The sequence below is a fragment of the Dasypus novemcinctus genome, chromosome X (assembly GCF_030445035.2).
Source record: "Dasypus novemcinctus isolate mDasNov1 chromosome X, mDasNov1.1.hap2, whole genome shotgun sequence".
In the NCBI taxonomy this organism is placed as follows: domain Eukaryota; kingdom Metazoa; phylum Chordata; class Mammalia; order Cingulata; family Dasypodidae; genus Dasypus; species Dasypus novemcinctus.
The window spans coordinates 20,657,646-20,779,541 of NC_080704.1; the positions used below are offsets into that span (position 1 = coordinate 20,657,646).

General features: G+C 40.3%; 1 protein-coding gene across 5 annotated transcripts; it reads right to left on the bottom strand.

Annotated features, from left to right (window-relative positions):
- Positions 1–33,190: 33,190 nt before the first annotated feature.
- Positions 33,191–112,207, bottom strand: BEND2 (BEN domain containing 2). Of its 5 annotated transcripts, none has more exons than XM_023586502.3 (14): positions 112,097–112,207; positions 107,746–107,928; positions 102,082–102,233; positions 98,409–98,483; positions 84,116–84,208; positions 82,824–82,971; positions 79,430–79,552; positions 68,177–68,299; positions 66,880–67,002; positions 65,006–65,131; positions 49,189–49,310; positions 46,685–46,910; positions 43,569–43,772; positions 33,191–36,049 (listed from the first exon to the last, which is right to left on the bottom strand). In XM_023586502.3, the coding sequence occupies exons 1-14, from the start codon at positions 112,110–112,112 to the stop codon at positions 35,859–35,861; spliced, it is 1,905 nt and encodes a 634-aa protein (XP_023442270.1). In that variant the 5' UTR covers positions 112,113–112,207; the 3' UTR covers positions 33,191–35,858. The 5 variants fall into 5 exon arrangements, with proteins under 5 accessions (XP_023442270.1, XP_023442268.1, XP_023442267.1 ...); XM_023586500.3 differs by having other exon boundaries at positions 46,685–46,907; positions 82,824–83,232; XM_023586499.3 differs by having other exon boundaries at positions 82,824–83,232.
- Positions 112,208–121,896: the final 9,689 nt, after the last annotated feature.

A 121,896-nucleotide genomic window follows, 5' to 3' on the forward strand; every position in this document is an offset into this window, starting at 1 on the left:
TTTCTTCTTTTCTAATATATTCGTTTAAGTCTATACATTTCCCTCAAAATATTCCCTTAACTACATCCCAAAATTTTATAGAGGTTATTTTGTAAACTTTTTAATCCAGGGGTAACTTCCATATAGAAAAGGTCACAAATCATGGGTGTTAATGAATTTTTACAAAATGAATATGTACACTTAAATACTACCCAGATAAAGAAATAGAACCAATACCCATACCTCAGAAGACTCCCAATGTCCCTTCCCTGTCACTAACTCCTCCCAAAGGTAGCCACTATCCAGACTTCTATTTGCACAGATTCATTTGCCTGGTTTTAATATTATATTTAATATTATGTAAATTGAGTAATAGGTGTTCTTATGTTTGTATTCGTATGTTTGTGAAATCTGTGTATTCTTATGTTTGTGAAATCTGTGTAAGGTGTAATTGTAATTCTTTTTCATTGCTGTATGGTATTCCATTGGGAATATGTGACACAATTTATTTATCTCTTGTATTCTTGGTGGACCTTTGGTTATTTCCAACTTTTGTTTATTATTATTAATGTGCTATGAACATTCTTATACAAGTCTTTTGGTGCACTGTGCATATATTTCTTTCAGAAATACATCTAGGAGTGGAATTGCTGGGTCATAGGGCATGGAAGCTGGTCTTAAGAAAAAAAGTATTAGTACAGCTTTAGGTGTACAGAGTCGAGATTTCAGGAGGACCCCTAGGAAGAAATTTCCAGCAAGGGATTGAAAATGTGGGAGTGGAGTTTGGGATAGAAGCCAGAGATGTTGATTTGGGAGTTATCAACATAGAGCTTATTTTTGAAGTCATTGGATTGGAAGGGAATGCCCTGTGTGGAAAAGGATCTGGGAAGAGAGAAGAGGACTCCAGATCAACCCTTGAAAAACACATGTAGCTACGAGGCAGGCGGACAAAGAGTGAGCGGGCAGACATGACTTCAGAAGGGAGAGAACAACACTACGGAGACAACAAAGGGAAGGAGCCTCTTAAATTTAGTGATCAGGAGTCATTCACTCTATTCTCTCCCTTGTTGTAGCTGCTGCTACAACTACTGCTGCAGTTATTTTGTTTTTTATCCTTATAAAGTTCCTTGGTTACTTTTGGAGTCATTCCATTTTGCAGAACTGTTATCACCCTAGCAGCTGCTAACGACATCCTCTGCCACCCCACAGAAATACTCAGGACAGAGTATTTAATGAGTACTTACTAATTATAGGCCCATCAGTCAAAATTATGACCTCCAAAATAGCAGGCTTTCAAAAGTCAGCTGACGGTGCACATGTCACAGGACAAAGCAGTTTCACAAATGGTGAAAAAGGAGGCTCTCTTTAAAAGCTATTAACTTGAGAAGTGGATGTGGCTCAAGCAATTGGGCTCCCGTCTACCATATAGGAGGTCCAGAGTTCGATTCCCGGGGCCTCCAGGTGAAGGCAAGCTGGCCCGAGAGGATAGCTGGCCTGAGTGGAGTGCTGGCCCATGCAGGAGTACTGGCCCAAGTGGAGAGCAGGCACAGCAAGATGACGCAACAAAAAGAGACACACAGAAGAGAAAATAAAAGATGCAGAAGACCAGGGGGCTGAGGTAGCACAAGACATTGAACACTTCTCTCCCACTCCAGTAGGTCCCAAGATCGGTTCCCAGTGCTGCCTAAAGAGAAGACAAGAAGACACAGAAGGGGAAGCAGATTTGGCCCAATGGATAAGGCGTCCGCCTACCATATGGGAGGTCCAAGGTTCAAACCCCGGGCCTCCTTGACCCGTGTGGAGCCGGCCCATGCGTAGTGCTGATGCATGCAAGGAGTGCCATGACACGAAGGGGTGTCCCCCATATAGGGGAGCCCCACGCTCAAGGAGTGTGCCCCATAAGGAGAGCCGCCCAGCACGAAAGAAAGTGCAGTCTGCCCAGGAATGGCACTGCACACACGGAGAGCTGATACAGCAAGATGACGCAATAAAAAAGAAACACAGATTCCTGGTGCCGCTGATAAGGATAGAAGCAGTCACAGAAGAACACAGAGTGAATGGACACAGAGAACAATACAACCGTGGTGGGGGAAAGGGGAGAGAAATAAATAAAAATAAATAAATCTTTAAAAAAAAAGAAGACACAGCAAACAGACACAGCAGTGAGCACAAAACAATGGGGGGGTGAGAAATTAATAAATCTTTTTTTTTAAAAAGCTATTAACTTTACAGAACTGGGTAACTGGGGTTTCAGGATTTGATGTACTGAACCTTCCTCCATGCTACCTCATGCAACTCCTGTCAACACTACTTCAGGCTCCTTTTTAAAGACTACTGAAGAAAAAAATCACAAGGAGAGAGAAAGGGGATGAAGAGGGAGGGTTGGCAGTGTTCTGTAGATAAAAAGGCTAAAGAAAGTGAGGGAAGAATTCAGTAGCTTGCTTTCCCCTACACTCTTTGTGAGCAGAAAGTAAATCATCATATATGCTACCTGTCATTAGACGCACAGTAACAAACTTCAAATATGAAATGAATCTCATTCCACAAAATAAATAGTTACCAAGTACTTACTCTATTCCAGGCAAAGGAAAGACAATTAAACTGGCAGGAAAAACATCACATCAGCAACATAAAAGGTCAAAAGGCAATAAAAAAGGGGAGCATGAGATGAGTGATAAATAAAAAAATAATAGACTGGATAACTTCCAAACTAGAAGAAGAAGGAAACAAAGATGAAATAAATAAGCAGGAACAACAACAAAGGAAAAATTAAACTCAAATAAATCACTATCTTTAATAAACAAGTAAATCTGTTTCTGTTGGTTGTATGGAAAACAAAAGTTGGATATAGGCTAGTTGCAAAAATCACACCTGAAGCACAATGACATAGGTAAGCTAAAATAAAAGGAATGGAAAGAGATATACTAGGCAAATAATAACAAAAACCTACGTAGTAAGATTAATATCAGACAAAGCAGAATTTAAAGGGAAAAGACTGCAAGAATAAAGCAAGATCTCACTTGATGATAAAAAGAAAAATCCCTAAGAAATTATAACAATTTTGAAACTGTATGCATGTAATAACATGGTTTCAAAACATATAAAGCAAAAATTTATATAACAAATCCACCATCATAAGAAGGAGATTTTAATTAACTTCTTTCAAAAAGTGACAGATAAGGTGGTGGGCAAAAAAAAATAGTAAGAATATTGAAGATTTAATCCACACTAAAAGGTCAGCCTGATATAGTATTTATAACTAGAATATTGCACTCAACAAATAGAGAATACATACTCATCTTGAGGTCACGTGGAACCTTTTAAAGATTGACCACATACTAAGTATGCTATAAAGAGAATCCCTTCAAAATCCAAAGATCAGGGATTGCAGGTCAGTTCCTAACCTTGCATTCCTGGTGGGGAGATATCTGGTAATACTGCTGGCTCCCTTTAGTTCACAAACTGGGACAGTCTGAGTCTCCATGTGGCTAAGTCAGAAACAGCTGGCCAACTGGTCCAAAGTGAGAGCGTGTCAGATTCAAGAAGGCTTTCTGATGAGTCAGAAAACATGACACACACCAAATCACTGGAAACTCCGTATTTCAGAGTTCAGAAGCAAAACAACTCAAAAGACGTTAAAATGAGAATTGAGTATGATAGCTTTTATTTGCCAGTTTACTGCTTTTGCTTAGTTCATTTTTCTACCCAGTTGTAAACTTTCAAATCATTTCAACTGCCACCATCCATGTCTGTCGTACTTTCAGAAATATTTATTCTTTTAATCCTCACAATAAGCCTGTGAAGTAGAGAAAGTATTATCATTCTTACTCACCAAACAGAAATAAATGAAGCCTGCCTCTTGCCTATCACTGGAAAAAAATTGTTTGGTGGTAAGATCATCAGATTGTGTTGGAAAATATCTGAATGTTATTCCAGATATCCAATAGCATCTTTGAAGCCCCTACCCATATCCCAGCAAGAAACCCATTTTGCCACCAGGGAAGCAGGGTAAAATTGCTGGGAAATGAACACTCCCCCAACAATCCTCAACCAAAAGCTGAAGTATTTGGTATATAAAAATGCTTTGACTTCCTTACCCTCAGGTGGGATAACTCTGAGGCACATTTTCTATACTGGCCCTCAGAGTTATGAACAAAATTAAGCTCCTATAGCACCCTATGTTGGCTCTTTCCCTTGCCTAACTCACATCCCCACTCCCCACCCGCATTTCATTCACCTCCCAATTAAATGATTTGCACTTTACTCCTTGTCTCAGAGTCTGCTTCTGTGGGGACCCAAATTAAGACAATCTTTCATTCGGAAAAGAATTGCAGTATGTTTTGCACGTTTCAACTTATTGCTTAAGGTAAGGTCAAAGACAATTGAGTCATTAATGCTTGTTTTTTATCTCCTGAAATGCAAAGGATTCCTAGTAAAATGGAACCAATGAACATGTTATTTAATGAGCACCCCCAGCGGCAACCAGAGGTTCTGAGGGAAGGGAGAGCAAAGAATAGGTGTAACACGGGGGCATTTTAAGAACATTGGAATTGTCCTGCATGACATTGCAATGACAGATACAGGCCATTACACATTTTGTCATAACCTATAAAATTGTGTGAGGCAGAGTTTAAACTACAATGCAAACTATAGCCCACGGTTAAGAACAGTTGATGTGTTCATCAATTGTAGCAAATGTACCACACCAATGAAAGATGTTGTTGATGTGGGAAAGTGTGGGAGGGGGAGGGGGTAGAGCATACGGGAATCCCCTATATTTTTATGTAACATTTATGTAATCTAAAGCTTCTTTTAAAAAAAAATAAAAAAGAAGACACTGGGTGAGCATAAAGACTTTGAAAGCTTGAACAGAAAAAAAACAAAACTTATGGGAATGAAAGACACAATGAATGAGATTAAAAATACATTAGAGATATACAACAACAGATTTGAACAGGCAAATGAAAGGAACAGTGACTTAGAGGAAGGACATCTGAAACTGAAAATACAGAAGAACAGAAAGATTAAAAAATGGGAAAAATTAAGCATGAATTGAGTGATAGCATGAAGTGCATTGACATATGCATCATGGGTGTTTCAGAAGAAGAGGAGGGAAAGGGGGAAGAAAGAATATTTGAAGAAATAGTGGCCCAAAATTTCCCAACTTTTATGAAAGGCATTAAAATCCATATCCAAGAAACACAACATACTCCATACAGAATAAATCTGAATGGACCTATTCCAAGACAGATACTTATCAGAATGTCAAATGCTAAAGATAAGGAGAGAATTCTGAAAGCAGCAATAGAAAAGTGATCCATCACATACAAGGGACATTTAATAAGACTTAGTACAGATTTAGCATCAGAAACCATGGAGGTGAGAAGGCAGTTGTATTAGTCAGGGTTCTCTAGGAAACACAACTAACAGCAGATATCTGTAAATAGTATGAGATTGTATAAAATTTCTCAAGCAACCATGGGGATACACAAATCTAAATTCTGCAGGGCAGGTTATAAGCCAGGGATTCTGATGAAGGTCCTTGATGAGCTCCCCAGGAGATACTGGCTGTCTGGAGTAGAGATAGAAATTCTCTCTGAATGCTGCAGTCACTCACTTCTCCTTTTAAGGCCTTCAGTTGATTGGATGAGACATCGCTCACTGCTGACAGCAAACTCCTCAGTTGATTGTAGATGTAATCAGCCATCTATACAATCATTTCACTTGTGGTTAAAGTCCATGAAGTGCCCTTATATTACAATTAACCTAATGTTTGCTTGACCAAACAATTGGGCACCATTACCTGGCCGAGTTGACATATTAGCCTAACCATCACAACATTGGTATGATATATTTACGATATTGAAAGAGAAAACCTACCAGCCAAGAATTCTTTATCCAGCAAAACTGTCCTTTAAAAATGAGGGTGAGTTTAAAATATTCACAGATGAACGGAGACTAAGAGAGTTAATTAACAAGAGGCAGGTCTTACAAGAAATTCTAAAGGGAGTTCTGCATCCTGAATGGAAAAGTTAGGAGAGAGAGAGGCTTGGAAGCAAGTGTAGAAATGCAAATTATCAGGGCAGCAGATAATGGCTCAAATGACAGAGCACCCATCTCCTCTATCAGGGTTTGATCCCCAGGGCCTCCTGACCCATTTGGTAAGCTGGCCCATGCGCAAGGAGTGCGCCATGCAAGGAGAGCCACCCTGTGTGAAAAAAGCACAGAACTGGAAAGGCAGGAGGAAAGAGAGAAAAGAATGGAAAAAATGGAACATGGTCTCAGGGAATTGAATGTCAATACTAAATGCACAAACATACACTTTTTTTGTGTGTCCCAGAAGGAGAAGAGAACAGAAAAGGGGCAGAAAGGATATTTAAGGAAATAATGACTGAAAACTTCCCAACCATTATGAAAAATATAAATATCAATATCCAAGAAGAACAATGCACCCTGAACAGAAGAAATCCACATAGACTTATTCTGAAACACCTACTATTCAGAATGACAAATATCAAAGACAAAGAGATGATTCCGAAAGCTGCCAGGGAAAAGCAATGCATCACATACAAGGGAACCTCAAAAAGATCAAGTGCTGACCACTCATCAGAAATCACTGAGGTGAGAAGAAAGTGGTATGACGTAGTTAAGGTACTGAAAGAAAAAAACTGCCAGCCAAGAATTGTGTATCTGGCAAAAGTGTCCTTCAAAAATGAGGGTGAGGGAGCAGATGTGGCTTAAGCAGTTGAGCACCCACCTCCTACATGGGAGCTCCTGGGTTCAGTTCCTGGTGCCTCCTTAAAAAACAAAAACGAACAAGAAGCAAAAAAAAAAAATGAAAAACCAACTCAGGGAAGCCAATGTGACTCAGTGGTCGAGTGCCAGCTTCCCACATACATGGTCCCAGGTTCAATCCCCAGCCCCCTGTAACTTAAAAAAAAAAAAAAAAAATGAGGGTGAGTTCAAACTCTTCACAGACAAACAAAAACTGATAAAGTATCTTACCAAAAGACTGGAATTACAAGAAATACTAAAGGAAGTACTGCAGCCTGAAAGGAAAAAACAAGGGTGAGGGACCTGGAGAAGAATGTAGAAATGAAGATTATTAGGAAGGGTAAATTAAAGGATAAAAAGACAGACAATAGTAAGATATGACAACAGAAAGCCAAAGGAGAAAATGGATAGAGTAAGTAATGCCCTTGCAGTAATAACATTGAATGTTAATGGCTTGAACTCCCCAATCAAAAGACATAGACTGATAGAATGGCTAAAAAAAAAAAGAGAGGCCTCTTGTGAGAAAAAAAATAGACAAATGGGACCTCCTCAAAATTAAACACTTTTTTTCTTCAAAGGACTTTGTCAAGAAAGTAAAAAGTCAGCGTACTCAATGGAAGAAAATATTTGGAAACCACATATCCAACAAGGGTTTGCTGTCCATGTTATATATATAAAGAGATCATACAAGTCAACAATAAAAAGACAAGCAACCCAATTTAAAAATGGGCAAAAGACTTGAATAGACATTTTCCAAAGAGGAAATACAAATGGCCAAAAAGAACATTAAAAAAATGTTCAACATCACTAGCTATTAGGGAAATGCAGATCAAAACTACAATGAGATACCATTTCACACCTTATAGAATGACCATTATTTTTTAAAAAAACAACAAATGAACAGAAAACTACAAGTGCTGCAGAGGATGTGAAGAAACAGGAACAGTCCTTCACGGTTGGTGTAGCCTTTGTGGAACAGTTTGGCAGTGCTTCAATAAGCCGAATATAGAACTGCCATATGATCCAGAAATCCTGTTACTAGGAATACATTCAGAAGAACTGAAAGCAAGGATATGAGCTGACATTTGCACACCAATGTTCATTGCAGCATTATTCACAATTGCTAAAATATGAAACCAGAAAAAATGAAGACAAAGAAATTTAAAAATAAAATACAATACATAAACAATAAAAATATATATATGTGAAACCAGGGCAAGTGTCTATCAATAGATGAATGGCTAAACAAAATGTGGTGTATACATACAATGGAATGCTATTCAGCTGTAAGAAGAAATGAAATCAGGATGCATAAGACAACATGGATGAATTCTGAGGATATTATGTTGTGTGAAATAAGCCAGACACAAAAGGACAAATAGTGTATGGTCTCACCAATATGAACTAACAACAATGAGTAAACTCAAAGAAGTAAACTCTAGAGTATAGGTTACTAGGAAGAAGAATGTGAGTTGAGAATGGGAGCTGATGTTCAATGTACATAGAATTTTTAATAAAGTTTATTGTAAAAGTGTGGAACAGAATAGAGTTGATGGTAACATTATAGGGAGTATAACTAACTGCTGGTTTATAAATGAGATTGTGGCTGAAAGAGGAAGCTTGTGGATGTAAACGCCAATTGAAAGGAAACTAGAGAATAATCTAGGGTATGCATAACACTATGATGTCAATGGTGGATGAAGATTGTGGTTAATAGTATAAATATAAGAATGTTCTTTTACAAAATGTTAAGAATATGGTGATACATGGGAAAATTACAACTAATGTAAATTATGGGTGATAGTAATATTGTAATGTTTTTGCAGCAATGGCAAAGAAGACATCAATTCTAAAAGACAACTATACAGGGGATAAGGGGGTATGAGATTTTTCCTTTTGGATTAATGAAAACGTTTTAAAATTAACTGTGGAGGAGCAGACGTAGCTCAAGCAGCTGAACATCTGCTTTCCACATGGGAGGTCCCAGGTTCAGTTCCCAGTGCCTCCTAAAAACAACAAAAAAACAAACAACAAGCAAGCAACAACAACAGAAAAAACAACTCAAGGGAGCCAATGTGACTCAGTGGTTGAGCATCAGCTTCCCACATACAAGGTCCTAGTTTCAATCCCCAGGTCCAGTACCTAAAAAAAAAAATTGACTGTGGTGATGACAACACAACTCTGTGATGAAAAGGAAAGCCACTGAGTGTACACTTTGAATGGACTGTACAAAACATGGGGCTGTATAATACAGGGAATCCACTGATAAAAGATGGACTGTGGTTAAAAGGACAAATATGGGAACATTCTCTCATGAACTGCAACAAATGTATAATACTAATACAGGGCGTTAATAATAGGGTGGGTTGGGAGAAAAATATACAAATGTAAGATATGGTCTACATTTAATAGTAATAGTTTGACAATGCTATTTCATAGTTTGTAACAAATATTTCACAACAATGCAAGGTGTTGGTGATGGGGTGATATATGGGAGGCCTATATGATGATATGTATGTTTGTTTCATAAGTTCACAACTTTTAATATACAATTATTATTTATGTATGTACATATATGAATGATATACTTCAATAAAATTTTATTTTAAAATTCCTTTTACAATAGCAACTAAAAGAAGTTAGGAATTAATTTAAGGATATATAGGACTTGGAAAGCTACAAAAAATCGCTAAAATAAATCAACAAAGACCTAAACAAATGGAAGGATGTTCCACGTTCATGGATTGGAAGACTAAATATCATTAAGATATCAGTTCTACCCAAATTGATTTATAGATTCAATGCAATCCCAATAAAAATTCCAACAGCCTACTTTACAGAAATGGAAACATCAATTACCAAATTTGTTTGGAAAGGAAAGGGGCCCTGGATAGTCAAAAATATCTTTAAAAAAGAAGAGCAAAGTCTGCTACATGCTACAAAACTTGAGTGGTCAAAACAGCATGTTTATTTGGCAGAATGATAGACATATTGATCAGTGGACTCAAATTGAGAGTTTAGAAATTGACCCTCTCGTCTATGGTAAATTGATATCTGACAAGGCTACCAAAACCACTCAGCTGGGACAGAGCAGTCTCTTTAGCAAATGGTGCTGGGAGAACTGGATATCCATATCCAAAAGAATGAAAGAGGACCCCCTACCTCACACCCTGTTTTAGCTTGCCAAAGGGCTGCCAACGCAAAGTACCAGAAATGGGTTGGCTTTTATAAAGGGGATTTATTTGGCATAAAAGCTTACAGTTCTAAAGCCATGAATTGTCCAAATCGAGGCAACATCTGAGGTGCTTTCTCACCAAGTTCAGCTGCCATGTGGCAAAGATGGCCACCAATCTCTGCCAAGGTCTCTGCCTTAAACTTCAGAAGCTACCGCCTTTTGGAGTCCAGCTTCTCGAGCTCAGCTGTCAGCTGTCAGGCATAGGGCTTATCTCTTCTTAAGCCTCTTCTATCAGTTTGGCTGTTTCACATTTTTCCCAAGGTCAGCTGTAAGCTTTCAGGGATTTAGCAGAGCTTGTCTCCTATTGAGCTGCTCTGTGAGCCCAGCCTCTTGGAGGCTTCATGCTTAAGCAAGCTTCTAGTCCTCTCTCACAGGGCTGGATCAAAACTGGCAGAGCTCCTTTTCCTGTGTCTGTCTGTGTCTCCGTTTTTATCAGACCCAGCAAGAGGGCAGAGACTCGAACTGGCTCATGCCTCACTGACATAGCCCAAACAAAAGCCCTATATCTATCTGATCAAGAAATCTAATCAAATGGGCCCTTGTATCACGTCCACAGGAATAGATTAGTCCAAAAACACAATCTTTCTCCCCTTAGGATTCACAAAATAATCTCAAACTGCCATACGCCTTATATAAAAATTAACTCAAAATGGATCAAAGACCTAAATATAAAAGCAAGGACCATAAAATTCCTAGAAGAAAATGTAGGAAAGCATCTTCAAGATCTGCTGGTAGGAGGTAGTTTCTTAGACCTTCACCCAAGCATAAGCAACAAAATAAAAAATAGATAAATAGGACCTCCTCAAAATGAATTACTTTTGTGCTTCAAAGGACTGTGTAAAGAAGGTTAAAAGGCAGCTTTAGTCGATGGAAGAGAATATTTGGAAACCACATATCTGATAAAAAGGGTTTACTATCCATGCTATATAAAGAAATCCTACAACTCAACGATAAAAAGACAAAGTACCCACCCAATCATTTAAAAATGGGCAAAAAACACTTGAACAAACATTTTTCCAAAGAGAAAATACAAATGGTGAAAAAGAACACATGAAAAGATGTTTAACATCACTAGCTATTAGGGAAATGCAAATCAAAACTACAATGAGATATCGTTTCACACCTATTAGAATGGCCACTATTAAAAAAAACAGAAAACTACAAGTGTTGGAGAGAATATGGAGAGATAGGAATGCTTATTCACCATTGGTGGGAATGTAGAATGGTGACCCTGCTGTGGAAGTCTGTTTGGCAGTTGCTCAGGAAGTTAAATATAGCTCTGCTATATGACCCAGCAATCCCACTACTAGGTATCTACTCAGAAGAAGAGAAAGCAGGTACACAAACACACATTTGCATACCGACGTCCATAGCAGCATTATTCACAGTTGCCAAATAGAGACAGAAACAACACAGGTGTTCATCAACCAATGAATGGATAAACAAATTGTGGTATATACACACGAGGGCATATTACTCAGCTGCAAGAAGAAAGGAAGTCATGATGCACATGACAACATGAAAGAACCTTGAGATATTCTGTTGAGTGAAATAAGCCAGACACAAAAGGACAACTATTGTATGTTCTCACTAATATGAACTAAATATAATGAGCAAACTCATGGAGTTAATAGCTAGAATGTAGGTCACCAGAAGTTAGAATGACTATAGGAAATGGGGAACTGAGGCTTAATCTGTGCAGAATTTGTAATAAGGTGGATTGTAACTATTTGGAAATGGATAGAGGTAATGATAGTACATTATATTGAGTGTAATTAGCAGCACTAATATATGGGTATGATGGTTGAAAGGGAAAGTTTAGGGTCGTGTATGTCACTAGAAGGAAAGCTCAAGGATAAAACATGGACTGTACAGCATAGTGAACACTCTTGTGGACAATAAGTGTGGTCAATAGTACAAATAAAAGAATGTTTTTCCATGAACCAGAAAAAACATACATTAATATTATAAGATGTTAATAACAGGGTGGTATTTGGGCAAAAATAAATCTAAACCAAACTATGGACTGCAGGGAATAGTAATATATTAATATTTTTCCATCAAGTATAATAAAAAGTTATGCTAAGTGAAAGTAAGCAGACACGAAGAACTACATTTTGTGTGACTCCATCTATATAAAATGTAAATAAATATAAATTTATAGACATGTAATTAGATTAGCAGATACGGATGGCAGGGGAAGGATAAAGGGGTGACTGCCAAGAGGTAGGGTATGGTTTTTTTTCTTTTTGGAGTAACGAAAATGTTCTAATATTGATTGCAGTGACGAATGCCCAGCTCTGTGATTATACCGAAAGTCGCCGAATGTGCACTTCAGATGGACTGTATGGTATGTGGATATGTCTCAAGGAAATTGCTTTTAAAACAAAAAAGCTACACCGCTCAACACTTTTTTTTTTAAAGATTTATTGATTTATTTATTTCCCCTCCCCCCACCCCACCCCACCCCGGTTGTCTGTTCTCTGTGTCTATTTGCTGCGTCCTCTTTGTCTGCTTCTGTTGTTGTCAGCAGCACGGGAATCTGTGTCTCTTTTTGGTTGTGTCAGTTCTCCATGCGTGCGGCACCATTCCTGGGCAGGCTGCACTTTCCTTCGGGCTGGATGGCTCTCCTCATGGAGGCGCACTCCTTGCACGTGTGGCTCCCCTACGCGGGGACACCCCTGCGTGGCAGGGTACTCCTTGTGTGCATCAGCACTGCGCATGGGCCAGCTCCACACGGGTCAAGGAGGCCTGGGGTTTGAACCGTGGACCTCCCATGTGGTAGGCAGACGCCTTAACCACTGGGCCAAGTCTGCTGCCACCGCTCAACACTTAACAGGCTCCTTGGGGCTGCAATGGGGCTTCGAATGGCCCGATTCCAGGTGGGAACTGTCACACCCAACATCGCTGCCACTTTCCGGGGAGAGTGGTCTTTCCCTAGAGCTCTTCTGTGAAAGTGGTGACCTTGCCTAGGCGAACCTGCCCACTCTAAAAGATGGCTCCCAGTTGCCCAACTCTGTAACTTGTGCCATTTCTGGAGGAAATTAAGGAAAATTTCTTCTGCCTTCTATTCTTTTCAATATGATTTGCAACCATTCGTTGCTCATTCCTTGGGGGACCTATGAGGAAAGGCAGGAAAAGCTAAGAGATTTGTAGATGGGTTACTCAATTCAAATGACCCCTTCCAGCATCCTCACACTCTTTCTTGGACATGCCAAATCTTCCCTTTAAGTGACAGATACTACAGTTGAAGATAGTTCAAAAGGATCTTTTATTTTCTGAAAAAATTTAAGATCGTGCTTCACCACTCTGGGATACAGAGATTTTAATTTTTTATTTACATTTCTCCTCCTGCTTTGTGTCCGTGCTTTAAAGGGCCAAATCTATTCTAAGAAAAATAAGGCTGAATTTCCAGGAAATGTGATTGAGTTCTTAGCAATGCATGGATATGCTTCTGGGGCTGTTTTGTTTTGTGTTTTTTCCCCTCCAGTGAATAATATTGTCCTCTTGTCTGAATAAAAGGAAGCACATATTAAAAACTGTGGCAAGGAGAGAAAAATAAAATCGGAAAGAGACAAGTGCTTAAAATAACAATTGGAAGAGAACTTCCCTTATCCTTTCTTGTTCCTGTTTCGGAAAGCGGCTAGTGCAGGCAGAAAGGGCAAACTGTTCTTATTCGTTTATGATAAGGATGGAGCCACTCAGCAGAGTCAGATGCCAGTTGTTCTTAGCGTCATGAACCTTTTCTTTTTTTTTTTTAAAGATTTTTATTTTTTATTTCTTTCCCTCCCCCGCCCCCACCCCCACTTGTCTGCTCTCTGTGTCCATTCGCTGTGTGTTCTGTGTCTGTTTGCATTCTTGTCAGCAGGACTGGGAATCTGTGTCTCTTTTTGTTGTGTCATTTTGCTGTGTCAGCTCTCTGTGTGTGCGGCGCCACTCCTGGGCAGGCTGTGCTTTTCTCGTGCAGGGCAGCTCTCCTTATGGGGTGCACTCCTTACGCATGGGGCTCCCCTACACGAGGGACACCCCTGCATGGCACAGCACTCCTTGCACACATCGGCACTGTGCCTGGGCCAGCTCATCACATGGGTCAGGAGGCCCTGGGTTTGAACCCTGGACCTCCTATGGGGTAGGCGGACACTCTGTCAGTTGAGCCAAATCTGCTTCCCCATTAACCTTTTCTGATTATCTTTTATTGTTTTCAAACCTCATGTTCCATATTCAGAAGTCTAGTACCATCCCATCTTGGCTAGAGATGAGAGAGGGATTGTAGAATGATGGTTTTCAATGAACATACTCCTTTTCACACCAAATATATCTTATTTGAATCTTCAACATGTATAGCAGATTTAAAAGTGGCACTTTATTTGTCTAAATTTATTTTATAAGTTCTAAGTCAGACAAGAAGCACCCAAAGCTTACCAAAAGAAAAGAAGAAACTTACAACTGCATGTAATCTGATACTAACACAAGGAGACTTAGTACAAGTTCCCTTATTTGAGGACCATGACATTTAATAGAGTGCAATGCAATTGAGTCGAGCTAGGGTTTTACAAGAGCACAAATCCACAGGTCTGAATTACCACACATACACACAAAAAGCCCATGGCAGGGCAGCGGACTTGGCCCAGTGGTTAGGGCGTCCGTCTACCACATGGGAGGTCCGCAGTTCAGACCCCGGGCCTCCCTGTCCTATGTGCAGCTGGGCCATGCGCAGTGCTGATGCGCGCAAAGAGTGCCATGCCATGCAAGGGTGTCCCCCGCATAGGGGAGCCCCACGGGCAAGGAGTGCACCCCGTAAGGAGAGCCGCCCAGCGCGAAAGAAAGTGCAGCCTGCCCAGGAATGGTGCCGCACACATGGAGAGCTGACACAGCAAGATGACACAACAAAGAGAAACACAGATTCCCGTGCCGCTGACAACGAGAGAAGCGGACAAAAAAGACGCAGCAAATGGACACAGAGAACAGACAACCGGGGTGGGGGGGGGGAGGGGAGAGAAATAAATAAATAAATAAATAAATATATTTTTTTAAAAGCCCATGGCAAAGAGCAAAGTTATAACTTTCCAAAATAATGAAACATCATTGACAAGAATGTGGACTCCCAAAGGACGCTGTGGTTTGCCACCCACATTGCACCCCCCTTCAGGACCGACACACCCATTTCCCAGCTGTGAGTGTCTGAGGCTGACCCCTCTCAGCTGAGCCACCCTCTGGAAATTGCCCTCAACCCAAGAGCCTCCTCACTCTGCCCCCCCCCCCCCGCCTCAATGACAACAGTGAAGGGCCATCCCGGCCCCACAGCTCCCATGGGTTCAGCTAAGGCCTATGTTGCAACTGCATCGTAACTCAACTCCTCTCTGTGCTGAATCTTTTTTATTTGTTTTGTTTTGTTTTGTTTTGTTTGAGGTACCGGAGCCAGGGATTGAACTTGGGACCTCGTATATGGGAAGCCCACACTCAACCACTGAGCCACATTGGCACCCCTGAGTTGGTTTTTGGTTTGTTTGCTTGCTGTTTTTCTGTTTGTTTTTAGGAGGCACCGGGGACTGAACCTGGGACCTCCTATGTGGGGAGCAGGCACTCAACTGCTTGAGCCACATCTGCTCCTGTCTGTGCTGACTCTTGCTCCCTTTACACCCCCACAGGCGTTGATCCTAAGAGCACTCTACAATTAACTTCTGCACAGAAGTATGTATCTCAGTGTTTGAGACAGGTGAAGGCACTGTGGACACACACAGGGCTTACACCTACATTCAATGAGTGCTCTCATTTTGCTATCTTTACTTTAACTCATTTTAATATAGTTACTTTATTCCTCCCTAAATATTTTTTTCTTTTTGCTATACCATTGGAAATGACATCACATCACTCATCCTCTAAATATTTCTGCATGTATCACCCAAGTTAAGTACAACCTACATTACCACAGTAATATCATCACACCTAACATAATTAACAATAATTGCACCAATTACAGGTTTTAAAAAAAAACTTAAATGATACTCCAATCAAACATTTGTGAATCCCTGGGTTTTCCTAGAATTCAGTTTGAAAAACAATGTTCTAGACTAATTCTAAGAAAGCACAGGTCCGTCTGAGAAAAATCCATCTTTAATTTCATCCATTAACCATTTAATATAGGGAGAGTAAGTAGCAAAGGTGGCCACACGGCCCACCTAGGCCCAACTAGTATTCTATAGCCTTGTATGTCAGACCTAGTATACATTCGAATACCTGTATACACAGATACATGGTAAGGTCTATGAATGGGTTAATATTCTTACACTTGACCATCTGCTAAGTGTGCCTATGTGGATACTTCTGTTCTCAGGCTCACAGTCTGTACACTTGTTAACAATGTTTTTTTACTAGGCTGGTATTTTTAGGTAAATCAAGGGGGTATTTCAATCATTGCTCTTGGAGCTAAGTAAGTAAGGAAGTATAAGTACAACCAGGCACTGTGAAAACATATCAAAGTGCTCTATTTTCCTTAAACATGCATCATTCGTCACTTAAGTAAACCAACAATTACGCTGAAAACATGAGTGTTAATATTGCAAAGTGATATCCACTAAAATGTATAATTTATTTCAGGACTTCACTTTTAAGAAAGTGCCTTACTTGCAAACTCACTTGAGTGGTACCATTAAAAACTTCATGTCAACATTCTTGGGAAATGGAATATGTTATTGATGCAAATGTACAATTGCCTCCTTGAACTAGGGTTGGTTTGTCCTGTTCAAGTCAGGATAAAAGTCTCTAATAATTTTGAATGTATAGTTTAATTAAGCAGGGCTCCTATCTGACCAGTTAGGGGAAAAAAAAAAACTGATCTGTGGGCATGCATCTTTGTCTCTTAGGCATCCCGCATCTTGCATCTCCATCTCTCTCTCTCTCTCTCTCTCCCTCCTCTCTCTCTCTCTCTCCCTCCTCTCTCTCTCTCTCTCTCTCTCTCTCTCTCTCTCTCTCTCACACACACACACACACACACATGCATGTGTGCACAAGAGAGAGGGGGGAAAGAAAAGAAACTTATCATTGCCTACATTTTGAAATTTTGAAGGTTGGCATTTCCTTTAAACAGTCATCTGAAATAGCATCCGTTTAAAACAAACAACAACAACAACAAATCCACAAAGATTTCAAGGGTTAAAAATTAGAATTTCAAGGGTCATAAGACTGGGTGGAAAGTAGGGGACAGTTCCACTAACCACAACTAACTGTGATTCAGGCCCTGCTTCACAAGCCCCATCTGGACATGACAAGGTCATCCCTGAAGGAGTCATCTGTATTCTGAAATAAGGGATGCTAGAGCTCTTTGTAGCCAGAGAGAAAATGATTCACATTTGTGGCAGCTTGAAGCTTTATGTAGATCCCAGAAAGGATCATGTTTAGAGCTAATCCATTCTGGTGGGTGTGGGACCCTTGGAGTGGATTCAGTTGGAGGCCTTTGATTGGATTACTTCAGTGAGGTGTGACCCAGGGTGGCTCTTGGTCCTCTTGCTGGAGTCCTTTATAACAGAGGACTAAAAGCAGCAGATACACAGAGAAAAAGCCGCAGAGACAGAGAGGAGGAACCCAGGAGCTCAGGGAGGAAGCTGAGAGAGAGGAAGCCATGAAAGGAGCAGCCAGAAGCTGAAGCAACGAGACCCAGAAGAGAAGCAGATGCCTCCACGTGCCTCGCCACGGGGAAGGAGTCCAGGCTCGCCAGCAGCCAACCTTCAGTGAGGCGGCGTCTCTTACAATGCCTTGATTTAGATATTTCCACAGCCTCAGAACTGTAAGCTTTTGACCGAGCAATTCCCAATATAAAAGCCAATTCATTTCTGGTATACTGCCCCCAGCAGCCTTTAGCACACTAAAGCTACATTCCCATGGAATATTCCTCCCAATTCCTCTAAATTACAGGGCAAGGGAAAACCAGTCACACTGCACATGTCAGCACAGTGAGCTAAGCACGGAAGAGTCAAAGTTAACTAGAGCCAGTGGCTTTCAAATATTTTTTACTATGACCCACAATAAAAAATACACACTTTACATGGCGACCCATTTCCTACATAGAGCATAGACACAAAACTGAGACAAAAGTTTTCCAAAATAATATTGCCCTCTGGGATTTTCTATTCTATTTCGTTTTTCAACAAAAATGCTTGTCCCAACTCATCAAACTGACTTCACTACCCACTGAAAGGAAATTACTACAGTGTGAAAAACAGTGCTAAAGGGCCAAGAGCAAAACTGCCCTTTTGTGCCAGGCTAAATTCAAAAGACACCTTTGCCTATGGCTTTGTTTAGAGTTGACTGAAATCTCAGTGTTTAACCAAAGGAAACTTTTCTCCTAAAATGTCTGGCTGAGTTCTCAGAGCCAGCCCCAACCCCACTGTGAAACTGTCCCTCTCCGCATTCTTTTCTAGATCCCTGGTTGGTTTTCTGTTAACATTACTTAAATTAAGATTGGCCTACTTTTAATTACTCATACATTTACATTGTAAACAACTCAAACAATAAGGCCTCCCCACATCTATTCCTTCTCACTCCCTAGAAGTAGACCCAGTAAACATCCCAACAAACACCTGCCATCTTTTTTGATGCATTTACATATCATACATAAATACAAATGTGCCTTTTCATAATGTAAACAGAATTGAATTAAATGTACTGCCTGTGACTTGCTTCTTGCATTTAAGAAATCTGTCTTTCCAAGTTAGAGCACAATTTTCAAATCAGTGTAATCTAGATTGACTAAACAGTACTTCGTTGAGGTATAATTCACGTACAGTCAAATGCATATAACTTAAGGATAGTTTGAGTATTTTTAATATATGTGTATTCTGGGGTGACTGCCACCCAGATCAAGATGTAGAACATTTTCATCACCCCAGAAAGGCCTCCTCATGCCCCTTCCGGTCAATCTCATGCCCACAGAAGTAACCTCTTCTCAGATTTCTGACATGCATTAGTTTTGCCTGTCTTTATCTTTGCACCATGAGGACTCACATAGTATTTGGTGTCTGGATTCTTTCATACGACGTACTATATTTTAGATTCATCCATGTTTTCGCATGTATTAGTAGTTTGTTGTTTTTGTTGCTACAGTGTGCATTATCTCCAGCTTGGGTCTCTTCTGAATAAAGCATTTATGAAGATTCTGGTAGAAGTCATTTTGTAGACATATGCCCTCATTTCTCTAGAGAATATACTTGGAATTGCTGAGTCATAGTTGTGTCCATTTCATTTTATTAGAAACTGCCACATATGTTTCCACATTGGCTGTGCCATTTTGCACTCCTACCAGCAGTTTCTCCACATCCTTGTCAGTATGACGTATTCTGGTGGGTGTATACTGGTAACTCATTACAATTGAAATTTGCATTAACCTGATGACTAATGATGTTGAACACTTTTCCACGTGCTTATTGATCATTCCTAGATCTTCTTTTGTTCAGCGCCCATTCAAGAATGTTGCCCAAGTTGTTCGTCCTTTTATTCTTGATTTGTAGACATTTGCGACATTTGCATATGTGGTAAATACAAGTCCTTTGTCAGATACATGTATTGAATGTTTTTAGTCTATGGCTTGTCTTTCACTTTAAGATCTGTCACATTCTGTTAAATGAATGCATATTTCTCCATTGTGGTGGCAGTTTCTTAATTTATGTTACCAGTCCTCTATTAATGGATATTTACATTCATAAGGAAAATCTGTGCTTCACTGGAAAACTGCATTGTTTAGAGCACATCTTTCTGGGTTATCTGATTGTGAGCCTTTCATTGTCCTGGAGCCATTTTTCAATTCTGTAAGTTGTATATAACTGATAGCAACATAAAATAATTCTTCCTACAGACATGCAAATAAATTCTGTCTGGTGGAGATTAAATTGCCTTCCTTCCTCCACTGTGGACAAAGCCAATTCTGCCTCCATTTGCACATTCATTTTAATATTCTTGATCTATAAATGTGTCTGTTGTTTAGATTGTATTTTGAAATGTTGTAGCACCTTACTAGTTCCCTCATTAATGAGTTAAATAAAATCATTAATATATGTTCATTTTATAGCTGTCAGAAAGTGTGGTTTTACCTTAAAATTTTTTTCCTTAGCATATTGTTTCCTTTTTTTGCCCTTTTACAGAGCATGCTGCAAATCCTTCCTGCCCATTTATCTTTATGTAGATGTCTCTCTCAAGACTAAAAGTCCTCTTGCTCTCTCACACTCCAAATCAAACCAACTTCAGTTACATGAAGGCACAGCAGATAAGTACAGCATTTTAACAGGGGAAAAGATCAGAACAGGCTCAAACCAAAGAAATAAAATGAATGGTTGAATTTCAGGCATGGTAAGCCAGGGTGAGTGAGGGATGACTTTATTGGACTCCTACTGTTCCCAGAGCACTGTGTTCAGCACTGAAGACACAATCTTTGCCCTTAGGAAGCTCAGGCTGTTGGGGAAGACAAATAAATAATGTGAAGACTGGCTCTGTGTGCTCTAGTACCACCATTTGGAAGGAAGGAAAGGAATTTATCTGAACCTCTGATCCTCAGGTTATGGTTTCCAAATGCTTTCAGAATACATGGAAATGCTGGCAGAGGGAAATAGCCTTTTAAATTTGAAAGATAAGAAAAAGAAATTCAGTCTCGCTCTTCATTCTTTTCATGTAAGACCATCCATTCTGATAACAAAAATGTGCTAAGAAATATTGGAAGTAGTCAAGCTGCTTGTCAGTGGGCATAAGAGTGGCCCAACCAACCTGTGAGCTCCCTCCTTTCTAACGGCCCTTTTCTAATGGGGTGGTGAGAGGATTACATGAATGAATACAAGATGCGCCAAGACAGAATTTAGTTAGGAAAGCAAGCCTTGTTGTGAACGCCAGCTTTAAAGGGTTTTAGCATAACAATTAGTGGCTCACCAGAACAGTAAAGGAGGTGGCAAAGGTGAAAGAAGGTGCCACCAAAGATCAGGGAGGCAGACACTGGAGACCTGTGTCTGAAGCACCAAGGTACTAGGAACTCTCCAAAAGGTTACTGGGGATGGAGTGGAATTGTTGGGAAGAAGAGGCTGTGGGAAGCTCCAGGAATCAGTCCCTCCACCAGAACAACTATTCAGCAGGCAGAACCTGCCTGAATCTGCTATTTTGAAACTCCAGAGTTCAGTAGAACACTGTACAGCATCCAAGTGGGAGAAAGACCAGTAAGTTGCTCTCTTGGCCGTGGGGGTTACCATCCCCACTCTAGCTGCAGGCAGCAGTGGGATCCGGCCCTTGACACAGCTTGCTGGTGCCGGAAAGGGATATAGAAGTCCAGTTCGCCAAGTCTGGGGGGTGGGGGTGGAGAGGGGGATGCAATCTGATTGCAGATCACTGTTTTTATTAGCTGCTTCGGAACACTGAGGGCCCTGCTCTGCCAGCGGCCGTTGTTCTAACCTGCTGTGGACAAAGGTGGCAAAGGAGACTTAAAGATGGTACGCTTCCTCAAAGTATGGAGGACAGTGGAAGGGTCGCATTTTCTGAGCAGATGCCAAGTCAACAAAGCACAGCTTTGGGGAGCCATGGAAGAAGCTCCTGGCATCTTCCTCATGCCCTCCCCAGGGCACTTTGGAGACAGCTGGCACTCCCTTTGTGAGTCCATGGCCTTATTCTGACTAGGAAAGATGGATTTTGGAAACATCTCTGGGGCATGCATCACTCCCCACCCTACCTCAGCCACAGAATTTGCACTCCAGATAAAAGCAGCTTAAGACAAAGAAAGCAGTGAAGCCAGCAAATAAGATAGGGAATCAATAGACAGATCTGGAACCTGGTAAGAAGTCCACGTGGACGTCAATACCCCCAAGATGGCTGCTGCAAGACCCTCCCCAAGACTCTGCCATTCAGAGCAAAGACTTCCTCCAGAAGCCAGGAGAAGCCCCGGATATTCCCCAAGGACTTCATCAGTGTGTCCTCATGCGGGATTCACGGGGCGGGGGGGCGGGGGGGGGGGCGGTATCAATCAAAACAGCAAACAGCTGGGACTCCTCCACTGCCATTAGCAAAAAGGCGGAATAATTAATTGTTCAAAAAGCAGGCACAAGGCCTGAATTCGTTCTCTCATGCGGCCTGAGTGCACTCTCTTGCCTGTGGACCCCTGTTCCTGCCCTCTGCGCACCGTTCTCACCATTTTTCCCCTGCCATGGTCGCCACGCAAGTAAAACCTGGGAATTTATAATCTATAATGGGGAATTGTAGTCTGTGAATCAGCCCACTTTATCACCTTTCAGCCCCTTCCTCTCTACCTGGGACCCCTGCTCTGTTATTTTCTCCCATTTCTTCTCCCTCCCTACCTGAACAAATTCCTGGCCTAACTCACCCAATGTGCTCTTGAAATTCATTTCTGCAACATAGTCAAGAACCTAGACAAAATCTGGTAACAGCAATGTAAGAAAGAATTGAAGCGGGCAGCCTAGAACAAAGGCTTACCTACTCTAAGTCTGGCAGTAGACAGGGAGAAGGTCTGTCTGCTGGGAAGGAGAGGAAGCATTCAAACTCCTATGAACAGAGGAACTCCCAAGGCCACTAGCAAGCGCAAACCCAGGATAAGACGGCCCAGAAATTGCCTTCGGCTCACCTTCCTGATAGGAGGGCTGAACGCTGACCAAGAGCATCAGCCAATGCAAAGGCAATTTGCAAAGATGGTCAAAGGTGTATTTTCCTTAGATTTGCTTGGCTTTGTAGCTCAAGACATTCAAGAAAATCTGTCATATCACCAGCTGGATATAAACTGAACAGACATCTCAGGGAATACATCCAGAGTCAGCATTCAAAAAATATTAAGATACACACTGTACAGCAAGAGATATCAAAACAAAGGGGAAATGATGGCCCATCCAAAAAAAAAAGGATAAAAATCCAGAAAACATCAAAAAAGCAGACAAGACTGTGTACATATCAAAGACTTTTTAAAAATGATCTCGAATATGCTCAACTAATTCTATACTTAAATTCCTGAGTAACTGACAATCTGCCTTCCACAGTGGCTGCAACCATTTTACAATCCCACCAGCAATGAATGAGTGTTCCTATTTCTCTATATCCTCTCCCACACCTGCAATTTTCCATTTTTAAAAAAATAATAGCCATTTTAGTGAGTGTGAAATGGTATATCATTGTGGTTTTGATTTGCATTTCCCTGATGGTTAATGACGTTGAGCATCTTTTCCTGTGCTTGTGGTCATTTGTGTATCTTTTTTGGAGAAACATCTTTTCCAGTCTTTTGCCCATTTTTTAATTGGGTTGTCCTTTTGTTGTTGAATTGAAGGATTTCTTTAAATATTTTGGATATTTAATCTTTATCAAATATGCGGTTTCCAAATATTTTCCACCATTGTGTAGGCTGCCATTTTACTTTCATGATAAAGTCCTTTGAGGCACAAAAGTTGTTTATTTTGAGGAGGTTCCATTTATCTATTTCTTATTCTGTTGTTTGTGCTTTGGGTCTAAAGTATAAACAAGGTCCTGAAGATGCTTGCCTATGTTTCCCTCTAGGAGTCTGATCATTCTGGGTCTTATATTTAGGTCTTTGAACCATTTTGCATTGATTTTTGTATAAAGTGTGAGGTAGGGGTCTCCATTCTTTTGCTAATGGAGAGCTAGTTTTTCCAGCACCATTTGTTGAAGAGACTATCATTTCCCAAGTGAATCATATTTGTCATCTTGTCAAAAATCAGTTGGTCATAAATGTGAGGGTTGCTTTCTGAACTCAGTTCATTTCCATTGGTTTATATGTCTGTCTTTGTGCCAATAACATGGTTTTTATTACTGCGGCTTTGTAATGCATTTTAAGATAGGGAAGTGTGTCCTGCAAGTTCATTCTTCTTTCTTCAAGATGGCTTTGGCTCTTCAGGCCCACTTACCTTTCTGTGTAATTTTGTTGGCTGGCTTTTCCATTTCTGCAAAGAAGGTTGCTGGAATTTTGATTGAATTGCATTGAATTTGTTAATCACTTTCGGTAGAGTTGACATCTTAACAATATTTAGTCTTCCAACCCATGAACATGGAACGTCCTTCCACTTAATTAGGTCTTCTCTGATTTCTTTCAGCAATACTTTGTAGTTTTCTCTGTACAAGTCCATTACATCAGTGGTTAAATTTATTCCTAGATAATTGATTCTTTTAGTTGCAATTATTTTTTTCTTCTTCTGATTGTTCAATAGTAGTGTATAGAAACACTAATGATTTGGAGCTGTTGTTCTCATACCCTGCCACTATGCTGAATTAATTTAATAGGTCTAGGAGCTTTGTTGTGGATTTTTCAGGATTTTCTGTATATAGGATCATGTCACCAGCAAATAGGGGAAGTTTTACTTCTTTTCCAATTTGGGAGCCTTTTATTTCTTTTTTCTTGCCTAAACACTCTGAAAAGAACTTCCAGTACAGTGTTGAATTAACAGTGGTGGCAGTGGGCATCCTTGTCTTGTTCCTGATCTGAGAGGGAAAGCTTTCATTCTTTCACCATTGATTATGACATTAGCTGTGAGTTTTTTATATATGTCCTTTATCATGTTAAGGAAGGTTCCTTCTATTCCTAGTGTTCTAAGTGTTTTTATCAAGAAGGGATGCTGGGTTTTGTTAAATGACTTTTCTATGTCCGTTGAGATGATTGTGGGGCTTTTTTCCCCTTAATTCTGTTAATGTGGTGTATTACATTAATTGATTTTCTTATGTTGAGCCACCCTTGCATACTAGGGATAAAGCCCACTTGATCATGGTATATAATTCTTTTAATATGCTTTTGGATTTGGTTTGCTAGTTTTTGCTAGGAATTTTGCATCTGTATTTATAAGAGATATTGGTCTGTAGTTTTCTTTATTTTTGATATCTTTATCCAACTTTGATAGGAGGATGATGTTGGCCTCATAGAATGAGTTAGGGAGTGTACCCTCCTCTTCAATTTTTTGGAAGAGTTCGAGCAGAATTGGATTAAGTCTTCTTGGAATGTTTGGTAGAATTCCTCGATGAAGCCATCTGGTCCTGGGCTTCTCTTTGTAGGGAGGTTTTTTGTGGGTTGTTTTTTTTTTTTCATGTCAGTGCATGCCTTCCCCAAGCTGCTCATGGCAGTGGGAGTGGCTGGTTTATTTCTTTAAGACGTTTTAGATTACATAAATGTTACATAAAAATATAAGGGATTCCCATATGTCCCACCTCTTCCCCTCACAAACTTTTGCACATCAACATCTTTCATTAGTTTCATACATTTGTTATAATTGATGAACACATATTGAAACGTTGCTACTAACCATGGACTATAGTTTACACTCTGCCCCACTCAACTTTATAGGTTATGCCAAAATGTATAATGCCCTGTATCCATCATTGCAATGTCATGTGGGACAATTCCAGTGTCCCAAAAATGCCTCCATATTATACCTATTCTTCCCTTTCTCTCCCTCTGAACGTCTGGTGGCCAATGCCTTTATCTCAATGATAAAATGTCTGCCTTTGCTAGAAGAGTAATAAGTCTATAATAGAAGAGTAAGTCTACTTTAGTCCGTTGTTCATTCCCCAATCTTGAGAATTCTGAGATGGTGATGCCTACTGTGTTTCTAATTGAGAGGGGTTTAAATCCCATGGGACAGATAGATGGAACTATCCTGCTTACAGATGCAAACACTCTCTGTTCCTTGGGAAGGGCATTGTACATCACCATATCCATGTTAGTTGTCCTGGGTGAGTCCAGTGAACTGAAGTGTAGGTGTTGCAACTGCTGAAATTCAGGGCTCAACAGGCACATGAACAGACCAAAGATTTAAATTTCTGGTACATATATTTAACAAGTATAGTGCTAATTATAGGTTCAAATAAAAGGGGAAGAAGAGCTATGTGCAGGGTTACTATATATTAGTCTAACTCTGTTACACTGCAGAGCATAAATTCCAAAGTAAGGCCCACTGACAGGGTGCAGAATTTGTAGGGAGGTTTTTGATGACTGATTCAATCTTTTTGCTAGTAATTTATTTGTTGATATCTTCTATTTCTTCTTGAGTCAATGTACGCAGGTTGTATGTTTCTAAGGATTTTTCCATTTCATCTAGGTTATCTAATTTATTGGCATACAGTTATTCATAGTATCCACTTAGGGTCTTTTTATTTCAGTAGGGTAGGTAGTAATGTCTCCCCCCCCCCCACCCTTCATTTCTGATTTTCGTTATTTGTATCCTCTTCTTTCTTTTTCAGTCTCGCTAAAAGTTTGTTGATTTTGTTGCTCTTTTCAGAGAACCAACTTCTGGTTTTGTTGATTTTCTCTATTGTTTTTTGTTTTCTATTTTCTATTTCATTCATTGCTCACCTTTGTTATTCATTCCTTCTGTTTGCTCTGGGTTTAATTTGCTCTTCTTTTTCTAGTTCTTTTAGTTTCGAGGTTAAGTCTCTTATTCAAAGTCTTTCTTCTTTTTTATGTAAGCATTTAGAGCTATAAATTCCCTTCTCAGCACTGCCTTCCCTGCATCCTACAAGTTTTAGTATGCTCTATTTTCATTTTCATTCACCTCAAGATATTTTTAAATTTCACTTCTGATTTCCTTTTTATCCCATTGGTTGTTTAAGAGTATATTGTTTAATTTCTACATATGTGTGAATTTTTCTTTTCTCCTTCTGTTATTGATTTCTAGCTTTATTCTGTTGTAGTCAGAGAATACACATTGTATGATTTCAATATTCTTATTTATTGAGGCTTGGTTTTGTTACCCAACAAATGGTCTATCCTAGAGAATAACCCATGTGCACTAAGAAGAATGTGTATTCTTCTTTGGGTGCATTGTTCTATATATGTCTGATAGGTCTAGATAGTTTAGTGTATCATTCAAGTCCTGTACTTCCTTATTGGTCTTCTGACTAGATGTTTTATCCATTATTGAGAGTGGTGTATTAAAGTCTCCTCCTATTAATGTAGATACATCAATTTCTTCTTTCATATCTGTGAGTATTTTCTTCATATATTTTGGGACTCTGCTGTTAGGTACATATGTCTTCATAAGTGTTATATCTTCCTGTTGAACTGTCCCTTTGATAAATATGTAATGACCATCTTTGTCCATTATAACAGCTTTTGATTTGAAGTCTGTTTTATCCAATATTAGTATAGCCACCCCAGCTCTCTTTTGGTTACTACTCGTGTGACATATTTTTTTCATCATTTCACCATCAACCTACTTGTTTCTTTAATTTTAAGGTGAGTCTTGCAGACAGGAAATAGTTGGGTCATGCTTTTTTATTTATTCTCCTAATCTCTGCCTTTTGACTGGAGAGTGTAATCCACTTACATTTAAAGTCACTAGTGATAAAATACAGGTCTTCTGCCATTTTGCTATTTTGACTTTTTAAGTCATACTTTTTTTGTCCCTCACTTTCATTAAAACCTACATTTATATTTATATGCTTTGTTATGTCTAACAAATTGTGTGCCTTCTCATTTCTATATGGATACATTTTTTATCTGTTTTCCTTGTGGTTACCGTAGGGCTAAAATTTAACATAAAACAGATTCTCACACGGAAGTAGACACACAGCAGATCTGCAGCCCTATAAAGAGAGATGAGCCTGGGAAGAGCAGCTGACCCCAGAAAGAAACAAACCCCAGAGGAAGAGAGACGAGCCCTTTGCCAGCCTACAGCTGAGATAGATAGAAGCTTGAACCACGGAGCCTTAAGAGGAAAGAGGAAGGCTGGACCCTTGCAGACATCGCCCACCATCTTGCTTCAGCATGTGGCAACAGACTTTGGGTGAAGAAGTACTTCTTACGGTACCTTGAGTTGGACTCTTTATGGCCTTGTAACTATAAGCTTCTACCCCAAATAAATACCCTTTATAAAAACAAATAGGTTTCTGGTACTTTGCATTAGCAACCCTTTCACTGACTAATACAGCACCTGTAGGAAGTAAGAAGTGGAGTTACATACCAAACAGTACACTACAATAATGCTGGCATTTATAAGTACCCAAATCATTACCTTTACCATGTCTTTATTCTTTATGCTGCTTTGAACCACTGTCTAGTTTCATTTCAGTCAGAAGAAATCCCTTTAGCATTGCTTGTAGGGCAGATGTAGTGGTGATGAATCTCCTCAGCTTTTGTTCATCTGGAAATGTCTTAATCTCTCCCTCACTTTTGTTTGTTGTTGTTGTTTGTGTGTGGTTGTGTGGTGTTTTTTTAGGAGGTACTGGGGATTGAACTCGAGACCTCGTACGTGGGAGGCAGGCACTCAGCCAATGAGCTACATCCACTACTTCTCCCTCGGTTTTGAAAGAAAGTCTTGCCGAATATAAAACTCTTGGCTGGCACTTGTTTTCTGTCAGCACTTCAAGTATTTCAATCTACTGCTTTTTTGCCTCCATGGTTTCTGACGAGAAATTGGCATTCAGTCTTATGTAATGTTGCATTTCTCTTGCAGCTTTCAGAACTCTTTGTCCTTTTCATTTGATAGTGTAATCAGTATGTGATGGGGTGTGTTTTTCTTCATGTTTCATTCTGTTTGGTGTTCTCTGAGCTTCTTGCATCTTTTGCTAGGTTTGGGAAGCTCTCTGTCATTATTTCTTTGACTATTCCTTCTGCCCCTTTCTCTCCTTCTTCTCCTTCTGGGACTCCCATAACACATATATCGGTGCCCTTGATGGTGCCCATTAGCTGTCTTACATATTTTCTCTTTTAATATTTTTTTCTTCCTGCTCCTCAGTCTGACTCATTTCAAGTGTCTTGTCTTGAAATTCAGTGATCCATTCTTCTGCCAGCTCCATTTGCTCTTGAAATCCTTCTAGGCATTTTTCATTTCAGTTATCGTGGTCTTCAAATCCAGTAGTTCTGTTTGGTTCCTTTTTAAAATTTCTATCTCTACTTAGACTCTCATATAGTTCATTGTTTTCCTGGTATCCTATAGTTCTTTCTCTGTACTTTCCTTCAACTGCTTAAGCATTTTTACCATCATTTTCTTTTTTAAAAACTTTGTCTTTTTTTTTAAAGATATAGATCACAAAAAAATGTTAAATTAAAAAATATAAGAGGTTCCCATATACCCCATACCTCAACACCCCCCCCCACTCCTCCCACATCATCAACCTCTTTCATCATTGAGGCACATTCATTGCATTTGGTGAATACATTTTGGAGCACTGCTGCACCGCATGGATTATAGTTTACATTATAGTTTACACTCTCCCTCAGTACATTCAGTGGGTTATGGCAGGATATATAATGTCCAGCATCTGTCCCTGCAATATCATTTAGGATAACTCCAAGTCCCGAAAATGCCCCACATCACATCTCTTCTTCCCTCTCCCTGCCCTCAGCAACTACCGTGGCCACTGTCTCCACATTAATGATACAATTTCTTCCATTGCTAGAGGCACAATAGTTCTATAGTAGAATACCAGTAAGTCCACTCTAATCCATATTCTATTCCTCCATCCTGTGGACCCTGTGATGCTGATGTCCACTCCACCTCTAAATCGAGAGGGGGCTTAGATCCTATACAGCTGATGGATGCATACAATCATTTTCTTTTTTTTTTAAGATTTATTTTATTTATTTCTCTCCCAACCCCACCCCACACCCCCCAGTTGTCTTGCTCTCTGTGTCCATTCGCTGTGTGGTCTTCTGTGTCCACTTGCATTCTTGTCATGTGGCACTGGGAAACTGTCGTTTTTTTGTTGTTGCATCCTCTTGCTGCATCAGCTCTCCGTGTGTGTGGCGCTACTCCTGGGCAGGCTACGCTTTTTTCACGTGGGGCAGCTCTCCTTGCAGGGCACACTCCTTGTGCATGGGGCACCCCTATACAGGGGACACCCCTGCGTGGCACAGCACTCCTTGTGCACGGCAGCACTGCACGTGGGCCAGCTCACCACATGGGTCAGAGGGCCCCGGGTATCAAACTCTGGGCCCTCCATATGGTAGGCGGACATTCTATCAGTTGAGCCATAACCACTTCTGACAATCATTTTCTTAAAGACTTTGTTTGGTATGTCCATATTCTCATCTTCAGTGGTGTTTTCTGGATTTTTATTATATTCCTTTGAATGGGCCATCATTTCCTATTTTTCTTGTACTCTTGTTGCACAATGTACATTTTAATATTTTAAAATGTTCACTCTGGGATTTACTCTGAGATGTCTTTTTCCTGCTTTTGTAACTAGTTGGTAATAAGACAGAGATTTTCTTGAGCTTCAGCCCTCCTATCAGGAAGGTGTGCCCAAGGCAAATGTACTGTGTGGGGTTTTCCCTGTTTTATTGGGCCACTGCCTTGTCCTGAGCTTTTTCTCATTAGTTCTTTTGGAGTTCCCCTGTTTACAAGAGTTTGCTTGTCCCCTTTATTTCCCAGGGGACAAACATCCCTGTCCTGAGTATCTTAAGTGGGAAGGCCTTTAAGAACCAAATTTTGATCTTGTTGATTCTATTGTTTTTTTAATTCTCTATTTCATTTATCCCCACTTTGTTTTTCCTTCCTCTACTCACTTTGGGTTTAATTTGCTCTTCTTTTTCTAGTTCTTTCAGTTTGATGTTTCTTTCTTCTTTTTATGTAAACATTTAGAGATATAAATTTCCCTCTCAGCACTGCCTTTGCTGCATCTCTTAAGTTTTGGTATGTCATATTTTTATTTTCACTCACGTTAAGTTATTTCCTAATTTCCCTTGTGATATCCTTTTTAACCATTGGTTAAGAGTAAGCTGTTTAATTTCCACACATTTGTGAATTTTGCATTTCTCCCTATTATTGACTTCTAGCTTTAGTCCATTGTGATTTGAGAAGATACATTGTATTATTTCAATATTTTTTAATTTGAGACTTATTTTGTAACCTAACATAGGGTCTATCCTGGAGAATGATCCATGTGCACTCAAGAACACTGTGTATTCTGTTGTTGTTGGAGGAAGTGTTCTATATATGTGTTAGATCTAAGTGGTTTAGAGTATCATTCAAGTCTTGTACTTCTCCACTGATCTTCTGGCTAGATGTTCTATCCCTTATTGAGAGTGGTGTATTAAAGCCTACTATTAATGTACAGCTATCAATTTCTCACTTCAAATCTGTCAGTATTTGCCTCACATTTGGGGGCTCTTCTGTTGGTTGCATATATAATTGTAACATGTTCTTGTTGAATTGACTCCTTTATCATTACATAATGACCATTTTTGTCCCTTGTAACAGTTTTTGACTTGAAGTCCATTTTATCTGATATTAGTATAGCTACCCCTTGTGTGTTTTTTACCATAGCAGCTGGGCAAACTAAGATACCCACCTAGTGCTTAACTTCCCAATGTTAACTAAAACTTCTCTTCTAGCATTTCTGTCCGTCATCCATCCTCCCGTTCACTGTGCAGCGGCCAAACAAGGATCGTCAGTATTACAACCCCAGAAAGAGGAAACTGCTGAATAATTTTCTAGTATTGAAAAATATGGTAAATGATTTAGGGGTTAGTGTTGACACTAGTCAACCCTGGAGACTTAAGGTTCTGGCTCTGGCTTTGGTGCTAGCACCTCTATGACCACAGGCAAACTGCTCAAACTTCTTATGACTGTTTTAGTGAAAAATTCAAAAGGCTATGATACTGAGAAGAGTACATCAGGTCTTTAGTGATTTTCTCGATAAGGCATAATCCCAATCTAGTCATGGGAAAACACTGACAAACCCAAATTGAAGGACACGCTACAAAATAACTGACCAGCATTCTTCAAAAGTGTCAAGGTCATGCAGGATGAGGAAAGACTGAGAAACTGTCAGAGATTGGAGGAGGCTAAAAAAGATATGACAACTTAATGCGATGTGGGATCATGAACTGATTTCTGGAATAGAAAAACATTAATGGAAAACCTGGCAAAAGACGTATAGAGTCTGGGACTGATAGTATTGTACTGGTGTTAACTTCTGAGGTTTGATTATTGTGCCACATTTGAGCTGCTCACATTAAGGGAAGTTGGGTGAATGGTATACAGAAACTCTGTACTACTTATGCAACTCTTCTTTCTGTAAGTCTAAAATTATCTCAAAACTAAAAGTTAAAAAAATAAAAGATACTATCTAAATAGTATCAAAACTGAATTCATCATTTTGTACTGGGCCCTGCAAATTATGTAGCCAGTCCTGCATGGAGAACATGGAGGACTAGACAAAACTGGTTTCCAGTTTTACAAAAATAATGAAGCAGCAGCAAAATGATTCCTAAATGATTCCTAGGACCTTGAGGGGAACCTGGAAGGAACAGAGATAGGAGCTGCCCAATCTGAATGTGTCTTGTGGACAGGAATAAAGATGGCTTTGGGCCTATGACTAGATGGGACAAAGGGACACCTCAACTGATAATCACTAGGAAAGAAGACAACAAGAACCTGCTTCCAAGGTACTCTCCCCGGCCTTGGCATCCCTAAATCTTAGAAGCATTTCTGGAGAAACGGATGACAACATGGCCTGGGTTCTTTGCTTGCCTTCCTAGGAAACTTAAAAGCCTTGAACGACTGAGGTTCAGTTTCTACTACCAGTGCATGGAGCCTTGAAATAGAGATTAAGCTGTTATAGAAAAATAGTTCTATTTCTTGGCCACTTGTGTTTGTGCACTGAAATCTAAGCCTGTTACCCATGAATCTTCCAAACTGATTTTACTTATTATTTGAGATGATCAATTATTGAGTCTTATAGTGGATGAGTAGATTTTTTTATCATGGCAAAAAAATGTCACTGCAAATTTTACATCATGTGAGTTAAAATAAGTTAGGATAAAAGGAAACAGTGACAGGTGCTTTACTCTTACAGAAAAGTTAATACAGTTTAATTGTGACTATTGCAGACTGCCACGGAGATGTTAATCTGCTGGATGTGGATATGTGCTATAAAGAAAACTGAAAACCAGAGCCAAAACCCTAAGTTTTGCTGGCCAAAATAAAAATATTATCATATTTAAATAAATATAAAAATAATAATATGCTTTAATAATATTTGTATCTTAGGAAGGACAAAACACATGCATAGTTTTTGATATCTCTACAATTATATTACTATGGTAAATTATTGTTAGTAGGTTAAACTATTCTGTTTTGCTCATCAAGCAAGAAAGCAACCATCCTGAGTTGTATTTATAGAAGTGGCTGAAAACTGTACATTATCATTAATATAAAACACTGTAGATAACATTAGTAACAGTTCCATAAAATTGGCTCATTAATAAAAAAAACAACCTACACATCTGTATAAAGAAAATTTAAAATTTTTACTGATGATCTTTATTTGGAAAACAAAGCAAAATATTAAAGATACTTATGTATCAAAAACAAGTCTTATGAACAGGCATTTAATATGTTTAACATTGTATTAATACAGTAACAGAGCTGACCAGTGAAGTTTTGAAGATGGAAAAGTTCTAATTTAGTTTAAAATAAAAATTGAAACACCTTTATAAGATAATAAATCTGTCAAATGAGATTTTGGAGAAGTTATGAGTATATTACCATGGTTCAAACCATGGGGTTTATTTTAAACACTTCTTTAAACAAAGGGTATTACAAACCATGCTATGCAATACAGTAGTCACTTGCCACATGTGACTATTTACATTTTAAATTGTTAAAACGCTATAAAATTTAAAATTCAGGTCCTCAGTCTAATTAGCCATATCTTAAGTGCTCAGTGGCCACATGTGCCTGATGGCTACCATAGTGGACAATGCAAATTTATAAATCATTCCATTTCCATCACTATGGAATATTCTAATGGACAGGGTTGGTCTAGTAGCTTTATATAAGCAACCCCTATAATAAAATTAACCATAAGTCTTGAAAATTTCACATATATATAAAGTTTTTGTTTTGTGGATATGCTTCTAATTCAGGAATATATAAAATACCAAAAAATACAAATCAAACTTGAAATCTGCATATCTAATTTGAAATGTATTCTTGTTTAGAATGTAATTTTACTTTTTTGTATTAGCTCTATTACCAGTACTTTATAAAATTATTTGTGAAACTGAATGGTGAAGTCAAAGACTATTTTAGATGAATTAATATGAATAACTATGGTCAATCTCTTTTTCCCCTCCATGAAGGGTTTTGGGCTTGAATTAATCTACTTATAAAGACTGTTGTAGGCAGTCTAAACATATAGAGATATATGTAGAAATACTGTATTTGTATTAAGCTAAAGGCAGATAAAACAACAAATTACTTAGAGAAACGTTTTTAAAAATAAATCTTTTATATCTTATCTTTAAAAAACAAATTATACTATATCTTCCTAAAATACTCTAAAAGTTGAATTTTCAAAAGATGTGTTATATGAAAATTTGTTATCTATTCTACAAACTGGTCACATAGAAACATCTTCAACTATCTCAGAAGTTACAAAATTAACAAGACATCAATTTTCACACAAATTATATATATTGTTTGGCTGGCCTACTTTTTACTTTCTATTGAATTTCTTTCTCTACCTTACCAAAAAAACAAAGTTAATTAATGTCAATTATCTAAGACAAATCTATAGGTGCAAATGGCCATAAAGATTGAACTCTCAAGAGGAAAAATTTTGCTTTTTTTTAACAGTAACTAAGAATAGTAGCCAATAAATGTAACAGGACTGTTTGCTAGGTTGAAAGCTGAATAATTGCATTATAACTAGCAAAATGTTTCTTAAACACAAATTATCAAACAATGGATTTGTAATATACAGTTATATTGTATTTTTTAAGGTATTGTAAGATTTTTTTTAATTTTTTATTGTCTTTTTTTTAAAAAGAAACATAGATCACAGAAGATGTTATGTTAAAAATAAGGGGTAATTTTCTATGGTTGAAATATTCAAGAACTCTCTTTAAAACAAAGTGCTTACATTAAAAATAAAATCTTTTTCATAAGCAAAATAGAATTTTTAAAAATCCTCTAGTAATCAATCTTGCCAATATCCTTAAGACCACTTTCTTCTAGCTGAACTTCTGATCAATGTTTTTTTTTCATTTCAACACTGTCAGACCTATTTGTTATGTATTGCAACTAGCAGAATCTATCAGAACAGAGTAAACATAGCAATACCTTCACCTAAACAGTTCAGAAACCAAAAATAACTCTTAACGTCTGAATTTGTTCCAATTCTCATTATTCACTTTAGTGATTTACTCTTAAATTTAAATTACTTAAATAGAACCAAAAAGTTTCCTGCTATGATTTTCTGTGTTGACTCTGAGCAAACTTCTGGGACAAAACGTTATAAGGAGTTAATCCAAAGAATGCAGTTCTTATCAGGAGTAAATCTAAAGGACACAGTCCTCAGTCTCTCAAAAGCTTAGTTTAAATAATATGCAACCCTATGATTTCTCTATTGATGAACGTGTAAGAAAGCCAACATGGATGTTTTGGTTCTACATCAACCCTACCTCCTTTCTCAGTGAGTGGAGCTGGGGCTGAAGCTCTGCAGCTTGGATGCACTTGACAAATCCTGAGTGTCTACTTATGTGCAAACTGCTAGGCTCAGCATCATGGTTTGCCTTGCCAGCTGAATGCTGGGCTGAAAAGACCCTCGCAGTGCATTTGTCAGTAAGCGCTATGTGTGCTATTCTCATTCTACATTCAAACAGCCACGGAAACGGCCTTTAGAGTTTACTACTATTTGGCAAGTCTAGGTTCTTATCAGGAATACTGCTCATTATTTTGCTCATGAAATGAAACATTACATATCTTCCTCAGACAATGCTACCTCCCTTGTGGGCAGAAAAAGACCTTTAGCTCTTTCCTCAGGAATGAAAGCAGAACTACTCTGCCACTACAACAGGCTAATTTCAGAATCATAACGAGAAACTTACAGAATGATGCAACAACAACAACAACAACAACAACAAAACGTGAGGGCTGAGATGCACGTACTTCAGTCAGTTGCCGGCGTCTCTTGGCTCTGACTGATTTGGTAGGGGTTGTGGCGGGGAGTGGCTGGACTTAGCTGCAGCCTTCTTGAGCTCATGTCGAATACTACGGATGCAGGTATTCATAGCGGTCACACACAACTTCCAGTCATATCCAGTTTCACGTAAGTCAAAAGTCGGGAAGGTGTCTTGGAGAAACTCTGGTGGGGAAGACCCCAAACATAAATCACTTTCGAGAGAAATGAATTTATTCAACCTTAACTCTACAGATATGTCTGTGAAAGGGTCATTAAGATTTTATTTAAAACACACAGATTATAATCATTATTAAATTAGCTGAACACATCTTTTAATTTAAAAGGAAAACATAAAACAGCACCATTATTAAATCACAATAAAACAATCATTTCCCATGATCTTGCTACACAGCAGAATGGAAATCCTCTGCTGCTTTAGGTATCTAACATAAACTTTTCTTACTATTAAATCTAAAAAACATGCATCTAACATGTTATTCATTATATCAAACAGACGTGCTAAGACTTTTTAACACACAAGAAGTTACAGTGTTTTTCATACTCGTAGAGGTATAAGGCTATTAACAGCTAAATTGGTACTGGTGGTTTATCCCTGACAAAAGGAATACGGGCCTTTAGATCTTTCCTTAGAGGAAAAGTCTAAGGGAAAGTGATGTGGAAGCGCTCTCAGAGGAAGCCGGAGGACAGCCAAAGGGAAGAGGTGGAAGAGAGGTGCTCTCCAGGAGAGCAGATATGCCCTCAGATAATAGGTTAGGTAATTTCCTAAGCACCTAGAACCTCTGAGCCCTTAGGAAAGGATGTGGTGATCACTAGAGGAAAGCATTAGTTGGCTACATTACTCTCATTTCTGTTTTTCGATAGGGTTAATAGGCTGGTAAATCAGGACAATGCCATAAACGCAGAGCATATCTAAATATTTTAGCAAGGCATCTGACAGTTAAAAGGCTTTTGGACCCAAAGGCGTAATAGATCAGTAGTAGCCTGGAAGACGGTTTTTACTGGTATGTTACTGGATTCAGTATTGGGATATATCTTGCTGGATTTTTTTAACAAAAAAGTTCTAGAGAGCAGACTTGTCCCATCTGCACATGTCAACAAGGCTGGAATAGTTGACTCACTCACTGGGAGACAAATGCAGCACTTACAAAGCTTTCAACAGACTGCAACAAGGAACCTAAATTGGTGTTTCCGAAAGTGTGTTACATCAGAAGTTTCTTGGGGAAAAAGGTTCTGTGGATGTGCAAATGGAAAATGCCACACTTTGCACTCCCCAATTGGGGATTTATGTTGTACTTAACTATATTAAATGCTCTGAAAAATCACATGGTAAAGGAACATATATTGTCATTTCACTTGTTCAAAAACTCTAAGTGTAGATGCTTTGGTGGGGTGCATAAATGAGGGCGGAGAAAAGGCCTAAGGCAAGAGGGGGTCAGGACCGCAGAGATCTGCATGGGCTCAACCATCTAAAGGCATTCAAAACGATTTTTAGAAACTGAGAGCCAAAGGAAACATAGCTATTGACCGACACCTTTGGGTTGCCAGATTAAGACCTATGTTAACCATTTCACTAAAAAGCATTTTATTCCTGAAGCACCTAGTAACATCCAGCTGCCTTTGAGGAAGAGAGTGTGAGGAATGCAGTCTACACTAAGAGGGAAAAAATGTAAGAGGAATAAACTTAAAAGTCTATGCTTAGTTAAAATACACTAACAGTATAAATAATATCAGCCTAAATACTAACAGTGTAAGCACTGGATAAGTGTCAGTCTATAAAGAGAAAGATCTAGGGGTCTCAGGTGATCATGAAATTCAAAATGGATGGTGATGACGGTAGCACAACATTATGAATGTGACTACCACTGAACGCGTATTTGAAAATGATTTTAAAAAGGAGAAATTTTAGGTTGCATATGTTACCAGAATAAAATTTTTTTTAAGACTCACAGAACTGTACAACGCCAACAGTGAACCCTAAGTAAACTACTAACTACTATAGTTAATAGTATAATAATAATATGGTTTCATTAATTGTAACAAAGATACCACACTAATACAAAATGTTCATAATAGGGAAAACTGTAGGGGGAGGAAGCTGTATGGGGAATTATACTTGTGCATGAATGTTCTGTAAACCTACAACTGCTCTAGTAAAAGAAATGAAAAGAAAAAGCAGGGGAGGAATGCCATCTTAGGCTGCATTAACAAAAGACAAATACTAGCGCTATTGTTTTCTGGGTTCATTTGAGCACATCTGAAATTCTGTGTTTTACAGATACTCAAGCATGTACAAAAGCTAGTGAATGAGATCACAAAGGATCAGGAAAACATTTATATGAGGAATTATGGGAGGAAACTGTAAGTGTAAGACCTACAGAGAAAAGGTTAGGTGGGACACTCTTGGCACCTCTCATGCTTCCATGTGAAGGGATTTCTAAATTGGAAAGTTTGGAAGGACTGGTAATATATGATTCAAAACTAAAGCTGATATTTTTATCTCCACCTGCCTGACTCTAGTGGCTGTCTCTCACTTGGTTCTGACCTTGAAAGGGAGAGGGGTCAATACAGTATCTTCAGCAGGAAGTAAAAGCTGTCTTTAAATACTTGAAGACTATCATGTGAAAAGTGATTGGATTTGCCCCTTTTAGCTCTGGTAGAAGTAACTAGGACAAATGTGTATTATTTGCAGGGAGGTAAATTTTGAGTCAATAGAAAGAAGTTTCCCATGAATCAGAGCTCTTTAAAATGTGTGGGGGCAAGAGAGGAGTTTCACGAGAGTACACAAGGATGGATATAAAACATGTAATATTACACCAAAAACATATAGGGGACGACAGAACTAATAATGTAAACCATAATGTAAAACATAGGATAACTAAAAAATTTAGAAAATTTAGATGTCACCTTGTTTGAAAGCTGTTGTCTCGGAGTCTGTACATCAGTTTCAGTAAATATGATATGAATAAGTTAAAAGATTATCGCTGTGGAAGGGAAAAGGTTTTATGGTGGATGTGTGGGAGTACTGTATATTGTATATGTGAATTACTGTGATCTAAGGCTCTTGTGAAGAGAAGCTCAATAATTAGGAAAAAAGAAAAGAAAAAGACAGGATGTAGAATTTTCCAAATCAGTATGTATTCTATATCTAACCTTTAAACTCATCGCTATATTCCATTTTACTAGTAAGGGAACCTGACATTATACTGGGCTTCACTTTTCAGGAAGTTTTGGATCACAGAGGGGTTCAACAATGGCAGCAGAGGAATACTGGTATGGGATGTTATTGACAAGCGATACATGGTTGACAGGGAGTTATACAGGGCATGTGTCCGGGGTGCATGGAAATGTTTGGATATACTCATAGTGGAAACAATTAAAAACAACAGCTGGGGGGGTACTGGGTTACTGGCCGGGGGGGGCTCTGTCATGGTCCCTAGGGGAGCAGCAGCAGTCCCCCAGGTGCAACGGTAAGGACCAGGAAGGAATGAGGGTCCAATAGTGAGCCCCTGATACTAACGACTATGCTTGTGAGCCTATACACCTGAAATAAGAACAAGGCCTAGAGCAGCACTGTGCCTAAGAGTTCCCTCCTGACAGCCTCCATGTTACTCAAATGTGGCCAGTCTCGAAGCCAAACTCAGCATGTAAATGCAATGCCTTCCCCCCAGCGTGGGACATGACACCCAGGGATGAGCCTCCCTGGCACCAAGGGATCACTACCAAGTACCAGCTGATGATGTAACTAGAAAATGAACTTGAATAAAAGGTTCAACGTGGACCAGCAGAATATCCCTGTCTACATATAATAACAGGAGTTAAAAATGCTGTTTGACCTAAAGTAAGGGGGAAATGGAAAGGACAAATGAGTTTATATGGCTAGGAGTCTCTAAAAAAGAGTCTGGAGGTTGTCAGAAGGATTGCCCTTATGCACACCTGAGCAGAGTCTCAGAGACAGATAAAGTAGATACAACCCCAGATATTGGTCCTTTTCAGGGCTAAAGAGACCCACAGGTTCTATGGTCATGGCAGATGGGGTTCACTGCCATGTCAGTTGGCCCTTCTTTGGAGCTGGTGTTTCTGTGTGATGGAGCTGGACTCAGACAGGATCTCTTTTCACAAGCCTTTCATGCTACTTTACTGGAATTGTAGTTGGTGCTGGGGCTTAAGATATATCTAGGGGATTTGAATCTCTGGACTGACAATATGATAGCCAGGCCCTGACCTCAACAGACTTCAGCTCCTATACTCTGATTTATTGGACTTACTCCACTCAGCTAACATGGAGTTGAAGAATGTCAACCACCACACCATGGAGCCTAGAGTGCCTACAACTGAAAGCAGGAGGATTGCATCCAATATCCATGTGGAATCTAAACCCCCTCTTGACATAGATGTGGAAAGGACACAACCAAGCCAAGGTCCACAGGAAGGAGGAATACAGTAAGGATCAGAGTGGACTTAATGATATTCTATTCATGAACTATTGTGGTTAATAATCGAGAAAATGTGGCACTGATGTGGAAAAAGTGGCCATGGTGGCTGCTGGGTGCAGGGAATGGGAGGAAGAGAAGAGATGTGGAGGCATTCTCGGGACTTGGAGTTGTCCTGGGTGGTGCCCCAGGGACAACTGCCGGATGTTGTATGTCCTCCCATGGCCCACTGGATGGAACGTGGGAAAGTGTGGGCTATGGTGTGGAACACGGGACATGGGGTGCAGCGATGCCCGGAGATGTACTCACCAGATGCAATGGATGTGACATGATGATGGGGGAGAGTGTTACTGTGGGGGGAGTGGTGGGATGGGGGCGGTGGGGGTGAATGGGGACCTCATATTTTTTTAATGTAATATCTTTTTAAAAAATGAATAAATTGAGTAGAATTTGGAAAAATAAAAAAAATGTAATATGCTACCTTATTGAGATAGAGTGTGCCCCATCAAAAGAAGTGTTCAAGTCAAGGAGAGGGGACTATCTTTCAAAGTTAAGATGGGAATCCTGCTCAGGAGGGGAAGCTGTATTAAAAGACCAGTAACATACCTCTTATCACTAAGATTCTGACAGTTTGTAATTCTGGCAGTTGTAATATGCAGAAATGGATAGGGGGAGGTTTATAAGGAGTAAGAGGGCTGCGAACTTGGCCCAGTGGTTAGGGCGTCCGTCTACCATATGGGAGGTCCGCAGTTCAAACCCCGGGCCTCCTTGACCCGTGTGCAGCTGGCCCATGCGCAGTGCTGACGCGCGCAAGGAGTGCCCTGCCACGCAGGGGTGTCCCTGGCGTAGGGGAGCCCCATGCACAAGGAGTGCGCTCCATAAGGAGAGCCACCCAGCGCCAAAGAAAGTGCAGCCTGCCCAGGAATGGTGCTGCACACACGGAGAAATGATACAAGATGATGCAGCAAAAAAAAAGAAACACAGATTCCCGTGCCACTGACAACAACAGAAGCAGACAAAGAAGATGCAGCGAATAGATACAGAGAACAGATAACCAGGGTGGGGAGGAAGGGGAGAGAAATAAATAAATAAAATCTTAAAAAAAAAAAAAAGGAGTAAGAGTTGTTAGCTCACTGCAAATCTGCAGTTTCCTAACTTTCTCCATATTAAAAGCTATTCTTTAAAGAGCTCCTAAATGATACTGAACTCTCATCAGAGAGCATCTAAGTAACAGCTTCTTATATGAAATCAACACCCTTGGCTACTGGACATATTTACCTTTGACTACTAATTTCCAGAACAGTTTTTTCCCAATTAAAAAAAATCTTAGGATAAGAAATTATATGAGAACAGACAAAATGGTTTATTCACACAATAGGCCATGAATCAGCAGTTAAAATGCATGATACGCATCTCAAACACAAGGTTGAATGATAAAAAATTTGCAAAAGGATACTGTATATCCCCATTTAGGTACATTAGAACTACTAAATGGTACTATAGATTATTTACGGATCTACTGGCAAATGTAACACAGGCATAAAATGTGCATGGGGATGATATCTACAACTCCAGGACTGTGATTATCTCTGAGGAGGAAGAGAATGGGAACAGATGATGGGGTAGAGTTTTAATTCTATATCCGTAATGTTTAAAAAAAAAACTTTTTAAAAACCTGCAGCACAAAAGGTAAAATGTCAATCTGTAATAGGTAGAAAGGTGTTTATTACATTATTGTATGAAGCAGTTTCTAATGAAATACTCTCAAGGTAACTACATTAGTGGCCCTATCTTCCTTCTAGCACAGGGATCAACTCTCATCTCTGGGCGCTCAGCCTTTGCTCTATTTTCATTCTCCAAGTTCATTTGCCCTTATAGTAAAGTAAAATATGCCTTCCTGTTAGTTTCTACTCCTTGGGTCTGGCTCTACCCCCCAGGACAGAAAGGTCTTTTATTCTTTTCTCTCTGCAGAAAAAACTCATATGACCACCCTTCTACAAAGAAATTGGACTTTGAGTCTTATGGGGAAAGTGTTCAAATATGGATGGTAAGTCCAATGCATGCTGGATATTTTTTACTACAAAAGACATCTTCTTGATTTTTAATATAATTCAATAAGAGATAAAGCAAGATGAAATACAGAGAATATTTTAAGTCAAACTTATGGAATTAAGTTATTCCAGATATTAAAAGACTATGTAAGTCACCTTTTACCCTCTCATTAAAATATTTTTTTTAAATTACAAAGATACTATTTCTTCTACAAATACCTTCATTTCTGAATTGGCTACAAACTCTTGCTTGTTTGTTTTTTCACCAATAGGGTAAAAAGGAATTTGGGCTCTGGTTTCTTTGCCTGGTGGGTTAGCTTGGTGATACTCAAACTACAAGCTGTGACCAAATACCAGGTCATAAAATCATGGACGGTAGCACCTTAAAAGGAAATGTAAATAGACTAGAAAATGTTGGAATGCAATTCGTAGAAAGAGTAAGTATTGTCTGTGAAACTTTAAAAAAGAATATACACACATACTGGGTCTCAATTAAAATGTGTTTCTTAGACTGAGGTGCAGTGAAGGAAAAAAAGGTTGGAAAAATTGGGGTAGATGATAGCAAATGCTTATGAAAGGAGATACAAGTCAGGATCCTTTATTTTAGACTGAAACACAAGTGTTATGCATTTGTTTTGGACATGAAAATGTGTGACATGAAGGTAGGAACAAAACAAGGGACCACCTAAGATCAACCTAGGGGTAAGAACTGGGTCCTGTGGGAAGTAAGAAACATTCTTCCTGCTTTGTCCAAATATAAGATTACCCAAAATCATTTCTGAAAGCTGCATTACTTAATTTATATATGTGATAAAGACTACACTAAGCTAATGTGCACAAGAAAACATTGGCAAATTAACATGCTGTGCTATTGTTGACACTTGTGCAAATAGACAAAGCCCTTCAGCTTTGACCTTGATCCTCAATAAATGAAGGTGTTTGTATTTCCACACTGGCTGCCGGCTAGCAACAGTCAATAACACCTTCCTGTTCTAGAGACTGAACAATTAGCCCTGAGACAAAGCAATTAGCCCTGAGGGCTCAAACGCAAAGAGAATGCAACCTTGTTATATACCCAGATGAGGGAATTAGTAAGAGCCCCATCTCCCTTCATAACATACACAACGTGGATTTTCCTTTTTGCCTTTCTTTAACACAACTTGCTTTTATTTATTCTTACATGTACTACATATAACAAACCTCGGAGAGCGTTAATCCTATTGGAGTTAAGTGCACTCATTCCATGCCCCACGCTGCCATAGACATTACTTTTCATGAGGACTTGATCTGTGAACAGGCTGCGAATAAGGTACCTCGCCGACACCTCTGGGCGAGGCTTTCCTTTTGCAACATCCAGTACTGAACTTGGTATCTGTACATTTCTAGATGGATTTCCCAAATATTCTAGAAGCAAAAGAGAAAGACCATAATTTTTACAGTAGCTGTTAGGTTGGCATCACTAGCATGTTTGTTTAAAGGCTAAAACAGAAAGGATGATAGTTTTCTGAATTTTTAGGCCCAAGAATCTGAGAGGCTAAAAAATAATTAAACTCTTACTTTTTTGGTATAAGACAGCTTGAGAAATGAAACAGGAATCACTGCTGATATTATTACACATGCTTTACTTGTTCAAGAGGAAGATTTATTATTCTGGTATCCTTTAGGATACAAGTTTTAAAAATCATATTTAGTAGCAAATTCTAAGTAATTTTAAATGCATTTTTCCCTACCTCTAAGAAAGGCTTTTTCAAAATTAAGTACCATGATCCTTTCTGAAATATTTATAATACAATGTAGGTTTTCTCTTTGATATTATATGCATCATTTAAAAATCAGCAAACTGATAGTGATACAGATATCATATTTGAACCAAAAAATACATTTTAGGTCTGTCTTCCTTTCTATACTTTACAGCCTTTATCATCATCTCTCTTTAGTCCAGAGTGATTCAAATTAACCATTTTGAAAAATATCATTCTACATATAACAGAATTATTTACTGAAGAAAATATAATAGAGAAATACAGTGTGTCTCCTATAAGCCCATAAGCATATTTTTCCTCTTGGAACATCTATCATTTAATGGGGGTCAGCATAAATTGTTGAATCACCCAGATTTAACATTTAAAAAGAAAGATTAAAATATTTTACTACAATCTGATTTATTGGACTTACCACACTCAGCTAAGATGGAGGTGAAGAAGGACAACCACCACACCATGGAGCCTAGAGTGATTACAACTGAAAATGGGAGGATTGCATCCAGCATCCAGGTGGAATCTGAGCCTCCTCTTGACATAAAGGTGCAATGGACACAACCAATCCAGTGTCCACATAGAAGAGGTGGCATTGGATTGGGAAAAGTGGACATAATGGACAAAGGGTATGGGGAAAGGCAGGAAGAGATGAGAGGTGGAGGCGTCTTCGGGACATGGAGCTGCCCTGGATGGTGCTTCAGAGGTAATCACCGGACATTGTAAATCCTCACAGGGCCTACATGATGGAATAGAGGAGAGTATGGGCCATGATGTGAACCAATGTATATGAGGTGCAGAGGTGCCCAAAGATGTACTTACCAAATCCAATGGATGTGTCATGATGATGGGAACGAGTGTTGTTGGGGGGGGGGAGAGGGGGGGTGGGGGGGTGGGGTTGAATGGGACCTCACATATATATTTTTAATGTAATATTATTACAAAGTCAATAAAAAATAAAAAAATTAAAAAATAAAATAAAATAAAATAAAATATTTTAAAACTCCCTCAATGGGTCTGAACACAACTCCGGGAGGTTAATCTGGCAATATTTATCAAGGGTCAGACAAAAGATCAATATGTTTCAATCTTGTAATTTAATTTCTGAAACCCTAACTTAAGAAAGTAATCCAAAATATGGAAAAAAGGCTGAGTGAAGGTTTTTCTTGCAGTGTGATTTATAATCTCCTCCCAAAAGCCTTCACACCAAAATAAGTAAACAAACAAACAAACAAATAAAGCAAACTGACAGAGTGGGAGGCTAGTTAAATTATGGTATATTTATTCAATGCAATATTAAGTATCTATTAAAAGCCAGGTGTATGAAGACTGGATTCTTGGGAAAAAACATATACATATTATAATATTAAAGAAAATAGCTGTATGAAAACCATTATAATGTTTTCAAATGTTCATAAGGAAAAAATACCTGGAAAAATTAAAATACCCACAACAGTTGTTTTTTCCCCTCTTATGTACTTTCCAATTTTTAAAATATGTTAGAACAGACTACACATGAACTGTGGGAGATGCTTAGCTCACAATCTCTTAGTTGTCCTGTCCACTCTTTAGAGCTATCAGGGTTGGGGATGTGTGACCCAAGCTCCCCAAATTAGATTCTTACTCCGGGGCATTTCAACAGTGGAGAGAGAGAACTGGAGCCTGGATGTCAAGACAGCTGCATAGCTCCAGCACTGGTGACCAGCACCAGAGGCCACAGTCTTAGGGCCACTCTCGCTCCTGCCTGACTAGAGGCTCAGTTGTTCTTTACTTCTTTAAATACAGGCGCTATTGTCCAGTGATTCTGTTGTTGTTGCTTGATTAAGTCAGATTCTGTTTCTATGGTGTACAACCTTAACAAAACGGTAGTTATATTCCTTTTATAATGGAAAAATAGTAATATAAAGATGTATCATTGAAATGACTTATTTTGAAGAGGATCACAGGCAATAGGCTACTTAGGGCTGGAATGGGAGCATGGTAGGGAAAAAGAATCAAGTTTTACTCCTCAGGTGCAGAGTGGCAGACACGCAGTCCCAGCATCCTGGGGTGGATGCCTGGGGAAGCAAGAGAGATAGGTGGCACCAGGATCTACTGATCCAGTGCCACAGACACTAAGGAAAGCAGACAACGAGCAGTGGGAGCACAACATGCTGAAGAGTGGGATTCACCAATGCATCCAAAAACTTTTTACCAAGTCCCTGAAATGTGCCACACATAGAGAACAAGCCCCTGAATTGCTTGTGGCTCATCCTAGCTGTCCCTCCTCCTTCACCTGCTGAGTAAGGTGCCTAATTAGAGTTCATGCTGGTCAAATGAGTCAGCCAAAAACTGCTTTCAGAAGAAAAACAACCAAGTTAGTGCAACATTAAAAACTACCAATGTGGGAACTAGGTGTCTGGATTTCATTAACTCATTAATATAAGAGATTAAAGTGTTTAGAGTTTTGATTATGAAAGTTTTCAAATATTCATAAAAGCAGAGAGAATAAATGCAATGAACCCCATATATGCATCATCCAGGTTCAACATTTATCATCGAGAGAACTATTTTAACACTCACCCAGTGTATCGTAATCGATCATTGTATTATCAGTTGAAGGTTCTATATTTTCTCCAGGCTTAGCATTACTGTTCTGCTGAGAATCCCCGTTTGCTCTTGCTTCGGAGGCAGCCATTTGCTGAGGTTCCAGAGAACCCCTTTCATTGCTATCCCTCTTATCAGTCGGATCTGCAGACGTTGGTGTTTCAGGGTTGACAGGGTCTGTATTTCTGTCAACAGTTTTCTGCTGAAACACAAAACTATATTTCTAAACAAGGTCTCATAGTGAGAAAATATGTACATGCTCCATCATCTACCAGGGCCCCCTCAGTGCATGGGAAACAACTGTCTAAAATAAGGCAGGCTGAAGTCATACAAATAATCCCAACTTCGTGTTGGGATGCTATGATACTATGCTAAAAGAAGTGCAGGTTTGGATTTTCCCTCAGCTGCCATGATTCCCTGCTTCTTGGAGACTTCATAGCTCTATGTAATGAACTTAATGACAACTGCTGGCATCAATAAATGGATAAGTGAGTCTTTTGAGGATAACAATTTTTTTGTTTATAATGTTTTTTTGTTTACTCTTTCCGCAGTGGTCTCCAAATCTGGCTGCACATTCGAATTATGCTAGAGATCTTTTTTTTTTTAAAAAAAAAAAAAAAAAAGCTGTGCTTGGGTCCCACCCTCAGCAAATTCAACCGGAATCTCTGGTGGTAGGAGGGGGAGCACTCCGTCATTAACAGTTTTTTTTTTTTTCAAATGCCCTCACATGATTCTAATCTGTACCCAGCAGGGTTGACCAGCACTGCTCTAGATGAGGCTTCTCAAACTTTACCATGCATATAAAATGCCCGGGGATCTTGTTAAAATGCAAATTCCGGTTCAAGTGAGCCTGGAGTGGAACTCAAGATTCTGAGTTTCTCACAAGCTCTCAGGTGTTGCTGCTGCTGGGCCATGGCCCACACTCTGAGTGGCAAGGACCTATCCCATTCCTAGTCAAGTACATAGCAGGCACTCAGTAGATGCTGCTTCTCTTTTGATGCCTAAGCAAATATGCAAATTACCATTTTTCAGGCAGCATTTTAATTTTACATCCAAATGTTTAGGGTGCAATCTTGTAGGATATAAAATGGAATGTTAAAAATAAGAAGATTTGGCTTCAGACAGATGGTGCTTGAGCTATCACTGAAATCAAGCAGTACACCAGAAAAACATAAGCTCAGCTACAAATATTCTTTGCAAATAATTTCCATAAACTTGCTTAAGAGAAACGGAAATGACTAGACATGGTGAAAAATAAAATTTTTAGAGATGTTGGTGGAAATTAGGGATTGCCATTAAGTTAAATGCTTCATTAGGAGAAAGCAATGGATATCCTGTTCCCTAACGTACCACTTATGTTTTTAAAAAAATCTCTAATGAGCTTTGAAGAAAGAATGGATGGGAGAGAAAACAGATTCCCTTTTTCCATATAAATAGAGTATAAAGTATCTTTGAAAGTTTAACCTCATGGCATGCATTATTTTCACCAGGTTCTACCACTGATGAAAATGAACGAGTAATGAAGTGCTTTCATTTTCCCTTGTGCCATCCTTACCTACCGCTGAAAAAGCTAAGAAACACACCCAGTCTGCTCTTGTGTTGCTGAGTGGAATACTGAAAAAGATTTGCCCAATTGCTTTGTAGCTACAATTTTTTTTTCTAGAATAGCCCTTAGCTTCAAAAACACTAATTATCACACAATATTCAGATTACTTTATCTTTAGGATATTGTTATAGAGTATAAACATCAAAAAAGTGAAGTAAACAGACAGTATTCTTTTGAAAGAACACCTCTTTCTTCCCAAACTGAGGAAAGGAGATTTTTAGTACATGGCCTAAAGGCCAGATCCTGTGTGTCCTGCTCTCAGCTGGGGAATTTTGTATAGATTAGACTTATATACGGTTAATATATTTGTATGAAAAATAACTTACTTGGGAAACGGACTTGGCCCAGTGGTTAGGGCGTCCGTCTACCACATGGGAGGTCCATGGTTCAAGCCCCAGGCCTCCTTGACCTGTGTGGAGCTGGCCCATGCGCAGTGCTGATGCGCGCAAGGAGTGCCATGCTGGAGTGTCGTGCTACACAGGGGTGTCCCCCGCGTAGGGGAGCCCCACGCGCAAGGAGTGCACCCATAAGGAGAGCCGCCCAGCGCGAAGGAGGGAGTAGCCTGCCGAGGAATGGCGCCGCCCACACTTCCTGTGCCGCTGACGACAACAGAAGCGGACAAAAGAAAACAAGACGCAGCAAAAAGACACAGAAAACAGACAACCAGGGAAGGGGAGGGGAATTAAATAAAAAAAAAAAAAAAAAAAGGAGAGCTGCCCAAGAATGGCGCCACCCACACTTCCCGTGCCGCTGATGACAACAGAAGCAGACAAAGAAACAAGACGCAGCAAATAGACACAGAGAACAGACAACTGGGGGAGGGGGGGAATTAAAAATAAATAAATAAATATTTAAAAAAAATAAAATAACTTACTTGGTCTCTTTTGGCTTCAGAACATAAATAGTGGATGACAGAATTGATATCTGAAACACATATTTTCCAGTTTTTTCCATATTCACTCAAATCACAGCCGGGAAAAGCTGTCGCCAGATATTCTGCAAACAGCAGAAACCAATCACAAAAATTAGAGACAAAAAATAAACTGACAAATTATTTATTTAGAATAAATACTAAAATTTTCTATTTCTAGTTGTCATTCTTTTCTCCTACTCTGAGAGCTCAGAAACTCTACCCAATGAGGATGCTGTGCTGGATTACCTCATTTCTTTCTAATATGACAGTCCCCAAAACACCAACCTAGGGAGCGACTGGTGAGGTTTTAGTACTTAAAAATAAAGTGTAATTCAATATCACTAACTATTAGGGCAGTGCAAGTCAAAACTACAATGAGATACTTCACACCTCACAGAATGGCCATTATTAAAAACACAGAAAACAACAAATGCTGGAGAGGATGTGGAGAAATAGGCATACTCCTTCACTATTGGTGGGAATGCAGAATGATGCAACCTCTGTGGAAGACAGTTTGGCAGTTCCTGAGGAAGCTAAATACAGAACTGCTGTATGATCTGGAAATCCCTCTACTAGTAACATATCCAGAAGAACTGAAAACAATCACACAAACAGACATTGGATGTTCACAGTGGCATCATTATTCACAATTGCCAAAAGATAGACAACCCAAGTGTCTATCAACAATGAATGGATAAAAATGTGGTATATATGTACAATGGGATATTTTACTGCTGTACTAAGAAATGGATGAACATGGATGAACCTTGAGGACATTATGCTAAGTGAAATAAGCCAGACACAAAAGGACAAATACTGTATAGTCTCATACATAAGAACTAAATCGAAGAATAAACACATGGAGTTAAAACCTAGAGTATAGGTCACTAAGAGATAGGATGAGGAATGAAAAGGGGTGCTGATGCTTTATTTTCAAATAGCTTGACTGTAAAAGTGGAAATGGATAGAGTTGATGGTAACATTATAGTGAGCATAACTAACATGGCTGGTTAATAAATGGGATTGTGGTTGAAAGGGGAAGTCTAGAGATGTAAATGTCAACTGAAAGAAAACTAGAGAATAATCTAGGGACTGAATAACATAGTGAACCCGGAGATGAATGAAGATTGTGGTAAATAAAACAAATATGAGAAGGTTCTTTGATGAACAAACAAAAATATGTCACTATTACAAGGTGATAAGAATATGATGATGCATGGGAAGAATACAATTAACGCATCTTAGGGACTAGAGTTAACAGCAATATTGTAATATTCTTGCATCAGTGTCAAGGTACATTATCAATGCTAACGATCAATAATAGGGGGTATGGGATTTTTTGTTTTGGACTAAGGAAAACGTTCAAAGGTTTACTGGGGCAATGACTGCACAACTCTATAATGAAAGTGAAAGCTACTGAGTGTACACTTTGGATGGATTGTACAAGGCATGGGACTGTATACCACAGTAAACTATGTGACGGAAGATGGATTGTGGTTAACAGTACAAAAATATGAGCATGTTCTCTCATGAACTACAACAAACGTACAATACTAGTACACTATTAATAAGAGAGGGTGTATGGAAAAAATACACCAAGTGTACACTACGGACCATAGTGGTAAAAGTCTGATGATGTTCTTTCATAATCTGTAACAAATAACAATGGAAGGTGTTGGTGGAGGGGTGATGTACTGGGATTCTGCACATTATGCATGATTGTTTTCTAAGCTCACAACTTCTCTAATAAAAAAAAAAAAGTGTAACAAAAAGTCCCTTACTTCAGGGCACTAATTCCATTTAACAATGCTACAGATAAATTAGAACAGAAAGTAGAAGTAAGGAAGTCTGTAAAAAGGAACATAGTGTCATTGCAAATGTTATTACTTCACAGATTAATTTATTTGTGTACATTACATCAGCTATTTCCTCAGCCTATAACACCCCTCCCTCTTTCTTTACCTGGCTAAGTAATCCTTCTAGATCTAACTCATATTTTGTCTCGTCTTTGGTAAAGCCTTCCCTAACTCCTTCAAAGTACTTGCTGTGCTCTCTGAGCTTCCCCAACACTACCACACTGGGTTCGAAGGGATCTGTTTCCATGCACGTGTTCCTTACTAGGCTGCGAGATCTCTGCAGGCAGACACTACTTAATCACTGTTGTCTCCTCAGTGCCTAGGACCTCATTACACACTTCCAGAAGGCAGGAAGACAGGAGGTTAAAGTGGATGATTCATGAGCTTCCATTTTCCTTGTCGCCAGTCGCGAGCACTGAAATGTCTGTTTTTTATCCCCCACATTTTTTGCCTTTTCTTTTTTTTTTAAGTACCAAGTTTCAGTGCTAACCATTAGTAACTACAATCCCTAGAGCCTGTCTTATTCTACCCGTCTATGGGAACGTTAATTCTTCAGAAATTGTTTCTAGTTACATATTATTAAATTTTAAAGTCAGGGTCAGGTGAAGAAATGGACAGTTCTAAGATTAAACAGATTTCATCATTATGTCTTCCACTGCTACTATGATAACATTCATCACATGACCAAACAATGATAAAGGAGGATTCCATAATGACTTTATATACCTCTTATTGCAGCCATTTTGTTTGGATCTAGGGGTTGGGAGCCTTGGGAATTGACATCCACTGAGCTGCAAATTAGGATTTCTTTGGAGAATAAAATACTAACCAAATAGCAGGCTGCATGTTTAGGCTTGGCCTTCTTTTGTGCTATGACCAAGTGAGTATCGAGAATCTTGACGTTTCTATTTGGATCACCAAGACATCCTTTCAAAAATACAGGGAAAAGTAAAATCCCTGTTTTTGTTATATAAGGCTGTCATAAAAGGGCACAGGAGAATTAAATTAACCAATTTCTAATTTGCAAATTTCTAGACACTTGAATTTTTTTGTATTCTTCTTGCCTCCTTCTCCATAAATGTATCTCTTCGATGCCATATGCCCAACTGTCAACATTCTTCACCTTCGCTAGTCTTGAACTTAATATACACTTGAACTAATCTGCTCACTGTCTTGGGCAAATTTAATTCTTAAGTAGCAGGTGCATATGAAGACATGCTGCTCTGAGATCCCAATATGCCCTTTTATGCTCTAAGCAGAGGTTCTTAAGCAGGGGTCCACAGACCCCCAAGAGGTCCATAGAAAGAGTTTAGGGGGTCTGTGAGCTTGAATTGAAAAAAATCAACTTATTACCTTTATTTTCTCTGACCTCTAACTGAAATCTAGCATTTCCTTCACTTATGAATGTATGCAATAAATTATAATAGTATTCATTTCACATCGCATTACAGTTGTTGCATATCTCAAAAAATTGCTTATGCTCATCCATACTTCGAAATTATGGTAGTTGTTAGACTGGATGCTAGTTTGAGTGTCATAAAACTATCTGCTGCTACATTCCCAGAAGGGGTCTGTGGAACAAAAAAGATCAAGAATCCCTTCTCTAAGGGTACATTCAAAGCTATATTACTGAGTGAGTATATGTATCCCAGCAGACAATTTAGAAAGCGTGGGCAGATATAATCAAGAATTTTCAAAAAATAGCTCTCATTTATTATCTACTATATATCAAGCCCTGTGATAAATATTTTACCATTAGTTCAGTTTCATTATCCTAACAACCTTATCATTATTACCACTTAGCAGATGAGATAACTGAGGTCCAGAGAAGGTAAGATATTTGAACAAGGTCATACAACAAATTATAGAGTCAGTTTTAATATCTAAGTCCATCTGTTTATAAACCAGTACTCAGAACCATTAATCTGCTAATGTCTTTGTGGTAGATTGAATCATGTACCCCAAAAAAAGACATCTGCTTAATCTTTTTTTTTTTTGATTTATTTTTTTTTCTTTCCCTTTCCCCCCCACCCCCACCCCCACCCTGGTTGTCTGTTCTCTGTGTCTATTTGCTGTGTCTTCTTTGTCCGCTTCTGTTGTTGTCAGCAGCACAGGAATCTGTGTTTCTTTTTGTTGTGTCATCTTGTGTCAGCTCTCCATGTGCGGTGCCATTCCTGGGCAGACTGCACTGTCTTTCATGCTGGGCACACTCCTTGCACGTGGGGCTCCCCTACGTGGGGGACACCCCTGCGTGGCATGGCACTCCTTGCACGCCATCAGCACTGCGAATGGGCCGGCTGCACATGGGTCAAGGAGGCCCAGGGTTTGAACCGCGGACCTCCCATGTGGTAGACAGACGTCCTAACCACTGGGCCAAGTCCGCTGCCATCTTCTTAATCTTAATCCACATTCCTATAGATGTGAAACCCACTTGTAAATAGGACCTTTTGAAGATGTTATTTTTAGTTACGGCGTGGCCAAACAGAATGAGGGTGGATCTTAATCTCTATTATTGGAGGCCTTATAGAATAGACAGGAGATTCGGATGCACTCAGAGGAAGCCACGGAGAGAAGCTGGAAGTCAGAGAAGGCTACAGGAGACCAAGGACATTGCCAAGTGACAGAGGCAGAGACACAAGTCAGGAAATACCAAGTACTACAGCAAGCCAGCAGCAGAAAGCTACAGACCCTGAGAGAAAGCACAGAAAGCACGGCCTTGCCAATGCCTTGCTTTGGGACTTCTGGTCTCTAAAACCATGAGCCAATAAATTCTTGTTATTTAAGCCAGCCCACTGTGTGGCATTTGTCATCACAGCTCTGGCAGACAAAGACAGTTTTCCATTTCATTCTTTAAACTCAAAACTGATATCATACTAGAGAGAGAGAGAGTTTGAATACATGTATTTCAGTTATCATCATAGATGGAACATTTCTCCAGTTTTTTTCCAGTCTGCATCTCTTTCGTCATGATTTTCCTGACAGGTGAAATTGATGCTGCACTTACTATTTTCCAGGCATTGTGCTGAGTGCTTTAAATGCATTATCCCATTTGATCCTCACAACGACTTTATTATTTTTGTCACCTCACAGATGAAGAAGCTGCTCTTTGGGTTAGAGACATGGCTAAAGGTCACATGGTTAGTAAGAGCTAGAGCTGGGATGTGGACCCAGGTAGTCTGCCTCAAGAGCCCATGCTCTTAACCATTGTGCTTTACTGCTTCATGGTGAATATGCCAGAAGTCACTTAAACTAGTTCCCTATTGTTGCTTATTTGTTTGTTTCCAGTTTTCATGATTCTGTAAAGAACATTCTCGTACCAAAAATTTAATGCAAATCATTTTTTATTATTCCTTTGGATAAATTCCTAGACATGTGATAAGTGAGTCAAATGGCACAAATACTTTTATTGTTTTTGATACAAACTGCTCTTTAGAAAGACTGCACCAATGTAAACTCCTAAAAACAGTGTGCCAGAGCATCTATTTTAGTAGAAAGACCACAATTTTTGAAGAATCTCCTGGTTTAGGCAACAAAATTATTTAAAAGAAAATGCTCTCCTCTAGGACAGGAGTCTGCAAACTACAATCCACAGGCCAATCCTGCCACCAGTTTTAGTGACTTAAGTTTTATTGGAACACAGCCACACTCATTCACTTACCTATTGTCGGTGGCTGCTTCCACACTACAAGAGCAGAGTTGTGTAATTGCGACAGACATCATAAGGCTCACAAAGCCTAAAACAGTTACTATCTAGCCCATTACAGAAAGTTTAATGACCTGTGAACTACGATACTAATAAGAGATTGGCTGCTTAGAAGTAGAGAGACAAAGGACCCATAAAACATTAGGAAGACTTGCCACATAAGAGGCCAAAGAGGCTAATGTCTCTACCTTGGTGAGTGTAGCTTTGGCAGACAACAGCAAACTGTTAAGAAACATGAGCTCTGAAAGCAGAGAAAACTGGGTTAGAGTTCCACAACTGCTATACTCCCCAGATCTGTGACTCTGGGCAGGATACTTCACTCAATTCCCTAAAGTTCAGTCTCATTATTTATAGGATGGGGATAATAAAAGTACCAATATCATGGGTTTCATTACGAGCATTAATGGAGAAGAGGCATGCCAGCTGATTAATACAATGCCTTGCACCAAAAAAAGCACTCAATAAATGTCAGTTATTATTACTAACACCTAAAACCAGCCCTCAAAATAGGAAACAAAAGCTTCCGTGGCCTTGCATCAAGGATGTTGATGACTATAGGTTAAATAGTGCTACCTAGTTTATGAATCATTTCACATCCACGAAAATTGGGAGGAATGGAGAGAGATGACAAGGAATAATCTTGGTCACTTTTATTTTCCATTAAAGCTGGGTAATTCATTGTCTCAGACCTGTATTCCAGGCTTGTTTGTGCTTTTACCAAGATTTCTACAGGTAAAAGTGCTGAAAGAAAAGAACTCTCAATCACGAATTCTATATTCAGCAAAACTATCACTCAAGGGAAAGACATTCTCAGAAAAAAGAAAACTAAAAGAACGTGTCCTTAGCAGACCTACTCTTACAGAATGGGTAAAAAAAAATAAGATCTTCAAACAGAAAAGATATGATGAAAGAAGGGCTCCTGGAGCTTCAGGAAGAGAGAATAATGGGAAGAGCAGAAAATAAGCATGTAGATAAACTGGATCTCTCATGCATTGCTGGTAGAATGCAAAAAGGTAGAGTAATGCTGGAAAAGCTTGGCAGTTTCTTATAAAACTAAACATGCATTACCAAATGACCCAGAAATTGCACTCTTGGGCATCTATTCCAGAGAAATGAAAGCTTGTATTCACACAAAAACCTATTCATGAGTGTTCATAGCAGCTTTACTTGTAACAGCCAAAACCTGGAAACAATCCAGACATCCTTCAGCAGGTAAATGGCTAAACAAACTATGGTACATCTGTACCATGAATATGATTTAGCAATAAAAAAGAACAGAAAACAACAGCAAGATAAGTAAATGCAATACTATCATGAGTTTTCTAAATCATATGTGATGAGTGAAATAAAAATTAAAACACAATCTGATACCTAAGACAATGATATTTAAAAGTGGGGAGGGTAAAGGCACTTAAATGAAAGTAAGGTTTGGATACTTCCCTCTTTTTTATGTAGGTTTTTTATGTTGTTGTTGTTGTTGTTTTTGAGGTAATGGGAGCCAGGAATTGAACCCAAGACCTCATACATAGGAAGCCAGCGGACAACCACTGAGCCACATCAGCTCCTCTTAGTTTTTTCATTTCTTTTGTTTGTTGTAGTGGTTTTTTTTTAAGGAGGCATCAGGAACCGAATCCAGGACCTCCTATGTGGGAAGCAGACACTCAACCACCTAAGCCACATCTGCTCCCCAGGACACTTCACTCTTAAGTGGTAAAATGTTAAGTCAGTAGACTGTGATGAGTCACATAAGTATTTAATACTACCCAGAGCAACCTCTAGGGTAACTATACAAAGCCATATATTCAAAAACACCATAAATAAATCAAGATGGAATACTAATATTCACATAACCCAAAGGAGTAGTAAAAAGGAACAAGGGAAAACAAGCAGAAAAAAAATAAAATGGCAGACTTAAGCCCTATGATATCAATAATCACCTTAAATATACATGATCTAAATACACCAATTAAATGGCAGTGATTGGCAAAGTGGATTAAAAAAACACAAGACCTAACTACTATGTGTTGTTTACAAGAAACTTGCTATAAATTCAATGACATAGATAGCTTGAAAGTAAAAAGTATGGAAAACATACAATGCAACATTAATTTTAAAAAGCAGAGAGGCTGTATTGATATCAGATAAAGTAGACTTCAGAGCAAAGAAAGGTACCAGAAACAAATAAGGACATTGCATACTTATAAAGGATCAACACCCAGAAGACATAATGATCCTCGATGTGTACATACCAGACAACTGAGTCTCAAAATACATGAATAAAAAACTGAATGAGCTGAAAGAAGAAATAAGCAAATCTACAATTATAATTGAGAACCTCAACACCCCTTCTCAGCAGCAGATAGAAAAACCAGGGAAGCGGATTTCGCTCAACTGATAGTGTCTGCCCACCATATGGGAGGTCCAGGGTTCAAACCCAGGGCCTCCTGACACGTGGTAAGCTGGCCTCTACACAGTGCTGATGCGCACAAGGAGTGCTGTGCCATGCAGGGGTGTCACCCATATAGGGGAGCCCCACAAGGAGAGCTCCCCTGTGAGAAAAAAGCACAGCTTGCCCACGAGTGGTGCCACACACATACAGAACTGACACGCGGGCAAGATAACACAACAAAAAGAGACAGATTCCCAATGCCGCTGACAAGAATGTAAGCAGACAGAGAAGAACACACAGTGAATGGACACAGAGAGCAGACAACAGGGGGAGGAAGGTAGGGGAGAGAAATAAATAAAAAATAAACCTTAAAAATAAAAAAAATAAAAACAGGCAGAAAATCAGCAAGGATATAGAAGACTTAAACAACACAATCAACAACAGGATTCTCACTGACATACATAGAAGTTCCACCCAAGAAAATCAGAATACCCATCTTTTTCAGATGTTTATGGGAACATTTGCCAAGATGGACCATCATATCCTGGGCTACAGAACAAACCTCAATAAATTTAAAAGAATTGAAAGCATACAGAGCATATCCTCTGGCCATAATGAAATCAAACTATAAACCAATAATAAAAAGACAAGAGGAAAATTTTCTAAACACTTGGAAATTAAACAACACACTCCCAAGTAATTCATGTGTCAAAGAGGAAATCTCCAAGAAAACTTAAAAAATACGGATGACTAAATGAAAATACAGCATAACAGAATATATATGAGATGCAGCTAAAGCAGTACTGAGAGTGAAATTTATAGCACTAAAATGCTTATATGAGATAAGTAGAAAGGTCTCAAATCAAGAATCTAAGTTCCTACACCAAAAGCTAGGAAAAGAAAAGCAAAACAAACCCAAAGAAAGCAGAAAGAATTAAATAATAAGGAGTAGAAATCAATGAAACTCAAAATTAGAAAAACTATCAATAGAGAAAACCAATAAAGCAAAAATCTAGTTCCTTAAAAAGATATATAACATTGATAAACCTCTAGAAAGACTTGAGATGACACAAAGAGGCAATAGAAGGAATATAAGGAAGGAAATGGGATATATCACTACAGATCTAGCAGCCATTAAAAGGATAATAGAGCGGCAGACTTGGCCCAGTGGTTAGGGCGTCTGTCTACCACATGGGAGGTCCGCAGTTCAAACCCTGGGTCTCCTTGACCCGTGTGGAGCTAGCCCATGTGCAGTGCTGATGCGCGCAAGGAGTGCCGTGCCACGCGGAGTCTCCCCGCGTAGGAGAGCCCCACGCGCAAGGAGTGCACCCCGGAAGTGCAAAAGAAAAGTGCAGCCTGCCCAGGAATAGCGCTGCACGCACGGAGAGCTGACACAACAATATGACGCAACAAAAAGAGAAAACAGATTCCCGTGCCGCTGACAACAGAAGCAGACAGAGAAGATGCAGCAAATAGACACATAGAACAGACAACCGGGGGGGGGGGGGGGGATAAATAAATAAATAAATCTTTTTTTTAAAAAAAAGGATAATAGGAAATACATCAAACAACTTTTTACTCATCAATTTAATAACTACCAAACTCAATCAAGATGGTACAGACAGTCTGAATAGTACTCTAACTATTAAAGAAACTGAATTTGTAATAAAAACAGCCTCCAAACAGGAAATTTCTAAGCCCAGATGTCTTCACTGGAAATTTTTACCAAGTATTTAAAGGATTAAGACCAATTTTTCACAAAATATTCCAGAAAACAGAAGCAAAGGGAAAGTTCCCAAGCTCATTTTGTGAGGTTAGTATTATCCTGCTAACAAAAAACAAAGAACACAGAAAACTACAGAACAATCTTTCTCATGAACTTGGACATAAAAATCCTTAACCAATATTTGCAAACCAAATCCAGAAATGTATAAAAAGAAGCATACACCATGACCAAGTGGGATTTATTCCAGGTTATGCAAAGCTGATTCAATATTGAAAGATCAGTCATATAAGTCACCTTATCAACAGGCTAAAGAAGAAAAACCATATGATCATTGACATAGAAAAAGCACTTCACAAAATCCAATGCCCATTCATGATAAAAACTCAGCAAGTTAGGAATAGAGGGAAACTACCTCAACTTGATAAAGATCATCTACCAAAAACCTACAGCTAACATTGTATTAAATGGTGAAAGATAATGTATTCCCACTAAGATCAGAAACAAAGCAAGGATGTCTGCTTTAACCACTCTTATTCAACAGATACTGCAATCAGAGAAAGAAAAGAGAAGAGAAGAGAAAAGAGAAAAGAAAGGAAGGGAAGGGAAAAAGAAAGAGAAATAAAAGACATACAGAGTGGACAGAAAGAAGATGGTTCCTATTTGCTGATGGCATAACTGGCTATGTAGAAAATCCCAAGGAATCAACAAAAAAAATTTCCAGAATAAGCAAACTTAGCAAGGTTGCATGATACAAGATCAACACCCAAAAATCTAGGTCATTTATATATACCTACAACAAACACATGGAAATCAAAATTAAAAGTACAATACCATTTATAATTGTTCCAAAGGAAATTAAATATGTATGCATAAACTTTTAAAAGCATATACAAGATCTGTGTGCTGTTAAGCTGTATGCTGATGACAGAAATCAAAGACCTGAATACGTGGAGAGACGTGCTACTTTCACAGATGAGAAGGCTCAACATACTAAGATGGCAATTCTCCCCAAGGTCATCTGTAGGTTTTGTCTATGTTTATAAAAAACTTTTTTTAAAAAAAGTGTGGTTTAACAAGGGGAAATAGATCAATAGACTACAACAGAGAACCCAGAAATAGACAAACACAAATATGCCTAGTTGATTTTTCATAAAGAAGCAAAAGCAATTCATGGAGGAAAGATAGCCATTCTACAAATGGCAGTGGAGCAATTGGATATCCTTAGGCCAAGAAAAAATAGAAGAACCTCAACCTAAACCTCAAATCATATATAAAAACTCAAGGTGATCACGAACTTAAATGTAAAATGTAAAAATATACAAAGGAGAACAAAAAGTTGGTATTAAGGACTAGGCAAGGAATTCTAATCTTGACTCGAAAAGCACCATCCATTAAAGGAAAAGTTGTTAAATTGGATATCATCGAAATTTAAAACTTTCACTCAGCAAAAATTCCTGCCAAGATGATGAAAAGGCAAGCTGCAGACAGGGAGAAAATATTGGTAAACCACACATACAATAAAAGACAAGTTTCTATGATATCTCAGTCAGTCTCAAATTCAACAGAAAAAAAAAAACTTCTTTGAGATGATAGAACAGGCATTTCACAAGAAAGGATATAGAGAAAAAATTTACACCCCTATCCATTAGGCAAATGCATATAAAAATTTCAATGACACCCCACTATACACCAATCAGAATTGCTAAAGTAAAAAACAGTGACAACACAAAATGCTGGCAAGGATGCAGAGAAACTGAATTACTCCTACATGGCTGGTGGGAAGGCAAAATGGTACTGCCATTGTGGAAATACCTTGCCTGGTTCTTATAATACTAAAAATGCAATTACCATATGACCCACCAATTGTACTCTTGGGCATTTATCACAGAGAAATAAAAAATTATGGTTACACAAAAACCTACCCGTGAATTTGTATAGCAGCTCTATTCATAATTGCTAAAAACTGGAACAACCCAGATGTCATGGATAAACAAACCATGGTGCATCCATATCATGGAAGAGTACTCAGCAATAAAAAGGAAGGAATGACTGATACATGCTACCACTTCAATGAATGTACAGGGAATTATGCTTAATGAAAAAAGCCAATCCCAAAAGGTTATATACTACACGAGTTCATATATATAACATTCTAGAAACAAGAAAATTATAAAGGAGGAGAACACATTAGTAGTTGCAGGGATTAGGGAGGAGGTTGGGGAAGGGGGTAATAACAACGAGGTAGGTGTTCTTATACAAAAGCAACAAGAGAGATTCTGGAAGTAATAGGGTGGTTCTGTATCATGACTGTGGTGGTGAATACCTGAATTTACACATCATAAAACTGCAGATAAATGTATACACACACACACATGCAACTGTGGACATTTCGATGTGATCTGTGGAGAGTATCAATATCAGTATCCTGGTTGTGATATTTTACTACAGTTTTGCAAGATGCTACCGTCCAGGGAAACTAGGTAAAGGGTATGTGGGACCTCTGTATTATTTTGTACCTGCATGTGATTCATAAATAATCTCAAAATTAAATGTTTAATTTTGAAAAGTTACCACTAGTTTGCATTAAAGATATTACTGAATGTAGAGTAAATAACTGTACTTGTAATATATATCATTTAAAACTCACCAAAGTTGGGTGTGAGGAAGTGAGGTGGCAAGGTAGTATTAGTATCTGGGTCACTGTCATTTTCCAACAAAGGTGGGTTATTTGCTCTCTCAGAACTTGTTTCCAGGCTAACTTCTGCTTTGAATAAAATGTCAGTAAGTAAAATATTTTCAAATGCAGAAAGACAAGAAATCTAACCCATGATTTTGATGTCAGGAGAAACTATCCTTCGGGAATGAAGGGGAAGTAAAAGTCTTAGATGAAGGAAAACTAAAAGTATTTGTCGTTAGCTGACTTACTCTTGCAGAATGGCTAAAGGAAGATCTTCAGACAGAAAGCATACAAAAAAAGAGGTAATCTTGGAGCACCAGGAAGAAAGAATGAACAATGGAAAAAGTGGAAATATGCATGCAGAGAAACTAGATCAGTTGTACATTGCTGAGGGGAGGGGGGAGGATGGAAGATGGTATGGCCACTCTGATAAACAATTTGGCAGTTTCTTATAAAACTAAATATGCAATTACCACATGATTCACAATTTCACTCCTGGGCATTATCACAGAGAAATTAAAACTTATGTCCCCACAAAAACCTATACATAAGTGTTCATAGTAGGCTTACTTGTGAGAACCCCAAAGAGGAAACAGCCCAGATGACCTTAAACAGGAAAAGAGATCCACAAAAGGTGGTAAATCCACTATACCACGGCTAGTACTCAGCAGTGACAAGGGGAGGTACTCTTAAGTCTTCAAAAGCATTATGCTGAGTGAAAAAAAGCCAAGCCCTCAAAGCTACAGGCTATATGAGTCTATGTATGTAACATTCCTTTAATGATAAAATTATAAAAAGGAAAAGGGAGATTAGGGGTTACCAGGAGCAATGACAAAGTAGGAGATGGGGTGAGCAGTTAAGCGGGGAGAAAGGTGGGCATGGTTTTTAAAGGGCTACAGGTAGAATCCTTGTGATGACTAAAGCATTGTGTCTTGACTGTGGTAGTAATGCATATACAAACCTAATCATGTCACAAAACTGCACAGAACAAAAGTCACACACACACACAGAAATTAATATAAGTAACTGGGGACAGTTCCATGAGATCTGTGGATTGTATCAATGTCAGTATCCTGGTTGTGATATTTTACTAAAGTTTTCCAAGATGTCACCATTCAGGGAAACTGAGTAAAGCATACATTGTCTTTCTCTGTATTATATATTACAACTGCCTGTGCAGCTAAAATTTTCTCAATATAAAACTTTTAATTTTAACTCATTAATTGTAATTAATTTTTAATTAGAAAAAGCTACCAGTGGCTTGCATTAAGGGTGATGATAAATGCAGATTAAAAGGGCTATTAGTGGGAAGCGAATGTGGCTCAAGACATTGAGCTCCCACCTACCACATGGGAGGTCCCGGATTTGGTTCCTGGTGCCTCCTGGAGAAGACCAGCAAGACAGTGAGCTGGCACAACAGGCAGGCGTGGCAAGATGATGCAACAAAGGAGACACAAAGAGGAAAGACAAAAAGAGACACGACAAAAGTAGGGAGTAGAGGTGGCTCAAGCAATTGAATGCCTCCCTCCCACATGGGAGGTCACAGGATTAGTTCCTGGTGCCTCCTAAAGAGAAGATGAGCAGACACAGACATACAGCAAATAGATGCATAAAGCAGACAACAAATGGACAGAGAAAGCAGACAGTGAGTGCAAACAATTGGAGGGGAAATAAATAAAATAAAATCTTTTTTTTTTTTAAAGATTTATTTATTTATTTAATTTCCCCCCCTCCCCTGGTTGTCTGTTCTTGGTGTCTATTTGTTGCGTCTTGTTTCTTTGTCCGCTTCTGTTGTCGTCAGCGGCACAGGAAGTGTGGGCGGCGCCATTCCTGGGCAGGCTGCACTTTCTTTTCAACGCTGGGCGGCTTTCCTCAGGGGCGCACTCCTTGCGCGTGGGGGTTCCCCCACGCGGGGGACACCCTTGTGTGACACGGCACTCCTTGCGCGCATCAGCACTGCGCATGGCCAGCTGCACACGGGTCGAGGAGGCCCGGGGTTTGAACCGCGGACCTCCCATATGGTAGACGGACGCCCTAACCACTGGGCCAAAGTCCGTTTCCCATAAAATAAAATCTTTTTAAAAAGGGCTATTGGTAGTATGTATTATTTCAAACTCACCAAAACTGGGAAGGATGCAGAGAGATGGTGAGGAAAGATCTTGGCCACTGTGATTTCCCAATAAAAGTGGGTCACTGATATTTAAAGGGCTCCTTTCCAGGCTAGTTTGTACTATGACCAATGTTTCTATAAGCAAAACATTTTTTAAGTGCTGTAAGCAAAGAACTCCCAACTATGTTATTTCAATCTAGTGAAACTATTCTTCAGGAATGAAGTGAAAATAAAGACATAACTGGACAAAGGAGAACTAAAAGTATTTGTCACTAGCTCACAAACTGCAAACAGTGAAGAGATGGTAAAAGAAACAATCTTGGGGCACCCAGAAGGAAGACAGAACAATGGGAAAAACAGAGGTAAAGGTGCAAAGAAACTGGATCATTCATACACTGCTGGCGGGAATGTAAAACGGGATAGTCACACTGGAAAACACTTTGGCAGTTTCTTATAAAACTCAAGATGCAATTAGTAAGTGACCCAGGAATTGCACTTGGGCATTCATCCCAGAGAAATGAAGACTTATGTTCACACAAAACTAGTACATAAGTGTTCATAGCAGCTTTACTAGTAAGAGCCAAAACCAGGAAACAATCCAGAAGGCTTCCAATGACAAACAAACCATGGTACTTCCATACCACAGAAAAATACTCAACAATAAAAAGAAATGAACTATCAATACACTCAAGAATTTGGAAGAATCTCCAGGGAATTATGCTGAATGAAAAGAGCCAGTGAAAAAGGATACAAACAATAAGAGTACATTTGTACCATGTTCTTAAAATGACAAAATAATAAAGAGGTAGAACATTATTGTTCTTGGGGCAGCAACAAAGCGGGCAGTAAAAGTGGGAGGCTAAGGAGAGAAGGGAGGTTTTGGCTTTTAAAAAAATGACAACAGGTAGGATCCTTGTGACAGAAATGTTCTGTATCTTGACTATGATGGAGGATATACACACCTAATCACGTCATGAAATTACATAGACTAAATACACAAACATATACCATACATACACATGAATGTAAGTAAAACTGGGGACATCTCCATAAGACCTCAGATTGTATCAATATCCTGGTTGTGAAATTTTACTACAGTTTTATGAGATGTTACCATTGGGGCAAACTGGGCAAAGGGTACACAGAATCCCTCTGCATTATTTAGTAGAACTGCATGAGCAACTAAAATTTTCTCAATATGTAACTTTTAGTTTTAATTATAATTAATTCGAAAAAGCCACCACTGATTTGCATTCAGGGTGTTGATAAATGCAGATTAAATAGAGCTATTTCTAATATGTATCCTTTCAAACTCACCAGAACTTGGAATGAGGCAGAAAGTTGGTGAGGAAGGACCTTCACCATTGTCACTTTCCAACAAATTGGGGTTACTGATTCCCTCAAGGCTCTTTTCCAGGGTGGTTTCTTCTTTGTCCAACATTTCTATAAGGAAAAGATTTTTCAAGTGGTGTAAGTAAAGAACTCCGAATTATGTATTCTAAATCCAGAAAAACTATTCTTCAGGAATGAAGTAAAAAAAAAAAAGACATAATTGGACTAACTACAAGTACTTGTTGCTAGCTGACTTACCCTTAAAGAATGGTTAAAGGACAATCTTAAAACACAAAGGATATAATAAAAGAAGGAATCTTGGAGCATCAGTGAGGAGGGAAGAACAATGGGAAGAGCAGAAATAAGGATTCAGAGACACTACATCATTCATGTATTATTGCTGAGAATGTAAAATGGTACAGGCACTCTAGAAGAGTTTAGTGGTTTCTTATAAAACTAAACATGGAATTACCATACGATCCAACTGTATTTGGGCATTCATTCCAGAGAAATGAAAACTTATGTTCACACAAAATTCTGTACATGAAGTTCATAAGAGTTTTAATCCTAAAAGCCAAAGAGTAGAAAAAAATCCAGAATCCTTCAACAGGTGAATGACCAATCAAACCGTGGCACATCGGTACCATGGACTAGAACTCAGCAACAAAAAGAAGGAACCACTGATAACATGGCACAACTTGGATGAGCCTTAGGAATGAATTACACCGAGTGGAAGAAAGCCAATTCCAAAAGATTACATATTATATAATTCCATTTACATAGCAATAATGAAGTGGCAAATGATAGATTTGGAGCAGAGTTTAGTGGTTTCCAGCATTTAGGGACAACACAGGGGCAGCAACATAAGGTCGATCAGGAAAGACCATGGTGGTGATAGCAGTGATCTGTATCTTGACTGTGGTGCTGGATACTTGAACTTACACATATGATAAATTTGTATAAGTCTAACTACACATACATATACATATGAATACCACACACACACATTACACAAATGGATACAACTAAAATTGGAGACATCGCAATAGGATCTGTGTATGGTATTGTGTCAATATCATGGATTTGATATATTACTATAGTTTTACATCATGTTACTATCAGAGGAAATAGGGTAAAGGGTAAATAGGGTCTCTCTTTTTTTTATTTTTTTTGTCTTTATTTTTTTAATATTACATTAAAAAAATATGAGGTCCCCATATACCCCCACCCCCCTCACCCCACTCCTCCCCCCATAAAAACAATCTTTTCCATCATCATGAGCCATTCACTGCATTTGGTGAATACATCTCTGAGTACCGCTGCACCTCATGGTCAATGGTCCACAGCATAGCCCACACTCTCCCACAGTCCACCCAGTGGGCCATGGGAGGACATACAATGTCCAGTAACTGTCCCTACAGCATCACCCAGGACAACTCCAAGTCCCAAAAATACCCCCACATTTCATCTCTTCCTCCCACTCCCTACCCCCAGCAGCCACCATGGCCAAACACCACACCAGGGATCCAAGAGTGCCTACAACTGAAAGCAGGAGAACTGCATCCAGCATCCATGTGGAATCTAAACCCCCTCTTGATATAGATGTGGAGTGGACACAACCATCCCAAGGTCCATAGGATGGAGGAATAGAGTATGGATTAGAGTGGACTTACTGATATTCTAGTCATGAACTACTGTGATTAGTAATCGAAGGATCTATTATTTATTCCAACTTATGTACAGCTAAAATTTTATGAGAATATAAAGTTTAATTAGAAAAAGCTACAACTATCTTGCATTAAGGGTGTTGATAAATGCAGATTAAACTGAGCTACTTCTATGTATCATTTCAAACTCACCAAAATTGGAAATACTGGAGACAGATGGTGTAGAAGTATCTTTGTCCTTGTCATTTTCCAATAAAAGTAGGTACATCATTGTCTCAGGGTTTTTTTCCAGACTGGTTTGTGCTTCCATCATTTCTTTAAAAAAAAAACAAAAACAAAAACAGTTTCAAGTGATGAAAGAAATCTCAACAGCAAACTCTATACCAGATAAAACTATCCTCTATCCTTCAGAAATGAAGGAGATACAAAGACATTCCCAAATGAATGAAAACTGAAATTAATTTGTCACTGACTCACTTACCCTGTAAGAACAACTAAAGGAAACTCTTCAATAGATAGGATATGATGAAAGAGGTAACCTTGGAGCATCAGGAAGCAAGAGAGAACAATGAAAAGAGCAGAATAAAGCATGCAGAGAAACTAGACCACTCCAAAACCACTGATATAAAATGGTAGAGGCCCTGTGGAAAACACTTGGGTAGTTTCTTATCAAACTAAAGATGAAATTACTAAACAACCCAGCAACTGGAATTCCTGGAAACTCATCCCATAGAAATAAAAAGTTAAGTTTATACAAATACCTGCATGCAAGTGTTCATAGCACCTTTTCTTGAAAAAGCCAAAAACTGGAAGCACATAAATCCATCAATGAATGAGCACAAAAACAAACTATAGCACATTCACACTCTATAATATCACACAGCAACAAAAAGGAATGGACTAGTGATATGTGCAGAACTTGGATGAGTCTTTGGAGATTAAGCTGAGTGAAAAAAAGCCAACCCCAAAAGATTGCACATAATATGATTCCATTTATAAAACAATAAAAAACTATAGCTTTGGAGAACATATTCTTTAGTGTTAGCAGTTAGGGACAGGGCAGGGATTTGGAATAAGGTCAAACTTGGGCAGGCACACGTGCACGTGGTTATAGAGGAGCAACAGGAGGGATAGCAGTGGTAATGGAACTGATCGTTTCATTGTTTTGACTGTAGTGGATAACTGAACCTATACATATGATTAAAATACTTAGAACAAAATACAGATACACACATACTGATTAATACAACTAAAATTGTGGACTTCTCAAAAGCTCTATGAATTGTATGTCAATACCCAGGATAAGATATTTTATGAGATGTAACCATTGGGGGAGACTGGTACATGGGGTCTCTCTGCATCGTTTATTTTAAGTACATGTCAGCCTAGAATTTAATCAAAATAAAAACCTGAATTAGAAAAAGCTACCACTGACTCAAATTAAGGGTGCTGATGAATCTAGATTAAATTGTGTTAGCCGTAAACTCACCAAAACTGAGCAGGATGCAGGAAGACAACGAAGAAGGATCCTGGCCACTGTCATTTTCCAGTAGCGTGAAAGAACTCATTGTCTCAGGACTCTTTAACAAAATGGCCTGTGCTTTTACCATTTCTATAAATAAAAGATTTTTCAAATGCTGAAAGAAATCTCAAACAGGAATTCCATATCAGGAGAAATTATCCTTTGGGAGTGCAAGGGAAATAAAGACATTCTCACATAAAGGAAAACTAAAATAATTCGTCACTAGCTGGCTCACCCTTAAAGAATGGCTAAAGTATGGGAAGCAGATGTGGCTCAGGCGACTAAGCTCCCGCCTGCCACACTGGAGGTCTGCGTTTGGTTCCCAGTGCCTCCTAAAGAAGAGAGCAAGACAGCAAGCTGACATGACGGGCTGGAGGAGCAAGCTGACACAAGATCACACAGTGAGATGATGCAACCAAGAGACACAGCAAGGAAACACAATGAGAGATGCAACAAAGTAGGGGGTGGAGGTGGCTCAGGCAATTGGGTGCCTCCCTCTCACATGGGAGGTCATGGGTTTGGTTCCAGGGGCCTCCTAAAAAAAAAGACCAGCACACAACAAACACAACAAATACAAACAATGAGGGGGTGGGGAGAAATAAATAAAATGAATCTTAAAGGAAATAAAATAAATAAAGTCTTATTTATTGAAATAAATCTTAAAGGAAAACCTTCAAACAGAAAGGATAGGATGAAAGAAATCCTGGAGCACAAGAAAGGACGGAAAAAAAACAGGCTGAGCAGAAACATGCATGTGGAGAAACTGGATCGCAATACATTGTTGGTGGGAATGTAAAATGGTTCAGCCACTCTGGAAAAGAGTTTGGCAGTTTCTTATGAAAAAAACATATCACCACACAACCCAGTAAATGCACTCTTCTTGGGCATTCATCTCAGAGAAATGAAAACTCTACACAAAAACATATACATCAACAGTCAATGCAACTTTACTCCTAACTAAGAGCTAAAAACTAGGAAAAAAAAACCTCAGATGTCCTTCAACAGGTGAAGGGATACTCAAACCATGGTCTATCCATACTATGGAATAGTACTAATCAAAAGAAAAGAAGGAACTACTGATACAAGCCACAAATTTTGGTGATGGAAACATATAGTGTCTTGATTGTGTGGAATATATATAACTTACTGTGGCACAAAATTGCATAGAACTGAATACATTCACAGCCACACACAAATGAACAAGTAACAATGGGGACATCTCTGTTAGATGTGTGGATTGCATCAATGTCACTATCCTGGCAGTGATACTTTACTGTGGTTTTACAAAATGTTATCAAAATGGCTAGAGTGTAAATGAGAACTCTGTAATATTTCTTACAACAGTATGTGCAGCTAAAGTTTTCTCAAAATAAAACTTTAATTTTTAATGGATTAATTTCTAATTAGAAAAAGCTACTACCAGCTCACATTAAGAGGGTTGAAGATTCTAGATTTTAAAAAGTGCTATACACAATATGTATCCTTTCAAACAAACAAACATCAGGAGGGATACAGAGAGAAGATGAGGGAGGATTTTAGTCACTGTCATTTCCCAATAAAGGTGCGTGACTGATTCCTACAGAGCTGTTTTCCAGGCTGGTTTCTGCTCTGATCACCATTTCTGTAAGGAAAACATCATTCAAGTGCTGAAAGAAAAGAACTCCCAATTGCATAGTCTATGTCAGGAGACACTATTCTTCAGGAATGAAGTAAAAATACAATAAGATGAAAGAAACTAAAAATATCTGTTGTTGGCCTACTAGAAGCCTCAAAGAAGTGCTAAAGGAAGATCTTCAAACAAAAAGGATATGGCAAAAGAAGGAATATTCGGAGGATCAGAAAGGAAGTAGCAGAAATAAATGTGTGGAGAGACTACATCACTCGTACATTGCTGGGGGAAATGTGAAACGTTACAGCCACTCTAGAAAACATTTGCCAGTTTCTTATAAAACTAAACCTGCAATTACCACATGACCCAGCAATTGCAGTCTGAGACATCATCCCAGAAAAATGAAAAGTTTTGTTTACTTAAACCTGTATATGAATGTCCATAGCAGTTTTTCTCGTAATAGCCTAAAACTAGAAACAACCCACAGTCCTTCAATAGTTGAATGGTTAAAGAAACCAAGGAATAGTATTCAAAAATAAACATGAAGTACTGATACAGGTAACAACTTTGAGGAAACTCCAGTGAATTTTGCTAAATGATAAAAGCCAATCTTAACATGTCATATACTATACGATTCCATTTACCTAACAATATGTAAGTGGCACACTACAGATTAAGAGGAATGTGTGATGTGATGTGACATGACGTGGTATGAGTCATTTGCCAGCAGTTAAAGAGGGGTTTTTAGGGAGAAAAGTCAACTTCAGGAGGTAGGTGTGGTTAGAAAATGGCAAAAGGAGTGATCACAGAGGTTATGGAATGCTTCTGTATATTGGCTGGTGGTGAATACATAAATCTACATATGTGATAAATATTGTATAGCTCTAACTATGCACACACGCACACACAAAATAGAAGTAAAACTATGGACATCTCAAAAAGATCTGTGGATTGGATCATGTTGATCTCCTTATTGTACTACTTTACTATAGTTTCGTAAGATGTTACCATTGGGAGAAACTGAGTAACGGGTGCCTGGGACCTCTCTGGATTATTTATTACAATTGTAAGCATTTGTAAGCCTAAAAGTTTGTCAAAGACTTTTACTTTTAATGAATTAATTAAATTTTAATTAGAAAAGGCTACCACTGGCTTGCATTGACAATTTTGATGAATTAATAGTGTTGCTTGTAATGTGTATCACTCCAAACTCACCAGAAGTGGGAAGGTTGCAGAGAGATGATAAGGAAGGAAATTGGCCACTGCCACTTTCCAGTAAAGGTGGACAATTGATTTCCACTGAGCTCTTTTCTAGGACACTTTTTTCTTTGTCCAACATTTCTATGAGGAAAACCTTTTTTAAGTACTGTAAGTAAAGAACTCCCAACCATGTATTCTACCAGCAAAACTGTTCTTCAAGAATGAAATGAAAATAAAGACATAATCAGAGAAGGAGAACTAAAATTATTTGCTGTTATCTGAATTACACTTAAGAAATAATAAAGAAAGATCTTAAAACACAAAGGATATGATAATAAACTGAATCTTGTAGCATCAGGACAGAAGAAAAATGGAAAGAGACAAAATAAGGATACAGAGAAACTACATCATTTATTATTCTTGGTAGAAGTGTAAAAGGGTACAGCCACTCTGGAAAACACTCTGGCATTTTCTTATAGAACTAAACATGCACTTTTCCAAATAATCCAGGAATTGCACTGCTACACATTATCTCAGAAGAATGAAAATTCATCTATAAATAAATACCTGCGCATGAATGCCTATACCAGCTTTAATTCAAATACCCAAAAACTGGAAGCAACCAATATTTCCTAAAATATATTTTTAACAGATGAATGGTTTAAAAAACCTGGTATAGGGAAACGGACTTTGGCCCAGTGGTTAGGGCGTCCATCTACCATATGGGAGGTCCGCGGTTCAAACCCCGGGCCTCCTTGACCCGTGTGGAGCTGGCCATGCGTAGTGCTGATGCGCGCAAGGAGTGCCATGCCACGCAAGGGTGTCCCCCGCGTGGGGGAGCCCCACGCACAAGGAGTGCGCCCGTGAGGAAAGCCGCCCAGCGCGAAAAGAAAGAGCAGCCTGCCGAGGAATGGCGCCACCCACACTTCCCGTGCCGCTGACGACAACAGAAGCGGACAAAGCAACAAGACGCAGCAAATAGACACCAAGAACAGACAACCAGGGGAGGGGGGGGGGAATTAAATAAATAAATAAATCTTTAAAAAAAAAAAAAGTTAAAAAAAAAAAAAACCTGGTATATCTATACCATAGAATACTATTTAACAATACAAAGAATGTACTATTGATACACACAAGGTCTGGATGGGTCTCCAGGGAATTACACTGAACGAAAAAAAAAAAAAGCCAAGCCCCACAAATTACACACTGTACAATCCCATTTATACAACATTCTTGATGTGACAATATTATAGAGAAGAAAAAACGATCAGTTGTTGGCAAGGATTAGGGACCATGCAGGGGGAAAGGGAAAGCTATCTGAGGGAAGTGACTGTGGTTATAAAAGAGCATTACGAGGGATCGTAGTAGTGACGGAAACCATTTGTATCTTGACTATGGCAGTAGACAATCAAACCTACTCTTGTAAAAACTACACAGAACTGGGAAAACCAGCCAGATGGCGGCAGAGTAAGGAGCTCCTAAAGTCAGCTCATGCTACAGGGCAGTTAGTAAACACCCAGAGCTACGTGAAGCACCTGTTTGGGGGCTCCAGGAGACCAGAAGAGCATCCTGCAAGATCCTTGAAGGAATGGAAGGAGACTGCCCATCTGCAGAGAAGATTCGTGAGTAGAGCACTCCATGCTCTGGAGGCCGGTGCCCATCCTCCACTGGAGGCACAAGCCGCCTCAAGAGCTGTTCCGCGGCTGGAATTGGAAGTTCCATTTCCCAAAAATGGCAGGAAGAGACGACTGGGCACCAATTTCAGCTACTGATTAGTAAATTCAGCAGGCTAAAGTATAATCCTAAAAACAGCTAAAGTTTGAGCCTGCTGAAGTCAGAAAGAGGCTAGCAGCTGCCATTTTAACTCTACACCTGGCATGAAGGGAAGCGGACAGACTGAAAATCACAGCGCTGATGGGGACCAGCTTCTTTCCATCATTCAGATTGCAGCTCTAGCCTAAGCCCCAGCCCTACCTCCGGCAGGGAGGAGCTGGGGGGAACTGCACTGGCTTCTCAAAGAAAATATAGCCAGAGGCAGGTGATCATCCTACTCTGATGGTGCAAGCCTCCCTGGGAGCTGTTCTGGGGCTGAAATTGGAAGCTCCATTTCACAAAAACAGGGGAGGAGGAGATGGTTAGACACCGATTTCAGCTACTGATTAGTAAATTCAGCTGGTAAAAGTCTATCCCTAAGAACAGCTAAAGTTTGAATATGTCCAGGTCAGAAAGAGGCCAGTAGCTACCATTTTGACTCCACCCCTGCATGAGGGGAAGCCAGGATAACTGAAAATCACAGTGATGGTAGGAACCAGTTTCTTTTACCCGGATCAGCCTGCAGCCCTAGCCTAGGCTTCAGCCCCACCTCTGGCAGGAAGGAGACTGGTGGGCCCTGCACCAGCCTATCCAGGTAACTGCAGGTACCTTTGGCTGGCACAGACTGAATAATAAGAAGGCTACCTGGGCAACTGCAGTCATTTGGACCTGCATAGCATAGATTGCTGCCCACACCTGCAGCTCCATCCCTGCCCCAGGCAGGGGAGAAAGGGGTGTGAAGCTTCATCAGTCTCTCTGGGCCACTACAGTCTAGGCCTGCACAACTTGTATTATTACACACAGCTGTGGCTTGGTCCCTACCCCTGGCAAAGGAGAAAGTTGGGAGAAGCTTTATCAGGGAAATAAGGGCAGCTTGAGCCAGCCCTCAGCTTATAGCACCAGCTACATCCCTGGTTCCTACCACACAACCAGCAAGAGAGAAAGGACAGGAAGCCCTAAATTAAAGAGAGAAACGGTACCCAGAATAAATACATCTAGTAAGCCAGATGCCAAGACACCAACAAAAAATTACAATCCACACCAAGAAACAGGAAGATATGGCCCAGTTAAAGGAACAAGATAAGCCTCCAGATGACATAAAGGCGCTGAGACAACTAATCACAGATGTTCAAACAAATCTCCATAATAAATTCAGTGAGATGGCTAAAGAGATGAGGATATTAAGACATTGGGTGTGGTGAGGTGTGGGGTATATGGGAACATTTTACTTTTTTTTAATGTAATATTTTCTGTGATCTATGTATCATTTTTAAAAAGGCAATTAAATTTTAAAAAATTTTTTAAAAAGACATTGGATGAGCACAAATAAGAATTTGAGGGAAACGGACTTTGGCCCAGTGGTTAGGGCGTCCGTCTACCACATGGGAGGTCCGCGGTTCAAACCCCGGGCCTCCTTGACCCGTGTGGAGCTGGCCATGCGCAGCGCTGATGCACGCAAGGAGTGCCGTGCCACGCAAGGGTGTCCCCCGCGTGGGGGAGCCCCACGCGCAAGGAGTGCGCCCATGAGGAAAGCCGCCCAGCGTGAAAAGAAAGAGCAGCCTGCCCAGGAATGGTGCCGCCCACACTTCCCATGCCGCTGACGACAACAGAAGCGGACAAAGAAACAAGATGCAACAAATAGACACCAAGAACAGACAACCAGGGGAGGGGGGGGAATTAAATAAATAAATAAATCTTTAAAAAAAAAAAAGAATTTGAAATGAAAACATACGTAGAAATATAGCAGATCTTATGGGAATGAAAGGTGCAATAAATGAAATTAAAAATACACTGGAACCATATAATAGCAGATTTGAGGAGGCAAAAGAAAGGATTGGTGAGCTTGAAGAAATGGCCTCTGAAAGTGAACATATAAAAGAACAGATGGAGAAAAGAATGGAAAAAATTGAACAAGTTCTCAGGAAACTAAACGACAGTAAGAGACATGCAAACATATGTGTACTGGGTTGTCCCAGAAGGAGTAGAGAAGGGAAAAGGGGCAGAAAGAATATCTGAAGAAATAACAGTAGAAAATTTCCCAACCCTTTTGAAGGGCACAGATATCCATGTTCAAGAAGAACAATGGACTCCCATCCGAAAAAATCCAAATAGAACAACTCCAAGACACATACTCATCAGAATGTCAAATGCCAAAGACAGAGAGAGAATTCTGAAAGCAGCAAGAAAAAAGCAAGGCATAACATATAAGGGATATCCAATAAGATTAAGTGCCAACTTCTCATCAGAAACCATGGAGGCAAGAAGGCAGGGGTATAATATATTTAAGATACTGCAAGAGAAAAACTTCCAGACAAGAACCTTATATCCAGCAATTTCTTTCAGAACTGAGGGCGAGTTTAGAATATTCACAGATAAATAGAAACCGAGAGAGTGTATAACCAAGAGACCATCTCTATAGGAAAAAATAGTGTGCTACAGTGTAATATTTTTTAAAATGAATTAAAAATAAATTAATTAATTAATTTTAAAGTCAATAGATACAAAACAAAAAAGAAAAGATAGGAGAGTCTTGGAAGAGAGTCTAGAAATGAAGATTATATCAGCAAAAGTAACTAAAAGTGTCAAAACAGAGGTGAAAATAAAATATGACAGATAAAACCCAAATATTTTGGAATAAACTTCACAAAAGATGTAACGCTCTTGTATTCGGGAAACTACAACTCACTGTTAAAAGAAATTTTAAAGAGACCTAAGTAATTGGAAGAACATTCCATGCTCACAGATTGAAAGACTAAATATCATTAAGATGTCAATTCTCCTCAAATTGAAATACAGATTCAATGCAATTCTGATAAAAATTCTGCCAGCATTTTTTAAATAAATGGAAAACATGATTATCAAATTTATTTGGAAGGGTAAAGTGTCCTGAATACCCAGAACATCTTAAAAAGGAAAAGCAAAATTGGAGGACTCTCACTTCTGGACTTTAAATCATATTACCTAGCTACAGTGGTAAAAACAACATGGTACTGACATAAAGACAGATACATAGACCAATTGAACCCAACTGATGGTTCAGAAACAAACCCTCACATCTACAGCCAAGTGATTTTTGACAAGCCTGTCAAACCCACCCAGCTCGGGCAGAACAGTCATTCCACAAATGGTGATGAGAGAACTGAATATCCATAGCCCAAAGAAGGAAAAAGGACCCCTATCTCACACCTTTCTCAAAATGGATGAAAAACCTAAATATAAAGGTAAGAACCATAGCTTCTAGAGGAAAATGTAGGAAAATATCTTCAAGACTTGGTGGTAGGTGGTGGATTCTTAAAGGAGATAAAAGGAGGACTGAGATGGACTACTGATGTTTAATGTATGTAGAAGTTTTAATTAGCTTTATTGTAAAAGTGTGGAAATGTATAGAGTTGATGATAACACATTATAGTAAGAAACAGCTGGTTTCTAAATGGGAATGTGGCTGAAAAGGGTAGTCTTGGGATGTAAATGTTAATTGAAAAAAAGCTAGAGAATAATCTAGAGACTGACTAACAGTAAACCCAGAGGTGGATGGAAATTGTAGTTAATGGCACAGATGTAAGAGTGTCCTTTGTGAGCTAGAGCAGATGTACATCACTATTGCAAGGTAGTGTGAATGTGGAGAAGCATGGAAAAAATACAACTGGAGTGACCTATGGACTGTGGTTAACAATAATAATGTAATATTCATGTATCTATGACAAAGATGTACTGTGCTGATAATGGGGAAGTACGGAAAAAGTCTGCCAAATGTATGCTATGTACCTGGTAATAATCTGATGATATTATCTCTAATTTATAACAAATGTTCTACCATGGTGTGATGTATTAATAGAGGGGCATTTTATGGGAATTCAGCACATGTGCATGATTGTTTTTAAGTTTACAACTTCTGTCATAAAAATACATTTAAAAAATAATAATAGGGCAGGTTGGGAGGGAAATACACCAAATATAAGATAAGAACTATAGTTAGTAATAAGATTTCGACAATATTCTTTCATAATTTGTAAGAAATGTCTCACAACAATGCAAGGTGTTGGTGATAGGTTGATGTATGGGACCCCTGTATGATGTTATGCATATTTGCTTTGTAAGTTCACAACTTTTACTATAGACTTATTGTTTATGTATGTTCATGTATAAATGATACAGTAATAATAACAACAGGCTGGGTTGGGGGGAAAACACACCAAATGTAAGATACTTTTGTTAGTAGTAATATTTTGAGGATGCTCTTTAATCATTAGTTAAAAATGTTTCACAACAATGCAAAGTATTGGTGGTAGGGTGAGGTGAGGTGTGAGAGCCCTGTATTATGTTATATATGTTTGTTTTATAAGTTCACAACCATTACTATACACTTATTGTTTACATATGTTTATGTATGAGTGCAGGACATCTCCATAAGATCTGTGGATTGTACCCATGTCAATATCCTGAATATGATAGTTTACTAGTTTTATAAGATGTTATCATTGGGGAAATGGGTAAAGTATAAACTGGGTCTCTCTGTATTAATTCTTACAACTGACTATGATCTAAAATTATCTCAAAATAAACAGCTTAACTGAAAAAAGAGCTACACTACCACTACCTTGCATTAAGTATGTTGACAAGCATAGATTAAATAGTGCTATTTCTAATATGTATCATTTCCAACTGACCAACACTGGGAGAGATGAAGAAAGATGAGGAGGCTGTATGTGGACCACTGTCATTTCCCAGTAGAACTAGGGAACTCATTGTCTCACAGCTGTTTTCCGAGTTGGTCCCTTCTTCTCCCAATGCTTCTGTAAGGAAAATATGTTCAACTGCTGAAAGACAAGAACTCTAAACTATAAATTTGATACCAGGCAAAACTACCCCCCAGAAAAAAAGGAGAAATAAAGACCTACATAAAGAAAAAACTGAAAGAATTTGTCCCTAGAAGACTTACCCTTAAACAAAGGCTAAGAGATGGACAAAAGATTCTCAAGAGTTAGGGACAGGGCAGAGGGGAAGGGAAGGGTGACAGAAGAGAGGTGACTGTGGTTATAAGAGAAAAATATGAGGGATCCTTGTGGTGATGGAAATGTTCTGTAGCTTGACTGTAGTGGAGAACATACAAATCCACTTATGTGATAAATCTGCATGGAACTAAATATACAAACAAACATACTTACCAATGAATACAAGTAGCAATGGGGACATTTCAATAATAAATGTGAAGTATATCAATGTCAGTCATGATATTTTAATAGATTTAATGTGTGCGTATGTATAGAAAAAATATAGTAATACATATATTATAGTAACACAAATATTGGAAGGGATGGAGAGTGATGAAGAGGTAGCATCTGGGCCACTGTCATCTCCCCATAAAGCTCGAGAATTCAAGGTTACATAGCTGTTTTCCAAGCTGGTTTCTGCTTTTCCTGGAATTTCTAGAACACTTTCAAGTGCTGAAAGACAAGAACTTTCAACCACAATTTCTATACCTGACAAAACCATCCTCTGGGCAAAAAAGGAAATAAAGATTTTCTCACCTGAAGGAAAAAAAAGTTTAATTGTTTATAGCAGGTCTACCACCCTTAAAGAATGGATAAAGGAAAATCTTCAAGCATAAGGATATGATGAAAGAATCGCTCTTAAAACATGAGAAGGAAGAAAAAACTAAAGAAAGAGCAGAAATATGGATGTAGAGGAACTAGATCACCTGTACATTGCTTGTAGGAATGTAAAATGGTGCAACCACTCTGCAAAAGTTTAGCAATTTCAGTAAAACTAAAGGTACAGTTTACACATGACCTAGTAATTGCACTCTTGGGCACTCATGCCAAGGAAATGAACATTTATTTTTACACAAAAATCTATACAAGAATGTTCATAACCAAGTTTACATGTAATAGCCAAAAACTAGAAAAACAACCAGATGAGAATGGCTAACAATTGTGGTACATTCATACCAAGGAATACTATTCAACAGTAGAGAGTAAGGAAGTACTGATACACTCAACACCCTGTAAATAATCTTCTGGGAATTATTCCTAATAAAAAAGCCAATCCCAAAAGGTTATATACTGAATGATTCCCTTAATATAACATTCTTGAAGTGACAAAATTATTGAGATGGCGAACAGACCAGTGGTTGCCAGGGCTTAGCAATGGGGCAGGAGAGGAAGGGAAGTATGAGTAGAGAGAGGTGGATGTGGTTTAAAAAGGCAATAAAGGGGATCCTTATGGTGATGGAAATGTTCTGTATTATTATCAATGGTGGTGGACATACGAACCTAATCATATGATAAAACTGGATAAACTAACCACACACACACACAAAATGAACACCAGAAAAATGAGACAGCTCAATTAAGATCTGTGAATTGTATCAATGTCAATACCTTGGTTGTGTTACTTTACTAGTTTTGCAAAATATTATCATTGGGGTAAATGAGTAAAGTGTAAACTGGATCTCTGTGTATTATTTCTTACATGTTAACCTAAAATTATCTTAAAATAAAAACTGAATTTTATAAAGAGCTACGACTAGCTTGCTTCAAGGATGGTGAAGAATCTAGATTAAAGAGCGCTACCTGTAATGTGTATCATTTCAAACTCACCAAAACTGGGAGGGACGGAGTGCAATGAAGAGGCAGGTTCTGGGCCACTGTCATTTTCCAATATGAGTGGGTGATTCGTTGTCTCAGAGCTGTTTTCCAGGCTGACTTCTCCTCCAACCTTTTCTATAAGGAAAACATTTTCAAATGCTTAGAGACAAAAACTCTAAACTACGAATTCTATAGCAGGCAAAACCATCGAAGGCGAAATTCGGACAGTCTCAGATGAAGGAAAACTAAAAAAAGTTGGACCAAGCAGACTTACCCTTATAGAATGGATGGATAAAGGAAAATCTTCAAAGAGAGAGGATATGGTGACAGAAGGAATTTTTGAGCATCGGGAATGAAGAAAGAACAATGGAAAGAGCACAAGTATGGATGTGGAGAAACTGGATCACGCACATTTCTAGTATGAATTTTAAAAGGTGCAGCCACTCTGGACAACAGGTAAGCAGTTTCTATAAAACTAAATATGCGGTTAACACACAACCCAGAAACTGCACTCTTAGACACTCATATCAGACAAATGAAAACTTATATTTACACAAAAACCTGTATATGAATGTTTATAACAGCTGTACTCCTAATAACCAAAATGTGAAAAGAAAAAAATTTTCCTACAATGGATGACCAGTTAAATCAACCAAGGTACCTCCATAACACAGATTATACTCAGCAATAAAAAGGAAAGAAGTGTTGATACACACAATAACTTGCATGAATCTCCTAAGAATTTTGGTTAGTGAAAAAAGTCAATCCCAAAACATTACAATTATATGACATTACTGAAGTGACTAAATAATAGAGATGGAAAACAGATCAGCGTTTTCCAGGGATGAGGAATGGGGGAGAGAATGCGAGAAGGGCACACAGAGGGGTGTGAATGTGGTTATAAGAGGGCAATAGGGGACGAGTGCGGCAGCGGCTATGGTGCGGCGTTCCTTTCAGTCACCGAAGCTGGGCAGGGTTGGCCCGCGCACTCCAGCCTTGAGACCCGAGGAGCTTTCGGGGCGCCTCTGGCCCAGGCGGCCTGAGGCAGAGATGAGGCGGAACAGGTCTATGCCCCGTTGAACTCCTAGCAGAAGTTTAGCAGTCCAACTCCGTAGTGAAAATGCATATTAAGTCAATCATTCTTGAGGGATTCAAGTCCTATGCTCAGAGGACTGAAGTCAATGGTTTTGACCCTCTCTTCAGTGCTATCACTGGTTTAAATGGTAGTGAGAAATCCAATATCTTGGACTCCATCTGTTTTTTGCTGGGCATCTCCAACCTGTCTCAGGTCCGAGCTTCTAACTTACAACATTTAGTTTACAAAAACGGGCAGGCTGGTATTACCAAAGCCTCAGTGTCAATCACCTTTGATAAATCTGACAAAAAACAAAGTCCTTTAGGATTCGAGGTTCATGATGAAATCACAGTAAGTAACGAGGCAGGTACTCTACCTTCCCCAACATGACACTGAAGATTCATAGTACATTATGGATTCATACCGGATTTACTTAAAACCATTCTAATTGTTTTTTTCTTGTTACAGTCAGTTAAGATTTTCTTTTGTTTTTTAAAGTTCTTTCAACTCGCATATACTCTGCATGTTAGCATATATCGCCCTCATTTTAATGAAAGCCACTGATTTAAAAAAAAAATTAAAAGATAACACACAAAACCATTGACTAGATGGAGAAAAATTCTGTTCTATGTTGCTAGGCATCCTTCAAATCACCCTTTAGGAATTGTCACTTAAGTCTGTTATTAATGTACATAATTGTTCTTAATTGTTCTTGTCAATCAAGCCATGTATCTGCATCTTTATCAAATTAAAAAAAAAATAAGAGGGCAATAGGAGCAGTATGAAAAAGAAGAGGCAAAAACAACGCCCAGACCGCACGCCACTGCATCTCTGCGTCCAAAGCCATGTCCTACCACCAGCACCACGCCCAAGAGAAAGGCTGAAGGGGATGTTAAAGGAGATAAAGCCAAGGTAAAGGATGAAACACAGAGAAGATCTGCAAGATTATCTGCTAAACCTGCTCCTCCAAAGCCAGAGTCCCAGCCTAAAAAGGCCCCTGCAAAGAAAGGAGAAAAGGTACCCAAAGGGAAACAGGGGAAAGCTGATCCTGGCAAGGATGGGAACAACCCTGCAGAAAATTGATGCTAAAACAGACCAGGCACAGAAAGCTGAAGGTGCTGGAGATGCCAGGTGAAGTGTGTGCATTTTTGAGCACTGTCTACCTCTGGTGACTGTACAATTTGAAATACTATTTTTATCAAGTTTTATAAAAATGCAAACTTTTGTTTTCCTTTTTTTTAAGCTATGTTGCTAGCATCCAGAACACTTCATTCTTGTTTTTGGGGGAAGGGACAAATGTCATGAATAGAATGCCTCCAAAGCTGGACTGATACAGGAAAAAACACCTTTTCCCTCTAGTGTTTTGAGAAACTTCCTCTTTATTCCCAGGAGAAGGGAATCCCTGACGCTGATAAACATTATTCACCTTGGCACAGATGTCTTGTGGTATAGAAAACTAAAATTCATTTTTATGTCCTCATGTTCTCTTCTCCCTCTCTGCCTTCAGCACACATTTGACTCCTCTAAGCCCAGAGACCTGTTGGGGCCTGACCCAAAAAATTTGGTTGTGAGGATGTCAGGCAATCCAGACTTTCCAGTGATGCCATGAAAATGGCATCCCTCAAAAGACTAGCAATTCCTTTTTCAGACTGTGGGTCTTCAAACTGATAACTCTACCATTTTCATTTCATTTATTCAAAGTCAGGGTCAGCTCAGTAAGAGTTGTTAAACAACATGCTAAATGTGAAATGTCAACCCTCTCTCTAAACTTCCCCTGTTCAGAGCATTAAATGAAGACTTCACTGGGTTTTATAGTGGCTTTTTGATTTTAGTAGCACACTGAAGAAGGGAGTTTGAAAGTTGTTGTGTACTGTCTGCCCATGTCCTATCTGAAATACCATTGATTGTTTATGAAAAGTATCTTTAATAAAGCTGGATACAGTTTGGCTTTGAAAAAAAAAAGAGGGCAATAGATGGGATTCTTGATTGTGGTGGTAGATATACGAACGTCATAAAATTGCATAGAATTAAATTTACACACACAAATTCTTACAAATAAAACTAGACAGCTGAATGATATCTGTGGATTATATCAATGTCAGTATCTTGGTTGGGATTTTTTCCTATAGTTTTGCAAGAGGTTAACATTGGGGGAAATGAGTAAGGGATAAAAGGGATCACTCTGTATTATTTCTTACAACTACATGCGCATCTACAATTATCTCAAAATAAAGTATTTAATTTAAAAATAGCTATCACTAGCTTGCATTAAGGATGGTTTTGAATCTAGATTAAAGCATGCTGCTTATAATCTGTGCAATTCAAACTTACCAACATTGGGAGGGTTGCAGAGAGATGAGGTAGTATCTGGACTCGTGCTCCTCTTTTCCAGAAAAACTGAGTAATTCACCCTCTTAGGATTATTTGCCACACTGGATTCTCCTTGTGGCACATCTGCTGTGGGTAGTGCTATAGTAGCCTGGGCAGATGAGAGACCACGGATGACACTTTTAATATCCTCATCAAAGAAGTAGGACAGTACAGCGAGCCCAGGAAATGGGCTGTCTGGACTGACATATGACTGTAACGAATGTACGGAGATGATTTGGGGAAGTGGTAGACTCTCCGTGTGGCTCGCCTTCTCCTCCCTGAGCACTGGCGGTTCAGGGCATGCTGCTGACTGAAGAGATGTTCCTACACGGCTGGTCTGGACACGGTTTTCCTGCTCTCTACAATTTCCCTGTCCAAGGCGTGAGAACAAAATGGGTTAGGCTCTTACTTTCAGTTCCTGGACTTTATGCATGAGGTATGTGATCAAAACATTTCTGTGTAAGTTCAGACAACCCCTAAAATGACAGAAACCTAGTATAAACCATTGTAAGCGAAAATGTGAATTAAAAAGTTGGTAAATGCACTAACACTTATTTTCCCTGTGACATTATTTTCTATTGTTAAGGATAAACGATGTCTTTTTATTATAATTGTTATTCCTCTTAAAGCCTCCATTTTAGCAGGGAGCAGGTGTAGCTCAGGGGTTGAGCACCTACTTGGCACGCATGAGGTCCTAGGTTCAATCCCCGGTACCTCCTTTAAAAAAAACACTATTGCAGATTGTTGTGGAATGGGTGTAGTTCAGTGCATGTATGAGTCCCCAAGTTCAATCCCCGGTACTTCCTAAAAAAAATACAACTACATTTTAACTGCATTTTGTACATTAGGATTCCAAACATAAAAATACTCACTGCCATACCTTTATCAAATCTAAACTTTAGCATGCTTTCAACTGACATTTAGTCCACTATGCACTGCTAAAGCAAGTAGCAATCTGCCTTGCTAATTGTGCAGAGTTATTAGTTCTCTATCACTTCTAACTGACAGGTGTCTTAAGGAACTAGAGCAGGGGCTCTTAACCTTTTTGTTGCACAGACCCCTTTGCCAGTCAGATGAAAACCACAGACTTCTTACTAAGTCCACACTATACTGTGTATTATTTAATACATATATCACACCCGTACTAACACGTCCCCACAAGAATAATGTCAATTCAAGCTCACTGACCCCTTGTTAAGAACCCCAGAACCAGAGTGTTATCGCAGTTGTAAGAATATTTTTGAAACACTTACACTGGGTTTCCCCCAAGTACGCTGCATTTCTGAAACAATTCCACACAGCTTGTTAACCTGCCTATTCGTGTTTTTAACAACTTCTTGCAAAGCCTATTATAATAAAAAAAATATTTTAGTAGTTCCTATTTCAAAAGGAAAGCAACATATGAAAATACCATTAAAACAAATATCAACAGTTAGAAACAAAGATAGTTCTCCAGCTTTCAGAAATGTCTTGGTTCTGCATTGACACTTGGTTGTAGGTGACACAGTGTCTGAGTTGCTGAGATGATAAGCCCCCAAGCTTCTGTTAAATGACTATTTCATATAGGCATCGAGAGAAGCTTTAATACTGGAAACTAAACACACCCCAATTCCTACACCCCATCACATTTATGTGGAGTCATTTTCTATCACAAATGTGCTGCTTTAGGAAAGAAATGTTCGCATGTGCCAAAAGGCCAAAGAGTCTCTTCCCATATAATGACCACATGAACTAATGGGCAGTGAGCGTGCAGCTTTGGAAAGCAGCAGCAGCCAAATGTAACAACTGTGCCTTTTAGTTTCAAATTATTTTTAAATCATGCAATCAACAGTTATCCTTACAAAACCTTTGCGGACATTATCCCCTAAGTGCCAATCAGGTATGTGATGAAAACTGAGAATTCTTCTTGAAATACACAGAAATTTTATTTGGGTGAAAAATACATAAATGAGAGGCCAGCAACATTTCCCCATTCATTCATTTATTCAAATAAACATTTATTGATGGCCAACCACCTGTCAGAGCTATTTTGCTTGCTGCTAGGAATACAGGACATCAAAAACAGAGTTGCTGCCTTCAAGGAGTTCCTTTATTAGTTGGGAAGAGGACAGATAAAGAGACTATTCCAGGCAAGGAGATTTGGCTCAACTGATAGCGCATCCGCCTACCACATGGGAGGCCCAGGGTTCAAACCCAGGGCCTCCTGACCCGTGTGGTGACCTGGCCCACGTGCAGTGCTAACACACGCAAGGAATACCCTGCCACGCAGGGGTGTCCCCCGAATAGGGAAGCCCCACGCGCAAGAAGTGCGCACCATAAGGAGAGCCGCCCTGTGTGAAAAAAGTGTAGCCTGCCCAGGAGTGGCTCCGCACACATGGAGAGCTGACACAGCAAGAAGACACAACAAAAAGAGACACAGATTCCCAGTGCCACTGACAAGAATACAAGCGGGCACAGAAGAACACACAGTGAAAGGACACAGAGAGCAGACAGCTGCGGGGGAGGGAAATAAATAAAAATAAATAATCTTTTAAAAATAAATAAATAGACTATTCCAGTAGAGGAAGTGCTAAGAGCCTAGAGGGCGGTTCTCAAAGCGTGGTCCATGGACCAACAACATCAACATCGCTGCTAGCTTGTCAGAAATGCAAATCTCGGGCCAGAGCTCTGCAAGTGGGGGCAGTGATTCGTGTTTTAACCAGTCCTCCAGGGGACTCTGATCTGGCCTAAAGCACTGAGGTGCCCGAGGCAGGTTCTAGGGGAGTGTGGTCTGGGTTCAAACTCTAGAGCTCGGCTGCTTATGAGCTGGGTGAGTTTGAGCAAGTGACGTAAGTTCTCTGTGCTTCCATTTCCTCCTGTACATGATCGGGATGGAAATACCTCTCAGCGTTCTGGTGAGGACTAAAGGACGTGCTGCAGGCACTAGGCCTGGCCCGGTGGTGCTCATTAGTGGATGATGAGATGCTGATGATGATGAGTGCCTTGAGACAGGTGAGGACGGGAGGCTACGTGTGCACAGAAGAGGGACCTAGCCCAGGCCGGCAGTTGGAGAAGGCTGATCAGAGAGGTGATGTCTGCGCTGAGCATCAGAAGATGAGAAGGCACTCCCAGGTGGAGGCGCATGGAAGGGCATGCAGGGCAGAAGGAACAGCACATGCAGAAGCACCAAGACCGAGAGGACAGGAAGCCAGGTGTTTCGAGAGGGAACATAAATGCACCAATAGCGTGGGTTTGTGTGGAAGGACAGAGAGAGGATGGCAGCTAAAGGAGGCTGGGAAGCCAGGAGAGGAGCTGGCTGCCACCTACAGGAGAATACGCAGAGGGGAAACAGTGACAGAGAGAGAGGAGGAAGTGAGCGGGCAGGAGGGCTGGCGATGGCAGGGTCTCTGAGCCCACGGGAGAGGAGTCAGGGCTTGGAGGAGGACCGCTCCATACCCTCCCTTTCCTCCCTGGAAGGAGAGGCCAGGACTGGGTGTGTAGAGCCAAAGGGGCGAAGAGGGAGCTGCCCATAGAGGCGCGAAGGGTGGCAGGGCAGCGTCGGGGGCCTGCAGAGGCCCTTCCCTGCTGCTCTTCACAGCCCGAGTGGGCAGGAGAAGGGGGGACGCATCCGGAGAAGGGGTGCACCGGAGAGGATGCTGGGCAAGTGTGAAGGGGCTGGGCTGAGGGAAACGGAGGGAGAGGGGCTGGAGGGACGCCCCGTGCGCCCCAGAGTGGAAGGGAAGGAAGGAGAGAGGCCAGCAGATTGCGAGGCAAGGAGAGCACCCGTGACGGCCCGGGTCGTGCTGGGCAACTGGGGAGACCCGGCATGTCGAGCCCTTGTGCAAATCCTGCCCAACTGCTTGGAGGACCCTGGCAGATGAGAGTAAATCTAGGTGGCCGTGGATATGTGGGTGTGTCGTAAGGCAGCCAGGGACAGCCCTGCTCTACCCCGGAAGCCCCCCCGCCCCTACACACCTCCCTCTACACGTCCTCACCCCAGAAGACAGGACAGTTTCCTTCTAAGTATTCCACTGCACTTCTCAGGAGTAATAACGACAGAGAATCATCAACACTTCTTTACCTTTCAAAGTATATTGGCTCATTTTATTCAAGAAACATGAGGGGAGGGAGAGGGCATTTTTGAAGCATTGGAATCATTCTGCAAGATATTACAATAAGAGATATCAGCCATTACACATTTTGTCAAAACCTATAAAACTGTACGGTGCAAAGCATAAACCATAATGTAAACTATAGACCTTGCTTAGTAGCAGTGCTTTAGTATGTGTTCATCAACTGAAACAGATGTACCACACTAATGAAAGATGTTAATGGGGGAAAGTGTGGGGCAGGGGAGTGTATATGGGAATCCCTTATATTTACAATGTAACGTGTATGCAATCTAAAGCTCCTTAAAAATGGGAAGCGGATTTGGCCCAACAGATAGGACGTCCGCCTACCACATGGGAGGTCCAGGGTTCAAACCCCAGGCCTCCTTGACCGGTGTGGAGCTGGCCCATACACAGTTCTGATGTGTGCAAGGAGTGCCATGCCATGCAGGGGTGTCCCCCGCGTAGGGGAGCCCCACGAGCAAGGAGTGTGCCCCCTAAGGAGAGCCACCCAGCACGAAAAAAGTGCCCAGGAGTGGCGCCGCACACATGGAGAACTGACACAGCAAGATGACACAACAAAAAGAGACACTGATTCCCAATGCCACTGATAAGGATAGAAGCAGATACAGAAGAAGAGAGCAAATAGACGCAGAGAGCAGACAATTGCGGGGCAGGGGAGGGAGGAGAGCAGACAACTGGGGGGCGGGGGGTAGGGGAGAGAAATAAATAAATAATAAATCTTTAAAAAAATAAATAGGGAAGTGGACCTGGCCCAATGGATAGGGCGTCTGCCTACCACATGGGAGGTCCATGGTTTAAACCCCGGGCCTCCTTGACCCGTGTGGAGCTGGCCCATGCGCAGTGCTGATGCGCACAAGGAGTGCCCTGCCACACAGGGGTGTCCCCCACATAGGGGAGCCCCACGCGCAATGAGTGCACCCCATAAGGAGAGCCGCCCAGTGCAAAAGAAAGTGCGGCCTGCCCAGGAATGGCGCCACACACACGGAAAGCTGACACAACAAGATGACGCAACAAAAAGAAACACAGATTCCCAGTGCTGCTGATAAGGATAGAAGCAGTCACAGAAGAACACACAGCAAATGGACACAGAGAGCAGACAGCTGGGGGTGGGGAGGGGGGAAGGGGAGAGAAATAAATAAAAAATTTTTTTAAAATAAATAAATAAATAAAATAAACCTCCTTAAAAATAAAGAAAAATTTATTTTAAAAAGAACATGGAGTTCACAAAATCCCTGATAATCACATACTTCTTTCAGTATCTACCAACATGCTAATTTTTAAAAAATCACCTCAAAACTATGTGACAGATACTTTTTTAAAAAGCATTGCTGATGGCCATTCACTCCCGTGATGCCTTCACCACCACCAGACCTGCTGCTGCACGGAAGTGGAGGAAGAGGAGACTGAAGCTGCACCCTCTTCCTATAAAGGTGTCTACTGGTGTGCCTACTGAAGTCCTGCATGAGGCTTAGGGCCATGTCATGACAAGTGAGACACTGACAAGGTGCATCAGGGGAAGCTCACTGAGGCAGAGGACAACATGAACTGCCGAGTGTCCAACATCACAGTCACCTACAGAGATAGACAAGTGACCCAGCTGGAGTAGGTGTACATCCATGGCAGCAAGATCCACTTTCTGAGTTTTGCTTCACATGCTGAAAAACGTACCCATGGAAAAAAGCAGGAAAAACAAAAACCAAGGTCAGAAGCCAGCCAGGGACAAACTGCTGTTCTGAAGGCCTAAGTGGCTGGAAGAGGGTGTAGCCATGAAATGAGACATGGAAATTTCTTGCAGAAGTGAAGGTAAAATTATGAAGTGAACAGAACTTTACCCCGTTTTTTTCTTTTAGGTTGTGTGGGCAGTAAGTTGGAGGGTGCTACTGTATATGTTCTAGGTTTCTTTTGACACGTTTCTCTTTACATGAAGGGAAATAAAAATAAATCTATTTTTGAGGGGGAAAAAAAGAAAAATTGGAGGGGAGTGACATCATCAAAATGGTAGACTAGTCAGCTGCAAGCACGAGTTCCTCCACACAAACACTGAAAAATAAGCAGAACTGTCAGAACCAAATTTGTTAGCTCTCTGCAAAACAATCAAGGGCTTACAGAAACCAATGAAATGGTAAATCAAAGAAAAAAAGCAACTTGAAAACTGTGGGAAAATTTGAAGAGATAATGAGTAATGATTGTCCAAAATTGAAGAGACACCAAATCACAGACTCAAAAAGCACTAGAAAACCCAGAAAAGGCAAAAGAAATCCACACCTACACATATAATTGTACAATTTCAAAAAAGAAAAACACCACAAAAGCAGCTCGAAAATAAGGATAAAACCAGTAAAGGAGTAATAAAAGAAGAAGAGCTGCTTTCCAATAGCAACAATGAAAGACAAGCAGCAATGGCATGCTACCTTTACATTGCTATTAGAGAGTAACGGCCAAAATAGAATTCCATTCCGAAAAAGAAGTACTTAAAAATGAAGTGATGGCCAAGGGATTATTACCAAGCACCAACTAGCAATGCAACTGGAAAAAGACCTTGACCAAAAGGGAGAAAGGGTAAAGACAAATGAGTTTATATAGCTAAGAGAATTCAAAGTGAGTTGGGAGGTCATTCCAGAGGTTACGCTTAATGCACATCTCAGCAGGATCTCACTGACTGCCAAAGTAGATAATTACCCCAAATAGTGGGGCTCCTAAGAGCTCTGAAGACATTCAGAATCTACAGTCAGGGCAGATAGCTCCAGAGTTAGGTGCCTTAGTAGGCCCTACTTTGGAATTTTGCTCCCCAGTGTGACAAAATTGGACTCAGCTATAGCTTCCCTACACATGGCTCTTGTCATTCTAAGTGAACTTATAATTAGTACTAGAGTTGGTACATGTATGTCCAAGAGACTTGAATCTTTGGGCTGTCCATGTGCCAGCTGGGCCCTGACTTTCAACAGAGTTGCAACACCTACTCTCCAGTTCATTGGTCTTACCCAGGAAAACTAACAAGGAGGAGTCAATGAACAAACAACATACCAAGGAACTAAGAGAGTATACAACTACAAGCAAAATAGTTCCATCCATTGGCCCTATGGGATGGAAGTGCCCTCTCAATTAGAGGTGAAGCAGATACCACCTCCCAGAATCCTTAGGATTGGGGAACGAACTATGGACTAAAGTAGACTTATTGTGATTTTAGCAATGGAAAAAATTATATCATTGATGTGGAGTCCATGGCCACTGGAGGTTCTGAGGGCAGGAAGAGGGAAAAACAGGTGTAATACAGGGGCATTTTTTTAGACTTGGGAATTATCCTAAATGACACTGCAATGGCAGATACAGGCCATTATATATTTTGCCATAACCTACAGAATTGGGTGGGAGAGAGTGTAAACTCTTACATTTTATAATGTAAACTTTAATCCATGTTTAGTGGCAATTCCAAAATGTGTTCATCAATTGCAATTAATGTACCACACTAATGAGGGATGTTGTTAATGTGGGAAAGTGTGGGAGATGTGGGGAGTGAGGCATGTGGGAATTCCCTCATTTTTTTATGTAATATTTATGTAATCTAAGCATCTAAAAATAAAAATTAAGAGAAAAAATGAAGTGATGGGAGTGGATGTGGCTCAAGCTGTTGAGTACCTGCCTCTCACATGGGAGGTCCTGGGTTTGGTTCCTGGTGCCTCCTGAAAAAACAACAACAACAACAACAATAAAACAACAAGCACAATAAACAGTAAGGCCAATTCAGGGAAGCAAGTGGCTCAGTGGTTGGGTGCCAGCTCCCCACACTTGAGGTCCTGGGTTCAATCTCTGGGCCCTGGAACCTCAAAAAAAAAAAAATGAAGTGAAATAAAAACTTTTTCTGAAAATAAAAACTGAGAAAATTTGCTGGCAGCAACTAGTTCTAAAAGAAATACAAAGGGATATTTACTCTTCAGGCAGAAGGAAAATGATTCCAGATACAAATTTCAAGATTTAGGAAAGATCGAGGAGCAACGAAAACTGTTAATTAAATGTATCGATCTAAATGAATATTAAATGTATAAAATAATAATGATGATGTCTGTGGGCTATTACAGCAAAAAAGTATGAAAATATACGATAAAAAATGTCGAAAGAGGAATAAGTAGAGCTAAAATGCTTTAAAATACAATATCTTTGAAGCAAATAAATGAGTAAGCTAACTTTAGATTTGGTAAGCCAAGCAAAAAAAGATTGCAATTTATCAGGTAATCACAAAAGAATATCAAAATAGCACATATCTTCTAAATAAACAGAAGATAAAAATGGAACAAACACAATCAGTCCTAAAGAAGGTATTCAGAATAAAAGGACAAAAAGTACAAATATAAAGCACATGAAAAGAAGGCAGATTCAATCCAAATTTAACAGTGATTACAATAAACATAAATGTTCCACTTACAGATTTAAAAAAAACAGCCAAGAATCTTGACACTTTCCGTTCCCCATCTGGGAGCAAAAACAGTTCGAAAAGTGACAAATTAATGACTCCAGCCATCAACAATAACAAAAACCTTGTAATCCCAGAGAAGTGGGAGAACTAGATTTCCAGAGTTATAATAAAATATTAAGAATATTCAGTTCTCAACAAAAAATTATAAAACACACAAAGAAACAGGAAAGTATGACCTATTCACAGGAAAAAAAGAATTTTGCCAAAAATTATCCCTGAAGAAGTTCACACATTCAATATTAGTCAGACTTTAAATCAACTCTCTTAAATTTACTCAACTAAAGGAATCCATGTATCAATAACTAAAGGAAATTAGGAAAATGTTGTCTGAACAAAATAAACACATGGAAATTTTAAAAAGGAACCAAATCAAAGTTTTAGAGCTACAGAGTATGGAAACTAAAATAACGTTATTAGACAGACACAGATTCAAAAGCAGATTCAAACACACAGAAGAAAGGATCAACTAACTTGACGATAAGACAATAGAAATTATCTAGTGTGAACAGAAAGAAAAATAATCAAGAAAAATAAACAGAGGCTGAGAAACCTGTGGGACACCATCAAGCATACTAACATACACATCACTGGAGTCCCAGAAGGATGAGAGAGAGAAAGAGGCAGAAAATTTCACAAATCTAATGAAAGACATAAGTATACAAATCTAGGAAGCTCAATGAACTCCAAGCAGGATAGACCCTAAGAGATCTATGCCAAGGCACATTATAGCAAACTTAGTAAAAATCCAAAGACAAATAGACGATTTTTGAAAGCAGCAAGAAAGAGGTGACTTGTCACATACAAGGGCTCCCCAATAATATTAAACAGCAAATTTCTCATCAGAAACCATGGAGAACAGTGGACAGTGGAATGGCATATTTAAAGTCCTTAGAGAAAAAAAAAATCAACCAAGGAGTCTACATTCAGCAAAACTATCTTTCAAAAGTGAAAGAGAATGACTCAGATGAGGAAATGACTGCAGTGGCCTAATTGTCTTTGAGTTTAAGTAATTTGAGAGCTTCAAGTTATACTCACTTATATATATATGGCCTAGATAAAGGAAATCTGCTATGAGATTATTCTCTTACATGAAAGGGAGAGAGTACCATTTGCAGTTTCAAAAATGATGTTATTGGCAACGGCAGACTTGGCCCAACTGTTAGGGCAACCGTCTACCACATGGGAGGTCCGCGGTTCAAACCCTGGGCCTCCTTGACCCGTGTGCAGCTTGTCCATGTGCAGTGCTGATGCGCACAAGGAGTGCCCTACCACGCAGGGGTGTCCCCCATGTAGGGGAGCCCCATGCGCAAGGAGTGCGCCCCATAAGGAGAGCAGCCCAGTGCGAAAGAAAGTGCAGCCTGCCCAGGAATGGTGCCGCACACATGGAGAGCTGGCACAACAAAAAGAAACACAGATTCCCATGCCGCTGACAACAACAGAAGCGGACAAAGACGATGCAGCAAATAGACACAGAGAACAGACAACCGGGGGGGGGGGGCGAGAAATAAATAATCTTTTTTTTTTTTAAATGATGTTATGATTTTTATTTAAAAACTAAGAATGCATTATCACTTACATTAGATGTTAAAGTGGATATGATCTGAAAAACCTGTTTAACCTGAATTTCCAGGGGTGTAAGCAGTATGATATGAATGAGGACAGAAAACATTTTAATTTTTTTTACCTCATATTCATTGACAACTGCCTAATCTCACATTTTGGGGCATGGACAGCATTCTTTTCTAAAAGGATCCTATGGCTACGTCTTGAGTTTTGATGAGGGCAATGCTATCTTTCAGTAATAGTGTCACACTAATCCCCCTCTTATATATTAAACCCAATCTTTTGTTATAAATAGGGGGAAATATGATGCAGAATTCACACAGGCTATTGGATTTTACATTAATCATATATGTTTTACCTTCTGAGCTAGAGCTATATTGATCTCCCACACTCTTAACTTTTGACAGAGAAGATAAATGATTTCAGGATAGATCCTTTTGATTGCATATTATTGTCTGCTTCCTCATTGTGAAAAATAGGTTTTGTTTGTGGAAACGTAGCTAAATTGGTCATCACATACGATGAAAAGCTGAAAAACTGATTACCAGATTCTTGTCCATTAAGAAATGCTAAGGGGAGTCCTTCAGGCTGAAATAAAAGGATACTTGACAATAACTCAAAGCCATAAGAAGAAATAAAGAACATAGGTAAAAGTAAACTACATAGATAAATATAAAATCCTGTATTATTGTTCTTTTGGTTTGTATCTGCTCTCCTCCCCCTTCATATGACTTAATATATAAATGTGTAAAATAACATTTAAAATCTGTGTTTATGGGCACACAAGGTATAAAGATGTAATCTAAGACAATAACAATATAATGGGGGAAGGACAGACCTATAGGAGTAGTTTGTGTACTACTGACAGTACATTGGTACTAGTCAAACTAGGTTATTAGTTTAAGATGTTAAGAAAAGGATTAAAATATATATATATATATATATAAAAGGAAAGAAGAAAATAAAACAATATGCTACAAAAAAGCAACTAAATTCCAGAAAAAAAATACAGTAATGGAGTAATTAAGAAAGAAAATCATATAAGACATACAGAAAACAAATAGCTAAATGGCAGAGGTAAATTCCTTCTTCTCAGTTTTTACCTTAAATGTCAATGGATTAAACTCCTCTATTAAAAGGCAAAGATTGGCAGACTGGATGAAAAAGCATGATCCATCTATATACTGTCTACAAGAGACTCACTTTAGACACAAAGACACCAAAAAGTAGAAAAAGATATTCCTTGCAAACAGCAATCAAAAGAGACAAAGCTGCTATATTATTCTGACAAAATAGACTCAAAGTCAAAAAAAGTTATAAAATAAAAAGAAGGATATTATATATTGATAAAAGCATCAATCTAGCCAGAAGATGTAACAATTATAAATACATATGCACCTCACAACAGAAAGATAAATAACAGGCAACATAATTGGAAATGAAAAGTAAAAGTTTCCCTATTTTCAGATGTCATGATCCTATATACAGAAAATCTTGAAAAACCCACAACAAAGCTCTTAAATGAAATCAGCAAAGTGGTAAAGTACAAGATCAACACCCAAAAATCAAGTGATTGATTATATATACAAGCAATAAACAACTGGAAGAAATCAAGAAAAAAATTCCATTAAGAATCGCAGCTCAAACAACCAAATACCTAGTAATAAATCTAACCAAGGATGTAAAGGACCTGTATGCAGAAAACTACAAAACATTGCCAAAAGAAATCAAAGAGGATCTAAATAAATGTGAAGACATTCCATGTTCCTGGATTGTAAGACTAAATATCACTAAGATATCAATCATACCCAAAGCAATTTATAGATTCAATACAATTACAATCCCAATCAAAATTCCAACAACATTCTTTGCAGAAATGGAAAAGCTAATCATCTAATATATATGGAAGGGTAAGGGGTTCCAAAGAGCTAAAGCCATTTTGAAAAAGATGAAAGAAGTTGGATGACTCACACTTCCTGATCTTAAAATTCATTACAAAGCCACAGTAATCAAAACAGCATGGCACTGGCACAAGAACAGACGTAAGACCAAAGGAATAGAATTGAAAGGTCAAAAATCAACCCTCACATTTATGGCCAACTGATTTTTCGACAAGTGGGCAAAGACTTCTCACTTGGGAAAGAATAGTCCCTTCAACAAGTAGTGCTGAGAAAACTGGATCTCCATTTACACAAAAAAGGAGGACACCTACCTCACACCTTATACAAACATCAGCTCCAAAAGGATTAAAGACTTAAATATAAGACCTAGAACTATCAAACTCATAGAAGAAACATAGGCAAGCATCTTCAGGACCTTGTGGTAGGCAATGATTTCTTAGACTTTAGACTTTAAAGCACAAGCCACCAAAGAAAAAAATAGATAAATGGGACCTCATCAAAATAAAAAAACTTTTGTACCTCAAGTGTAAATAAAACAAAACCTACACGATAGGAGAAAATATTTGGAAACCACATATCTGATAAAGGTTTAATATCTAAAATATATAAAGAAATCCTTCAATTTAACAAGAAAAAGATAAACAATCCAATTTTTAAAATGGACAATACTGCTAAGCATGAATGTCCAATTCTCTGAGCATTCCCTCATTCAGCTGACATTGACTGAGAGCCCATTGTGCTTCAGATGGAGACAGAGCCACCCCAAACAGAATTAATCTGAACAAACTTACTGTGAGACACCTACTATTCAGAAAAACAAATACCAGAGATAAAGAAAGGATTCTGAAAGCAGGAAGAGAAAAGCAAAGCATCACATGCAAGGGAACTTCAATAAGATTAAGTGCTGACCTCTCATCAGAAACCATGGGGGCAAGAAGAAAGTGGTATGATGTACTTAAGGTACTGAAAGAAAAAACTGCTGGCCAGACGAATTTTGTATAGGGCTAAAGTGTCCTTTAAAAATGAGGGAGAGTTTAAAGACTTCACAGACAAATAAAAACTGGCAGAGTATGCTACCAAAAGATCAGAATTACAAGAGATACTAAAGGGAGTACTGCAGTCTGAAAGGAAAAAACAAGGGCAAGAGACTTGGAGAAGAGTATAGAAATGAAGATTATTAGGGAGGGTAAATTAAAGGGTAAAAAGACAGACAATAATATGATATGACAACAGAAAGCCAAAGGACAAAATGGATGAAGTAAGTAATGCCTTTACAGTAATAACACTGAATTTTAATGGCTTGGACTCCCCAGTGAGAAGACACAGACTGATAGAATGGATAAAGAAAAACATGAGCCATCTATATGCTGTCTACAAGATATAAGGACACAACCAGGGTGAAAGTGAAAGGATAGAAAAAGATAATCCACGCAAATAGTAACCAAAAAAGTGCTGGAGTAGCAATACTAATAGCAGATAAAATAGATTTTATTTTTGGTTTTTTGTTTTGTTTTTAAAGATTTTATTTTTTATTTCTCTCCCCATTCCTCCTCCCCGCCCCCCCCCCCCCCCCAGTTGTCCGCTCTCTGTGTTCGCTTGTATTCTTGTTAACGGCATGGGGAATCTGTGTTTCTTTCTGTTACGTCATCTTGCTTCACCAGCTCTCCATGTGTGTGGCACCACTCCTGGACAGGCTGCACTTTTTTCAAGCAGGGCGGCTCTCCTTTCGGGGCGCACCCCTTGCACATGGGGGTCCCCCACGTGGAGGACACCCCTGCGTGGCTCAGCACTCTTTGTGCGCATCAATACTGCGCGTGGGCCAGCTCACCATACGTGTCAGGAGGCCCTGGATTTGAATCCTGGACCTCCCATGTGGTAGGCGGATGCTCTACCAGTTCTAAAAAATTTTAGAAAAAAGAACAGCCAACTAATCACAAACCAAGCACAGGAAAGAAATAGTAGTAAAAATTAGACCAGAAATAAATGAAATTGAGAATAAAAAAACAATAGAGAGAATCAACAAAACCAAAAGTTGGTGCTTTGAGAAGATCAACAAAATCAACAAACCCTTAGTTAGACTTGTTGACAAAGAAAAAAAGACGATGCAAATAAATAAAATCAGAAATAAGAGGGGGGACATTACCACTGACAAATTCCTAGAAACACACAAACAACCTACACTGACCCTAGAAGAAAACAGAAGACCTCAACAAACCAGTCACAAGTAGAGACTGAACCAGTCATCAAAAACCTCCCAAAGATGAAAAGCCCAGGACCACCTGGCTTCACAAGTGAATTCTACCAATCATTCAAAGATGATCTAATATCAATCTTGCGCAAGCTCTTCGAAAAAACTGAACAGAAAAGAATGCTACCAAACGCATTCTATGAAGCCAACGAATGAATGGATAAACAAAATGTGGTATATACAGGCAATGGAGAATTATTCAGCCATAAAAAGGAATTAACTTCTGATACATGCCACAGCTTTGATGAACCTTGAAAACATCAAGTGAAAGAAGCCAGACACCAAAGGACAAAAATTGCATAATTCCACTCATATGAAGTATCTACAATATGCAAACTCATACAGACAGAAAGTAGACTAGGATAACATTACCAAGGGCTGGGGGAAATGGGGAGTCACTGCTTAATGGGAAGAGTTAAGAGTTTCTGTTTGGGGTGATGAAAATTTCTGGAAATAGGTACTGGTGATGGTTGCAAAACACTGTCAATGTAATTAATGCCACTGAATTGTACACTTAGAAACAGTTAAAATGGCAAGTTTCATGATCTATATTTTACCAAATTTTTTTAAAAATACTCGTGGGCAGCCATCTTGTTTCAATTGCAGTATCTTGACAAGTATTTAAATTTTGTCCAAATCAGCCAATTCAATTTCCTTAAAAGCTTATGTTGGAGAAACTAAGTAAATATTGAGCCATTTAGATGAAAGAGGAATAACTACATTTGATCAGTTATGGGCTTTTTTTTTTTAGAAAAAGGCTATAAAAATCATATTTTCATTTTAAATTTTTCACCCAGAGATGTTATTCCAACTAGAAATTTTTTTTAAAGATTTATTTATTTCTCTCCCCTTCCCCCCACCGCCGCCATTGTCTGCTCTCTGTGTCCATTCACTGTGTGTTCTTCTGTGTCCATTTGCATTCTTGTCATGTGGCACTGGGAAACTGTCACTTTTTTTGTTGTGTCAGCTCTCTGTGCATGCAGCGCCACTCCTGGGTGGGTTGCACTTTGTTTACAGGGGGTGGCTCTCCTTGAGGGGTACACTCCTTGTGCAACCACAAAGGTCAGGAGGCCCTGGGTATCGAACCCTGGACCCTCCATATGGTAGGCAGATGCTTCATCAGTTGAGCCACAACCGCTTCTCCAGAAATCTTTTAATGTATCACAATGGGGTGATAATCATAAAATGAGATAATGAAAATTTTAGCCCAATATTCTGGAAAACTACATTTGAGAGACATAATGTTGATACCTCACAATAGTGTCGGAGTTCCATAAGTTCGTTTAGATGATTTTCATTACGGGAAACTTCAGGTGCATTGTTCTCCTATTAGTATTACAAAAATAATTAGTTAATGCTTAATATCACTACAAGCCAAGTTAAGCACTGAAAAATAACACTTTATATTTACCTATTTTAATTTTGATTTTCAGCTACATTTGAAAAGGATTTCAGAAAACTTATAATATAGAGCAGAGAGATAGTAAAAAACCAATACCCACATTACTGTGAGAATGAAAAAAATCAAAAGCCAATTAATGAAGGGGGTGAGGAAAGTGTTCCATATTATAAGAACCTAAGTTTAGACAGGCTACTGAATGTCAGTATGAACACATGGTTTTTAATATATATATAAAGATATAGAAAAATAGATTTATGTGTATGCATGGATTAATATACCTACATCTATTTCCTAGCTCTGTCCAGAGAGATCAATGATATAAGAGAAGCAATGAACACAATGAGCACTCCCTGATCTTGGTTTCTAAATCCCTTTCTTCAATAAAATTAACCAGGACTCTTTGGAGAGAGGTGAATTCCAGAGCAGAGGCAAGGAAAATACACATGAGCCTGGGATACCGCATGCGTGATACCAGAAAACAAGGAAGTGCTCGGCAATGGGTAGAAGCATGTCAAAGGGCCACAGGAGCCAACTGGAAGAAACTCCCAATAGCCAGAGATGGAAAATAAATAATTATAGTTTAGGATTATAATGCACAGAACACAATAAATATCCCTGAGTCCATACTGATATAAATGTATATAACTGGATAAATAAGTACATGGAGGATAAAGGGGAGATCTTCTTTATACATGAATTTCAATTAATAAATACAGAAGAAATGAGGGAAATTGAGTCACCATTAGAAAAACACCACAGTAATAGTTGCTGCAGATAAAATCCACAGATAGAGTTAACTTAAGTCAGTGGGTGAAAGTTGAGGAGAAATAGGATATTGGCATAATCTCAGAGTACCCCCATACCCAAGATATTTATCAATTAGAAAGGGGAAAGCAGTGACTTTACAGTATAGAAACCCAGCACACACCACATTAACCAAGTGATTGATGATAACATCACCTGTACAAAGACATATCGACACCAGGTACCCCCTAATGTCATTCAATGAGACAACACCATTTGTGTGGTTTTCTTGCCACAAATGCATAATCTCAATCTATTAAAGAGAAAATATCAGATAAATCAAAATTAAGTGATATTTTTACAAAATAACTGAACAGTACTCATCAAAAGCATTAAGGTGGGAAGTGGGTATAGCTCAGGGGTTGAGCACCCGCTTCCCATGTACAAGGTCCCGGGTTCAATCTCTGGTACCTCTTTTAAAAAAAAAAGGATTAAGGTCACAAAAGACGAGGAAAAGACTGAGGAACTGTCACACAAAGGCAACAACTAAATTCAATGCAGGATCCTGGATTGGACTGAGGAACAGAAAAAAGACATGGGGAACAAAATGGGAAAAGTCAAACAAGGGTTGTAGTTTAGCTGATAAAACTGTACCAATGTTAATTTCCTGGTTTTGATAACTGAACTGTGGCTATACAATTACCATAACTGCAAGTTATACAGGTAAGTGAACAATAAGGGAATCTGAGTGAAGGGGAGACATGAGAACTCTCTGTAATATTTTTGCAAATATTCTGTAAATCTAAAATTATTTCAAAAATTAGAAAAGTTACTGGAACAGGGTACAACACTGTTCTCAATATACTATCACATAAGGAAAAGAAACAAAATGGTTAAGTACACAATGACCTATGAAAGGAAACAAATTCAGGAGACAGAAATACTTCCTTGAGTGAGTTCAGATTAACTCCAAGTATATGAAGGCAATAAAAGAATTTAAATCATTTTCTTTATGATGAGAGGTGTGAATCTATTTGGTAATTAGCAATTAATATTATCTACACATTCTAAGTCTGACATACATTCATTAATGACATTTCCACCTTCTTCACAATCAGGTATTTATGTTCTTGTCTGTGGATGATTAGGAAATTAAAAGGAAAGATGAAAGAAAGAACTGAAAGAAAAGTTCAGGACTTCAATTTCGATTTCAAGAAATTCCAAAGGCCTATTTGTCATATCATAGGACCTTTGCCCATTGCAAATACTCCAACTACATGAAAAGATGTATTTGCAAAAATGTTTTCTCATTAGCCTGACTACACTTAAGATACCATTTTCCTTTGAGCTTATCCACTCACGTACTTAAGGCAAGAAAAACTAGTCTTCCTATATTCTGGTACCAGAACTGCTTTAAAAGCAAATATTTCTAACTATGAAGAACAAAGAACCAAATGTTTTGTGGCTTTTGATCTTTGAAAAATCCAACAGTGCCACTCTGTGGACAAAAAGAAAACACATTAGTACCTATTTTTCTTCATAAATTAATCTCTAAATCACCTTAAATCCTTTTTCTAAAGTAAGACAGAATACAGTAAGTAAATAGACAGGAAATATCCATTGCATTTAATTATATTAACTCCTTAGTCAAAAGATGAGTTATGGACTATAAGGATAATTTTAATATAAACCTACTAGGTAGTTATCTATGTCTTTATTTCAAAATACATGATAGAAAATTACCCAAGCCATTAGTACTCACAAAATAATATCACCTTTTCCCCCTTGTATAGTACCTAAGCTTTTCAAAGTGCTTTCACAGGGAGAGGATGTGGCTCAAGCAGTTGAGCACCTGCTTCCCACATAGGAGGTCCCAGGTTCAGTTTCCAGTGGAACCAGGAAAACAAACAACAAAGTGATTTCACATAATTATGTCAGAAAGCACGTGACTCTTGGTAAGCAGTTATCATTATCTCCAAGACTGAAAACATTGGGGCTGATAAAGTTAAAAAAGAGAATTGCCTATACTTCTTAGGTGGAATTAATATTCACATCCTTATGTAAGTAAATAAAATGTGTTTTCTCTTAAGCCAAATTATATGTAGTTTCAGTCTATTTTATTCAACTTCAGAGATTATGAAGCATAGAATACAATAGAAATATAAAACAATACAGCAACTTTGGAAAACTGATTGGCAGCTATACTTTCATCTACCCCATGACCTAATATTTCCTCTCCGGGATATTAACCCAAATTAAATATAAACATGTTCACAGACTTTTATAAGTATATTCAAAACCACATTATTCATAACAGGCAAAAACCAGCAACAACCCAAATATCCATCAAAAGTACAAGAGATAAAACAAGTTATGGATAGTCATACAATGAAATACTACTCAGCAATGAATGGGAATGAAATCTTGATATTCATAACAAATAGATGAATCTCCCAAACATTATTCCAAATAAAAGAAACTAAACACAGAAGAGTGCATGCTGTACGACTCTATTTATATGAAGTTCGAGAACAGGCAAAACTAAACCACTACGGAAGAAACATCAGAATGTTATTTCCTCAGGTTTAAGGGGGATGGGAACTAACTGGGAAGAGGCATGAGAGAACTTTCTAAGCCGATAGAAAAGCTTTTTATCTGGATAGGGGTGTGGGTACACTTAAGATCTGTGCATTTCACTGAATGAAGTTAACCTCATTTTAAAAAGAAATAAACCAGAGTGAAAAGAACAAAGAAAGATTTCCATTTTAATATACAAACCATAATCTCCTCCCCCAGAGTAGATGGTCGGCTTTTTTTGCTCAATGGGACAGACTCCATTTCCTCTGAGTCGTGCATACTTCTTTTTAAATTTGCTGGATCGTGTCTTTGTGAAACTGCCTGGCTCCCTACGACTCGTAAACCTTCAATTTCTGAAAAGCAACGCATAAAAAGATTTACTTCACACACCTACTACCTTATATGGATATGCTCTCAGAGTGAACTAGAGTCCTGGATGAATTTTAGAGTAACTAAACAAGAATCTTTCCATTAGGGAGTTGGAATAAGTCTTTAAAACCTGAAGGGCTATACTGACCATGACTGGGAACATGAATCAAAATCATGCATAATTCCAAATTGTAAAGTGAATGCTAGGAGAAACAGAAGAGACAGGAATCTCTTCCGGATTTAGCCCCCAGCACCTACATGGATGGGCACATCACTTTAGACCCCACTTCCTCATCTGCCTGGGGAAAACTGGGCTCTAAGTTCCCCTTCACCTCTAAGGTCACGATTGCTTAATTTGTTAAATCTTATATTAAATCGAGACTGGTGAGTTTGTGTGTCAGGGTGGGTCGGGAGGTCATTCCAGGGGGGTTGTGATTGTGCAGGTCTCAGCAGGAGCTCATTGACTGCCAAATTAGATACCACCCCAAATGGTGGGGCTCCTGGGGGTTCTGGAGACACCTGGAGTTTGGTGTCTCGGGAAAAGCTCGGAGTTTGGTGCCTTGCCAGGGGGCCCTACTTTGGCGTTTGTGCTCCCCAGTGTGACAGAGTTTGACTCAAATATGAGTTCTCTAAACACAGCTCTTCTGTCCCTTCTATTTGAACCTATAGTTGGTGCTGGAGTTGGTAGGTGTACATCCAAGAGACTTCAATCTTTGGGCTGTCCATGTGCCAGCTGGGCCCTGGGCCTCAGTGGAGTTGCAGTGCCTGCTCTTCAGTTCATTGGGCTCACCCAGGACAACTAGCAGGGAGGTGAGGACAGACAACCACCACACCAAGGAACTGAAGAGAGTCTACAACTGAAAGCAAGAGAGTCCCACCTATTGGCCCTATGGGACTGAAGCCCCCTCTCATTTGGAGATGGGATGGGCATCACCATACCAGAGTCCTCAGGATTGGGGAGTGGGCTGTGGACTGGAGTGGACTTGCTGGTGTTCTGCTGTGGACTTGTTGTGGTTCTAGCAGGGAAAGAGGTTATATCATTGGTGTGGAGGCAGTGGCCAATGGAGGTTCTGGGGTCAAGGACAGGGACAACAGCTGTAGTGCAGGGGCATTTTCGGGACTTCGGAGTTGTCCTGGGTAACACTGCAACAGTGGTTAGGGGTCATTATATATCCTGCCATAACCTGCAGAATTGAGTGGGATAGAGTGTAAACTACAACATAAACTATAGTCTGTGCTTAGTGGCCATGCTCCAGGGTGTGTTCATCAATTGCAATGAATGTGCCACGCTGGTGAAGGATATTGTTGATGTGGGTAACTGTGGGCAGTGTGTGGAGCAGGGCACACAGGAATCCCCTATGTTTTTTGTGTAACATTTCTATAATCTAAATATTTTTTGAAAAATAAAAAATATATTTAAAAAAAACCTTTATCAACATATGTGAAATATAAGCCAAAAATCTTCTAGAATCATGTAGGTTTGGTTATGGTTCTAAGTTATTTATTTTCTAAAATATAAAGTTGGAAAAAGACCTAGACTACAACAATATCATATTTCATCTTGTACTAGAGATTTGAATACTTCTATCATAGTTGCATCTTAATCCATCTTGAGCTAGAGCAGTAATGAGAGGCAAAATTAAGTGATTTAAGTTTCATCTCCTATCCTATTTCCCTTTTCATTCTGTAGTAGTGGAGATACTAATGAACAAAAGCCCCAAAGAGAGAACTCAAAAGGAGATAAAGAAGATGAGGGAATTAACTCTAAGATAGATAAATATAGACTAATATTGGGTAAAAATTTTCAAGTTATAAAATACCTCCAATTTGAGCTGTCACTTCAAGTAAATTCTTTTTTAAACTATTAATGTTTCTGATTATAAAACTAATATCATTAAAATAATAAATTGTTCTTTAATAAAGGAATACTATACAGTTATGAGAATAAATGACCTGTTGCTATATACAAGGATGAATCTCACAACCATAACACTAAGTAATAAGTAGTCAGATGCAAAAGAGAATATAGTGTATGACACAATTTATATAAAGTTCATAAAGCAGGCAAAAGTAAATTATGGTAGGAGAAGTCAGATTGTGGTTACCTTGGAAGGGAGCTAATGACTGAAGGGAGCTTGGGGGTGGATTCTGGGAAGCTTATAACTTTCTATTTCTTACTATGGGTGGTGGTTATATGTGTGTGTGTTAATTTGAAAATTATTTAAGTTGTATATTTATGATTTATGCTTATATAGTTGCATGTGCTAGACTTCCATAAAAAGTTTACCTAAAAAATTAAGCTCATAGAAAATTCAGATTCTAAATAAACAAAAAGTCACTGGCAATTTGTCACCAATAAATATCATAACAATTTGATATATTTCCTACTTTTTCTTATACTGCACATATTTTATATAACCCAAAGCATACCAACTACATATATTCTGAGTAATTTTGTATGTAAATTATAATTTTTAAAACATTTTAAAATCTGGCTGCATAATAATCTATTGCATGGATATCCATAGGTTATGTTATCTCTTTTCTATTGCTGAACATTTATATCATCTTCAATTTTTCACTGTTTTGCTGTCATGTGCATACCTTCAAATGTAAATATTTCAGTACATCTCTGAATACTTCTTTATAAGATATCTAGAATTACTGGTTAAAGTCTATACACATTTTGGGGACTCCTGATAGGTACTGCCAAAATGTCCCATCTTAATTTGCATTTCTCATTACTGATGCAGTTGAACATTTTTCAGATCTTCAGATGAAGATTTCTTGTTCTGTGGCTTGATAATTTTTGTGCCTACCGCTTCTGATTGGAGTTTCAGTGGTTTCCTGTGTGATCTGTAAGATAAGTCTCTGCTATCTTAAGGATAACAACCCTCAAAAATGGATATTTTAGCAAATACTTTTCTTAGTTGGTAGATGATAAAGTCTCCTATTTTTGAGATACAGAAGAATCCTTTGTTTTTATGTAATCAAATTTATTACATTTTTTGTAATTTTTTTTTAAGATTTATTTATTTATTTCTCTCCCCTTCCCCCCCACCTCCCTGGCCAGTTGTCTGTTCTGTGTCTGTTTGCCGCATCTTCTTTGTCCGCTTCTGTTGTTGTTAGTGGCTCGGGAATCTGTGTTTCTTTTTGTTGCGTCATCCTGTTGTGTCAGCTCTACGTGTGTGCAGTGCCATTCTTGAGCAGGCTGCACTTTCTTTCGCGCTGGGCAGCTCTCCTTACGGGGTGCACTCCTTGTGCGTGGGGCTCCCCTACGCAGGGGACACCCCTGCATAGCAGGGCATTCCTTGTGCGCATCAGCACTGCGCATGGGCCAGCTGCACACAGGTCAAGGAGGCCCGGGGTTTGAACTGCAGACCTCCCATGTGGTAGGCAGACGCCCTAACCACTGGGTCAAGTCTGCTTCCCTTTTGTAATTTCTTAAACTGCTTTTATATTCAATCTTTCATAAAGATTAGAAAAACATTGTTATATTTTCTTCCATATTTCCATTTATTAGATATTCAACTCTTTAATCCATTTTGAAATTATTTAAGTGTATGATGGTGAGGTGAAATCTAATGGGCCTTCCCCCCAAAAGTTCAGCATTTTAAGCTAAGTAAACCAGCAGACTGCTTTACTTTTCATCTTTCCCTTATTAATATCTATAGTATATTAGCTCTAAATTCTTTGTTTATGAGATTTCTATTACATTAAATCTGACTCCCTATTTCAGAACTAGCACCACGATATTTTTATAATTGTACCTTTAAAATGTTTTCGTGTTTGATATAGTAAACCACCATTTGTACCTTAACCAGGTTTTTCCCAGGGTTTTTTCCCGCCTTAAGATATTCTAGAGCCTTTTGTCCACATCTAGGAACAATTTACATTTTTTACTTATTGAAGCCTTATTTTAAGACCCTCAACAAAGTATTTATGTTGTTTTCATATAGATTCTGCTACTTCTTACTAGCTTATTCCTTATAATATTTTATATTTTTTGTAGACAATGTCAATTGGGTGTTTTTTCCTGTATATTTCTAACTGCTTCATACTGATATATAAGAAAACTATTAGTTCTTATCATTTTTAAAAATTACCCAGTCACCTTTTCTGAAATCTCCTATTCTGAGTTTTTCTGTTAATTAGATATATAAAAGGGATCAGATTATAACTACTGCTCTGTTACCTCCTCTTTTTTTGCTAAATATATGTTTATCTTTCCAAACCAAAACCTTTAGATATACTGCAGTCATTTTAACAACTTCTTTGTTTCCTATCACGCAGTTAGGCCATGATTTATTTAACTACTCCTGATTCACATGTATACACATTACTTCTAAAGCTTTACTCTTACAAAAAATGTTGCAGAATAGTCTTACACTTCTGCAAGCATTTTTATGGGATAAATTTGTAGAAATAGAAACAATGGGTAAAAGTTCCACATTTCACCATTCTCTCTAGTTCTCCACTAAGGAGGGCTGCTGAACTCAGCTGGATATTCTACAGCATACTAAAGTCTTACATACAGTTTTTAAATCAGAACAGATAATAAACAGTATCAAGTGACTTTCTGGCATTAGTGAGGTCAGGAATACAGACAAACAGCCCATAGACCAAATCTACCCTGCCTCCTCTTTTGTATAGTCCACCAGGCTAAGAATGTTTTGAATTTTTAAAAATCTTTGAATAGTTGAAAAAAATCAAAAGAAGACTAAAATTTTGGGATGGGAATATTATATAAAATTCAAATGCTAGTGTCCATAAAGTTTTATTGAAACACAGCCACACTCATCTGTTGGCTGCTTTCGTGCTACAACAGCAGAGTTGAATAACTGCCACAGAGACAGTACAATTGGCAAAACCTAAAAGTATTTACTTTCTGGGCCTTCATAGAAAGATGCCGACCTCCAATTTAGCAATAACACTTCACATGTCAATGTTTTAAAGATTAGTAAACCAAATTTTCTAAGCAAAGGGCAAAGAACACATTGTCATAATGTGACTGAAGAAATGCTCCAAGAGGTTAACGTCTATGTATAAGTGAGGAAGCGAATAATCTCATATTTCCTTCATTGAGAAGCAACCATTGGAAGGACAAGTAGCTATACTGGTTGCTGGACTCTACTATCCATGGACTCTTGACCCAAGCTATTTTTTCTCTAAGTTCAGTTTTAGCTTTTCATTTCTGCTTTGCCACCAAATAGCTATAATATAGTTATCAGGTATAAATAATTTTTTGGAGACGGAGAACGTATTTTCCCCATTGCTTCCTGAGGCCACCCACCATAGAGCAAAAAAGGAAAAAGAAGACATGGTAAGGCTTAAGTGAAGGGAAAATGTAAGCACAGGAAGACAGTTCACTATTACCACAAAGCTTGGCACTCGGACAATAACTAATTAATGTAAAGATTACAGGAACATTTAAGCAATTTATGGAAACAGGGACCAGAGAGCAAAATTTCTCACAGGAGGAAATTTAACAATTACCATCTGATATTTGGGGTTGTTGTTGATAGTCATCACTGCTGCCTTGAGAATTTGGATTGGTCGACATATCATCAGTGGAAAATCTGTCCTCAGTATCTTCTGATTCAGAATCTTCTATTATCACAACATCATCATCATTGATGTTATTGTCACTGTCATCATCGTCACTAATAACAATATAATCTAAGAATAAGCAGAGAAAGTCTAGATTGGACATCACATTAAATAAACTGTTTCTAGAGAAAACTACCTTATAAAGTTATGGGTTATTTTAAAAACGTGTTTTAAAGCAAATTCAGAGACAGAAAGTAAGTTAGAGGTTACCAGGGGCTTGGAGGAACAGGAAGGGGGAGTTTTTGCTTAATGGGTACAGACCTTCCATTTGGCGTGATGAAAAAATTTTGGGAGTGGTGATGGTTGCCCAACATTGTAAAAGTCATAATTAATATGCCACTGAACTGTACACTTAAAAATGGTTAAAGTGGCAAATTATGTTAAAATGTGTTTTACCTGAAAATTTTTGTATTAAATATTTTTATATCCCTAATCATTGCAAAGTTAGCTAAGAAATCAATTATTCAGTATGAAGCTTTGATGTATATATGTGCATGTATGTATACACACATGCATATAATATTATTCATTGTACTTCAATTTTATAGATCAGTTATGTTAAATTTCTTTTAAGAAATGCGGGAAGAGGGTGTGGCTCAAGCAAATGAGCTCCAACCTAGCACATGGGAGATTCCAGGTTTGGTTCCCCACGCCTCCTGGAGAAGACAAGCCAGACAGTGAGCTGGTGTGATAGACAGGCATGTCGAGCTGACACAAGATGACACAACAAGGAGACACAAAGAGGAAAGACAATGAGAGCTACAACAAAGCAGGGAGCGGGAGGTGGCTCAAGCAATTGAGGGCCTCTCTCCCACATGGGAGGTCCCAGGTTTGGTTGCTGGTGCCTCCTAAAGAGAAAATAAGCAGACACAGAGAGCAGATAGCAAGTGCAAACAATGTGGGCAGTAAGGGATGGGACATACAAATAAAATAAATCTTAAAAAAAATTAAAAAGAAATGTGGCCACCTGGCCCTCACCACCAGGTACTTAATGATATGCTTTTAACTTTTAATTAATGCTACTGGTGTTAGCCACACTTTTGGTAATCACAAATTTCCAACTTGTTCTCTAAAAATTAATACTTGTCATGATGATGCAGAAGTAAAATGCAAAAGTGAATGTCATTACATTGTAATTATACTAAAAGCCATTGATTATACACTTTGGGTAGATGGTAAGGTATGTGAATATATCTCAATAAGACTGCTTAATAAGTAAATAAATGTGTTAATAATAGCCAAAAATAGCATAGGAACATAGATTGAGAAGAATTTTCTTCTTTGTCTGGTTTTTGCTTATTATTATTGAAATAATGCAAATGCTCTAATAATGATTGAAGTGATGAATGCACAACTATGTGTGTATACCAAATACCACTGACTGTACACTTTGGATGAGTTGTATGCTTTACTAATATGCATTGATAAAATTGATTTGTTTTTTTAAAAAGTGATGGAATTAAGAAACAAATTCAAAATAAATTTCACAAAATGTGAAACAGATAACCACCAATAAACTAGATGTGAAATATTAACTTGGGAAATAATTGTAATGAAATGAAAAACAATACATTTTGCAAATGTGTAATATCTAAATGGGCTTTCTTATTCCTTAAGATTGCCCTGAAAAAAAAACATTTTTAATCTTTAAGTACTATTTCATAGATCACATTTACACTGCATCGTAACTTGTATTCAATATATGTTTCAAATAGACCAAAGCAAAACATTAGCAAGTGTGAGGAGTGAGTGGTGGTGTGAAAATGGTACTAAGTTAGGAATCAGGTGATATGGGTTGTAATTCAGGCTCTGTCATTATCCAGAGCCAAATACATCTACTCTTGCCTCTGTTTCCTCACCCATACGGCGAGCGGATGGGTTTGCAGGGTCACTGAACTCGGCTTAACAGTCTTCCTGGGAGAAACAGAACATGAGAAACTACCCAATTATCCAAACAAAAGGGAATCCGTTAAACAAATTAAGGTACTTCCATCTGACGGAGGGGTACACAGCCAATAAGAACGTTCTCAAAAACATTTACGGATATGAGAAATACTTGTGAAAGAATGTGAAAAGGGGAAAAAGAATTCAAAGCCAAAGACGGGAAACTCAGGAATGATAACTCACGAATGCTTATCTCCAGGTGGCTACCTTTGGGGGCCGAGATTATTTTCATTAGACTTCAGTGAGTTTGTTAGGTTCTCTCCAATAAACTCAGACTTGAGCGTCAGAAGAAAGCAACAAAGGTAACTGAAAATTTATTTTTAAGGCAAGCTTTTGCACAGCAATAGTTTTTTCATCTAGAGGTAGTAAAGCTACTGATAACTCCATACGGTTTCTCAGTAAATTTCTAAAATTTCAGTTAGTTCCTTTAGACATACAAATAACCTTTACTATCATTAAGAAAGAAAAATTATAAAATGTAAAAGTTTCCTGAAGATTCTGCCTCAGGACGCAAATTGCCAACCGCTTATCAGACAAGGCAGAGCTCCCGATGGCGAGGGCTGAGGAGGCATTTCACGCAAACCCCTTCGACGGCCCGGCAAACGGCCAGGTGACAAGCGCCAGCCGCTCCATTTTTTCACTTATTTTTAAATAAAACTGTCGATTCGCTGAACAACCACTCCCCAAACCTCCCGGCTGCCTGCCGGCAGGAGCGCGGGCCGCGCACGCACCACACAGCGCACACGGCGGCCCGAGGGAACAGCGACCCGGGGGCGCCGCCGCCGCCCAGCCCGCGCCTGACGGAAACGCCGCCCGGAACCGCCGCCGGGAAGCGCGCTCCGGGGCCGCACACGCAGCTCGCCCGAGGCCCGGGGCCGCGCCCCCGCCGGGGAGCCACACCGCGCCCCCCGCTCCCCGCGCTCCGCAGCCTCCCCGCGCTCCCGCGTGGCCCCGCGAAGCCAGGAGCCGGCTGCTCACGGGGGCGCGCGGCGACGCCACAGCCCCTCCCCGCCCGTCCTGCCCCCCGAGCGCCAGGCTGCCCGACCCGCCTGCGCTCGGCCCCGTCTCCCTCTCAGCCTCTCAAGCGGCGTCTCCTCAAAAGACCCCCACTTGCCCGTCCGGCGTTTCTTCAGCCTCGAAATTCGGCTTTAAGTTTGAGCCCCCCCCCTTCCCCGCCCCCTCCCTTCCCCACCCCCTCCCTTCTTCACCCCCTCCCTTCCTCGCCCCCTCCCTCCACCTCACCCAAAGCGGGGGAGGGGAGAGGCAGGATCAACCGGTCCCACAAAGTCGGCACCCGCCGAGGATCAGCCGGTCCCTCAAAGTCGGCACCCGCCAAGGACCGACCCGTCCCACAAAGTAAGCACACGCCAAGTACCGACCCGTCCCACAAAGGGAGCACACGCCAAGGACCGACCCGTCCCACAAAGTGAGCACACGCCAAGGACCGACCCGTCCCACAAAGTGAGCACACGCCAAGGACCGACCCGTCCCACAAAGGGAGCACACGCCAAGGACCGACCCGTCCCACAAAGTGAGCACACGCCAAGGACCGACCGGTCCCAAAAAATCGGCACCCACCAAGGATCCATCAGCCAGTCCCAGAAAGTCAGCACCCGCCAAGGACGCCCCGGAAGGTCGGCACCCGCCCCCTCCCCCGCACCGGCGGCCAGGGAGAGCCCGATCCCCCACCCCCGCCCCTCAAGCCCCCCGGAGGCTGCGGAGCACAGGCTCGCGGCCCCGCCAGGCGATCCCCGCCCCAGACCCCAGCGGCCCGCCACGCCACGGCGCCCGCTGCCCTCAAGCGGCTGCGCTCGGGCCACACGAGACAAGAAAGTTCAAGGGGAAGAAGCGTGCGGCAGGGCAGACCTGCTTAGACGCCAGGGCCCGCCACGCCGCCTCCGGAGGGCGCGGGGAGAACGGCTTGCGGTGGCCCAGCCTCCCCGAGGCGGTTTCAGGGCCCCTCGGGGGTAAGGGATCTGGAAGAGCCCTCACGCTGGAAACTCGGCCGGGGACCTCGACGACGCGCGCTCCCCGCAACCTCCCGGGACGCCGCTGGCCTCGGGGAGGCCGTGGCCCTGAAGTGAGGTCCCGCCCGCGGCACCCCGGTTCCCACGCGCCTGGCCCGGGGACCGCAGACAACACGAGCGCCCCGAGACCACCGCCTGATACGCCCAGGCAATCGGCAGCGTATATGCGGCTGTCGGGTCTAGGTCAAGGCGACTGGACCCCAGTAACTACCCGCGCAAGGAACGGGGCGCAAGCTGGCCGAGTAGCTGCGGGGAGAAGCCCTTACCCTGCTCCTGAGGCATCGTGAGGCGACGACGATCGACTCCGCGGTAGCGCAACCCGACTCTCCAGGTGTCTGCGGTGCACTGAGCCGCCCAACCCGAGGCAGCGAAACTTCCCGCGAAAAGGAGGGGTCTGCGGCTGCGCAGTAGCGCCCGGCCAGCGCGCGCGCCTCTGTGGGGGCAGGGAAGACGCCAAGTTCGCTGGCGTGCCCCGCGATCGCTTTCTGCCTACCCCCTTCCCAGTGGTCATTTTTTAAATGTTAGCCCGTAACCGACGGGGTAGTCCTGCCCCTTCCAAAATGCTCTTTGCCCTTAGCGCGCCGTAGAAAAAAGTGTAATGTAAGAACTTGAGCGCAGAATGCCTCAAGTTGGGGTTGCCTAGTCACTCACGTCCGATGCTGGCTCTGAAAATCCGTCTTTTTAAATGTGCACCTAGTAACATCCACGGAATTCCTCCCTGCCTCTTTGCCCTTCCGCCGCATGGCACTTGCCATTTTCCTAGCAATTGAGTGCTTCGTTCCTCCATAAAGTAGTACTAGGTACGGTTTACCGAGTGTTCACCACAAGTCAGCCACTTGATAAGACTGACCTTATTTAGTCCCCCAAACTAGAGTAGGTATTACTGTGCCATTTGCGAAAACTGGGGCTCAGAGAGTTTAACTGATTTGCTCAAAGCCGTAAAGTCGTAGCAGAGTTATGATCTGAACTCTCATATCTGCCTCCATAGCATGTGCTCCTACTCCCTGTGTTACTCCACCTCTGGCTCAATTACCCCTGAGGAGATTCTTCACATCCTTCAAAGTCCATTCCAGCACTACATCCACGCTAATGGTACCTCCAATAAGATACCTTCTCGCCAGTGGCCCCTGGTAAGAGCGAGCCACTCCTTCTCTACTATCCCACAACATTTAACTTTTGTCTTGTTTTTTATTAAATTGGCTTTTTTTTTAAATACATAGATCACCAAAAAAAAATCTTGCATTAAAAAATATAAGAGGTTAACCTTCACTTACTTTTTTTGTCTTTATCTTTTTAATGTTACATTAAAAAAATATGAGGTCCCTATATACCCCCACACCCCCACACCCGTTTCCTTCCCCCACAACAACATTCTCCTCCATCATCATGAGACATTCATTGCATTTGGTGAGTACATCTCTGAGCACCGCTGCACCCCATGGTCAATGGTCCACAGCATAGCCCACACTCTCCCACAGTCCACCCAGTGGGCCATGGGAGGACATACAATGTCCAGTAACTGTCCCTGCAGCACCACCCAGGACAACTCCAAGTCCCGATAATGCCCCCACATATCTCTTCTTCCCACTCCCTACCCCCGGCAGCCACCATGGCCACTTTCTCCACACCAATGCCACATTTTCTTTGATTACTAATCACAATAGTTCATGAATAGAATATCAGTAAGTCCACTCTAATCCATACTCTATTCCTCCATCCTGTGGACCTTAGAATGGTTGTGCCCACTCCACATCTATACCAAGAGGGGCCTTAGATTCCACATGGATGCTGGATGCAATTCTCCTGCTTTCAGTTGTAACTTCACTTATTTTTAGCATTTAAATCCTTTTGCCTGGTATTAGAAATCTTTATCAACATGTCAGGGAACTCTGTCTTTCCGGAGAGCAGCACAGTGTTTGTTTATCTTTAAACAGCACTGAGCTTACAAAGTTCAAAGAATTAAACCTTTTAAAATGTAAAGCACCCAGCAAGTAGCTGGAATTTTTATGCAACTGTGCAACTCTTTTGGGGGAAAGGGTGAACATTTCTTCACTTGCAAGAAGAAAAAATTACCTTATTAGGGAGAAATACAGAATTGTTTTGTTGCAGAGGAGAGTAAATGTATGTAGTGTAGGGTACATAGGGAAGCTGAGCAGATGAACAGACTGACTGTGCTGGGTATTGGTGTATTGCCTCTCAGCTCCAAACTCATTACGTTTGCCTGCTCCGTGAAAATGGATCTGAACCCTTTAAATATTTTTCCCTTTCCCAGTGGCACAATTTAAGCCTTTTTCAGTAGGAGGTGCGGCAAAGAAATCATAGAAGGAGAGGGTTTTGCTTCCTGGTTCTGGTGTGCTCCCTCCATAGCGTGCTGGACAATGCAGCTTTCCATGGTACCCTAGAGGGAAGATTTCTAGCAAGTTCTAGAGGGCAGATTACTAGTAAGTTCCAGAAGGGGTATTTCCAACAAGTTCAGGGACTGGTTTCCAGCAAGTTCCATAGGGTGGATTTACAGAACGTTCCACCAGTGCAGAACTACACTGATTTGTCTGCTATTCACTGAGTCGTGGTTATGCCCTCTTGGCTGCTCTAGCTCAGCCCTAGGGGTAGTGGCCATTCCTCATAGATGTTATATTTATATTCCTTAGAGGTCCCTTTATTTCTTACTAGCCAATCCTTTCTTACTCCAATCTGCTGTTATTCTTAGGAATTCTTTCTATTAAACTTTCCCTGTTCAAATTACTATATAGTTTTTCTCATCATATTGGACATAGATTGACATTCTCACACTTTTGGATTTCCTTCTGGCACCTAGTACTCAATACAGAGACAATGTTTGTTCGTGGAGCATAATTGAATATCTAATAGATGCTCAGTAATCCTCTTTAGCTTCATTTCTAGTCAATCCTATCCATTTTCTTTTAAAGATTTATTTGATCTCCCCACCAACCCCCCCGTTGCCTGCTCTCTTATGTCGGCTTGCATTCTCAGCGGCAGCAGAAATCTGTGTCTCTTTTTGTTGCATCATCTTCCTGTGTCAGCTCTCCATGTGTGCAGCGCCATTCCTGGGCAGGCTGCGCTTTTCTCACGGGGCGCCTCTCCTTGTGGGGTGCACTCCTTACACATGGGGCTCCCCTGGGTGGCAGGGCACTCCTTGCGCGTGGCAGCACTGCACGTGGGCCAGCTCACCACCCGGGTCAGGAGACTCTGGGTTCGAACTCTGGATCTCCTATATGGTAGGCAGACACTATCAGTTGAGCCAAATCCGCTTCCTTCCATTCTTTACTTAACCCCTCTTCTCCACGGCAGGGAGATATATTGGAGGGAGGAAACTCTTTCCTTACTGTCACTCCAAAAGCTGCTTTTCTTTACCTGGCCCACCTAAAATAAAAACTGCATCAAGGTGGCAGACCTGGCCCAGTGGTTAGGGCATCCATCTACCACATGGGAGTTCCACGGTTCAAACCCCAGGCCTCCTTGACCCGTGGGAGCTGGCCCATTCGCAGTGCTGTTGCACGCAAAGGAGTGCCCTGTGCTGCAGGGGTGTCCCCCGCTTAGGGGAGCCCCACGCGCAAGGAGTGCACCCCGTAAGGAGAGCCACCCAGCGCAAAGGAAAGTGCAGCATGCCCAGGAATGGTGCCGCACACATGGAGAGCTGACACAACAAGATGACACAACAAAAAAAGAAACACAGATTCCCGTGCCGCTGACAACAACAGAAGTGGACAAAGAAGACGCAGCAAATAGACACAGAGAACAGACAAACGGGGTGGGGGGGGAGATGAATAAATAAATAAATCTAAAAAAAAACTTCATCAAGCTGAGTCGGGCAGGATAATAGTGACTAACAGAAAAGGGAGACCACCCAACAATGGAAGAAGTAGGAGATGTTGGTAAGGCTATCTACCTAGTCTCAGGTACACGCTTGACCAACAGAGGCTACAGGCAGGGCAGGTCTTTCAGCCAACGCACAGTGCAGCAATGGAAACCTGGAGTTCTGCTTCCTACAATGGTGGACTAGGTAATGCAGACCAGCCATTCATCTGCAGACAACTGAAAAGGCTGGATGGTAAATTTTCTAGTCTAAAGAGCATAAAAAAGTAAGCAAAACAATGAGCAATTACTTGATTAAGACCTGGAAAAGGAGAGTGGATGTGGCTCAAGCAGATGGGCACCCACTTCCCACATGGGAGGTCCGGGGATCAGTTCCTGGTGCCTCCTAAAGAAGATGAGCAAGACAGAAAGCTGATGCAATGAGATGTCATAACGAGGAGATACAAAAAGCAAGGAGCAGATGTGGCTCAAGTGATTGGGCACCTCTCTACCATAGGGGAGGTCCCAGATATGGTTTCCAGGGCGTCCTAAGACACAGAGAGCACACAATGAGCAAACACAGGAAGCAGAGAGAGTGAAAACACGGAAGCAGAGAGAGTATAAACACAGGAAGCAGAAGAGAAATAAATAAATCTTAAAAAAAAAAAAAAAACCTGGAAAAGGCTAGAGCCCTAGAGAGGTGTGGAACACAGGGACATTTACTGATCCAGGTATACTTTTGGTGGCTTTGTGGGGCTGAGGAACAAAAGTCACAATCTGGGTCCCACCAAAGGTCAGTAGCTAGCTAGTAAATCACCCCCTGCCTTGGTCTGGGACCACGAAAGTCAAACATAGATGTGAGAGTGATCCAGAATTGACCAACAGTTGAATGTCACCCGGCAGCTAGCACTTCTAGGGACCTGGCACAAGCAAACTAAAATTCTTTCCTGTGAAAATAATATGAAATTATTTCTACAAATAATTTTTAAACACAAAACCCAGCATAACGTCAAATATAACCAGGTATAGAAAAACATAAGACAGCAGGGGGGAAAAAACCACAAACTTCGATCCTGGGGAACAGGACTCATGGCTGGCCTCCATCCCTGTCCCCCATGGCAATAACCACAGGGAATTTCCCGACCTAGCAGCCCTGACACGGGTCCTGGCGGGTGCCCCTGACCCTCTGAAGGAAGCTAGCTCCCTGAGCAGCTTGGGACAGAGGCGCGAAGGGTCCAGATTTTAGATCCTTGAGAGCCCAAGTTTTCCAGGAGGAGCCTCCTCACCCTTTACTGACAGAAAACTGTTAGAGCAGAGCTCGGGGACAGGGGCCTCGCGGGGACAGGGGCCTCGCAGGTCCAGGACTCTCCACTTCTGTTCCAGGCAAAGAGAAGCCGGAAGGTCTCTGCACACCCTAAAGTGTGCGGCGCTGGAGCAACGAGCTCGACACGTCTGGGACTGGAAAACAGCGACCAGGGCAAGGAGCTTGGAGTTCCTGGAATGCAACAGGGCGGCAGAAGCACAGGTCCCCAGGGGCACTGGAGGAGGGCGGGCACCCCGGCTGGGGTACAAGGTGAGAGGCAGAGGCCCGCGGCCAGGAGGCCAGGCGGGCCAGGGGCCCACTCACGGTGCACGAGTGCCCTCACGCCACTGACGACGCGCCTCCGCCCTGGCTGCTCCCCGAGTCACCAGGGCAGCTGTGAGAACACACCCGGGGCCCAGCTCAGGCCCCTGGGAAGCAGGGCACCAGTCAGGGCAGGCCGGGCGGGGGCTGAAGGTCCGCTCGGGGGGCTCTCACGAGCATCCAGGGCGAGCTCCGCGTGGGGTCTGTCACCGCGGCCACTGCCCGACCTCGTCCCCGCCGCTGCGGGAGGCCCACGTGATCCCCTCTGGTTGGTGGCGGCTGAAGCCAGCGCGCCATGCCCATTGCTCAGGCAGAGGTGGCTCCTCCACGCTGCCTGCAGCATCGCTGCCCAGCCCGCCTGTACTAGGCAGCCACGGGGTGCTGAGGCAAGCAGCCCAAATCGGTAGGCTTTTATCAAGGGTATTTATTTGGGGTAGAAGCTGACAGTCCCAAGGCCCTAAAGAGTCCAGCTCAAGGTGGCTTTCTCACCAAAGTCAGTTGCCGCGTGTTGAAGCAAGATGGTTGCCAAACTCTGCAAGGATTTAGCCTCCCCGGCTGGGCTTCCTCTCCCTCAGCTGCAGCTGGCACAGGGCTCGTCTCTCAGGGCTTCCTCTCTCTCCTGGCGCAGGGCTCGTCTCTCAGGGCTTCCTCTCTCTCCTGGCGCAGGGCTCGTCTCTCAGGGCTTCCTCTCTCTCCTGGCGCAGGGCTCGTCTCTCAGGGCTTCCTCTCCCTCCTGGCGCAGGGCTCGTGTCTTCCAGGCCTTCTGTAGCAGTCTCGGCTCTCTTCCCAAGGTCAGCTGCAAACTATCAGGTGAATGGCTCGTCTCTCCCTGGGCTTTAGCTGTCTGAGCCTTCTCCTTTCTGTCACGTGGCAGGATCAAAATGACAAACCCAGCAACATACTATAAAAATATACTAAGCGTATTAGTCAGGCAAAGGGGGTGCTGATGCAAAGTACCAGAACTCGGCAGGCTTTTATCAAGGGTGTTTATTTGGGGTAGAAGCTGACAGTCCCAAGGCCCTAAAGAGCCCTACTCAAGGTGGCTTTCTCCCCAAAGTCAGTGGCCGCGTGTTGAAGCAAGATGGTGGTGACCTCTGCCTGGTCTCTCCTTCCTTCTTCCTCGTAAGGCTCCGTGGGCCCTGCTTCTTCTGATCTCAGCCATAGGCTGGCACAGGGCTCGTCTCTCAGGGCCTCCTAGATCAGCCTGGCATACGGCTCGTTTCTTCCCAGGCCTTATCGGCTGCTCAGCTGCTCTGTTCTCTTCAGCTGCAAACTATCAGGCAAATGGTTCCTCTCTCCCAGGGGCCTCAGGATCAAAGTTCTCTCCTCTGGCATCTGTGGAGCTCTCCCTTCCCATGTCTGTAGAGCTCTCTCTTCTTGTGTCTTTTTTTTTTTTTTGGTCTTTATTTATTTATTTTTTTTTTTAAGTTTTTTTTTTTTATTTCTCTCCCCCCCCCCCCCGCCCCAGTTGTCTGTTCTCTGTGTCCATTTGCAGCGTGTTCTCCTTTTTTTGTCCACTTCTGTTGTCGTCAGTGGCACAGGAATCTGTGTTTCTTTTGTTGTTGTTGTTGTTGCGTCATCTTGCTGTGTCAGCTCTCCGTGTGTGCGGCGCCATTCCTGGGCAGGCTGCACTTTCTTTTGCGCTGCGCAGCTCTCCTTACGGGGCACACTCCTTGTGCTTGGGGCCCCCCTACGTGGGGGACACCCCTGCGTGGCAGGGCACTCCTTGCGCACATCAGCACTGCGCATGGGCCAGCTCCACACGGGTCAAGGAGGCCCAGGGTTTGAACCGCAGACCTCCCATGTAGTAGACGGATGCCCCATCTACTGGGCCAAGTCTGCTTCCCTTATTTATTTTTTAATGTTACATTAAAAAATATGAGGTTCCCATATACCCCCCCACCCCCCTCACCCCACTTCTCCCATAACTACAACCTCCTCCATCATCATGGGACATTCACTGCACTTGGTGAGTACAATCTCTGAGCACTGCTGCACCACAAGGTCAATGGTCCACATTATAGTTTACACTCTCCCCCAGTCCACCCAGTGGGCCATGGGAGGACACACAATGTCCAGTAACTGTCCCGCAGTACCACCCCAGGACAACTCCAGTCCTGAAAATGCCCCCACATCACATCTCTTCTTCCCACTCCCCACCCCTAGCAGCCACCATGGCCACTTTCTCCACCTCAACGCCACATTTACTTCATCACTAATCACACCAATTCCAGAATAGAGCATCAGCAAGTCCACTCCAATCCATACTCCACTCTTCCATCCTGTGGACCCTGGGATGCTATGTCCACTCCACCTCTGTAGTCAAGAGGGTGCTTAGATTCCACTTAGATGATGGATTGCAGTTCTCCTGCTTGCAGTTGAGGGCACTCTTGGCTCCCTGGTATGGTGGTTGACCTTCTTCACCTCCCTGTTAGCTGGCTGGATAAAGTCCAATAAACCAGAGGGTAGGAGTTGCAAGGTCTGTTGAGGCTCAGGGCCTGACTATCACATGGATAGTCCCAGAGATTCAGGTCCCCTGAGTATACACTAAACCCCAGAGCCAACCACAGGTCTGGTAAAAGTGACAGGAGAGGCTTGTGAACAAAGATCACGTCTGAGTCCAATTCCATCACACTCAGGAACACAAACTACAAAGTAGGAGCAACTGACATGGCACTGAACTCCATCTGCCATGACCATAGGACGTGTGGGGTCTCTGTAGCCCTCACAAGAACCAACACCTGGGCTTGTATCTACTTTACCTGTCTCTGGGACTCTGTTGAGGTGTGCGTAAGGGCGACCCCTCTGATGACCTCCTGGCTCTTTTTTGGAGACTCATAGCCATATACACTCATTTGTACTTTCCATTTCCCCCTTTTAATCAAGGTCAAAAAGCATTTTTAACTCCTGATGTGACCATGTAGCCTGAGATATTCTGCTGGTCTGAGTTGACCCTTTTATTCAAGGTCGTTCTCCAGCCACACCATCAGCTGGTACTTGGTAGTAATCCCTTGGTGCCAGGTTCTTATGTCGTCTTGAGTGAGTGCCTGTTTAGAGCAGCCCACCAAGGGGTGGGTACTCAACCCTGAGTCACCCCCTACTGATGTGGTCAGTCAAGCCTAATCTTTTCTCAGTAAAATTTAAAAAACCTTTGAATTTAATACAATCAAAGGGTATCACACCCAGAGGAACAGACAGTTCTCTTTTTGGGGGATTCATAAATAATATCAAACTGCCACAATGTCCAAAGTACATGTCACTGTGCCCACCTTTCACAGGATGACGTGTCCAGTCATGACGTACCGTATGCTCGGGTCTTTTCTACGCAACTCCATCAAAACCCAGGGACCGATGGCGCAGACACCCATGGGTCCACTTGCCGCGTGAAACACGGGCCGGCAGCTCGGAGGGCAAGGGCCAAGGGGCAAAGCCCACACTTTGACCTAAGCTCCTGGGCTCCATGGCCTTGTGCCCCCCGTGTCCCCAGCAGGTTCTTTTGACACTTCTCAGTTGTGGGCCAGGGAGGGATGGGGTGGGGCAGGGGCCAGAACACAGAGCAAGTGCCACGAACCTCTTCTTAAGGTCAATTTTTTCTTGTAAGGACAAAGAAAGGCCCAAACGAGCCCTGCAATGCCAGGCTACTCCTAGTGGCTGTGCAACTGGACTCTATCGCTTCATTAGCACAGAGACCTGCGAGAAAGAGACAGAGACAGAGAGACTGTGAACTTAGAGGGACGCCCCACTCTTCTGAGCACAGCCCAGAGGAAGGCAGGATGAAATCTCTGGAGCTGGCCCCAAGGAAATCCCTGGATGGGACGAATGTTCCGGGACTGCCCACAGCGGGCAGTCAGCTCCTGTTTGTTGAGAGCTCTCCTCTCCTCCCCCAGTAGCTGCCGGAAGGATCTCTCTGGAAGGAAGATCTGATTGTGCCTTGCCCCCTTATAATCCTTTAACTGTGTCCCACAGCCCTCGGGATCCCATCCAAAGCTGACCCTAGTTCACCCTTGTTCCTGGCCTCGCTCAGCTCTTCAGAGCCCATGCTAAATATAATTTGGAGAATAACTTTAAAGTTTTCTTTAATATGGCCACACAGCTGCTTTCTCAGGGATACAGGCAATATAAGCATGGGTTATATCCATACAAGATATGAAAAGGGGAGTGACACAGACTGGGGAGGAGGGCAGAGAATGTAGGAATAAAGAAACGGTCAGGCAGCAGACTTGGCCCAGTGGTTAGGGCGTCCGTCTACCACATGGAGGTCTGCGGTTCAAACCCCGGGCCTCCTTGACCCGTGTGGAGCTGGTCCATGCGCAGTGCTGATGCGCGCAAGGAGTGCCCTGCCATGCAGGGGTGTGCCCCACGTAGGGGAGCCCACGCACAAGGAGTGCGCCCGTAAGGAGAGCCGCCCAGAGCGAAAGAAAGTACAGCCTGCCCAGGAATGGCATTGCACACACGGAGAGCTGACACAACAAGATGATGCAACAAAAAGAAACACAGATTCCTGTGCCGCTGACGACAAACAGAAGCGGACAAAGAAGAACACACAGCAAATAGACCCAGAACAGACAACCAGGGTGGAGGGGAAGGGAAGAGAAATAAATAAATAAATAGATAAGTAAATAAATCTTT

Excerpts from the sequence above, each read along its gene's own strand:
- BEND2 (XM_023586499.3), bottom strand. Across the intron at positions 98,484-102,081 it reads CTCTGGGGGAGGAGATTATG|GAGAACAATGCACCTGAAGT; the intron begins GTTTGTATATTA and ends TAATACTAATAG. Across the intron at positions 67,003-68,176 it reads CTGCATCCTGCTCAGTTTTG|AAATGATGGAAGCACAAACC; the intron begins GTGAGTTTACGG and ends TTTTTTTTAAAG.